The sequence below is a fragment of the Bombyx mori genome, chromosome 24, assembly GCF_030269925.1.
Source record: "Bombyx mori chromosome 24, ASM3026992v2".
NCBI classification, from domain to species: Eukaryota; Metazoa; Arthropoda; class Insecta; order Lepidoptera; family Bombycidae; genus Bombyx; species Bombyx mori.
In genome coordinates this window covers 340,764-484,942 of record NC_085130.1, presented here as the reverse complement: position 1 = coordinate 484,942, position 144,179 = coordinate 340,764, and the positions used below count along the sequence as shown (strand labels likewise).

The window sequence follows — 144,179 nt, the reverse complement described above, 5'->3', positions numbered from 1 at the left end:
GCGAACTCGCAGCAGCTGACCGTGTAGTGTATAGACTATTACTCATTTGTGCCAGTGCTCCACGCCATTTTGTTTGTTTTTGTCAGTCTTTAATGTAAATGTTGTTTGTTAGAGTTAAATGTCTATAATGTGAAAAAAAGTTTCACTTTTACCGTGCTTTCATAAAACCACACAATCCTTTTGTATTTAATGTTCCGCATTGTTTTTTTTTTTTCGTTGTACAATAAAGAATATTCTCTCTCTCTCTAAGACGCTGACTTCATAAACATACGGATGGGCTCGAGATTTAGATCGTCGTGAAGTTCGTCGCTCCTCTGCGCCCTTGGACAGCATCACTCTCGCATTTCGCACACGAGCACGTCAAGATCTAAATACCGTATCAGTATCGTAGCGGCCGCACACCGCCCCGGCGTCAGGCCGTGACGAGGGTGCCATCCGATATCTCGCGACAGAATACTGATTTAGTTACAAACTTACACGGGATCCTTGAATCCGACCGAAATATAAGCGAAACGAATCTTATATTGGTTTTACTTAGTTTCTTGTGGCTTTGCCGCAGAGAATATTCTTTTTCGCTCTATCTGTAACAAGTATTGTAGCTACTGTCGTGATGGAGAGGTGGGAATTGTGTGTCAAGTTTAGATATTGTTCACGAACGCTAATACTAATCATGACTATTCGCGAATCCCAGCCGTATCTACTGGACATCGTGGCCTAAAGGATAAGACGTCCGGTGCAATCGTGTTGAGCGATGCACCGGTGTTCGAATCCCGCAGGCGGGTACCAATTTCTCTAATGAAATACGTACTCAACAAGTCTTCACGATTGACTTCCACGATGAAGGAATAACATCGTGTAATAAAAATCAAACCCGCGAAATTATAATTTGCGTAATTACTGATGGTAGGGACCTCTTGTGAATCCGCCCGGGTAGGTACCACTACACTGCTTATTTCTGCCGTGAAGCAGTAATGCGTTTCGGTTTGAAGGGTGGGGCAGCCGTTGTAACTATACTTGAGATCTTAGAGCTTATATCTCAAGGTGGGTAGCGCATTTACGCTGTAGATGTCTATGTGCTCCAGTAACCATTTAACACCAGGTGGGCTGTGATTTCGTCCATCCATCTAAAAAATAAAAATAAAATAAAAAAAACGCTCCACTCGTCAGGGAGCGTTGACTTCATGCGTCAGTAGATATGTTGTGGTACATTGTGTGCAGTACAGAAACGGTACGGTACGGTAATCGGTACGTTTATAATTCTTGTTGCTGTAAGTTGATAGAGTGGTGCTGGCCGTCACTTGAGGAGTGGTAGTGTGCCTGATGATGTGTCACCGCTCATCCCGCGCTGCTACCACGTTCGACGAACGTAATGACCGGTAATAGTTTAAAAAAAAGATATGTAATGTCGTGGGACGCCGGATAGGAACGAAGTTCCTTGTTGTAAAAATATTCATTTTAAGTTCTATTCGAGGTATAAAGAAAATAATTATTCGGGTATACATTTTTTATTATGATTTTTTTATTGATAAAAATAAAATAAAACTACTTTACAAAGTTATCAACTTTATTTTATTCACAATGATTTATAAAAAATATATAATAATAATATACAAAGAAACAGCTATTTATATGAATAATAATCATAACCGACATCACGTAGACTATACTTTAGACACTGTATAGCCATTATACTAAGACTATACATAAATAATAAAAATCTTACGTTACGGACATTTTTTCCTGGTTAGGGTACCCCTCCGCATCGTCCCATAAGGAGCTTCGTTCCAATAATTTGACAGAACCAGCCTGTGCGATCTAATGAGCGTTGAAGCTGCCCGATTGACGGTTGACGATGAACATCGACCCATCGGTTCAACTTAGAAACATTGTTGTAACTTAATTACAAATTTTTCAGAACAAAAAAAAAATCATACCGATTTTTACATAAAATTCTCGACAAAAACAAAGTAATTAGGCGCCGGCTAATTGCCGCGGAACGGGATCCTCTATTATTCATTATTTTGTTCGGAACAAAAAAAAATCTGTTATCAAAGTTGTAAATTTTTCATAATTGCCCTTTATATTGTAGGAGGTGAGTTGAAAAACAAGTTTTTATTACCAGTGGGGGAGATAATCCTGTGCTTAAACCTTAAATGGTTATACTTTACGACCACACTGGGTTGCGGCCTGGGTGAGCCAGTCCTCACGTGAACCGCGGCTCCAGCGACACTGAAATTAAAGCTTACCTGTCCTGAAAGGACAGTGTCGTGACAGCTTCCAAGCGGTCTCATTGGACATTTTAAGAGGACACAAGGTCACGCTCATCTCAGGCTGCGTATCCACTGAGCTTTCCGCCGGATCCTCTCAGTAGGTCTTGCTTTTGCTAGGGCAGATGTTAGGTAATCCCTTCAGGATGAGCCCCACGAGTTCACACAGCCCCTCGAGGCTATGGGCAGCTAGGTAGGCAAAACTAAAGCAAAAGGTTGCGATTTAAACAATATCGTGAACTACTGTCGCTGAAAAAGAAAACATCTATATTGTATATACGTTCCCAATACGTTGTATACATAACGTCACTGTGTTCTTAAGGTTGATATTGGCTCGTAGCATTCAGCTCAAAACACAAGAAAACAGTACAGTTCAAAATGCTACATAAAAAAAACATGCCAATGTTAAAGTTTCAACTTTAGGACTAAATTATACGGTTGAATTTAGTTTGATTTGGAGATAGTGTGAAGATACAAAGCGCAAGCCGTATATAGTGATGTTAGAGACAGTTAAAAGACACGGTCGACGTAAAATGGCGGGGTTTTAGCGGAAAAATGCATCGCGTTCGGCCATTTCCGTGGGTGACGTAGGGTGACAATACTGTTTAAAGATGTATTAGCTATTTTAATAGCAGCTCCGAGTAAGTTATATTAGTGCAGCAGTGTCTAGCGAAAAATACAAGAAAACTGGCAAATACCAAATACCAGGATAATTACTTTACTTAATAATATTATAATTCCAAGAATTCTATTGAATACAAGTTTTGGAGTGATGAGCAAAAGCATATTCTTGACTTCGTTACTGTCGTTGTCGCGTTATCTTGTACAGTCTAATTTTATTGAGACTTCAAGCTAGTCTCCGTGTTATGATATGTTAAGGCTCCTGACAGTAATGACAAGGTGGAATCGCTGCCTCCATTCGAACATTATTTTGATTCACTATATTGTGATAAAACAGTGACGCAACTATAGTGAAGTCTAATTCATCAAATGCCAAATTTAATATATTATGTATGTCCGGAATCACTAGCCACTTGTTATTTTACTAACAGTGTTCGAAACCAATCTGTGGGTTTTGAGTTTTTTACCACGGCAACACTGGATGCGAATTGACGGGGCATTCGTGACTTGACATATGTCACTTCTCGTTTGGCAAGATCGATTCGCGGGTCGGCCGCGCTGCCACGCAGTTTTTTATCATCCTTTACTATCCCTACTACATCCACACTCTAACCTAAGGCCTCCTATCCTAAGGCGCGACACGACTAGGTCATTAGTTCGTGGTGAGTGATAAGCTAATAATCTGTTAACAAAATACATCAGGGCGTCGCGCGGTCGTGGCATGTGTTCGACAGCCCCCTGGTGCTGGTTTCCGGAGCCCTAGGCTACGACGGGGCTCTGGATTCGGATTAAAGAAACAGGAGCAGCTTCTTCAAAAAAAAAAACTGTAAATAAATGAAAGAATAAATATATTTAATGTCGCTTCTGGTCACCCTACACCAAAATAGCCTTCTCGTTCCCTAACATAATTGTAAAAAAGTTGTTGGTTTCGAAGTTACTGCATGCTTGTTATAGAAACTCCTACGAATCGTGTCTGGGTACTCGTATTGCTGACTTTATCTTTTGAAAACGTTTTCCTGAAGCTTCGTATGGCGTACTACAGTAACATCAAGACACATCTTAGGAGCAGGGTTTTTAGTACGCTTTTAAAGAATCCACATGAATATTAAAAATGCAAGAGGCAGTTTGTTTGTTTTTTTCTTACGTTATCACTTCTTGACCACTTGACCGATCATCATGACGGCATAGATGCTGCAAAGAGTATGGTACGTTTTATATAAATTTTTTTTACTACGTTAACCGACTGAAACCATGCGTGTAGTTTTTAATGAAATTTAGCACTCTTTAGTCCTGTAAACATTAAGTTAAATTCATATCTGATGGTCATAGCCACCACCCATAATGCTGTATTATACCGGAGTATCCAGCGTGGTACAAATGTGATCTGATCTGATACCAGATTTCATGATCTTGACGAACACTGCCTAAAAGGATTTAAGGGTTACACAATCCAATTGAGATCTCGTGGGAGGTGGCTTTCACATTGTGATGCCTGTGAGTTCCGTTATCACAATACCGTACCTTACTGGTGATAGGACCTCTTGAGTCCGCACAGGTAGGTACCACACCGCCCTGCCTATTTCTGCCGTGAAGTTTTATGCATTTTGGTTTGAAGGGTAGGGCAGCCGTTGTAACGATACTGAGACCTTAGAACTTATATCTCAAGGTGGGTGGCGCATTTATATTGTAGATGTCTATGAGCTCCAGTAACCACTTAACACCAGGTGGGCTGTGAGCTCGTACACCCATCTAAGCAATAAAAAAAGTACCATACCATAACACTACAAGGGTCACCAGTTCGTTCAGCAACCAATGTATAAAAACTAAGAGATATTTAATAAATCTGTTATAAAATGATTAATTGTTTATTCAAGGACATAAACTATGAAGTCGTGACTAATCACGTGCGCTAAGTGCGTCTTACTCCAAGAGAGGATTGAATATGAATGCCCCAAGCGGGTATTCCGTCCCAACTAACCGTTTTCGTGGTGAACAAAGTCGTTTGCGCTAAGAACTATCAGATCGTATAGATGGATGTAGTCGGTGGGAGCTGAGACGAGTGCCGGGCGCGATTTAGGATGCTGCGCGTATTCGGGACAGTCGGGTCACCTTCGGACTACACACGGGAGTGCCACCGGCCTCACTGCGCTTGGCTTCAGGTTTTATCAATGTGGAGATTTTTTGAGTACGTTTTAGCTGAAGGAAATACCGAGCGAAAATCCTTCAACGAGTATCTGGCCCTTCTATCCAGAGCTTGTCGACAAACTGCAGACTCTTGTACCCGAATATTCTTTTCGTTGGTGCTCTTTAACTCTGACCGGTACGTGTTTCTTAGTTGGTCCCACGTATGAGAAGCCCGCAGACACAGTCGGGTCTGCAGACACCAGGACCCCGTAAAGGTATGATACACTTAACAGATGTCAGACAACTGGCTTAGTCTCTGGTGTGGTCTATAAAATAATTATAATATGAACCCAATAATAAGTTACTAAATATATATCTAATCTAAATATATTGCTGAGGCTGTCTGTAATTCCCTTGTTGTGTGAAAGGAGCACTAGGGCCCGCTCCTCTATTTTGATGGTAGGTACCGATATTGCGACATTGAAGATATGACACACTTACGTAAGAGGGGTTCGATTCCGGGCCGGTCTATTCGCAGGCTCTCTCACCTTGCTATTGCTGCTTGCGAATGCTGATTATGAACTTTCCAGATGACCTAGTTATAGCCTACTCATACGTAAAGAATGTGACAACACACATGAGCCAAGAGCGGGTCCATGTTACCGCACATACAAAATGTCTTCCGCAAAAATACAAACACCGACCGAGAGCCAAACCCCGATCCGTGATGCATTATCCAAGATCATTCGCCACTTGACCAAAGAAGTGGTCATTTACCTATGTAACGTAGACGGGGAGTAGAGATATGCTTTCGCTTTACTCAGTACTGCCTGTGTTGTACAAAAAAGTTTATTCATTAACGTTATTTATTTGACTTCACTTTTAGGCCACGCATTTTTGACTTAATGAAGTCTGAGCAGACGCCCGCACCCTGATTTTCCCCAGAGAGTGGCTCGTTTATTTCCAAATTCAATGGGCCATGGCCGTGAGCATCTGTACTGTGTGCGTGATATGGTATTGTTATCGAATAAGCCTGGCACGCCATCACCACAAACTCTTTCTATTAGAAAAAAACACTCAACAGAAACACTGAGTTGGTCGTTCTTAGTGGCCGTGTGTGCGATTTTCAGGAGGCACGTCCGATGTATTTGATAAAGGAACTTTATTAGCAAGAAGTCTGTTTATTCGGTGAACGTGCCATCCCCGGGCCGGCGGCCGCGAACGGAAAAACCTTTCCCCTGACCTCTCACGAGCCTTGTGATTGCGGCGCTTTAAAGCCAAACCTGTAAGCTGTAGAGCAATTAACTTAGTTCCGTCTTCTGTCGTTATCTTCTAGGTTATTCGTGCTACACTAAAGCATTGTTCTGGGATTCACCAGGCGGAATCCACTTCTAGATTAGCTTCTAATGTGTTGCACCATCATAGCCATCGAAATGCTAGTGCCCTTTGAAAGACTTGAGGATGTGGTCTCCGAGCATTAATTAGCGCCTATAGGGCGGAACGCGTGATAACTTCTAAATCTCATGACTGTTGGTAGGGCGTATTGTGAGTACCCATGGGTAGGTACCAGCGCCATGCTCTCCTGCTACCATACAGTCATACGTTCTGGTTTGAAAATACTACTGAAAAATTGACCACGTATTTCAAAGTGACTACTACGGTAACAACATAAAAGCAGATGAACCGCACTCTCATTCGCCCAAGCAAGCAATGAAATAAAAATGCCACTCCGTCCAGGCTATAATGTAGTCAAAGCAGCGTATAGCAATAAAAGTTCTTCACAAACTCATGTAATTAGCATATTCAGAAAGAATATTACATATTTAAACAGGACTGTAACATCTGGCTTGAGTTTCAGGAAATGAGTTCCGACAGGATATTACGGCCCTCATTCTGAAAACGGATCGTATTAAAAATGAAATGTACCTCCAAGTAATAGTTAGCCATTGGTTACTGTTCGTAAATACTACATGCACAGGTATACTGTTTCCTTCCCGATAGCCTAAGGAGGGTGTTGTGTAAGCCTTAATAGAGATCTCAAATTATCAGGTGTCATTAGATTCAAAAGATGTCAAAGAATTAAAAAAAAACTAATAATTATTCATTGTAATAGTGTATATAGCATAGAACTAATATGTCCCTCCCAAAGGTCTTACTACCGCTTAGCTCGTACTCTCAAATCGGATACGGTAGTAACTATGCCCCCCCTCGTAGGCCCCTCAGGCCGACTCGCGGCGTTCGATGATGACGAAAAAGCAGAGCTGCTGGCCGATACATTGCAAACCCAGTGCACGCCCAGCACTCAATCCATGGACCCTGTTCATGTAGAATTAGTAGACAGTGAGGTAGAACGCAGAGCCTCCTTGCCACCATCGGATGCGTTACCACCCGTCACCCCGATAGAAGTTAAAGACTTGATCAAAGACCTACGTCCTCGCAAGGCTCCCGGTTCCGACGGTATATCTAACCGCGTTATTAAACTTCTACCCGTCCAACTCATCGTGATGTTGGCATCTATTTTCAATGCCGCTATGGCGAACTGTATCTTTCCCGCGGTGTGGAAAGAAGCGGACGTTATCGGCATACATAAACCCGGTAAACCAAAAAATCATCCGACGAGCTACCGCCCGATTAGCCTCCTCATGTCTCTAGGCAAACTGTATGAGCGTCTGCTCTACAAACGCCTCAGAGACTTCGTCTCATCCAAGGGCATTCTCATCGATGAACAATTCGGATTCCGTACAAATCACTCATGCGTTCATCAGGTGCACCGCCTCACGGAGCACATTCTTGTGGGGCTTAATCGACCAAAACCGTTATACACGGGAGCTCTCTTCTTCGACGTCGCAAAAGCGTTCGACAAAGTCTGGCACAACGGTTTGATTTTCAAACTATTCAACATGGGCGTGCCGGATAGTCTCGTGCTCATCATACGGGACTTCTTGTCGAACCGCTCTTTTCGATATCGAGTCGAGGGAACCCGCTCCTCCCCACGACCTCTCACAGCTGGAGTCCCGCAAGGCTCTGTCCTCTCACCCCTCCTATTTAGCTTATTCGTCAACGATATTCCCCGGTCGCCGCCGACCCATTTAGCTTTATTCGCCGATGACACGACTGTTTACTATTCTAGTAGAAATAAGTCCCTAATCGCGAAGAAGCTTCAGAGCGCAGCCCTAGCCCTAGGACAGTGGTTCCGAAAATGGCGCATAGACATCAACCCAGCGAAAAGTACTGCGGTGCTATTTCAGAGGGGAAGCTCCACACGGATTTCCTCCCGGATTAGGAGGAGGAATCTCACACCCCCGATTACTCTCTTTAGACAACCCATACCCTGGGCCAGGAAGGTCAAGTACCTGGGCGTTACCCTGGATGCATCGATGACATTCCGCCCGCATATAAAATCAGTCCGTGACCGTGCCGCGTTTATTCTCGGTAGACTCTACCCCATGATCTGTAAGCGGAGTAAAATGTCCCTTCGGAACAAGGTGACACTTTACAAAACTTGCATAAGGCCCGTCATGACTTACGCGAGTGTGGTGTTCGCTCACGCGGCCCGCACACACATAGACACCCTCCAATCCCTACAATCCCGCTTTTGCAGGTTAGCTGTCGGGGCTCCGTGGTTCGTGAGGAACGTTGACCTACACGACGACCTGGGCCTCGAATCAATTCGGAAATACATGAAGTCAGCGTCGGAACGATACTTCGATAAGGCTATGCGTCATGATAATCGCCTTATCGTTGCCGCCGCTGACTACTCCCCGAATCCTGATCATGCAGGAGCCAGTCACCGTCGACGCCCTAGACACGTCCTTACGGATCCATCAGATCCAATAACCTTTGCATTAGATGCCTTCAGCTCTAATACTAGGGGCAGGCTTAGGGACCCCGGTAACCGTACTCGTCGAACTCGACAAAGAGGTCGACGTGCAACCTAACCCATGCATCAGCCCGCTGAGTTTCTCGCCGGATCTTCTCAGCGGGTCGCGATTCCGATCCGGTAGTAGATTCATTCGCGAAACAATTGCTCTTGAGTTGTTAGGTCTCCTTCGGAGGCGCTCGGGCAGTTGTTAGCAAATCCCACCCCTCTTGGCTGAGCCTTTGCTCGCCCACCTGTCCTGGTGAAACTGGAAAGGCCTTCGGGCCACCAGTAAAGTTTCAATCATAAAAAAAAAAAAAAAAAAAAACTAATATGTTTTATTAACGCGCTTCTTTAAGCTTATAAATGTTTGTTTGTATTGTTACGCCGGTAAGAGAAACGCTATCTATCGCCGAATGGTCGAACGAATATCGAAGGATCTAGTAGCACCTAGAATGCTCGAGAAGTACAACGCCATCTATTGTCAGATATAGGAAACAATACTAGAGAAGTGTGGAATATTCTCGATAATTCTAGGCATGAGGTATCGACTATATAAGCGTTGCAGAGATGGCACGCAGTCAGGCAGTAATCGGACTAACTACTCGAAGCGAAACAGCGAACGGATCACCTAAAGCGAAGCGGAAGAAGCGAATTGAGAATTTTAAAGTGTTTAAATGTGTCTAAGTGTTGAATACAGTTTTTAGTTGTACTTTGGTGGAATTTTATTTATCCCGAACCTTAGCGCGTGATAGTATGTAAAGGAAAATTTGAATGTAGGTACCACCGCCTTGCTTATTTCTGCCGTGAAGCAGTAATGCGTTTCAGTTTGAAGGGTGGGGCAGCCCTTGTAACTATACTGAGACCTTAGAACTTACATCTCAAGGTGGATGGCGCATTTACGTTGTAGGTTCTTGAGCTCCAGTAACCACTTAACACCAGGTGGGCTGTGAGCTCGTCCACCCACCAAAGCAAAAAAAAAACACAATATAAGAACTGTTTTACGTAAGCCTGCAGGCTTGTCTCACAAATCGAATAGAAATTATTCGATGGTCGCGCCTTCATCAGCGCCGAGTCGGTGCCAGCGTCTGACTCAGCTTTTTCAACTCTCTTTAGTTGTTTTGTCACGAGCCGCTCCAGTCTGTTGGAGCGATGCCAGTTTAAGGAGACACTTGAATTTTTTAATAATTACTGTGAGTTTATTTTGCAGCCGTGACTGACGAGGTTACATTAGCTGACTGCCATGTTCAATGCAAGGCAACTGGGTTTGGTATAGCCTATATTCAACACGTGTGGCTGTAAAATAAGCAGTATAAGTCGTCGTGGTCTAACGGATAAGACGTCCGATGTATTCGTGTTGAGCGATGTACCAGTGTTCGAATCTCAGGCGGGTACCAATTTTTGTAATGAAATACGTATTTAACAAATGTTCACGATTGATTTCCACGGTGAAGGAATAACATCGTGTGATAAAAATCAAACCCGCATAATTATAATTTGCGTAATTACTGGTGGTAGGACCTCTTGTGAGTCCGCACGGGTAGGTACCACCGCCCTGATTTTGAAGTTGAAGAGTTTGAAGGGTGGGGCAGCCTTTGTAACTATACGGGTTAGACCTTAGAACTTATATCTCAACGTGGGTGGCGCATTTACGTTGTAGATGTCTATGGGATCCAGTGACCATTTAACACCAGGTGGGCTGTGAGCTCATCCACCCATCTAAGCAATAAATAAATAAAATACATATGTATATTGGATCCCATAGACACACTACAGTGTGCATGCTGTTGCCAGCTTTCAGATGTAAGATTGGAGTCTCAATTGCACTGTATGTTGTATTAATTACTAAAATTCTTACTTGTTTTTGTCTGTGTTATTAATTATTGTCGAATACTTTTTGTATATCTATCTTCCAGGAGAATTATGTCATAGCACGTACATACAAACAACAATAATAATTGGCTTAGCCCCAATAATAATTGGCCTAACAAAAACCGGGCTAAAAACGCCTGAGACATGTGACGCCTGAAACTTCTGCTTATATTAATAACTGGGAACAAATCCTGCAAGGTCATTCGGTCGCAATTTAGAAGTCTCTGTGTTATGGGTACCAGAGACTAATAAACTCACTTATATATGTTTAAATATGAATGAGCAAATAAAACTGTTCATCACACAATCTTTGTTCGGTGTGAGAATCAAATTCATGACTCTTCTCGCAATAGTGTGGGCCGCTAAATACTGCACCCAGAGTGATTCAGTTGACTTAATAACCTTAAGAAGAGTGCAGAGTTTCATTTCAGATACCTTCGTAGCTCTTCTATCTTGAGGTCACAAATATTGAAGTGGGGAACTAGATAGTGATTACCAAGAATCATTATCATCATCATGATCACCTGGTGACTGGTAACTAAGACCTTTAAGTCATGTCTTATTTTAATATATTTCTTAATTTTATGAAAAATGATAATACGGAGTGAAATGAAATGAAATGTAAATCTTTAATTTGAGACATTAATCAACTGGGATGAAATTAAATAAAATGAGATGAGATGATATGGGATGAAATATATAATATCAGTAAAATGGTGGTAATTTACTGAAAATTTTTCAGTTGACTTTTTGGAGGAACCCGAGAAGTTACGTCCAGCGGCTTTGTTTCATTTTCGCACATTTGTGCACTTTCACAGATATTAAACAGTTAATAAACCACCGTTATTACACATTTAAACCCGAAGAAATACTAAATAGACAAAATTATACAAAATCACACAACTTTACTCATCGCGTTCCCGCCAAAAAGTCTCACTTCAAAGATAAAAGTGTACGACTGTTGAGTAAGGGAGAGAGAGAAAGAGAGACAGACCAGTGCAGGCACAGAGAACGCAATAGTTTTATTTGGCTGACAGTTATATGAATGGCTTCTTCTCTGATACATTTCCTTGGTAAATAAGGATTAGAGGGAAGTAGTAGCGGGTGGTGGTGGAGGGTGGGTCAAGTAGCTATATATCCTATACATATCCTTTGAACAAAGGTTTTGCCACCTACTATCTCATATGAATAGTAAAAGTTGCTCTTGTAACTGCTGAAACAATACTGGTGGTTTTAGTCCACAGAGTAACTCAGCAATTTATCCTGGGAAAATGCAAGGTTTTTTATTATTTTTACAAAGAATTTATCGAGAGAGAAACTACAGGGCGTGACTAGGTATATTGATTTACAAATATAAGATCTTAATTAGCATAATCGTCATGTTTCATAGCGTACTGGGTCATGTGCACACACCATGCGAGATGAGGGAAATGGTAGGTTATGATACAAACTAGAAGTCGTAGTTGCTCGGCGCCGGATAAAGACAAATGAAAATGTCTCAACTAATCTATGTACGTAATACAAAAATAGAATATAAATATCATATGAAGGAAAACTGACCTATCTGACAGAGTATAGAATTAAATATATCAACGTTTTATTCTTAAAGCCAAACAAATTTTGTCTCTGAGAAGAAATAAACATTACCCCATAAAATGCTTATCTGTTTATAGTCGAACGTGCGGTATTTGGTATGTCAGTGTGAAGTTGAGAGATAAACTGATCGAAGTTAACATGTATTTTAAAGGAAAGCAGCATTAGAGACAAAGACCTCAAGTCTCAAAATAGATTCTACGAGCTCGGGTAACCACTTAACATTAGGTGCACCGTTAGCTTGTTCACCCGCCTAAGCATTAGCACAAGTATGAGGAAGTCAAACCCTAACTGAACAATCTTTCTGTTTATTTTCTACCCAAGCATCTCATCTCCACTTCCCCTTTCTCCCTTCATTGGACAGAAGCTAGTAAAGGCGTGGGTACGGTGTGTTAGCGCTACGTTGTTTATGAGCTTCCATGATCGCCCAATAGCAACGACGAGCTAGTGCTCTGAGGAATTGTTCGAGATGATACCGACATCTCGCTTTTGCCATTGCACCGCCCGCCACCGGAGTAGAGTTCATCCATACTACTTGGAGCCACTGCGTTCATCCACAGTGCGTTTTCAAAGATCTTTTTTGCCACGTACCATCCGGCTATGGAATGACCTCCCCCTCCACGGTGTTTCCCGAGCGCTATCACATATCCTTCTTCAAACGAGGCTTGCGGAGAGCATTAAACGGTAGGCAGCGGCTTGGCTCTGCCCCTGGCATTGCTGACGTCCATGAGCGACGGTAACCACTCACCATCAGGTGGGCCTTATGCTCGTCTGCCTATACGGCAATAAAAAATAAATAAAAAGTCTACGTCACAGGGTGAGTTAATGATGGCGGCTCTGTTGTGTACATAATCCGATTGCCGTATGCAGTTGACACGTCATCGATCACACGTACCCTGCGTTTTATGGGTCGCGGAGAGGGCCCGCCGCCACTTCACACTGTAATAAGAATATTCGAGGCAGACTCGGGAGGAGTACTCTGTAGCCTGTAGGGTAGACTCGTATAGCTCACGACCGTTTGATTTCAACTGGTTTTTATGAAGGGCGTGCGTCTTCTGATTTGTGTGTTGTCTACTAATTTATTTTAAAGTGTTTATTTATTGTAAAGTAATTCTGCGCTGTCGACATTATTAACGGCAGTTGGGATATCCTTATCTTGAAGTTGTGGTCCCGGAACAAGCAATTTGCCAGATCTCAAAATTATGTAGTCTGTATTATCGCCAGGTAATCTCTTTTTTTTTCTTCTTTCAGATCTCAGTACAGTATTGAATTGTTAACAAATAATATCTGAGGTACCCACGGGCTGTAGAAAAAACGAATGGCAGTCAAAATATTGGGGAGATGAAATAAAAAGTATAGCCGGCCAACATTAAAGTTGAATGGCCAAAAATAGAGAATATTGGCAATCTTTAAAGGAGGCCTTTGTCGAGAGACAAGCTGCTTTTAAAACCACACCGAGCGCCGAACGGAATACTTAATTATAAGTTGGATTTAAATTTAAGTTATTTAAGTTAAAATAATTCTAGATATCGCTGGCTTTACGTTCTGTTGCTATTCTTTATTTACTACTCTCTATTTTTAAATTTCTTTAACGTACAGACGTACCGGAGTCTACTGTTATATTATGTGTACTGCTGATGATGATACGTCGCTCTTTTTTGCTATATAGCTCTCTTTCCCTTTCTATTTCATCATATCTTCCTAAGAATGTGTTTGAACGTGACCCATGTTTTCAATTATACCCTCAAACCTCATTCATGATTCGCCGGCACCGCCTCAACAGTTTCGTTAAAAAAAGGTAAAAATTTAAATTCCTTTTTTTTATTGATTAGTAGGGTGGACGAGCTCACGGCCCACCTGGCGATAAGAGATTACCGGAGCCCATAGACATCCACAACGTAAATGCCACCACCCACATCGAGGCATTAGTTGTAAGTCTTACTCTTAATAGTAAAACGGATGGCAGGCCCTTCAAACCGAAACGCATTACTGCTTCACGGCAGAAATAGGCAATTTTCCTGTAAAATATTTAAAAAAAACAAGTCTTTGACAAATGCATATTATATACAGGGGAGTGAGCTCACGGCCCACCTAGTGTCAAGTGGTTATTGGAACCCTTATATATCACAACGTAAATGCTACTACTACTGAAGTGAAGCAGTAATGCGTTTCGGTTTGAAGGGTGGGGCAGCCGTTGTAACTATACTTGAGACCTTAGAACTTATACTTCAAGGTGGGTGGCGCATTTACGTTATAGATGTCTATGGGCTCCAGTTACCACTTAACACCAGGTGGGCTGTGAGCTCGTCCACCCATCTAAGCAATAAAAAAAAATGTACAAAATAAAATAACAAAAATACGAAATACTGTTATTTATTTATTGGAATAAAAAGGAAAACATTCCATCTAAGCTCCCGCTCAAACTTAACGTTTGTAATTTTTTACATATAAAATTCATATGAAACGGTACTTCGATAGTAAAAGTAATAGGTTTCTTATATAAAAAAACCGATAGGAATAAATAAAAAATATATGTAATGTTGTTAAGGAGTTGTTATAGCCCAAGCTATCTGCTGCTCATTTAACTCACAGTAAAGGTGTGATAAGTCAGAGGATTTGAGTAACTCTGTCTGATCTCCACACCCTCCTTGCTCTCTAATCCGATATTAAGCCCTTTAATTCTTTTTTAGGTATTTATGGAAATCAATTGTGTATCAGCGCCTTGCCAGCACTTCATATCTTACGACCTCATATCTTACATACGTCCTGTGTTATGTTAGCAGGTGACTGTAGATTGCTCAGCTACCCACCGAGGTGAATAAATGAAATTCCAGATGTTTAAGCTCATATCTCATGACGACAATGTTTAGTAGTAATTTTCTGATTTGGTTCGTCTAATCTATCTATCTATCTATAAATATAAAAATGAATTTCTGTTCGTTAGTCTCGCTAAAACTCGAGAACGGCTGGACCGATTTTGTTAATTTTGGTCTTGAATTATTTGTGTAAGTCCAGAAAAAGTTTAAAAGGTTTAGATAAATATGAAAATGCTCGGAATTAAATAAAAATAACAATTTTGTTTTCCCTTTGATGTGTCTCCCGTCGGACGGATTCCTTTTGTTTGTTTTATGTTTATTTTATACAAAAGTTTAGGTTTTTTATTTCTCGATTGAGGCACTACGAAGTCTGCCGGGTCAGCTAGTAATCCAATAAAAGTGTTTGTCGAAATAAAATAGCACGTCATGTAACAGCACCTTTAAATGCTAGCTATAAATAAAGGCGGGTATCCATTACCTATAAATCCGTACTGTAACCTCCTCGGGAAACTCGTTTACCTGCCGTAGCGGCGGGCTACGACATAAATCGCTACGAGCTACGGCGTAGGTACGGTCCTACGTACATTTTTTCTCAGACAATTTGTTCGGTAAATTCTTCTATTACTTATACCTGGTGTATACCTCAGTCTTTTCAGTAACAATTATCGGTAGCGTGGTAGCGATGACTGCGAGTTTTGCTTTCAAGAGCAAACATTCACACTTCATCTGCTAGGTCTATTTACATTTTTTTTATTGCTTAGATGGGTGGACGAGCTCACAGCCCACCTGGTGTTAAGTGGTTATTGGAGCGTAGACATTTACAACGCAAATGCGCCACCCACCTTGAGACATAAGTTCTAAGGTCTCAGTATAGTTACAACGGCTACCCCACCCTTCAAACCGAAACGCATTACTGCTTCACGGCAGAAATAGGCGGGGCGGTGGTACCTACCCGTGCGGACTCACAAGAGGTCTTACCACCAGTAAAAATATTTACTGTCACAGTAGGTTCCATTGTCGTAATAATCGATTATACTCGTAATTAGCCAGCTGGATCAGCCGTGAGTTCTGCTGAGAGCTAAACGTGTGCAAATAGGCTTAAGTCATCAAATGGCTTTATTAATTACATAGCAGTCGTCGTGGCCTAAAGGATAAGACGTCCGGTGCATTCGTTGTTGCGATGCACCGGTGTTCGAATCCCGCAGGCGGGTACCAATTTTTCTAATGAAATACGTACTTAACAAATGTTCACGATTGACTTCCACGGTGAAGGAATAACATCGTGTAATAAAAGTCAAAAACCCGCAAAATTATAATTTGCGTAATCACTGGTGGTAGGACCTCTTATGAGTCCGCACGGGTAGGTACCACCACCCTGCCTATTTCTGCCGTGAAGCAGTAATACGTTTCGGTTTGAAGGGCGGGGTAGCCGCTGTAACTATACTGAGACCTTAGAACTTATATCTCAAGATGGGTGGCGCATTTACGTTGTAGATGTCTATGGGCTCCAGTAACCACTTAACACCAGGTGGGCTGTAAGCTCGTCCACCCGTCTAAGTAATAAAAAAAAAAGTATCATTATTACATCATTCTGAAGTAAGACACATAGGCACAAATCTGCTTGATAGCGTTTACTCAACTAGTGCTGGATTTGTATATTTGAGTTGCTGTTATTTCCAACTAACACCCCCTCCCCTAACGCCACTAGCCTGCCTACCTCATGTGCTCTTCATGGCTTGAAGTATTCTTAGCAATATGCCAGGTGAAAAGCTTTGCTTTTGAACAAAAAAATAATAAAAGTTCAAATGTTTTTCAAAACAGGTAAGTAAAGCTCCGCTTCTCGAGTCTCTAGACGACACTATTTTTATACATTAATGGATCGTCTAAGGTTACATAATTAATCATCTATTCCCAGCGCCGGGCCAATACTTAGTTAACGTAGCCTTTTATTAGAAACATTCCCTAAATGTTTGTACATAATAGTAGACAATTGCGACGCAATATGTTATAGATAGTTGAAAACGAATAGAGAATTGAATGGCTCTCATGCCAAATGCATAATGTTTAAATCCACGATACAATATTCAGAGCACGTCCCCCCTCCTCATCCTCTTTCGGCCTCAATAGAGCCTCCGTATTGTTAGGACATTCGGACATATGACACAACATACGACATGCACAGAAGGTGCAGGTGCATAAAAGGTGAAGGTGAAATATTATGTAATAATACCCATTCTGATCGGAAGTGTTTTAACAGTATTTTTATAGTATATTTCACAGAGAGGGCTTTTAAGAATTATTCGAGATGAGCCCTTCCCTTTACCGTCTCACCGCATGTGACGGAAGCAGAATTCATCTACACTATTTTACACTATCTGCAATCGCCACCTTCCTCGATAACGTATTATTACCAGACATATATTTTTTGCTTTGGAATGAACTCCCCTCCACGGTATTTTTCCATTATATGTCCTTTATCAAAAGAAGCACGTTATAAGTCCAAACTTTAGCGTCGTAGACCAAGAGGCTATCTGAACACTAAAACGACTAAACTGAAAATAATGAAACGAATGACTGCCAGTCAATAAAAGTCCAGGTATGCTCGGTCATGACAACATAGAGATTGAGGATCTGGTCTTGCAATTGGTCTTGGCCTTCTGTAGTGCATTGCTTGTGTCGGTGATGGATTTAATTAAATCAGCACGTGTGTGTGCGTTTGTCATAATGAGAGTATTATTTGTTGAAACTATTCAAACGAAGCTGTCTCTTTAATGACGGGGATTGAACTGAATTAACATATGGATGAATTGTGCGAACGTCGACGCGTCTACGATGGATTAATGTGATATTTGTCGATGTGTGCCTATTCAATTGACTTGTTTCTGAATAATCAATGACAATGTACTCGGAAGTTGGAGCTACGTTTAGACATGAGTTTATAGAGATAGGCGCGAAATAATAACATAGAGCGTTGTTGCTGATGACCGTGTCTACGAGTGTATGACCTGCACAAAATGATAACATAAACTATTTTGTCAAATCCTTCTTAGACTTCCACTTCATATCTGGTTGTGGGCATTCATATTGTGATGTCTTTGGGCTCCGATAACCACTTAAAGCCGGTTGAGCTCATCTATACTAATATTATAAAGAGGAAAGATTTGTTTGTTTGTTTGTATTGAATAGGCTCCGAAACTACTGAACCGATTTGAAAAATTCTTTCACTGTTTGGAAGCTACACTATCCCCGAATGACATAGGCTCATTTACATAGACTATATTCTTTTTGAACAAAAATTAGGGATCTTTACTAAAACTCTAATAATGTAACTCAAGGTGTAAAAAAAGACCTAAAATATTCTTTATATCGCGTGCGCTGCGAAAACTATTTATTATTATAAAAGAATAAAACATAAATAGTTAAATAAAAAATTTAACAAAATCATTTCAATAAAAATAAAAGTTCATTAAAATAATAATATTCAAACTATCTTTATAATATTCTTTTTTTAGTAACCTGACGCAAATAGAAGGGTTAATGTGTGTGTATTATAATTTTTTAATTTGAAATTTTTCTAAAGACCCCTGCGAAGCCGGAGCGGTCCGCTAGTATATATACATAAATATCAAAAAATCTTCTTCAGTATTCGTAAAACGCACCGCTAATGTGAGCTTGCATGGAGTGTTACCAACATTCCCCGTGTGGTTAGGAGACAATCCCGGCTGCGAGGTGGAGCAGCCGTCGTTGTTGTCTTCTTCATGTCAGTCAAATAACCACGTTATTAATTGATTTAAAAAAAATGCTTTTGCATTTCCTGTATGCTGTCGTCTGACTTTAATTACGTCACAAACCGCTGCATTAATTCAGTTCACACAATATAAATTAGCGGTCTCCATGCGTGCGGACTCACAAGATTATACGCCGCATATAATCACATACGCCGTTTTTGGAACGACATCTTAATTGTAAGAATCGGGAGCGATCTGATCCTATGGAGTAGCGCCAGTGTTGAACAAACACTGAGAGACTAATAAGAACCTCTTTGTAGTGCTTTATTGCTATTCTCGAGCTTTGAGCTTGAGTTTTATAGGGAAGTTTTAGAAGAGAAGCGTCTCTGTATGTGGTATTGGTTTTACTGCGAATCGCTTTGAGGTTGAAAAAGCTGTGTTGCAGTACAATGAAACTTTGACCTGACGTGGCATTAATTACGTTGTAATGCCCATGGGTATTCACTTAGTACCAGATGAGCTTTGAGCTTTACTAGGCGTCGGAAACATAAAAATGAGTACAGCTCTAGTTTAGATATTTAAAAAAAAATAAAAAAAAAACTGTTGCAGCTTGAGGCGTCTGTTGTAAGAAAATAATTTTATTCGTTACTAGTCTTTCCTAATATTTGTTTTCAAAGCTTAAACATTATAATATATCCATAGTAAAATTATTTGAAACTAAGCAACGCAATCCTTTGAAGCACCGAATAAAGCTTAAAGCTCTCTAAAGACAAAAGCATTAAAAGCAGATTAATATGACGAAGGGAGTGAGTTAATTTGAATTCGCATGTTGTCCGAGAGTCCGGCCATTGTCTCGAGATTACCGAGCGGTCCAGGGATGCTGCGCTCTCGTGTTTCGTAACGTAAACTGCCAAATATTGTGTGGACGATATGAAATTATGTCAGTTGTTTTGGAAATTTACTGTATGTCCTAATTTCCTATAAATATACTGTTTTTAATACGCTTTTATTAGCTTCAGACGTATTTATGTAACGGAATCTGTGAACATGATTTTGATCCCCTGCAAAACGTCGGATTAACTCGAAATTTGGTATACTTATTAAGGACCGATGATAATTCAATATTAAAAAAAAAATAAAAAAAGAAATGAAAAAATTTAAATTCAACTAAAAATGAAAAATAAATAATATTTAAAAAAAAAACTAAAAAAATACGCTTTTGTATAATAAAAAATCCAACTAAAAAATAGATAATAAATTTTAATAAATTTGAATTAACAATAGTGTAAGAAAATATGATTATATTGTAAAAAAGCGTGGGGTGCTTTTCAGGATATTATCAAAATAGCCGTTCTACTCATAACTGTTCATAAAATATTTATAACTACTCATACCATGCACCGCTCGCTTTTTTTTACAATAAAATTATATTTTATTACACTATTTTTAATTAAAATTTATTTTTTATTTTTTTTAAACATTTTTTTTGTTTTAGTCGTCGCTTTTCTTCGTCTTGTCGGTCTAGAGTAGCATCAGATGAATCTTGGTAGAAATAACCCCTCCTGTCAGAAGGGATTCACTGAAATCGAGTAACAATCATCGAGAAATATATCACCATATTGATTAACTTCCCGAACACTGTCTAACTCTGTTGGCAGCGCTCGGGAAGCTACGCAAAATCTTCTCATCTCAAATAACGCAGTGTCTCAAGACGAAAGTCTATGACCAATACGTGTTGCCAGTAATGACACACGGCAGTGCGATGAGGTTGCTGACATTGGGCCTTAGCAGAAGGCTCAAAGTCACTCAAAGTGCTTTGGAGAAGGCTATGCTCAGAGTTTCCCTGCGAAATCGAATCAAGAATGAGGAGATTCGCAGAGGGTTCAAGGCAACTGACATACCCTGAAGGATTACAAAATTGATGTGGCTGTGAGAAAGGCACATTGCTTGTAAAACAGATGGGCGCTGGGGCCGAAGAGTTTTCGAGTGGTGACCGCGTACCGAAAACGAAACGTGGGCAAATCTGCCACGAGGTGGACAGCCGATCTGCTAACAGTCACGGGAATCCGCTGGATGTAGGCTGCGTAGGATCGGTTATTGAGGAGAACCTTGGGGAAAGTCTACGTTCGGTGCCCGTGGGCTCAAGGAATAAACTATTTGCTGGCGGTGGGATGTATTGTGAGTCCCCATAAGTGAGTACCGTCATCCGGACTTAATTCTGTCAAGAAGTAGCAGCACAAGGGTAGGACAGCCAATTAACAATATTGCTAAGATTTTGACCTCATATCCAACAGTGAGGGGTCACAGGTCTACGGACTTCGAGACCCACACAATGTAGTAAAGACAAATAGCAGAACTGTGAAAAAGTAAATATTATTGAACCAGGTGTTCATCGGACCCCATAGACATCAAGCAGGCAGTGTTAGGGTGGGAACGTGTTTATGCGGCCAAACAGTAACGGATTTCAGTTATTTTATTCGTATATTTCCTAGATGTAAATGACGTAAATGCCCGCCCATCTTGAGACGACGTGAGTTCTAAGTCTCAGTTTTTACAGTACAACGGCTGCCCCACCCTTCGAAGCGAAACGCATTACTGCTTTACGGCAGAAATAGGCAGGCTGGTGGTACTCACCCCCGGCGGGTTCACAAGATGCTATACTACCACTAATTATGCAAATTATAATTTTTACGCGTTTGATTTTTATTACACGATGTTATTCTTTCACCGTGAAAGTCATTCCTGAAAATAATATTCTATTTACGTATTTCATTTCAAAAATTGATACCCACCTACGGGGTTCGAACACCGGCACAGTCACTTCGCACGAGTGCACTGGGTGTCTTATCCTTTAGGCCACGATGACTTTATAGCAGGTTTGTAATACGCAACCAGCTCTTTTAGTCTGATGCACCTCGGACTACACGTTGTCAAGTCTGCCTCGTCTCACTTCTGATCTCATCAGGCTACGGAAGCGTTCAGGGAACACGGAGAAGCAAGGAAGTAAATTCTAGAACCGGATATTACGTGACTAAGCAGTAATCGCTCGAGCCGAGGTGCGAGAGGACACGAAACAAGTTTCAGTACTTGCAAAGGAAAAGTTAATAATGTTCAGATAATTACGAAATAAAGGACATTCATCATATAATCCATTTCCCCGTCGTGCATACAAAAACTACGCCATCTTTTAAATAAAATGCCTTCTCCGTTGAAGAGGTTTCAGAATGTACTCGAATCTTGATCCCGGAATCCTAAACCCTTAACATGCGACATCAATAAGTGTCACTTTGTGCTCCACTCAAGTATAAAAGCAATAGGATAATAAACTTTATGTTTGTAGTGCATAGAATTGAAATTTGCGTATCCCACAAATAACAAATATTTTTAGATTAGCGTCACAAGCGAAATTGTAACTCGCCTCGTACAATGTAAGGGCTACTTGCTACGGATATATTTTTAGTCTTATGTGACATTTTTACTGTCACAGCATCTGTATGCAACGACTCACCTAGAAGTGTACGTGCGTGTGTCGAGTAGGTAGGTACGTTGTGGCCAAAGTATGCAGGATGTTGCCACCAAACTGCATTAGTTCACACCATGCCTTTTTTTCCTACCTATGCTGATAGCCTTGAGAGGCCATTTCAGCTTCAACCTAACCTGTAAGTGAGCTCACGGGGCTCCAACCGGGAGTGTTACACTGGCCTTAGCAAGAGCAGTGCTTCGCAGAATCTACCACCGGATCGGAAACGCGACCCACTGAGAAGATCAGGGGCGATACTCTATGGGTTAATTCACTCGTCGAGCCCTTCTCCGCAAGCGACTGGTTCGACGAGGACGGTGACCGGTGCTTGAGGTACCTAAAAGCACTGTTAATGGATCGGGAGGATCCGTAATGACGTGTTTAGGGGGACGTCGACTGTTTACCATTCGGTCCACAGAATCAGGTATGATCATGCCCTGCATTTAGTGGCTACGTATTCTTCAAAACTCTTCACAAATAATCCTGTATTTCTATGTTAGTTAGTAAAAGATTAATATTTGAGAATAGTACGTACATTTGGACGATAATACAGAATAACTTTAACAAAAAAGCTGATTGATTGGAAACCTGGATCCAGTAGTATAGTAATCAGGCTCCCCGATCATAGATCAAAGATGTGAACGATAATATATTATATGGTTTTAACTTAAAGTCTAATAATATAATATAATTATTTAAAGTCTTGTCGTTTTAAGGCTTAACATAAGTACATATATTAAAATCAGTATACTATTTAATTAATTCTATCTGCGGCACAAAAGCGAGGGGAAGGCATTCACGAAAAACTCACTACAGCGGAATAAAAACCGACGCGTTACCGCCGAGCTAAGAAACTTAGGGCGTGGCATTTGAGACAAAAATGGCGCTAATTTGTTCTTACATTAAAACTTGGTATGTAGTTGATTAGTCTAGTCACCCATTATTACTTTATATACATACATCTCTTATATATAATTCACATCTCAGGATATTTGTCCGGGATCAACTCCAAAACGAACTATCCGATTTTAATGTTATTTTTTTCTAAATATGTGCTGTGTTCCGATTTGTGAGATAGGATAGTTTACGGCAATTTAAAATCGATAGCAATATTTATAATTGTAAATATATTTTTTAGTACACGACAAAGGGTTATTATTGTCTGTGTGCTTATTATGTTTTTAGCATGCGATTTTGTACGACCTTATAAGCTTCGATACTGGGTTGGGAAAATAGCTAATAGGGGGCGCTGTGTTCAAAGTCTAAACATTTCATTTAAATACTACAATTTGTATACATATTAAAATAAAGTTCAATATGTCCTCTGTGAGTTTCTGAACAGTTTGCTACAGTTGTGGTTAGCGCTGCAGAGAAGGTTTCTATCGTAGAATCATCAAGGTAGATGGTGCGTAGAAATCAATGTTATTCAACCAATTAGCCATAGTCACAGCAAAGGGTGACCTTATTTGTTAGTTTTATACACAAACTAGCGGCCTGCTCCGGCTCCGCTCGGGTCTTTAACAAAAATTTCAACGATATTTGACGTTGTTTTATCTTTTTTAATTAAAGAACGCTTATTACGGCATAACTACAACAGTTAGACATATGCTGTCGCGACACTTTTTGCAATTAATAATGTGTTCTACAAAGTCGTAGTACATTATTTTATTCTATCAATAATAGTCTTCGCAGGACACGCGATGTAAATAATATTTTACGTAATTTACACCTTGGGTTACATTATTGGAGTTTTAGTAAGGATCCCTAATTTTTTTTTCAAATAAGATTATGTTACTCGGGAATACTGTAGCTTCCAAACAGTGAAAGAATTTTTCAAATCGGTTCAGTAGTTTCGGAGCCTATTCAATACAAACAAACAAACAAATATTTCCTCTTTATAATATTATTAGTATTAGTATAGATATAGATTCCAGGGACGGTCTGCAAGTAAGTGACTTTCAGAAAACTGCCACGTTCAAATTTCTCACATCCCAGACTGACAATCAATCTGACATCGGGGCGCGACGCATTGGCACTGACAGCTGTCATTAAGTTCCCAGTAATTCGGGAGCGTTCCAAGTTTTACCAAAATTTAATTCGGCCATGAAAATGTTTTGTACAATTGCGTACGACGCCGACGCGCCGACGCTCTGATCAATTGAATTATTTATTAGATAATTGACATATTTAAAAGCAATTTTCTTTCGCTTGCTTTAACGATGCTTTTTATCGATATTGTCAGAATGAAATGCTTTGTAAAATCATATTCTGTAAAATGGAAATGTTGAGATTCACGCGGTTTCAAGGAGTTAGAGATTCCTGACTGGGAACGTAGCGCTGTGTTTTTTTTTTTTCCCTACCTATGCTGATAGCCTTGAGAGGCTTTTTCAGCTTCGCCCTAACGTTAGTAGGTGAGCTCGCGGGGCTCAACCGGAGAGTTGCTAACACTGACCCTAGCAAGAGCAGTGCTTCGCAGAATCTACCACCGGATCGGAAACGCGACCCACTGAGAAGATCCGGCGAGAAACTAAGTGGGCTGTGTCTATGGGTTAGTTCGCTCGTCGAGCCCTTCGTCGCAAGCGACGGGTTCGACGAGGACGGTGACCGGTGCTTGTGGTGCCTAAAAGCACCGTTAATGGATCAGGAGGATCCGTAATGACGTGCTTTGGGCGACGTCGACGGTTTACCATTCGGTCTACTGGGTCGGGTATGTAATTTCCAGCGGCTACGATGAGAGGGTTCTCATGTCGTGCCGCCTTCTCAAAATGGCGCAGCGATGCCGACTGTAGATACTTACTAAGAGAGTCGAGCTCCAGGTCATCGTGGAGATCCACATTCCTAAGGAACCATGGCGCTCCGACGGCTATCCTGCAGAATCGTGATTGAATAACCTGAAGGGATTTCAAGTGGGTGCGGGCTGAGTGAGCGAACACTACGCTTGCATACGTCATGACGGGGCGTATACAAGTTTTGTAGAGAGTTACCTTATTGCGGAGGGACAGTTTGCTTCGACTACAAAGCATTGGATAGAGTCGTCCTAGAATAAACGCGGCGCGGTCGCGTACCGTTTTTATATGGGGACGGAATGTCATCCCTCTGTCGAGGGTGACGCCTAGATATTTGACCTTCGAGACCCACGGTATGGGCTGGCCAAAGAGAGTGATGGGACTAACGGCGGAGGTGTTTGCGCGCCTACTACGGAGTGGGATGCTCGAAGTGATGTTCGGAGGGCGACCCCTTTTGAAGAGCACCGCTGCGCTTTTCGTGGGGTTGATGTCTATTCGCCACTTCCGGAACCACTGTCCCATGGTGGCTACTGCGATCTGGAGTCGCCGATGAAGCAGCGACATCTTCCTACACGAGTAGTAGATAGCCGTGTCATCGGCGAAGAGCGCTAGATGGGTCTCCGGAGACCGGGGTATATCATTGATATACAAACTAAATAATAACGGGGAGAGCGCGGAGCCTTGCGGGACTCCGGTAGTCAGTTGACGGGGACGAGAACGAGTTCCCTCTACTCGATATCGAAACGAACGGTTCGACAAGAAGTCTCGTATGATGAGCACGAGTCTGTCTGGCACTCCCATGTTGTACAGTTTGTAAATTAAACCGTTGTGCCAGACTTTGTCGAACGCCTTCGCGATGTCGAAGAAGAGGGCGCCGGTCGGGATTTGTTTGCGCCTATTTAGTCCTATCAGAATGTGCTCCGTGAGGCGGTGCACTTGTTGTACGCACGAGTGTTTTGAGCGGAATCCGAACTGTTCGTCTATGAGAATTTTGTTCGCGGTAACAAAATCCCAGAGGCGTTTCCTAAGGAGACGTTCGTAAATTTTTCCTATCGTCGAGAGGAGACTAATCGGACGGTAACTAGAAGTTTCGTTTCTCGGTTTGCCCGGCTTATGTATACCGATAACGTCCGCTTCTTTCCACACCGCGGGAAAGATGCAGTGCGTCATAGCGGCATTTAAAATTGTAGCCAACATTGCTATCAGTTGGACTGGCAAAAATTTTAGCGCGCGGTTGTGGATGCCGTCGGAGCCTGGTGCCTTCCTAGGTTGGAGGTTGTGGATCGCGTCTCTAACTTCGTCCGTGGTAATGGGGGGTAACGCGTCCGAGGGCGGCAGGGAAGCTCTGCGCTCGACCTCCCTGTCGACTAACTCGGTGTGTTCGGGGTCCGCGTGTTGAGTGCTGGTGGTGCACTGCTCTTGCAGTGCATCGGCCAGCAGCTCAGCCTTGTCATCGTCATCGAATGCCGGTGGTTGGCCTGAAGGGCGTAAGAGGGGAGGCATAGTAGCGGTAGTTTCGGATTTGAGAGTCCTAGCTAGTCGCCAGTATGCTTGGTGGGAGGGCGCGAGTTGTTCTAAATAACTATGCCAATTATCGTTACGCGCGTCGCTTAAGCGGGAGTGGACTTCGCGTTGTAGACGACGCATCTGAATCCGGTTTGAATGCGTGGGAAGACGATCGTAGGCCCGGATTGCCGCGTTCCTAACTCTTAAGAGATTCCTAAGATCGGGGGACAGTCTGATGCGGTGGAAGCTGTCCTCCACATCGACTTCTTTTGAAGATCTAATGATCGCGGAAGAGATGTGATCGGTAATGATGTTTATGGATTCGACGGTGTCCTCGGGGGATGGATTCGAATCCGGGCCATAAGGGAGGATTGGCGGAGCGGCGTCGGCTAGGCACGTGCCCAGCTTATTCCAATCCACCATGGTCCTCGTAACAGTGACTGGGTTGTGAGGGCGACCGAGCTGCATAACGACAGGTCGGTGGTCTGAGTCGAGCTCTGACATTGCTTCGATGGAACGCAAGCGCAGAGTTACGTTCCTAAGCAATGCCAGTTCTATAGTGCTCGGACGGAGCGCGATGTTATACGGATAACATGTTGGAGTTGTGGGACCGACTATTTCAAAGGTGAGGTCGTCTATAAACGCGTCGAGACGCCTACCGTTAACGTTTGTACGATGGCAGTTCCACCTAGTGTGGTGGCAATTTAAATCGCCTGCCAGGATGACAGAGTCTCCCATGCCGAACAGTGACTCGATGTCACTGCTCAGAAGGGGCTTGTCCGGGGGGAGATAAACGGATGCGATGACGATCGGCTGGTGTCCCGTCAGCGAGATGCGGCACACTGACGCCTCGATATGTGAGAGCGAGGGAGTATCGAGAGGGACAACGTGCAGGGCCCGCCTATAGTAAATGGCTGTCCCGCCTTTGGAGGCGGTGAGTCTGTCATTCCTAACCATGACGTAATTCGCGACTTTCGGGTCGCGACGCGAGGGCTTCAGACAGGTTTCCTGCACTAATAGAATATCTACAAGATTATCGCGGAGGAATTCAAAAATTTGATCGCGTTGCCGCGCGAGTCCGTTAGCATTATAGAATGCTAACGTAAGGGAATACGGTTTTTCTCTACCTTTTTGCGCCATTGGTTACCGGTAAAGATTTTATAACGTACGCGACACGGACTCGTAGACGTCCATGTGATCGAAAGCGGCCGCGAGCCGCTGTTCGGGGGTTACCGACCTACGTATCGCGTCTGCGAACGATCGCAGACGGTTGAAGTTGACCGCGGTGACGAAGTCACGCACGAGCGCGAAGTCGTTGACGGCAGAGGGTTGCGGGGGACGGAACGCGGGCGCGGGGCGAGGTGCGAGCAGGGGCTGGGGCGCGGGGCGTGTCACGAGCGGGGGCGGGGGTGCGGTTTCAGTTCCCGCCTTCGTATACGGCAGCGGCTTTTTCCACGCCGAGACCGTGGGAACTGCAGCCGGCACGAAGGCGGGTTTCGGCACTGAAGGTGCCGAAGTCTTTGGGCCGACGGTTCGCGGAGCTGGGTGGGTTGGGCGTTTTCGCGGAGCCCTGGGACATCCACGGTAGTTCGCGGGGTGCCCTTGCTTAAGGCATAGGACACAGCTGGGAGGTTCGGTCGCGGTTTCCCTATCTCTAACGCAATCTAACGTAGCGTGATCGCCGAGGCATTTCACGCAGCGGGGGCGCGCGTGGCAATTACGCGCCGAGTGGCCATAGAGTTGGCACCTGTAGCACTGCCCGGGAGTGCCACGCTTGTGGGGGGCTTCGATCGAGATCCCGGATAGGCCGCAAATTGTCGTGAGACATGCGATCTTCTTTTTGGCCTCCGGGGTGGGTTCTAACGCCACGAGTATCATATTATAGGGCTGTTTGCCCCGCCCGCTGTGCATCCGGTGCACACTAACTATCGGGAGGGCCTGAGCGGTCAGATCCTCCTTAATGTAGTCTATTTCTAGCTCCTTAGGGACTCCGCGTATTACTACGCGGAGCTCGCGGTCCTCCTGAAGAGCATAGGTGTGAAAACCTATGTTCTCCTTTCGGAGGTATGAAGAGAGGGCCCTATGGTCGCCCGGCGTTGCGACCTTTATCTGAATCCCATGCGCGACGTTACGCGCATGGGTGTAATTAATTTTGTTGGCCTGAAGGGCCTGGGACACGCGATTCCACGCTGTCTTCTCTTGAAGTATCAGCGGGGGCGGGGCAGCTACTTTAGGAGCGGGCGCGGGCTTGGGACGCGGCGGCGGGGTTACGCGGCGAGCGGAGTCCGACTCCGGTGTCACGACTACCTGCGGGCGGGAGGCGGTCGCGGATTTAGTTTGCTTCGTCGTGGAGCTCCGGGACTCCACGGCGCGAGAACGCTTTTTACCGCGCGTTACGGTTTGGAACCCATCCGAGGTTCCAGGCTGAGGGCTTGACGCGGATTCGAAATCCATCTCCGATTCGGTATCGGAGACTGGACTCGAAATGATCGAGGTCGCGACGGACGAAGCGCGCGATGACGTAAACGACGCGGGCGCGGGGGTGGGGGTAGCGTTAGGCGCTATGTGAGCCGCATCGTCGGAACGTGCGCTCGAACTTAACGCGGCGGCGGGGGGCGCGCGGCGTGCCTCCGAGGCACGGTTGAGAAACGCGGCGACGGACGCGGGGGGGGAGGGATTGCCACGAGAGGCCCTATATCTAACTTACTCGGCCCTAATTGTCGGGTACCTTTCCCGGAGGAACCCGACAAAATCACTGTCACTGACAACACTTTCACTGAGTTCTTCCATGCTTCGGTCTTCTTGCCCGGGGGGGGGCGGCCCCGGGACTTTTGTTGAACTCGCCGAAAGGCGAGGCCCCGGATAGGATTTGTAACCCCCCTGTGCTGCAGGACAGCAAGGAGCAGGGGGGGGGAATGCCTATGCCGTGAAAACGGCAATCGGCGGGGAAAAGGAAAGGAACCCGCTCGGGCTGTATAGTGCTACAGCAGGCAGAATCGCGAGCGGGGGTCTAGTCTTGAAAAAGACTGTTGTTTTGGGAAGGGTTAGGAAATCGCTAGCCTGTGAGTGCCACAGGAAGCCTGATCGTAGCGATTGGTTTTGTCTTGAAAAAGACAGTTGGTAAAAGGTGGGTTCGCGGTTACAAAACTTTAGCGCACAAAAATGGACTCCGAGACGCAAATCGCAAGCGACCAACGGATCGGCACGTCCGCACTACTGAATTGTAAGCACGATATATTCACGGTCACTACACTGTCGAGCACAACTGTGAGTTCAGAGACGCAGCTCGCAAGCGGGCCACGGATCGGAAAGCACGTCCGCGCACGACCGAGTCGTGAGCGAGAATGACCGCTGTGGCTTCAACCTATGATAGATATATATGAGTGACTAGCTGACCCGGCAGACTTCGTAGTGCCTCAATAGATAAATAAAAGACCTAAACTTTTGTATAAAATTAACTTAAAACAAACAAAAGGAATCCGTCCGACGGGGGACACATCAAAGGCAAAACAAAATTGTTATTTTTATTTAATTCCGAGCATTTTCATTTTTGTCTACTTTTTAAACCTTCTCTGGACTTCCACGAATAATTAAAGACCAAAATTAGCCAAATCAGTCCAGCCGTTCTAGAGTTTTAGCGAGATTAACGAACAGCAATTCATTTTTATATATATAAGATTAAGTTTGTATCGCATCGACTTCAAGACATTTCGCATGCGTTTCAACAAATACTTCACTTACATTCTCATCTATATGTGTACATATATCTCTCTTAGCAACAATGACAGTATTTACTGTGAATACAGTTTATAAGTATTGAGATGATCAATTAATATTAGCATTTTAAAACTGTATCACGCCAGGCAAATATAATAACTATACTAATACCGATACGCTAGACTCAGGAGAGGGGGTTGCTAATTCAATCAATATTGAAAAATAAATATACTTGGTGTCTTTTCATTTACATACATATTAATATAATGGAAATAACGAGCAGTTTGTGTAATAAAAATATATTCACATTCAGTTAAAAGTTTTGTTATTGTTAGTAATAACTTTATTCGTTCTCTTTGCAGTTATAGAGCAAATACATTTGGTGCAGAAAAAAATGTAAAAAGGTACATTACAAGGAAAATAAGAAGACAGCACTAAATTAAAAATGCACTAAATGTGCAGAAAGTATGCACTAAAATATACCAATCTAATAAAAAAAAACATTGCACAGTTATCAAAATAAATATTTAAATTAAAAATATATCAAACAATGAGGTAATTAAAAATATCAAAAATTTTGCAAACGGTTATTCGTTCAAAAATAAGCCTTACCTTTTTACAATTAGGGTATATTTTGCACCGTAGAGCTTGCGAATAAGTTGAATCACGTATAATATTAAGCCACGTACACACGGGTACAAAACGCGCGTCGCTTGCGTCGCGTTAGGCTAAATAAATGCTGATTTATACCGCTGTGTAGCACAGGCCTTGTTGATATGTAGTGATGTGCCTCGTCGCTAAACATAAATTCGATATGAGACAAGCTTTCTCAGTTCTTAGAGAATCCAGACTCATACGATTGGATAAACCGCTTACTTACTGATCTTATTATTGTGTCTCGTCTGAACATTCAAACATTCCAAACTTCGCTCTGAGTATACTTGTATTGGTAACTGGCCTCAACGTTTTAATGACTGTATTGCAGCCAATGGAGACCACTTCGAATAAGCTTTTTATACTTTAAATTGTTTTATATTTATGTATTAAACTAACACACCGTAAAAGTAATAAATGTTATTTGCAATAGATTTTTTTTTTCCTTTGTCTCAGTATTTATAGCGAGACTAGCTATATAACAGGAAGACATTAGAAGGGTGACCCTGCAACCAGTCACAGCCATGCCCGACCCACGGAGCCCACGACGACAATTGACTCTAGGTTGCCATCATAGCCAACGACTCGTCCAGTTACTTATCAATGAAAATCATCAGAGTAGTTAAAAGGGTGATAATTTCACAGTAGACAGAGAGCACACTGTGTTGAATAGTGATTCTTCGTCGCATTCAATGATAACGAAGACTGGAGCTTGGACTGGAGGAATGCCTAAAGGATTAAGGGTGTATCGGGAGGATTCTAAGTGACGTGTTTAGGGCCATATCGCTTGTGCGTTGCCCCGTCGTCTGGGTCAGGGATCTAACTTGCAGCAGATACGAAAATAGGTGCTACGTGCCTACTTTCTAAGGAGCCTATCGGTTCTAATTTTGAATCGTCGTCTAAAGTCCTCATATTCCTCTGCACTGTGACGGCTATCGTGTAATAACAGGTTTGAAGAACATTAAGGGTGTATAGTAGGTGTGGGCCGCGTAAGCGAACAGTACACTTGTATAGGTCATACCCGTAGTGCATATGCAAGATCCGTAGAGTATTATCTCTACGAAGCATTGCTCTTGCTAGGTGTTAGCGTCACTCCGGTTTGAGTCCCGTGAGTTCACCTACTAGTTAAGGTTACGCTGAAATAGCCTCTCAAGCCTATCAGCTTAGGTAGGAAATTTTTTTTTATCTTACTACGAAGGGACTATATACTCCGCTTGAAAATCATGGAATGGAGTTAGTAGGGTTGGGAACCGGGCATGGACGCGGCTGATTTTATGTGGGAGTGAAATTTCATCCATGTATCGAGGATAGCTCCTAGGTATTTGACCTATGCCCCGGGGTATAATCTGGTTAGAGAAAGTGTTTGCTTGGATGGCGTTGATGCACCTAATGAGTGAGTCCCACTATCTTCTCTTCTATGATAGCTAACGCTGCACAAAGGCCAATCTTATTCTTAACACACCATGTTTGATCGATGTTTCCGAGCAGAGAGCAGAGGACTGCCCTAGCGACGTTAGTGCACGCTTCGAGGGTGTCCCGATGAGACGATATTATCATGACAGCTTTTTGTATCTCACGTTTATTTGAAAATATTGTTTATTCGCGTAACTTACTACTACAAGCTGTTATATGAAGGTGCTGGAAGAAAGGGTGGGTTTTACCATCCTATGAGCCAAAAACGTTAGCTACCACTTTACTTAATTTGCCATCTGAAAGGTAGTAATCTGGGTTCTGGAAGGAAGCAATCTGGGAAGTTAGCAATCGAATAATCTTTATCTCCGTGAACTAGCGGCAGACTCAATGATCAAATACTTTAGAGTTTTCAGTGCAGTACGTTCGAACGGGATTCCTGCGAGGAACTGTTTCAGACGTAACTCACATCACAAGAGCTCATATCCATCGTCTGGAGTCACTGCATTTGTCCATAGTGCATTACCAGATATCATATTATGTTGTATTCTGCAAATAAGGTTTTAAAAACTTTGGTTTCTTGATGTCATAGAGGGATGGTAACAACACACCATCAGGTGCCTATCTGCTGAGAACTACAGCCTGCACTGGTTTAGTCGTCGTGGCCTAAAGGATAAGACGTCCGGTGCAGTTGTGTCAAGCGATGCATCGGTGTTCGAATTCCACAGGTACATATATGTACCAATTTTTCTAACGAACAACGTACTTTTTAAGTGTTCACGTTTGACTTCCAAGTTAAAGGAATAACATCGTGTAATAAAAATCAAACCCACAAAATTATAATTTGCGTAATTACTATTGGTAGGACATGTTGTGAGTCCGCACGGGTAGGTACCACCCTGTCTATTTCTGCCGTGAAGCAGTAATGCGTTTCGGTTCGAAGGGCGGGGCAGCTGTTGTAACTATACTGAGACCATAGAACTGATATCTCAAGGTGGGTGGCGCATTTACGTCGTAGATGTCTATGGGTTCCGATTACCACTTAAGACCAGATGAGCCATGAGCTCATCCACCTTTCTAATAAATTAAAGTTCTTCAACAAAGAGGAGAGATGTTTTCGACCTAAAGCCCTGAATTAAACAATACAATAATATTACATATACCCACCCGCCTGTTATATGTATATATATATACGAGTATAAAGGTCATCCGTGATTTATCCGGGCCACATATTGAAGGCGCGACGGACGGCGGTCACACGTCACGCGCGACGTCTCATATTTCATCCGTTCAACTTTATTACATAGAGTCCTACGATTTTTTTTCATTTCCTACGACCCTAGGTTTGATAAAACTGATTTTTTTATAGAGATTATTTATGTGACTAGTGGATGTAATATGGTAGTAGTCGGATATTGATAAGAAGATATGGATTGGAGACAGGCGACCTTATGCTACAACTCCTAGTGTCCGTCATCTGACCATTGCCGTAGTATTTGTACCTTCTTTTTTCTCTGTAGCTTCCTAAGTTCTAGTCTATATCTTAATGACTGATAGTAGGGAATGCTCAATACCTGCACCATTACCCGTCGTTCTTCCGCCGTGAAATAAGAAAAATAATTAAACATCAACTTTATTGAAGTGAAACTTCTTTATCGACGTAGGGAGGAAAAAACGTATGTAACGTTTTTCGGTTACGCGCCATGTTCATTTCTTCCGTTACGCGCCATGTTTATTTTATTTCTATTTAGTTTGTTATCAACGTCGAACGATGTTGTAAATCCCACAATTCCTGAATCGCGGTGACGAGATGTTACACAGTTGATAGACGTTTTCGTATTTCTCTTGCTAAGTGATACCTAGCTGGCGTCGGGATACCGTGATCATGCAGGTGGTTCCCCCGGGATGCGGCTGCTCTATTGCACTGCGGAGTGGTTGACCCTTGCGATTATTTTTATATTTTATAAGTTTCACTTCTACCGTGTGTGACTTGCACACACACTTTTTTTTTCAATGTGAACAGCATCCCTGTGCTTCGATAACCGCTTAACTGTAAATGAGGCGTGAGCTTGGCTAATAATAAATATAACCAAACAATTGACCCTTAAAGCCTACAGCTAACAAAACAGCCAAGGGTCAAAAACGGCCTAAGATCAATCGACCGCAAAATCGCTGTTAAGAAGGTCATGCGGCCCTTTCGTAGTGACGGACTAAACATCGAAAATTTCATAATATTGATTATGTTGTAGCCTTTTCCTAAGGTGTTTCAGTGCAAGCTTACTTATTGTCATGGAGAGTTAAATGATATTGGTAAGTTTGTATTTCTGTCTTTGTGATCTCTGAGGCGATAATGAAGTTTTGGTTAGTGTATCGGAACACCGCTTGTAACAACAAGCGCCGTCTTCTACTGTTGAAATAGGGAGACTAAAGACTGTGAAGCAGATCAAATCGATGACTCAGGCACACTTACAATCAAACTCACGATCATACACACACTCAAAAAGGCGACCTTAAATCAAATTTAACAAAATAAAAACAAACTATCGTTTTAATTTGGTTAAATACCACTTACAAATATTCATAAAAGTTTAAAATTTCATTCGCATCGTAATGGTATTTATTATGAATCGATATGAAGAGTCGTTCCATCTCTTTTATCGTCCGGAGTGGAATATCAGCCGTCCCCTTCTTGTTTTCAATCGAATTTGGAAACGGCTTTGCAAGAACTACTAATAAAGCAGTCTATTCAATGCCGTATTTGTTGGGTTGCTATATTACGTAAGCACAAGCATATCACTAGTGATGTCGGAAGCTCTTGCTGTGCGTTATGAGTAGTGTGGACACAGTCAAGCCTAATTAGTTTACTACGTAGTAAATGAATTGGTTTTTTTTTTATTCCTAAGATGGGTGGACGAGCTCACAGCCCACCTGGTGTTAAGTGGTTACTGGAGCCCATAGACATCTTCAACGTAAATGCGCCACCCACCTTGAGATATAAGTTCTAAGGTCTCACGTATAGTTATAACGGCTGCCCCACCCTTCAAACCGAAACGCATTTCTGCCAACCTAACCGCGTGGACTCACAAAAGGTCCTACCACCAGTTGTTCTGGTTTTTCACCAGTTCGTATGTCTTAAAATGAAGGCGCGCACTGTGCACGTGTAGATACTATCACACTATCTATTTAAAGCACGAAGTAGGCAGCATTCCGTTTTTTTTGTGACCTTACAACTCGATGTAGCTCGTTTGCTCGTTCGTAGCAGATCTCGCTTTTAGCACCGCACCGCCCGCCACCGGACCAGACTTCGTTCATTCTACTTTTAGCCGCTAAGTTAATCCATAGCGTATTTTACCACCCGGACGGCCTCCTCCCAGCGTTAGGGAAATTATACCGGTATTAAGCAAACGCCTCTGTGACTTCATTACCTTAATAGGCATCCTCGACGAACCATTTGGATTCCGCGCAAAACTCTCGTGTATTCAGCAAGTGCACCGCCTTACGGAATACATCTTAGTAGGGCTAAACAGACACAGACCCGTCCCCACGGGAGCCCCCTTGAAGCCGTTCGATTGTTTAACCGAAACGCAAGACGGAATTAAGTTTATCACACAATATGTATATAGAAATTGCGCCGAAACCGCTCGTGTTGGCCATTCTGCAAATGTTCATGTGCTTGTGGTTAAAGTAAATATAAATATATCGGAGATGATCATTAGTTTGGTAGCTAAATGAAGTAGGATACGGTCATTAGTTTGGTGGCTAAACGAAACGCTGCACGACTCCCGAGAGATGGCGGCACGATTGCGGTAGCGTCAGGTGGGGAATTAGTTTTTTATAAAGGGAGCTTCTGTCCGGGCAGTGGGGTTTGCCCCGAAGCCCATTCCGTGCCCCCAATGACCCTTCTTACTTATAAGCCGAGCGTTCTGGGCCCGCATTTTGAGCGGGTGCGTCTTGGTGTATGGATCACTGTCTTTGGACAGTCAGTACTGCACAGTATTGGATGTGGAACGTTGTCTTTGACGATTAGTACTGCCCCTATTGCAGTGGGTCCACGGGACTCTGTCCGTGACAGATAGTACTTACTGCCTTATGTGCCCGTTATCATTCACGATTGTCATTTAATTAGTTCAGTCTCCATTTTTAGTTCAGTGATGATTACAATAACAAATATATAATTATTATGGAAAGCCCACAAGTGGCGCCGTGCATGCTCCACATAAACTGAGACATTTGAACACGGCGCTTGATTTGCTGACCGGTGCGAGTCGACGCGGACACCTGACCCCGTAGAAACGAATTTATACTTCGCCCGAACTCTGCTGACGCACACGGAATAACAGTTTCATTTCACTGATTGTAGAATATGAGGTAGCATTCAACAATTGCGAGATTTAAACCGAACTCCATATAAAATATATCGACGGGTGAAAGCTGGTGTAAGCGCCATTTTTGAAACTTTACCGGACAACCATTTAAAGTTCGAAAAAATATCATAACAAAAAAACTTCTTAGCTATTTCAATGGAGAAAACCTAATTGAAGTTAACTTTCATTTAAAAAAAGTTTTTTGGTGGATTTTCTATTAAAGCGTATTTTGTTAGCTTTCTTAAACTATTATTTATTTTTCATTTTTTAGTTGAATTTCAATTTTTTCAAATTTTTTTTTGAATATTGTATTGTCATCGGTCCTTTAAAAGTATACTTAATTTCGAGTTAATCCGACATTTTGCAGGGGTTCAAAATCATGTTCAAAGATTCCGTTACATACTAACATAGTAATACATACGTCTGAAGCTAATAAAAGTCGATGCTAATACCAAATAAAACAGACATTTAATTACAAAGATAGATGTTGCGTATTAACCAAAATGGCGCTTAAACTAGATATCCTTTCACCCCTCGTGATCTACTTTTGAGTTTATGTTAAATAACGTGTTCCACAGGACACATCAACACGTGGGTAGAACCATAGTTGAAAAATGAGATCGAATTTATTGTATATATTTTCTAAATACTGCATTCGAATAAACACTAAGATATAGCATGGCTCTTCCGCAGTAATAGACATGTCGGTGGTATTAGCACTGTAGGTACAGTTGTCTTGAACAATACTCGTGCAGTGTAGGCTCAGTGGTTAGCGTTGTTAGTAATCCGGGGACACACAATGAGCGGGGCCGGGAAGTGCCCGAGACAATGCGCTTTTGTGCTTTGGGTACGTGCACAGTGAATACTATGCAGTGAGTTCACTTGAAATTTTGATTACCATAATTCTAATTAGAAAAGATTAAACTATAAAATACTCTTCCATCTCCCTGTGTAACTTCATTCAATTGGTAATTAATTACATAGTCTACCTATGAACACATATGTTTATTTGTTATTTAGTATTATAGAAGAGGTTTCATATTTTTTATATTATAATACTGAATTCTCTAATGCTGACATATTTTGTGTATCACTCGTAGCTTATAGAAATGCTATTTTGGAATATTTTGATGTGACAACGTCTTATAATTCGATGGAGCTTGCTGCACGCACGAAAAAACATGACTCATGCGGCGTTACCTCGCTCTGAGGCGTTCCATTTAAGGCTTGTAGTGCAAACAAGAGCGCGCAACGAGCGACAAAGAGGCACAATCGGCCTCCGCGTTCGGCAGCGTTCGACATCTGTCTCTCTCCTACTTGAGTGAGCGATGCATCATGCTTTTTTCCTTTCCCTTTCTACTTATATGTGATTTTGATGGTGGAAACTGGTTTGGTTAGTGTTTTAGCAATTTTTAAATAAATTACATATTTGTTTTTCATTGTGGGTTTCCCAAATAAATAAAAGTATAGACTAGCTCGTACAAACTTTGGGAAAGGATTTGAAAAAAAAAACAGCCTTCTGCCCGATGTCAGACGAGTCCGTAATTATTTTGTAATGTAGTTAAAGTTAGTTATTTTAATGAAATGTTTTGAATTGGAATTTCTACTTCAAACTCATAATATTAAATGAGGCAGTTATTATAAAGTTTGTAAAATTAAAGAATTGATAATAGGGCCATTGAATTTCTGTTTACAAATAAACTGTGTAAAGCCCCCGACTTGAAATGAACGTGGTATCTTACTGGAAATGTTCATTTTTCTTTCAGTTTCTACCAGAGCTGGTTTGTTGTGGTCAGACGCTCATAGTAAGGAATATGCGAGTCCGTCTCACAACGCAACGAGTCGCACACATCCGAGTACCTGTTTAGTTGAAAATCACATTCACACTCAAGAATGCTCGGTAGGAATAATTGAGAATCTCACAGCTCACTTGAAGTTATGGATTTTTTTAACATTAAGATAAAATTGTCGTATATAGTACAAAAAAAAATTAAATTTTACAAAATCTATAACTATTTTGTATTCTATGTGGTAAAGCATACATTGTGCTTCCTAATTAAAATTATATTCAAGACTAGCTTTTCCCCCGACTCCGTCCGCGTGGAATAGTTACTTTGACATAACGCTAAATTGTACCCCTCACTTCATTTACGTAGAAAGTGAAAATATTTTGAAACATTATTTAATGGTGCTCCAATTATATTGGTGATGTTTTATAGCCTTCGTCAATAAATAGGCTATCTAACGCTGAAAGAATTTTTCAAATTGGAGCAGTAGTTCCTGAGATAAGCGTGTTCAAACAAACAAACTCTTCAGCTTTATAATATTATAGGTAATAGTATAGATTGATTATCAGCAACATGAAAATTAAACAATAAAACCATATGAATTTTTACATTTGAATATGTTTTCATTTTTTAACGAAGCTTGTTTTAAAAATGCATTATAGGCATGTGGTGTGTAAAATACAGTTTTTTAAGAACATCTACGTCTCATATGTACCAATTTAAAAAAGGTATAACTCTGTGGTTTAAAATTTGTATTTTTTTATCAATATCAATAGAACAGGAAATTTTTGTAAGAATATAAGGTAAGAAAATAAAATACATAGATATTTATCGAAAAGATTTTATTAAAATCTTTTATTTCATTTTATTACTAGAAATGCTTAAAATGTCTTCCTCTTGCTTCTCTCGCAATGATTTCGAGACACAGCTCGAGAAATTCAGCGCGGGATGGTGCTGGTGACACCCGCAGATGAAGCCGGACTGTTGGTCGTCCCCGTGTGGCTGTCGGATACATTCCTGGAGTTAGGCGGTTACTTGTCTCATGTCCTTTGTTATTTGCCCCCTAGGCGCGGAAGCCTCGTATGAAGTTCGGCCCCCTACCCGAAATAAATAATAGTTTTAAAAAACTAATAAAATACGCGTTTATAAAAAATCCAACTAAAAAATAGAAAATAAATTTTAATAAATTTGAATTAAAAATAGTCTAAGAAAAAGTGGATTTATTGTAAAAAATAAAAAAAATTGTTTATTGTAAAAAATAATTTTTTTTGTCGAATTTCAATTTTTTCAATATTTTTTTAATATTGAATTGTCATCGGTCCTTAATAAGTATACCAAATTTTGAGTTAATCCGACGTCTTTGAAGGGGGTCGAAATCATGTTCAAATATTCCGTTACATACTAACATACTAAAATACATACGTCTGAAGCTAATAAAAGCGTATTAATAAAAAAGCCGGTTATTTATCACACACGGTCAGAGTTTTACACAATCTTATAGCTTTCAACGTTTGCATGAAAATACTCGTAATACCACATTAGCACTTAGATTCATACGACCCTCGCTTTTTACTAAAAAAAAAAGAACTCTCAGTGAAAAAATTCCAAAGCCCGCTTATCAACAATCAACGCGGGATCACAATCTGTATAGAGCACGTAATAAACTGAACTTAAATTAAAAAGTTTCATTCAAAGCTTTTCAAATAAAAAATGGTTGGTCCATTGTTAGAAAGCCCTTATCTCGAGGGTAGTCTAAACAAAAGTGTGAAAGCAAGATAATGCGGTGTTAGTCTTATACTAGCGACGTCGGGGGTGTGGGGCGAGGGGTGAATAATGCCTCGAACCGGGAGGGAGTTATTGTCATTTATATTGTACAATGTCATGCCGACACCTTTATTTTAATTCAACTAAAAAGTTAACAGTTGCCTTTTTTTATTGCTCAGATGGGTGGACGAGCTCACAGCCCACCTGGTGTTAAGTGGTTACTGAAGCCCATATACATACATAAGGTAAATGCGTCACCCAGCTTGAGATATAAGTTCTAAGGTCTCAAGTATAGTTACAACGGCTGCCCCACCCGTCAAACCGAAACACATTACTGCTTCACGGCAGAAATAGGCAGGGTGGTGGTACCCATCCGCGTGGACTCACAAGAGGTCCTACCACCAAAAAGCCTCGAGAAGGCTCGCCGTAGCTCGGCAGGGGAACTTTAAAGAGACAGTTTAACACTTGGTTTCCATATATCAAGATGGTGGTTGTGGTGGATGGCGTTGTGTTAGCTGCAGGTCCGATATCTTTTTTTCTTTTTTAGGATTGAAGGATTACGCGTGTCCCGGAGGCCTTTCCAGCTTCACCAGGACAGGTGGGCGAGTAAAGGCTCAGCCAGGAGGGGTGGAATTTGCTAACAGCTACCCAAGCGCCTCCGAAGGAGACCTAACAACACAAGAGCAGCTGCTTCGCGAATGAATCTACTACCGGATCGGAATGCGACCCGCTGAGAAGATCCGGCGAGAAACTCAGCGAGCTAATTCATGGGTTAGGTTGCACGGCAAACTCTTTGTCCAGTTCGACGAGTACGGTTACCGAGGTCCGATATCTGCTGACCAAACCATCTGACTGTGAGGTTATTCTTAAACTAACATATCTTGTTTTCAGCTCGTGCCGGGTGTCTTCGCAACGTATTTTGTCGGATGTTCGTTTGACGCGAGTTCGTAAACACAGGCGAAACTTTAAACGCTTCAAAAGCCACAGAGATATTCAGATATTCACGGTTTTGATTGTACAAAGGAACGTCGGCGCGACTTCACGCAACATTTCATAGCGTTTTCTGGTTTGAGAAGTTTGAAACTCGAGGAAAATAGCTTGCTGCGGCTCTAATACAGGAGCTGTACGTTGTTTACTCGATTTTGTTGTGTTGCAATTGCAAGAGAAAATTGCCCATAGACACAGCACAATGAGTTTCTCGCCGGATCTTCTGTGGGTCGCGTTTCCGATCCAGTGGTAGATTCTGCGAAGCACTGCTCTTGCTAGGGTCAGTGTTAGCATCACTCCGGTTTGAGCCCCGTAAGCTCACCTACTACGGTTACGCTGAAATAGCCTGTCAAGGCTATCAGGCTGTCAGCTTAGGTAGGAAAAAGAAAATTGAAAGGAATTTCGTTTGAAGGGTTTGTCATATCTCTAGGGATCGATGCAGATGTGAATAATGATGGATCGGGACTGACTGCTATAATGTTAAACCCCCCAGTCTAGAATCTACATTAAACTGCCCAAAAGCTCTAAAGGTAGTCGGGCCGCATTCAGCTCCCGCTATTTCTTGTCACTTAAACCTAACACTTTCAATACATAGTTGTCACGTCCTCTGACACAGTGAGTCTGCGGTTATTTCCTCCAATCTCGATACATTTGATAGCATTCTGAAAGTTCTTCCTGATGTGGGCCTGTCACATGTAATGCTAATTTCTGTGCGTAGCTGTGCACACACATGCACACTACGACATATTCCAATCTATTCATTTTTAACCAGTCATATGTTGCTTTTGCTGATTCATTAAACCATGTTCGAATCTTGGCTATGATTAAATATATATTTAGAGCTGTCATGCTCACTTCATAATAAGTGTTTCTTTCTAGTTTTAAATGCGATATTCAAATCTTAATAGAATCAGTGCAGTGCGGAAATCGCATTACATTCAAAGCGAAATGTATGCTTGCTTTGAAGAAATAGGCGGCATTGGGAGAGACTTGTATGGGGAAATTTGTGAGAAAAATGCTGCAACGAATAGATGATAAGGAGGTAGCTGAAGTATTTCGAAGAGTCCCATACCTTTGTCATCACACAATAAACGAAGCAAGGGCTATCAGCGTTCAACAACGAACATGATCACGAAAATTAGTTTTCAGTACGACATTACCTTAAATATAATAGTGGTTCTATAATATTCGATACGAGAGGTAGATAGGTTTGTGAGAACAACGTAACCAATAACTAGTTATTGATCTAATAAAACTGTTATTGTATTAGACTTTACTGTAATAATATTGTGTTTATTCTTCCATTCGATGGGCCCGAATTTACCGGGAGATACCTATGTGGCTACTGGACATGAATGAAACGCGGTTATTGTAGCCGGCTGATTCCCGTGACAATTAGACATCCCAACGTGAATACCAGTTCCCATCTTGAGACATGAGGTGAAGTTTGCTCAAACTGTGACGTTTATTGGATCTTAAATCGAAGCCCGGGCTTACTTCTCGGCAGAAATAGGCAGGGTAGTGGTAGTAGGTACCTGCGGACTCCTCTGTCGCTCTACCGCCGATACAAACATGATTCACAACGACAAATAAAATGGCGAATTTTTTGCAGCAATTTTAATAAACAGGAAATTAAACTAAAGCATTTCCTATCATCAGAAAACACTAAAAATAATTTAAAACCATTTACTATCCATGTCATTTCAAAAACTATAAAAACGTCAATAATATGGGACACAATAAAGTAGATAATATTTTGAGTCGTAAAATCAACGTTCGAACGCCCATCCCCGGGGGCGAACCCGATGCGAGGAAACTACCGCCCCCGCCCCCCCAACACCCGCCACCCCCTCTTCACAACGCAGCTCAAATTCGACGGCCACTTACCGTTTTAGTGATCGTTGGAACATAAGAAAATTTATGTTCACTGAAGCTATTATTTCCTTCATAATACAGCATTGGGTAAAAATGCAGTCTTCAGATTTCATGTCAGTATGAAATAATTCAGCAGATTCCTTTACTTTCCTTTAACTTTGTCGCAAGCTCACGGATACTCAAGGCGCCTTGGAGCGGCGGTCTACTGCTCGTAGTAGTCTACAAGGATAACCCAGGAAGCGCCTCCGTGTGTTTGTCATCAACATTATATTGGTTTTGTTTTAATAGTTTTGTTTTAAGTTCTATTGTAGTTGGAGTCGGAGCTGAGACTGGTCACAATTGAATCAAGGCTTCGATATCATGTCTCAAGGTAGTGATGTCCATGGGCACCGGAAACTGCTTGGCAGCAGCGGGCCATGGACCTATCTGTCTACAATTGTTTGTTCATGACATTAATTTTGATGTGTCTGATGGAGAGTGTATGTACTTGATGTCACTACAAGAGGGTTTCTGTTATCGTATCGTCACGTGGCTATGAAGTCCTGAAACAGAGTAAAACAAAACTCACTGAGGTATAAAAATACTCGACACTCACACCTACTCCGGAATACGTACCTACAGCCAAATGGAATCTCGCAAATTGCAAAAAGCACTCTCTTTTTATAATGATTTGATTGGAATTAAAGAATCGTCCGGACCTCCCCCATTAATCTTATAGAGAATGAAATATTAATGTTTTTTGTTCACTCTTAAAGCCGGCTTCATTATCTAATTGGCCAGATGATTTGCTGACGATGGCGATGGCTTCTCTGTGCGTCTGGCGTAATGCTCGTGTCGGTGGCCTGCCACTTCTGGTAATAGAAAAGGTCTTAGCTCATGAGTCAACCACAGTGGACTCATTGGTCCACCATCAACCACAGTAGACCTCTGTCACCTTAACACATGGAAACAAGAAGTTCTCGAACTGAACTATTATAAACTGTTGAGATTATTATTTATTTGTCTTGTCTCTATTGAGGCCGTCAGCGCAAAAGTGGCCTAATCTTACTATAGTTATTAAGGAGCAATGAAGTTTAAGTTTTCATGAATTTGAATTTGAGTAGACCAAAAAACAATACGCGCAAAAATAATGTTTACAAAGCCATCTGTCATTTATAGGTGAAACTATGGTAAGGCTGGTCTTGCATCAAAATTTATTAGATTTTAAATAAATTGCAATATACATAATATAGGTAAGCATGATTATGAAAAATTGTGGATTAAGCCACTTTTACGCTGACGGCCTCAATTAACAATATGTAATTTAGCTATAAAAGCTTACAAAGCGATACGAGTAATCATATATGTAAAAATTTAAAAATTTGTCACTCGATAAAAAAAATGATTGTCCTTGTAGGCAGACGAGCATACGGACCACCTGATGGTGAGTGGTTACCGTCATTCATAGACGTTAGCAATGCCAGGGGTCAAGAGAACCGTTGAGAACTCTCCACAAGGCTCGTTTGAAGAAGGACATGTCATGGCGCTCAGGAAACACCGTAAAGGGGAGCTCATTCCAAAGCCAACAAGAAACCGGCTGAAATGGTTCGGATAATATTTCGCACAAAAATAATTTATAACCTAAATTAACGCATAGGATTTCTATTGTAACTAGCAATAGTCGAAATTCGACTATAGTTAATTGAAAAAAATACAAAATGTGTGCAATTCACACGTGGTAGAAGTGAAACCTTCCAAAATTAAAATACAATTATCCTAAACGTCTTAAGTATATGTAAAATTTTGTCATTAGTAAATAATTGTAAGGTAGCGCCCTCTGTGAATTGATATTTTAATTTCACGTATAATCCTAAATTAAAATTCACTACAAGAGCTTTCATACACACGTTAGTATTAAAAAATCTCACAGATGGCGCTGTATTAAATAGTATGTATATTTCTGTCTCATTCTTTGCTGGCTTCATCCTACACATTTTTGTATTTCTGTCTCTTACCTGTCGTTTTTTCCGTTGCATCCGGTTTGAAATCACAACGATTCTAAAGAAGTTTTCACTTCAATAAAAAATTTAAACATTATTATGGTTCTATTGTCAAACACTATTATATTCTATAATAATATATAAGTAGATGTAAATATATTCTATATAATACAGATTTCGCCTAAACTACACTATAGACAAATAATATTAAAGACAAAAAATATTAATCTAATCCCAAATTGACCACAGACTTTAAACAATAACAAGAGTTTCACAATTGACAATACACAAAGAGTATATTCATACGTATGTGTTGTGTCAAATACATTGTAGTGTGTGTAATATTTTTTTTATTGATTTAATGTATTTTTTATGCATAATTTTAAACAAATATTAGCATTCTGCACTTCTTCTCTATGTTCTCTATAAGTGTGGGAAATTTCATACTCCTCCCTCCGCGTAATTTTCGTAAAAAGGGATACAAAGTTTTTGTTTCACGTATTAATTTAAAGATAAGAATTACGGTCGCTATAACACAGTAACAACATTGTGTTCACTGGCTCGTGATTGTACATAACATCGGATCTACAGATCGCCTGCTAGTTTAAGGACCAGAGAGCCACACCAGAATTTCTACCCATTTCATTACTTAGACTTACCTTATCCCGGATAAAGCGCGCACACGTCTAGTTAGATAATAAAATCTACATACGAACTGTTAGCATGACCCGATGCAATTCTTCCGATAACCGAATCCAATCGACTTACGCTAGCAATTTAATATAACCAGCGCGGTAATGTAACAAATGTCTATTGGTAAGTGGGTAGGGATGTTTCGCCCGTGTAATGGTACGCCAAGACCACAGACGTGCAGTTAGGTTTTTGTGAGTCAATGTACAAAGGTGGTATAATGGATACGACACATGGATTGTTTTCTATCTTAGCTTAAATAACGTTTACTAAAACTATTTCGAGTTGGAAATTATAAAAAACTAATAATGGAAATCTCATGAATTCTCGCACACTGTAGATAGATAATGTATTAAATGTATGTGGTCACGGTTGTCTGTATCTGTGATTCCCTCTCGCCTCTTTCTAGCGTTAGAGTGTGTGTCGAGTCGCGTGTAGAGGCATCACCATTTTTCGCGAAGCAACTGCCCTTGAGTTGTGAGGTCTCCTTTGGAGGCGCTCTGGTAACTGTTGGCAAATCCCACCCCTGCTGACTGAGCCCTTGCTGGCCCATCTGTCGTGGTGAAACTGGAAAGGCCTCCGGGCCACCAGTAATCTCTCAATCATAAAAAAGTGTGTGTGTGTGTGTGTGTGTGTGCAAGTCACACACGGTAGAAGTGAAACTTATAAAATATAAAAATAATCGCAAGGGTCAACCACTCCGCAGTGCAATGGAGCAGCCGCATTCCGGGGGAACTGCCTGCACGATCACGGTATCCCGACGCCAGGTAGGTATAACTTAGCAAGAGAAATACGAGAACGTCTACTAACTGTAATATCTCGTCACCGCGATTCAGGAATTGTTGAATTTACGTGCAAGCGACATGTGTTGATAACAAACTAAATAGAAATAAAATAAACATGGCGCGTAACGGAAGAAATGAACATGGCGCGTAACCGAAAAACGTTACATACGTTTTTTCCTGCCTACGTCGATAAAGAAGTTTCACTTCAAAAAACTACTAATTACTTCCGAAACAAACAGTAAAAGTATTTTTAATTAAAATATATGAATTGAAGAATTTAAAATTTTTTAAAGGTAAACAGTTTTGTCGTTAATGTACCCGCTAACAGGAGTAGGACAGATTAAATATATTCTGATTGATGTATGTATTTTGTTTTTAACTCAAATTTATTTTACGAAGTTTACGGTTCAAGGCTTCGCCCCAAGGTTTGGTAGGTTCGTTCAAATGACAAGATTTTAAATATTATAACCGACACCGATTTTAGGGTTTATTTTAAAAGCCTCATTTCATTCTTTATCGATCTGCAATGGATGTTCAAGTCGAATAAAGGTAACAATGTAACTGAGGAAAACTGACGTCTTATTATCTCATGACTAGTATACAATAGAAGGTCAACTAAGGGTATTGAATGAATTAAAAGGACGCAAATTTAACAGGTGCCTGCCAGTGACGGACAAAAGATCAAGTTTAGTTTCCTAAAAATAACTGCTTAGAACCATTTCTCAATTACAAGTCAACTGATTCGGAGTTTCATAAAAAAACGATTTGTTCTGTCACAATACGATAACTCTTTATCTATTATTATACACATTACTGGTGGTAGGGCGATTTGTGAGTCCGCACGGGTAGGTACCACCCTACCTATTTTACCGTGAAGCAGTAATGCGTTTTGGTTTTAAGGGTGAGGCAGATGTTGTAACTATACTAAGACCTTAGAACTCATATCTCAAGGTGGGTGGTGGCAGTTACGTTGTTCATGTCTATGGGCTCCAATGACCTCATAACACCAGGTGGGTCGTGAGCTCGTCCACCCATCTAAGCTATAAATGAGTCGTGTCGTGTTATATAATAGTGCCCGTCGCCACCCTCTATCCTGGGCTAAAGTTTTTCACTGACTCAGATATCATCTGGCGTATGATTTATTTGATCGCGACGCAAGAACTCGCCCCACCGACCGACAGACATTCTATTGCTGAATATTTTTTACTTCAATTCCTTAAGATAAGCTCTCGGGCGCGTGTTAAGATGTTATTAATGGAGTCAAAACTTTTTGCGCGCTTGCAATATAAATGAACGTAACCAATGCCGCGTTGCCGGATTATATTAGCTAATGAACTATTATTACTGGTGGTAGGACCTCTTGTGAGTCCGCACGCGTAGGTACCACCGCCCTGCCTATTTCTGCCGTGAAGCAGTAATGCGTGTCAAAACGAAGAAAAACAGATGGACGCGCGTGTCATTTCTATTTTGTAAAGTAATTAAAAATAATATAATGAGTATTTGAAGAAGTAAACGCATTTATTCATTTTCTTGGCCACCTCAAGATACTTCTAAGAAATAGACGCAACACTCCTAAAATACATATGTATGTAGTGTATAGTATTCGGCAAGTGACAGAAACATACCGTCACCGTCATGAATGTTTTTATATGTAGGTATGTCTACGTAGGATTTTCGAGTTTTTCGGTCACGTTGCGAGGAAGCAGGGCGACAATCTCGACAAGACTACTCATTACTAGCCTAGTGGAAGAAAACAGGCCAAGGGGGCGTTGCCTCACGCGCTAGTAGACATTGGACTCCAACACCCGTGTTACTATTCCTTGCGTGTGGAAAGGAATGAATGGAAAAACATAGTTCAAACAAAAGTGCTCCTCGTGACCTTTATCACGACCTTCAGCACTGAGGGACACGATACAAGGAAGAAGTCGTACGAAATATAATAGTAATGAAATGTAGATAATAGTAAAGTTAACCATCAATCTATTAAATAAAAGTGAGCTTGAACATCTTTGTCAGGGTCAGGGTGAGATTACTGGCAGTAATGAGTATCTCTGCGATACAACAGTAATCGGGTTGTGGTTGTCTCATATCATAATTATTTCGGGAATTCACAACATATAAGAAATAGGTACTTAAAAAAATTATTATCGTTCCAAATCTTAATAACAATGTGGTGAACCTATTATTTTCAAAGTCGGTTAAAGATATTGCTGCGTCCACAATATATCACAGAGTAAATACGAAAGCCCGAGTTATTGAGTCCAATATTCTACGTCACGTAGACGAAGTGGCCAAATTTATCGAATTTACTGACTCGGAGGCTCGCTTAGTGATGGGACTTCGAATATTAAGTCAATCAATTTCGTTCAATCGCGAATGATCGAACCAAAATTATAGGCACAGATCGATGCGATAGAGAGGAATTGTTCTTCTTACTTTTAATATGTATAAAACAAAGTTATTAAATGAACGTGGTGGAGTCGTGACCAACAATACCTATACGCCATTGTGAAATGCTCTAAATGCATAATTTTTGTATGGTTTACTCACGTTGTGGCCATTTTTCGACCTACTGTTTCAAGGTTGCGGCCGTATCTATGTTCTATTGTCTATGCACGAATCTTATGCGCTCTGGCACTGAACATCGTAGTATAGAAAAGATACCACTAAAAAAGAAGAATGGCAAGGTGGTGGTATCGTAGAATAGGATAATTGTTGGGTTTACGAGAAGAAGAACACAAAGGGAATATCTTTAGGTCCGAATATTATTGTTCGGAAGTTGCATAGATCCAAATTTATCTTGCACATGTCGTAAGCGAGATTTAGGCATCTGTTACATATATTGTGGTATGTTATAGCTATCCACTACAAAATTCTTGGTACAAAATTGTACAAAGTTTTTCGTATTTTGCTCAGTAAGTCACATCTCTACTTGTAGTCGAGTTTTACAAAAACTCCTGACACAGCGTACAATGTACAACATTCTTTATTAAACGCCCCGGTAGGGACCTTGTAGATGACTCACCCTGGGAATTGAATCTTCAACAAAAACTACACAAGGATTTTGTATTGGAACTAACAAATACGAAAATATGTCCAGCAAGTTATCAAGTCAGCGACGCTGGGGCACAACAGCTAAGCCAAGTTAAGAGGCTGACTCCAGCAGTGGTGTCCTAAGGTCGTATTTGATATGCATAAGAGCAATCGGACTTAGCTCACGGTGCACGACCCACGACTTGACTATTATTGATTGATACTGGTGGACCTTTTGTGAGTCCTCGCGGGTAGGTACCACCACCCTGCCTATTTCTGCCGTGAAGCAGTAATGCGTTTCGGCTTGAAGGGTGGGGCAGCCGTTGTAACTATAGTGAGACCTTAGAACTTATATCTCAAGGTGGGTGGCGCATTTACGTTGTAGATGTCTATGGGTTCACCAGGCTTAACACCAGGTGGGCTGTGAGCGCATCCACCGATCTAAGCAATAAAAAAAAAACTTACCAACAAGAATACATATACCAACCGTTTATCATTGAATATTGAATAAAATCTAAGCAATAGCATATTTTAGAAGTCAAACGATAGCATGTCCCTTGTGTACAGAATTCTCTACGATACTACTTCACGAAGACGTAAAAATACAGATCTATAAGCACTAAAATTTTAAATTGCCGATACGATTGTAACTCGGAATTGTTATCACAAAGAAAATTGAACTCGACTCGCACGAAATAAGTCTTATTATTGGATTTTTCATAATCTCAATGTACAAAGTTTTTATATTTGTTTGTTACCAATTCCAATAAGTTTGGTTTCCCAATGTATTATCGGTATTCGAGAAATTTCCCAAACAACTGCGTCGTCGTTTTGTTACTTGTCGATGGAGGTACTGATTTTTTATTAAAATACTGTACAATAATAATTTAAGTTGTGGTGTATTTTGAAGACCTGTGGTGATAATTCAGATAAGGTCTTGCTTTGTTTGTGAATTGACTAACAAAAAAATAATCTATAAATTTATTAAAAAAAGTAATTCATATCTTTTTGTAATATTCGTTGCAGTTATTTTTCTTAATAATTAGTTGAAAATGTTTCCGTTTTCAAGGTGCTCACGTCAGTGGCATAAATAAAGCAAAGCCGCTGCCTCGTAAAATTAATTATCAAAATAACTTGTGTCATGGTACCCATTCATTTAATCAATATATTATATTGTTTCTATGACGTAAGTAGAATATATCTGATAACACGTCCGGATTATTACAGGCCGCCAGGATAAATGGGTCTTAAAATAAAGACAATGCGACATCATTTGGGGACAAAAAAAGGTCAAATATATTTTCAATCAAAAATATTGGCAACAATATATTTTTGTATTTTTTTTTTATTGCTTAGATATGTGGATGAGCTCACAGCCCACCTGGTGAAAAGTGGTTACTGAAGTCCATAGACATCTACAACGTAAATGCGCCATCCACCTTGAGATATATGTTTTAAGGTCTCAGTATAGTTACAACGGCTGCCCTTCAAACCGAAACGCATTACTGCTTCACGGCAGAAATAGGCAGAGTGGTGGTACCTACCCGTGCGGACTCACAAGAGGTCCTACCACCAGTAAATATTATATTGGTAACAAAATATAATTTTTAGTAAATTTTAGTTTTCTGTCATCGGCTAGTTTATTTCTCGAAATTGTTTAACAATAAAAGAAAAAAAAGATCAATGACAACTGTTACACACGACTTGAGATTGGCGCCTCTGTGCTGGTAGGATGTGTTTGGGAACTTACTAATATATATTAATAATATTGTATACGAGTTTAGGTCTGCACTTTTGTACACGCAAAAAAGTGTAAAAGCGGTAAGCCGATATATTCGATTTATTTGAGTATCCATTTATTTTGTTAACGGATCTATATAGACAAAATAGCTTTAGTTTTCGCTTCTAAACATTACTTTGGAAAGCTAAATTTATATAGAACTAGCTTTTGCCCGCGACTCCGTCCGCGTGGAATAGTTACTTTGACATAACGCTAAATTTTACCCCTCACTTCATTTACCTAGAAAGTGAAAATATTTTGAGGCATTCTTTATTGGTGCTCCACTTGTATGGATCTCATGATGTTATAAAGCCTATGGCCTTCCTCAATAAATGGGCTATCTAACAATGAAAGAATTTTTAAAATCGGACTAGTAGTTCTTGAGATTAGCGCGTTCAAACAGACAAACTCTTCAGCTTTATAATATTAGTATAGATGATCGATTATCAAATGCAAACTTACATACATACATACAAACATCTGCATTCTGGTTATGATTATTACTTAATGTTTACGAGAACTTCGACAGTCGCCATATACTATAGACTCGTAAAGAAAACAAACAGTATATTGTACCCTGTATCTATTTGAGTTATATTTACAAAGGTTCGTAAAGTTGCTACCGGTCCGGTCCGGTCCGATATCACGCGTCGCTGATCAGCGGGCCGCCCTCTCATAAATTAATTTTATTAAAACATTCCTTTCCTTGTAAACCTTCGACTAATAAACGAATTAATTAAAGAGGAATAGGAAATTTCGGCAAATACCCAGCGATGGAGAGCGATGACGCGTTCTTGTACGTTGTTTTAGAAAATTTAATGAACAATTCCGGGTTGTATAGCAATACAACGGCAGTCAGCACAGAAATAGCCACAGGGTAGGCACCCAACTATATGGACTTCAAAGCGATTGTGACTTCAACATCGTGCCCCCAGACGGAAGGCGGTGTTCACATTGTAGTAAATTGACCATCATGTTAATCAAGTGTCTTAAGCCGTCTGTGTATTCCTGTCGCGAAACAGTAACTGATTTTGTCGAGGCTATGGCGTTCACTTGTTATGTCTATGGACTCTATTAATCACGGAAGAGATAAATTTATCTATTCCGTGCTATTAATCACTTAGCACCAAGTGGGTCTGTTGCTCGTTCAGTTGTCTATAAATGAAATGAGAAAGACATTGTGTTCAAATACTGATGGTTATTGATCATGTATTATTATAGGTGGTGATAATAAATGTGCCAAAAAAAACATTGGGGAAAAATAAAACTCAAAAACATTTTGTTGTATTATTTATTAGGGTATTCATTTTATTAGATAAAAATGTTTATGTCCATCACCGATACAACAATCATATTAAATTAACATAATAGATGTATATTTAAATGTAAATACTATAGAGTTAACTACGACCTAAACACATCGTAGTAGATTGGCACGGCAGCGCGCGGCGGGAGGGACGTCGGTCTCGCGCGAACAATATCAGTCTCACACTCCGATGGACATTCTCATAAAAATATCGTTTACTTATTTCCGATTTTATGGATAATTTGAAAGTAATAAAACATTCTCCGACTAGTTTGAGAACTGGATTCATTCTTGCCTAATTTAGATTAAAACATTTATATTTCGTTATTCTATGTACTGTTTTTTAGTTATAATACGGTTGGTTTATTGTTAAAATACAATCTGTGTTTTCTTTTCTGCCAAAACCTATTTAATTACTTGTTCGCCGCCTAATACACATACTTTATGTAGGGACTAAACAAGATCCTGATTTTATTATGAACGAATACAGGAAAAAACATTTAAAATTATATACTATACAAATATTTTGAACGACAATACAAAGTCTCCAAAAGAATAAACTTGTAATATTGATCGAGTGATCTTGAAAGTTATAAATATTGTTCGGACAAGAGCAATACATCATCTAAGTAAAGCAGAGGAGGCGGGGGTCGCGGTGTCTACACAAGGGACTGAAAAATTGAAGGAAAAGGGTTCAAAGTACTACAAAAATAAAGATTTATCACGCGTGATACATTTCCTTTTCTAAAAAAATGGAAACAAGAAAATATTTCTACACGGGGATCTGATAGAAGCCTCAGGAGATGACTAGAAGGTGAAAAGGGATAGAAGAGTGATTCCTTAACTAACTACATCGAATCCCGTTTTGGACGGATAAGTTCCATGGCCAAGTACAACAAACCAAACAACGAATCTATTATACTTTCGATTCGTTTCATGTATCTATTGTCGATGTTAGGCTTTCCGTAATAAGCATTTATATATAGCACCCTATCTAAATGGATAAAATACAACATTTTGATTTTTAGGTGAACCTTTTGTGGTAAATCGTAAATCGAATCAAGATACATGAAACATTTATAACAATTCAATTGACATTCAATTATCTGTACAAAAATATATCTCGTCTACTAACTAACTAAACCAATATAATGGTTTTTTCCGTTCTCTCCAACGTTCAATATAATTTGATTTACAACCCGCGACACGCCCGCTCCTTTAATCACAACTTTAATAATATTTAGTGGATGCTCTACCAATATTGTAAGCTAAGATTTCGATGTGAAAATGACAAAAAATATTAAAGTAATAAATAATATGTTTTTAACACAAACAATCAGTCAATTGACATATGGAGAACATAAACTACAATAAGTATGTATATGTTTCAGTATGAATCGCTTTAAAATCAGTCACGCGCTTATCTCGTTGTAACCCTGGAAACGAGGGTCCCTTTGTGTCCGCAGTTGGAACCCCATTCAGTAAAACTGACTTGGAGTAAATGCAAAAATAATTAGTTGGCCAATTCGTGGAGTTGCCCTTGTTTTGCATGCTTACTCGTTCACCCGATTTTGCCTACCCGACCTCTCGACTCTTGATAACTGATTTATTGAAGTCATTTTCTTTTAATTTATATAATAACCCATGTTTTCAGTTTTCTTATTACAATAACAATTGTATTTTACCAAAATTTCGCAGCTAAGAAAGCTGCCTGATATTAGCTTCCTATGGGATGGTATCCTTTGAATTGGCAAAACAGCATGTGAATGTGAACACACGTTGTGTGATATTGGGAATTTGAAGTTGGAAAATGATATTTATTTGTAGTAATATACTACTAAACAGAGAGTAATAATCACCATGTCAATTAATGTCTTAAAAAGAAACTTAACTAAAAATTTGCAAAATATACCTACATAGATTTGAACCAGCCATCCCATGGCAAAGAGCATACATGACATGATCATGAGTTGTTTAGGATACTTTCCTTGTCAGAAATTTATGTTAACTGTACGTCAAATCATGTTTTGACTAAAATACCTTTTCACATTATTCTATTACTCACACTTCGTTTCCAGACTGAATTACTGTCAGGTTTACAATTAGATTTTGTTTTCAGAGGGAACATGAGATGCTGCAGCAAATTTATAATAGCATTTTAATTTCATTTACTCTTTGAACATGGCATATGATGATTATTTATATATTTCGATGATATTTGGCACAAAGAATAGAATAATTTATGATTACAGTCTAGTATAATAATTTATTCAGAATGCATTGAAGTATTTACAATCATAAGATGGTTATTGCTACAGATTTTGCCTTCAGACCTGTGTTTGATTAGTTTCTTTGCTTTCCCAGCTATTGACGAGTTTTAATGTTTTGCAACAAAATATTTAAAAAATCGTTCTTTTCCATTTTACATGAAAGCAGTAAAAATAAAACAAAAGACGAAACATTGAATGAATTTAAGTCTTGGGGTATCAATGTTAAAGGTTGAATTTTGATAAAGGAGGAACACAACAATTGTTTAAAATAAATTAACGATTTTTTTTAAATTAAGTCATACTCTAATTATTTATGTCATTTTCACTATTTCTTTATTTAAAAAAGACAACAAGTCGCTCCAATATTGGTGATTTCCAATTCTATCGTTATCTTTTTATTTAGAAAACAATGATACACAAGAAACAATAGGAACTCAATTATCCAAAGCCTGATTTACTCTCGAACATTTCTTTGTTCGTTGCAAAATTCCTTAGCAAATACATTTTTCATACAAAATCCCGTCCGTCTCTAAGCGGACGTCTACAATTGACATCGAATATTACACGACTCATTTTAAGCTATGATACATCGTTTATTAAATTTACGAATTTAACATCTATACAAAATATACGGGGTATAAATAGCTAACTTGGACATTTCGCGTACTGAACGGAATAGTAGCACAAGTCAAAAGTAGACACTTCAACACATTCACTGCTGTATGACCCACATAGAACTTTATTACGGCCCGGTTTTAAAGATCATGTTATTTCACTAATATCAGTCCGCGCAAGCCGCGTTCTCATTTTACTTTAAAAGTAAATATAAATTTCATTACGCATCTAGGAACACGCCACAGTTGTTTACCTTCAAAGAGTGTGGTCAATTTATACAAACCTTAGTTAGTTTTGCAAATGATTGAGTGCCAAACGCACTGATTGAAGCAGGTACACCGAGAACGCGCGCATTATTTTCTGCATCGGTCTTTCAAATCCTTAATGTTGAAATTTGGTTATTATGTTTATACTCTTCTTATTTTTAGTCACAGTTTTGGGCATTCAAATTCAACTTGCGTTACTATTGGATTCATTCGGCGATTTGTTTAAGGGAATTTCATACCGAGATAATTTTCGAAGACAGGAACTATTTAATGAACTGTAACATCTTCTTTGACTTTTAAATATGAACCTTACCTTCGAAAGTTAATTATAATAACTTTCATTCGTGGTCCAATTAGTGGTCCAATATATCTGTTTTTGGCGATTAATTATTTAATATGAATTTCCCTGAAACTTACACAATAAATACTAAACATCTAGCATAAACTCATCCATCTCACACATTACAATAATCACTAATTAATCTTTGGTGTTTACATTGCACAGAAATTCTCATTCTTACAAACGTAATACTTAATTCAAGATCAAATATATGAAAAAAATCTAATAATGTTTTCATTAATAACAACGATTTGGCACATTCGCTTCCTGCTTCTAAATTACATAAATATTAGATCAAAGAGAATAGAGTAAAAGTAACTAACACAGAAGACACGGGTTAGATAATGTAAGTGTGTTCGTTGCAATTATATTGACAGTCAATAAACTTACAATGAGATCATTAAACTCAAACGATAGCTTTTGTTCACTGATAGGAACACATAAATATGCATGCTGATGCAGATTATGACATACTCGATCAGGATAAGGTCCTATATAGCAACGAACACATTAATACTAATACACATATACTAGGATAACAAATAACTATTAGTGATACAATAGACGCTACAGGGACTAAAACTGAGAAAGGTAAGGTAGTGACGTCATTTTGTAAATAACAGTAAACTATTTATGAATATCTAATCATATACCACACGGTATTACAAAAACCTGTTAGAATCTGTTAAAACACGATATTCATTATTTTGCACTAGCAGAGCAAGCTATTGCAGTGGTTTTTGAATAGGTGGGCTAACATTCTTTTACCAATGTCATTGCTGTCTCATGTCGCATCGAATTGTCTCATTGCTAGGATGAGCGAGTCAAAAAACCTAGAAAACAGCTAATCAAACAAATAAATCACATTTTAAGCAGTTCATTTTTAAGACGTAATTGTGAGTACAAAACGTCGCTTTCTCGTGCAGTTACTCAATTTTTTCCAGTTTGCTGATGGCCATCGTCGATATAACGCGCTTTGAAAATAATTTGGAACTTTGTTAAAGCTTAATTTAAGTTTTTGTATAAAGTAAAATCATGTAGCACAAAACGACGCTCAGTATCTTGAAGTTTTCGTAATACCCGCAAATATACTCGTATATTATTTATAGATTGGAATCAAGAGAAGGGATATTCACCGTTTGAACGTAACAAACAATTTGTTTGATAAAATTCGTTAGATTTAAATGATTTGAGATGACTTTCCATTTTTCGTTCTATTAGCACGGTTAGATATACAATCAGTGGTGCTATGGGATCAGCTCATTAAAATGTTGAATTCGTAAAAAGCTGCCTATAATGAGTTCTTGTGAACACTTTATGTTATGTAATTATACCTTTCATAAGTCAGTAGCTGACACAGACGCAACAGCGGTCTGACATCTTGGTCGAGACACAAATAACCCTAGCGCAATGCTATAATTTGCCAATTCTGAATCCAAATCTTATATACGGCTACTGTCTGATAAAAGTAAAATGATTACATACAGACTTTTGAATCCTGTCTAGTGTGCATAGTGTAAAATTTGGTATTCTGTTGCTATTGTTCATCTCAATTCATTAACCCCTCATTAAATACACCAAGCTACCCACAAAACATTATTAACCACAGCTCTAATACGATTAAGAACTATCCCACTGATTACTCGAAGAAAACATTTAATAGTCCTAGCAGCAAGACAAACCTACACACCTCCTCCTACGTTCCTACCCTCATTCGGGTCCCACACAGTCAGATCATCATTACCGACTTCAATATCTAGAGTGGATTAAACCTAACCGTGTCATTCTGTTAAATCTCTTCACGCATTGAAAAGTACATTGCTGATTCCGAGTTGCGACAACAATGAATAGGTTTCATAGAAATGTGATTATTGGTAGAACGTCACTTGATCTGGCATTATATACGGCTTTTCAATTGGTAAACGAGTGTTAGTATGAATATAAGGAATAGGGTGGGTAGATTGCGATGTGCGTTGTTGTACAGAGCTCGCACGGTGTGGCGGGCGGGCGCGGGGGAGGGATGCGGGGCGCGACGCGGGAACACCGCCACCGACCCGCCGCCCCCGCTCCCCCCTACCGCTATGCACCATACCTATAACAACATATATTATGTACAGATATGCAGTGCCGGATGGGTAGCGACAACAAGGAAGCAAGCATCGGCTATCGGCGGACCAATCACACGCCGGTGAATCAAGAGAAAAGTCGCACGTGCGTGATGCACCCGATCTGCTTGGATACATTGGCCGATAGGAACGATCATGGCCCAACGACTATTGCGACTTATCAGGTATTCAAACGATTTAATTCTAACGACTAGAGATGAAACTTAAAAATCATCTGAAAATAAAAAAAATACGTAAAGGTTGCTGTGAAACGCCTGCTCTCCCAATACATCCAAAGGCCGACAACGAGGCTTCTTTGAAATTTAATTACATATATTTCCCAGCAGTACGAGTATTCCAAATGCCACTTATGCAGGACTAGTCCCCATATCATTATTATTATATTTGTAGGAAGCATGATTTCGAGTAGACACGACATGAAGTGATCTTGTATTACACGCTCTATCTGACGTGAGTTGAGGAAATAATAATGAAAATGAGGGGGAGTTATTTCTGAGATTTGTTAAGATTTTTATTCACCTACCTCAGCCTTTCCCAAAGTGGGCGATTACGCCCCCTTGTGGGCGCTGCAGGCCTAAAGGGGGGGCGGTAAGAGACCCAGAAAAAAATTGGGGGAACTGTGTAGAAGCTTGGGAGGCGATTTGTAAATTTATCTAGGAGGACTCTTAGATACCGACTGAGCTCTCGCTATAGTGGTCTTTTAGTAGGTGATAAAATGGGGGCGCCAAAAAAAATTTATTCTCAAAGTGGGCAGTAGACAAAATAAGTTTGGGAGCCCCTGGCCTACCTCATCAGGCTCGGTGACGTGTAGCACGGCTCTCCAGCAGTGCTGGGCGAGGTCCGGCAGCAGGTCGGCGGGGGCGGTGACCCCGCGCCGCAGCCACAGCACGCGGAGCGCCCGTCCGCACGCGCCGCACTCCAGCCGCCAGCCCCCGCGCGCCGGCTCCGCGCTCAGAGCCGTGGCCGTCGCGCCGCCTGCGTGTGCCACACCATACAGCTAGTAGAGTCCGTGGACAACACAACGATACCCTTTTTGACGTGACAACGTCTTATAATTCGATGGAGCCGGCTGCACGCACGAAAAAACATGACTCATGCGGCGTTACCTCGCTCTGAGGCGTATTTTCTTATGAAGTTGTCACGTTCATCTATCGTTAGTAAACCGACTTTACAGACAATCGATTTTTTTTTTCTTTTTTCGGTCCGGGGGCCGAACCTCCTACGAGGTGGTTCCGTGCCTAGGGGCGCGCGGGGTATGTGGGATTCAACGGTCTGCAAGGTGTTGAGAGCAAACCGCGGGCCCAAGGAATTTTAGGGTCCACCCGCTAAACGACTCCCCTGCACTCTTACACCCGACGTCCGATTCCGTGCCTGGTCAAAACCCGGTCAGAGTAGGGGGGGTTCCCGCGGTCAACACTACAACCAGACAAGCACAAGGATACCCTGACCCAACTCATAATAAGCTTAACGATAAGAAAAAAATATTAGTATACTCGAAGACTCTCTAAGATTGCAGTCTCCTGAGTCTGTATTAGCAAGACAAAAATGATGGTCTAAGTTGTGAATGATTACAAGCCTTATTAGGTTAGAAAGCCCATATTAAAATGCTTTGTAGTAGATATAAGGTCAACTAACACTTGATTCGTTCCATACTAACATAAATGAGATGTTTTTCTACGGCATGCAATCAAACGCATTTACCGGTAACCCTGAGCGTGACCCTCTTCAGCTCTCGAAGCCGCATGAGATCAGGCGCCCGCGCACCGACGCACCGGTACTCCCCTCCCTCCTGGTACAACGCTTCCTTTATACCTGACGTGACAGGATATCGCATCGTTAATTTATCTACCTTATCCTGCGCCTTTACCGCGGCAGTCTCCGAGTGCCACACGTCTTTTTTTTTTAAGTTTATTTTATACAAAAGTTTAGCTTAGATTGAAACACGACGAAGTCTGCCGGGTCAGCTAGTGTACAATAACATTAATATCAATTGAATATAAGTGAAGGAATTGCAGACGAGAACTTTACAGTTTACTGACCGAGCACTCCGTGCGCGTGGTGGGAGCCGGCCGGCGCCCAGCTCTCACTGGAGTTGCCGACCACACGCCGCCACCAGCACCCAACACTACCTGTTGCGTTTTAAACAAAACCTGTAACGTCTCCTCAGCAAGTAGATCTTACGTAGTAATCTATACTAATATTATAAAGAGGAAAGATTTGTTTGTTTGTATTGAATAGGCTCCAAAACTACTGAACCGATTTGAAAAATTATTTCACTGCTTGGAAGCTACAACACTATTCCCGAGTGACATAGGCTATAGATTTTTTGAAAAAAATTAGGGATCCTTACTAAAACTCCAATAATGTAACCCAACGTGTAAAAAAATACCTAAAATATTCTTTACATCGCATGCCCTGCGAAAGCTATTGATGTTAGAATAAAATAATGTACTACGACTTTGTAGAACACATTATTATTTACGAAAAGCGTCGCGACAGCATGTCTAGCTATTAAAGTTGTGCCCCAATAAGTGCCCTTTTATTTAAAAAAATAAAACAACGTCAAATAACGTTGAAATATTTGTTAAAGACCCGAGCGGAGCCGGAGCGGGCCGCTAGTTTTAGGATTAGGATCATACTTAGGAGTTTAAGCTCCTTTTTTCTTGATCAAACTATTATACTATGAGGAGCTGCTAATCGGATCCATAATATTAGCGAAAATCATGTTAGCACATCGGAAAGAAGAGAAAATTAGCATTACGTAAAAGTGGAAGGACATTCCAACATCAGTTAGCATTCTCATCATATCAGCTGATTCAAACGGTTATTTTAACATCCTGTATTTTAACGTGTGAAGTGTGTATACTTATATATTGTAGCATAGCATAGCATAGTATTAGCATAGCATTTAGTATATAACTTAATTAATAGGTGTAATCTCGTATGTCCCCCTAACAAGGCGGACCACCCAGAAACATAGGCTTCTTCATAATTGTAAGCTAGGATTAAGATGATTATTAAGCATGGAATACACGCAAGAAGACGTTTTCCTTTAGCATCTCCCAAAGTACAACATTACACGTGCAATTGGTAAAAGCTCCATCTCCTTACTACCTTTGGGGCAATGTAACTGCACGTTTCCACCGAGAGCCACCTCTACTTTTTGATGATCTGGCTCCTCTTCGACTTCTTCAGGCTCCGTTACTGGTTCTGTGTTTTCCTCGGGAGCTAGACAGGTGGAGCAAATAATTAGAGCATCTCTAAGAGAAGAATGTCAAAGCAAACTGTAACTTAGTAACATACAGCTAAGGGTTCATTCAAGTTTGAATCAAGAGCAGAAAAATATTGCTAACGACACGCGTAATAGAACTATGCAACATACAGCGTGTGTACATAACCTAATAGTTGAGCTATGCTAGCAATTCGTACTATTATTGCCTTCATCCGTTCTAATATTATTTCAAGATAATTTTTTTCCATTAAAATGTCGAACGAAACCTGCGCTCAAGCATTTGAAACTAAGTCATTATTTCATGTTGTTCCGATATTATTAACTGTACATAGTGTATATTTGTAAAAGTCACGCTTATGAGTAGGCCGCTGCCTACCGCTGTATGATGACGTCATGGTAACTAACACCTACAATATGATCTTCTGTTGTGGACTCGTCTATTACTGGCGCTTTGTTTGTCTGGTACTCCTTGACGACTCAGATTTGACGGTATTTTGTTACATAGTAAAATTGGACAGGGTAAGCTTAGTATAGTAACATTAGATAGGCAGTGGCTTGGCTCTGCCCCTGTCATTGCTAAAGTCCATGAGCGGCAGTAGCCACCCATCATCAGGTGGGCCGTATGCTCGCCTGTCTACAAGGCAATAAAGAAAAGGTTAATTACTTAAAGTTAACTTAAGTTTACTCGTGTAAACCGGTAGAAGTCGGTTTGAAGGGTTGGGCAGCCGTTGTAACTATACTTGAGACCTTAGAACTTATATCTCAAGGTGGGTGGCGCGTTTACGTTGTAGATGTCTATGGGCTCCAGTAACCACTTAATACCAGGTGGGCTGTGAGCTTATCCACCCATCTAAGCAATAAAAAAAATAAAAAAGTATATATCTGGCAGTGGACGACTGTGGGCTAATATTGATGAATTAGAACAGAAGTTTCGCACGTCCAAAATTCAGTAGTAACTCACAGAGCACGTTGAGGTAGTACCCGATGGAGGAGTAGTCCGTGTCGAGCCAGGTCGCCCTGCACCGGTACCAGCCCGCATGTGCGGCGCGGAGGGTCTGCCAGCGGAGTGTGGCCGCGCCCACACCTGCATCACCACCCTCCTCTGCAGGGGGGGAGCTACACCACACAACGTACGACGTCATGAGAACAGTGGGAAAAACTCTTTGTAAATTTTCACCACGGCGGTGCGCTGGTTCTATATTGTTGGAAGGAAGTTTTTGCGGGGGCGAGGCGCTAAAGATGCACAAAAATAGGGGCAGGCCGAGGCTAGGCTATGAAGAGTAGACGTACACGCACACGCCGCTTGTTTTGTCACCTAAATATTTTATGAAGTCTTATTAATTTTCTATTAAATCACGAAATCAATCGGCAAACGAGCATCCAGCGCACTTGGAGTTAACTGGGCAGTCGCAGATTTCGTCGGTGCGGTGGCGTTACACTCGTTATTAACTCTTAGTCGAAGACAGACAAGATAGACCATCAAAGGATCTTAGGGCATGTATTGTAACGCACCGATGCCGCAACGTACTTGTGAGCTCCAGTCTGATGGACAAGGTGCTGGTTATGACAATACAGTAGGGACTTCGACTTTATTAATTAAGGATAGAGCGGCAGTCACATAATGTTGCTCTTGCGTGTGTGTATTTACTCGTTTACACCATTAAACAAGTTATTGTCTGAAGTTCCAAAGCCTACGGATTATCATACCTTGTGGGACTGGCATCGTCCCTTTGCCACCACGCTCTGGCCGGCGGGTTGGCGTCGACGTCACATCTCAATGCGGCCGCTCCTCCAGCTGATAGTGATACTCCAAAACCAGGCCAGCGAGATATCACGAATGATGGAGGATCTAATTACGAAGCAAAATAAATAAACAAAACATGTAGCAGTACGGTTGAAACTCTTCAGAATGTTCTGCACATACTGCGCCACTGCGAGAGTTTGGACAAATGCTAATATGAAGAGCGGTAAGATTTTCTTTTATTGCTCTAGGCTCTACTTCTTGTCCTAATCACACTACGTGGAGTCGGCGCGGTATGTCCTCTTTTTCCATTCGGCCTATTGTATACTAGATTGTATCCAGGCCTAGTTATCTCTGCACTCACCCTCTCATGCGTATCCTCTTTTACACAATCCATCCAAGTATTTTAGTCGTTATCTGCAACATTCTCCGCAATTTTTTTATTTATTGCTTAGATGGGTGGACGAGCTCACAGCCCACCTGGTGTTAAGTGGTTACTGGAGCCTATAGACATCTACAACGTAAATGCGCTACCCACCTTGAGATATAAGTTCAAAGGTCTCAGTATAGTTACAACGGCTGCCCCACCCAAATAGGCGGGTGGTGGTACCTACCCGTGCGGACTCACAAGAGGTCCTACCACCAGCGATCGAAAGATACTTTTGACTAAATTTAATGACAAATATACTCACAAGTGACGTGTATCTCTAGTTTAGCGGTCTGCACGTCGTGGGAGGCTGTGGGTTCTATAGAGGGAGGCAGGTTTGGCTTCCGTTGCTTCGCTTCGCACTGTAGAGTTGCATTATGTAATTCGCGTGCTGCTGTAACGGCCGCGTGTGACACCGACACGCCCTCTGTGTGCGCGATTACACATTACTCCTAGAGGTCGGTCTGTTTGAACTGTATATATTTATTTTTACTTTTTTTTTCCGACCTATGCTGCCTTAAGAGGCTATTTAAGCTTCACCCTAACGTTTGTAAGTGAGTTCACGGGACTCAAACCGGAGTGTTGCTAACACTGGCCCTGGAAAGAGCAGTGCTTCGCAGAATCTACCACCGGATCGGAAACGCGACCCACTGAGAAGATCCGGCGAGAAACTCAGTGGGCTGTGTCTATGGGTTAATTCGCTCGTGGAGCCCTTCGTCACAAGCGACGGTTTTGACGAGGACGGTGACCGGTGCTTGTGGTACCTGAAAGCACCGTTAACGGATCGGGGGGATCCGTAATGACGTGTTTTGTTTTTACGAGTCACGTATAACAACCTTTATCGCAACGTTGAAGTATGGTTGATTTACGCACAGTACTCTGTCGTGAAGTTTCTTTTACTATCCCTCCAGTTCTATTATTAATTCAAAACATGTTTCCATTATTAATACAAAACATATGTTCTTCGATTTCTAATGTCCACAACATGACCAAAGAAACTTGTAACATTTGTGTGCTTGGCTGTTTATCGTAAGACACGACAAAGGAGTTGTTATACAAAGTACGCACCGATAGAGTAATTAGTGTGATGTATCCTCAGATACGGTCGATGGTCCAACGTTGGCTCCAGCGCTATCAGCCTCCACGACAATTCCGGCGGAGGAGCTCCACCTGTGCAATTACCAAATACTATATTTGTCCAAACTACAGACGAGTTTGTGAATCAGGCAATCAATTCAATCTTAAAATTTAGTAACTACATTTTGTTTCCTTCTTAATATATGCTGTGCCGTACAAACGTGCCTGAATTTATTGGTTATGTCAATACTATTTGAAATCATATATTAGTGTGCTAGTGACTATCAATAATTCAATTGTAACAAAACTGTATGCTTGGGATCTGCTGATCAGCTCGAAGGGATATTTTAGGGAAGTTTTCTTCGCGGTCGAATAGTTTCACTTTAGCAACTATTCCAATCAGAGTTAGCAAACTAGTAAAATAAGTCATGTGCGGAAGTAGTGTGTAGTAGTGTCCATTACTAAAGCAGGTTTCACCTAAGAATTAAAGTATTTTTTTACAATGTGCAGAATTTGTTTACAATACGGTGAGGTTAGCTCCATCAGCGACAACTCACCCTCAGCGACACACCGCACCTCCAGCTCGGTCTTGTCCCGGACCGGCACCCAGGTGTTCCCCGCGTCGAGTCTCCGCCCGTCCACAGCTAGGTACACCGACCGCACCGGCTCTGTGCACAGAGACAACCTTTACAATTATTACAATTAGGTTAGGACTTTTTTGTGGCCTTAATTCGTATCATTGGTAGTTAGTAGCTTTCTGTATGCATACTAACCCTTCTCTGAATAGCAAGAATGTTTTATCATACCACCAAAACAAAGCTTATTAACAGGTCAATTTCTCAATGTTTCTTCATAGTTCTAAGTCCTAGGTGCTTCTACTAGACAATTTAGGCACCCTAAAAGATAGAAGAAGATGATTCGCATGCAGAACTGACAAGAGAACGACCCAATCTGTGCAAGATTAGGAGTTAAGTATTAAGTATAAGACTCTCAATGGTTTACTCCCCAAAGCGTTTCGGCTTGAAGGGTGGGGCAGCCGTTGTAACTATAATGAGACCTTAGAACTTATACCTCAAGGTGGGTGGCGCAATTACGTTGTAGATGTCTGTGGGCTCCAGTAACCACTCAACACCAGGTGGGCTGTGAGCTCGTCTATCCATATAAGCAAAAAATATAACGCTCCTCGCACATTTCCATCAAGTCGATTCTCCCTCAAACTCAAACAATAATTATTGTTAAAAACAATCATTCCTATGATTCAAATTTGAAAAATAGAATATATAAAATAATGAGCATAAGCACAATTTGTACAAGTCGTGTGTGTCTCGTAAATATGCGCATCTAAGTAAGTCTCGCAGTTGGTCCCACAGAAGCCGTCGACGACACAATAATGTGCGTAATGCGGTATTGATGGCGGCAGCTGTGGCCCAGGCTCCGCTAACTGTGGAATGATCCATCGGACGGAGAACTTTTCTGTCTTGTCGGAAGCGGCTCGGCAAAATTTCGGGTTCAGCAGACATTTTATTTTATTTCTATTGCCTAGGAACTAACTTACATCTTACTTTTTGTTAAATGGTTACGAGAGCACATATATAACAGACTGTGTAAATTCCGTCGCCCACCTCATGACATGAGGTTGAAGTCACAAGCGTATGTGGTAACGGTTGTCCCATATGTATTACTGTTTCGCGGAAGTAATAGACAAGTCGGCGATGCCTACCCGTGCGGACTCACAACAAGATCGGTTAAGACTGTTTTGGTACTCTACGTGGAGAATTCTAGATTCTTTTTATTCGTTAAACTCAAGGTCCATGTGCTGATAGGTGGTTATTACAATGTAAATTCCGCTGTCTATTCTGAGACATTAGATTGGATCCGCGTTTGAATTGATATTAGGGCCATGCGCCCGATTCAAGATTGTAGCTCTCCTCAGACCCGGGCGTAGACATTACCTTGACATTCAATAAGCATCTCACACGATTACAGCATCCATGGTGATCTAAGTGAATTTGAATAGAAACCTATTTGAGGGTTTTTAATGAAATTAATTATGTAATTCAACAGTAGCGTACAAATATCTTGTATCTGTAATCTAAGTCATACCATAGATGAGCAGCCTGGTCGGTTTCCCAGCAATGGTCTTGCCGGCTTTATCAACTCCAGCACAGCGCCAGTTGCCGGCGTCTCCTCGTGTGGCTCGTCCTACCACGGCTGTGTCGGCTTCCTTCCATATTGCTTCTCCCCCACCGCTCGATGAGGGCAGGTTCATTTGCTGGTGGAAATACCCATATATTTATTTACGCCTTCAGACTAGGATCGGTACATTTATTGTTACTAGTGGTCCCGCGGTAGTCGAAATTCGACTATAAATAATTAAAATTATAAGTTTCAACATTATTATGGTTATATTGTCAAAGACTACTTCTATAATCACAGATTTTGCCAAGACTACACTATAGACAAATAATATTAAAGAGAAACAATACATACTAATCTATTCTCAATTTTACCACAGACTTTAAATAATAAAAGTTTGACAATAAACAAAGTATAAATGTATATATGCGTGTGAGTGTCAAATAGATGGTAGTGTGTGTAATGTTTTTTTTATTGATTTAAAGTGTTTTTTATGAATAATTTCAAAAAAATATTAACATTCTGCACTTCTTCTCTATATTCTCTATACGTGCAGGAAATTTCATACTCCTCCGTCCACGCAATTTTCATAAAAATACACAAAAATACAAAGTTTTTGCTTCACGTATTAATATATAGATTGAATGTTTTTCTCTTCAGCTATGAATTTATTTATGGCTACCTATGTAATTGTCATAAAATGTTTTAAATGAATAAATGCAGGTTAAAGAAATAATAGTATGAGCCCGTAAGGTCTCGACTTTTTTTTTATTGCCCTTGTCGGCAAACGAGCATACGGCCCACCTGATGGTGAGTGGTTACCGTCGGCCATGGACTTCAGCAATGACAGGGGCAGAGCCAAGCCGCTGCCCACCGCAATCAGCTCATCGCACGCAACGAACAAGGATCCTCACCTCGTTATCCTTGTACCACCTCACGCTGGTGACGTTCAGGAGGTCGCACGGTATCGCGGCGCGGGCGTGAGCCTCCACCACTAGCTCCCGGTCATACTTCGGTACCTGCAGGGGTCCCAATATTACCATGAGACTTACCGCTTCACTGGATCTTTCTCAAATCGACTTTTATAATATGTTGTTTTTTTATTGCTGAGATGGACGAGCTCAGGGCTCACCTGGTGTTAAGGGAGCCTATGGACGTCAACAACGTAAATGCCGCCACCCACCTTGAGACATGAGTTCTTAGTCTTAGTTTTTACAGTACAATGACTTCCCCACCCTTCAAATCGAGATGCATAACTGTTTCACAGCAGAAATAGGCAGGGCGGTGGTACCCGTGACTTAATTTATATAACATATTAGTATATATAACTCATAGTATATTATAACTCAGTCGATAAATGAAAGACCTAAACTTTTGTATAAAATAAACTTAAAACAAACAAAAGGAATCCGTCCGACGGGGGACACATCAAAGGAAAAACAAAATTGTTATTTTTATTTAATTCCGAGCATTTTCATATTTATCTACATTTTTAAACCTTTTCTGGACTTCCACAAATAATTCAAGACCAAAATTAGCCAAATAGGTCCAGCCGTTCTCGAGTTTTAGCGAGACTAACGAACAACAATTCATCTATACTAATATTATAAAGAGGAAAGATTTGTTTGTTTGTTTTGAATAGGCTTCGAAACTACTGAACCTGGCTACATACAGTATTTCCGAGTGACATAGGCTATAATATTTTTTGAAAAAAGTTAGGGATCCTTACTGAAACTGCAATAATGTAACCCAAGGTGTAAAAAAAACACTTAAAATATTCTTTACATCGCGTGCGCTGCGAAAACTATTGATGATAGAATAAAGTAATTTATACTAATATTGTAAAGAGGAAAGATTTGTGTGTTTTTATATATACAGATTATTCTTACTTGACTGGTCGAAGGTTGTACTCTAGGCTGGTCGTGCATGGGCGGCCGGTGTTGTTGCGCCGGGCGTATGACGAACGTGTCCAGTCGGGACGAAGCCCGTGGCCCGGGGGCAGCTCCGGCGTCTCCAATGGCGTCCCGGACAGCACCGCGGATGTTTAGAATCGTGTCCCCGGTTTTAACACGACGACTCGTAGTCTACCCGAAGAATATCAATTGGTATCAATTACTATTGTTACGCCGGTAAGAGTAGCGCCATCTATCGCCGAATAGTCGAACGAATATCGATGGATCCAGAATGCTCGAGAATTACAGCGCCATCTATTGTGAAATAGTGGGAACTACGACTAGAGAAGTGTGGAATATTCTCGATGATTCTAGGGACGAGGTATCGGCTATAAAAGCATTGCAGGGATGGCGTACAGTCAGTCAGTAATCGGAACTACTCGAAGCGAAACAACGAACAGATCACCTGAAGCGAAGCGGAACAAGCGATTTAAGAGTTTTAAAGTGTTTGTGAAGTGTTTAAGTGTTCTAAGTGTTGAATACAGTTGTTAAGTTGTACTTTGGTGAAATTTTATTTGTCCCGAACCCCAGCGCGTAACACTATTGTAATTATACGATTTTGATGTTTTGAAATGTATAGTAGAGTTTGAGCTTTGCACTAAAGACGGAAATCTTCAAAATGCCAACAAGAACACTAGTTTAGAAAATTTCAAATAACTAGAGCTTTCAGAGGGCATAAAGTACGCGTCGTCGCTTGCTTTAAGACAAGAAGTCGATACCACAAGTGCATTGGAATTTATTCCTGCTCTACATAAAGTCATTTCTCTCTCGTTGTCGCAGTGGCCACTAGATGTGGACCATCTCTACCATTTACAAAAATACGACTAGAAAGATCAAAATATGATGTAGCAATTAAATCATCCTTATTTAAACTGACCTTAGTTCTGTCCCACTCCTGTCCGGTACTTCTCTTATCTCTTTCTCCGTTCTCTTCGTTTTGTATCTTGATTACGCGTTCAGTCTCGTCGGGGGTGACTAGGTCTCTTTCGATGCTGGTTTCTACGTCGTTGTAAGGGAGCTCAATTTCGTTAGTGTCGCGGAGTGGGGGGTAGAGGGGTGCGTCTCGGACTAGCTCCGCGTCCAGTTCAGGTGAAGGGGACGCGGGGGAAGAGGAGCTTTCTGAACTCCAGTCTGTTCTGGCGAAGGGGAGATCTGTAAATAAACGAAATGGTTAGAGCCAGTTTGTAGACATCTAACGTCTAGAGTTGGGCGTTGTCGTTTTGTAAACAGTTAACATCGACTGAGCTATGCATCTTCTCGACATTAACAATTTACTTTGCAAAAGTAAGATCGCATTTGATGAGCACGCAATGCAAGCCAAGTACAACAGTGGCTCCCTGCTTTTCAACTTCACAAAATATGCATATAAGTAAATATTTTTTCGAAGATACATATGTGTGTCGCGTGGACCTATGAACCCCAACTAGTGTTCTCAGAGGAACGGTTCCCAAGCATCCTGTATAATAATAATAATAATAATAATAAGCCTTTTATTCCATACAAATAGTAGGTTGCATACATATTTTAAATATAAAAATGAAAAGAGAAGAAAAAGAGTACTGATGTTATTACACGTGTTTCACTTAATTTGCTCCCCTTCTCTCTCCCTTCCGTTTCCTTACAAAAGTATAAATCTAGACAACGTTTTAAAAAATATATAGAAGTTTGTTTGCATGGACCCCTCCTCAAGTGAAGGTGAAGGCCTCCTCTAAAGAATAACAGCTGTTTCATTATTAAGTTCTGACGTTGTAAGTTACTATGTAAAGCTGATCTTTCTTCTCTTTAGTTGAGTGAAATATTTCTTGGGTTTGTGTTCCATTTTCTTATTATTGAAGAAGTTTGAGATATCTTCCTTAGAGGGTTTTGGTCTTGATCTTCCACGGTGACCAGCCGGATTGGAAGATGGTTTTTGTTGCTTTGTTGAAATTAATTGAATGTTGCATCGTTGAGCATCCTGTATAAGCCGCCAATAATATTCAGATGATAATATATGTACTTCTAGTTTTAACACATTTAGTTTTCTTGCATCTGCTGCTTTGTAAAATTGTTACCTCAGAGGCAGAAACTGTAACTAATGACACTTCCATCGCTATCTGTGGTTTTAAGTTAAAGTACTCAGATTTATCAGCACTAAGAGTCTTCGTTTTGAGTGGCTTTTCGTTTTTATATTTACGTTTCGTAAATTCGCTTGGCTAAACTTTAAGCTTTACAAACCTCCCCGCTGTGGTCTTCCATCAAACAAAATTGATGAAACAAGAGCCACTTTCGCCCCTCGATTTAAATAACCAATTCATTTCGGCTAACTCCAATTTGCAAATTCTCAGACAAATAACCGAAAAATAAAGTTTTTAATTCGGCAGGACGCTGATTCACGCCTCAAAAATACGTAACTACGTACAGAAACAAATTGAACGGAAGCCGGAAAAGTTTCGAATAACTTCGGTGTTTTGTAGCTTATCGTTGGCTTGGTACAGCTTTAAAAAATGAACCTAAAACTGTTTGTGTTAACGTCTTATTTCGTTTGTCTTCGATTTACGTGAAACGAGTTTGGCGGTTGGAAGTAAAATGTTTTTTAACGGCTAACAAATAGGAATGCTATTTACTTGATGTTGGTTTGCGAATTTCACCAAACAGCTTCAAGATAATTGAGAAAATGACTGGGCTGCGTTAGCAGTTTTTCATTGGCATAGTTAAAGCCATATCGAATCATGTATATCTGCATGATTCGATATGGCCTTCGACTTGGATATCAGAAGTGGATGTTAGAGTTTCTGATTGAGCACCATCAACTCACGACGAGGTGTTGACAAGTCTCCACAACTGAAGCGTCTCATTCAGTTCGCTAAATACATAACGATCGGCTTGAGACATCAGACAGAAATCCCAATTCCACTGGAATACGCCTTCCTCCACAGCAGTAATAGTCAAAACTGGTGGCATCACCTTGATGAAACTTCACTTGGTCTTATTTCTCTGAGCAGTAAGATTAAAAAACATTGTCTTAATGGCGCCAAGTCTTGAAGATACGATATCGAAATTCCTCACGCGAAGCCGGTATCCCCCGCGCCCCTCCCCGCATCTCCTCAGACTCCTTACGTTCCCGTCACACTGATAACGCCAGGCGCTGTAAAGCTTGATAACGAAACTATATGATCGCGATCCAAATAACACGAACCATTTATGTATTAAATTATGATATTCTCGGTAAATTCTCGGCTGACATTAGAGTTTGCAAGTCTGTTTCTGTTTTTAAATACAAGGTCAAACAATTCTATCTCTCATCAACCGAATGATCATTGTTCTATACTCTTCGTATATACTGTGTTACTTATAATATTTTGTATTCAAGTTTAACAATATTTGCTATGTGCATGTGCATTACTATAATTCTCATGTTGTATTTGTTATCTTAGTTATATGTTATTTGTTCTACACACACTCATCACTTTTAATTATTATTCTCACAATTCTCTCGCAGGACTGCTGGAAGAGATTTCTTAAAGAAATAAGCAGTGCCTTTGTACATAATTTTCCTATTACTTTGTACTATGTCTTCTTTTTTGTGTGTACATAAATAAATAAAGAATATTTTCTATTGAACGAATGTACTACATACAGCATGCTCCTCGTCAAACTTAATTTTATTTTGTTTGAACCTGTATTACTGGTGATAGTGCGTACCGTGCCCAGGCGAGGAAGTCTTATTACCTTGTTTATTTCTGTCATCCAGTATTCCGGTGTGTTCAGTGGGGACACCCATTACAACTTCTACTCAACACCAGCTGGGTGGTGACCATCGTCTTGCACACCGTCAGATTATTATTACTTTGTCAGTAGAGCGCTTTTAAATCTAAATTGTGAGGTGTTTGCAACTCAATAGTTAGTAGTAGTAGTTAGTAAAGCTGGACCATTTCTCGTACAGGACATGTGGATACTTTTGGTGACGTAGGCATTAGTGGCACCTTCCTTCCGAACGATCTCTTCTAGCGGCACTCTATTGTGATAACCTTCCCATTTATTTATAAGTATTTCAATAAACGATTAAGTGTGTCGAATAAGTATATTGACTATAGCAAATATCCGTCTGTTTGCAGTAGCGCTTTGCCCGAACAAGAGCCGAGTCCTCAGTAGTCGCGAGGTCACCCCTCGGACCTCCTCGCGGGATGTTGACTTTGTTACGAGGCCTGTGTATCGGATTATATATTTAGACCTTTGACCCGACGCTCAGCTGGTCCGTTCAGATGTTCACTTTGGAAACCAATGAGGCATTTAACTAATATCACTACACACTACAATCAAACCAAAATGTAGATACGTGTACAGGACTACTCGACTCCCTAATCTGTAACCACAAGGGCTCATATGAAGTATAGCTCACTGCTCTACGCAGTTATACACCGCACCGATGATAATAACGACTCACCCTGCGGATGATGCCTTTGATGGCAAATATATTATATCAAAAATCTGCACCAAGAAGGGTTGTAAAGAAAACCGACAATATTGCTCGAAAGTAACGAAGAATACTTATATAAGAGTATTATTATTTGTACTAAAGCTGTACACCGATCCAGGGTCGGGCGTCAGCTGGTCGCCAGCGGGGCCGTGCTGCCGCGGTGTGCCTTATTGAATGAATGAATGAATGAATGAATGATTTATTTTATGTCAGACAACAACAAGTCAATATGTGTACATAGTATCATTGAAACATACTTAAAATTACCAAAAACCAATCAATTAAAAAAGATAAATTTATTAAAAATAATTATCAGTTGAATACATTTAAAATATTCTATTCAACTGATAATAATATTATTATTAATAATTTTTTTTAACGATAGTTAGAAAGAAAATTTAGCTGGACCCAGTGACTCCTGATAAATAAATTGCCAGATGTGAGCACGACAGAGTGTTACTTGTACATTGCCCTCGCAGGAGATGTGATCAAAGGCTACCGGCCTGAATATGACCGAGGGTCTTAGAAATCTCCGGATTCTTACGCCTCGAAGTCTTCTAATCTCTGGTACTGCTGTCGCCAGTCACTGGACCAGTGTGAATTCGCAGTAACAATATATTTCTCGCGAAGCTCCGTTGAGATTGACAAATTCATTGAAATTTCCAATTGAATCAAATTATCGTCACAACTATTTTAAAGCAATTTAATGAAATTTCTTCAATAAATATTGGACGGAGACGATTTATTCTCCGTTTGATCCTACGAGGGACAGATTCAATTAAGCATTCACGATGGATCGTTTCCAAGATAGCTATTAGATTACAAAACTGTTATTTATTTATTTATTTCAGAGTCTCGGTCGCGGTTCGTATCGGTATCACGCGTACCTAGCGTATATAGCGTATCCCAAATCACAGGTTCGACGTTGGCTCCTTATTTCTGTTAACAGTTTTTCTTATGAGCTTATATAGAGCATTTTTTATTTTAAAGATAGAATGAAGCTGAGAACCCAACTGGGGTTAATAGACGTATTAATAGACGTTAATAGACATGATTGAATGTGTTAAAATTCCATAAAAAGGGAATATAAGATAGCAAAGGAGATAAGTTAGGGAAATAAAAAAAACTGTAAATGGATAATGTACAGAATTCGCGAGAAATATGAGATTGCCCAAACGTACGTGAGAACAATGAAATACGCGGTTACGCTTAAAGGAATCACTTTACACATTCCTGTGTACGTCGATCAGCAACAAATGGACCGTAAGGCTTCACGCGTGTACTGACATTGTTCTAGAAACACAGCGAGCAACATCAAAACATTCGAGAACATTCGTCACAAAGGAACCGATTATTTGATGTTTAGTAGCTCCCGTTCTCTTTGAAACATTTCCTTTGAAAAATCAGGACTGTTTTCCGAAGCGTTAATTTATAGCTTCCGAGTTATTTTTATTATTCTTAATTTGTCCTCGCATTACAACGACTCAGTGTTGCTTATTCTGTAATGTTTCATTATTTTCGTATGAAATATTCACAATTAGGAAATTCTATGTATCAGCTGATATCACTAGACCACACACACCGCAAATTGAATTTTATCATCTCAATAAGTAAACTGCAAACGTTGACTTAATGCTGTTTTAGGAATATATTATTATACCTAGTCAGGTCATAAATTCTGTCACATGTTTAATGTAAAATAATTGAAACAAGTTTATTCATTATGTAACCATTCATATACCAAAATGAACTTAACAAAACATAGATTCTTATGACACTAAAGTTTATTCAAAATGACCTCCGTGATTTTGAATGCAGGCCTTCAATCTGCGCGGCCAGTCGTCTATCGCAGCACGAACGAGGTCCATGTCAATATCGGCGGCTGCCTTAATCAAGGATGTCTTGTGTGACTCCAAATTGGGATGAGGCTTTGAGCACGCCTTTTCCTCCAAGTGTTGCCATATCTTGTAATCTAACGGATTCAAATCTGGACTGGAGGAGGGCCAGTCTTCGTGCCGGATGAAGTCGATTTCACGCGCCGCCAGCCAGTCTTGTGTGCTCTTCGCTCTATGAGCTGGCGCCGAATCTTGTAGGAATACCCAGTGCCTGTTATTGAACATGGTATGAGAAACAGGTTCCACAAGGTTCGTCAGGACTGTATTTTGATACACAACTGCATTCGTTTTTACACCTTTCTCACAAAAATGTACCTCTGTTAAGCCCCAATAAGAAACTCCCAACCATACCATGAGCGAGGATGGAAAATGACCTCGTTGGACACGCGGAATACGGTTGCTAGCTTCTTCACTACTGTGTGCGTACACCTTATCATTTTGTTTGTTGTAGCTCTCTTCTACGGTAAAATTTTTTTCATCCGAAAAAATTATTTCCCGATATTTTTTTCCCGCGTACCGCTTCAACAAAGCGCGGCATCTCTTCAGTCTCAGGTCCATTAGACGAGCATTCAAACGATGTCCTGTTTTTCTTCGATATGCCCGAAGCCCTAAGTCTTTATTTAACACCCTTTTTACCGTGGTTCTGCTTAACCCCATCTGAAGGGCCAACAGTTTCTGCTTACGTTTGGGATTTCTTTGAATTCGCGCCTTCACAGCTTTTATCACTGCTGGAGTCCTAACAGACCGAGGGCGACCACTTCTTGACCTGCCATCTACACTAGAGTCTTCATTGTATCGTTTGATGGTATGATAAACGAATCTTTTGGTTATATTCAATTTTGTCAGTATGTTAAAAATTTGAATTGGCGCGTAACCGCAACGATGCAACGCAATAACTGCAACACGGTCTTCTTTAAGCGTCCACTCCATATTTAAAAATGAGTAAAATTCTAAAAGTATATATTTTTATTTTCATGAACAATTCGAAATTCGAATTCAATAAACTTTTTTGTGGCCAGCATTCTAAAAGAAAAGTTTTTACTGTGTGACAATACTTATGACCTGACTAGGTATAATGTTGAGAAGACAATTGCAACACTCTCTGAATTAAATTTGTGGTATACACAATATAAAAGCTGTGTTGTTAAAAATTTAAATTCCATGTTGTGTGGCGGTTGTTTGTTACATTGCGTGTCCGACAAATGAACTACTATATTTAATACATTTATTTATTTATCAAACTGTATATATATGTCCCTTTACACTTAATTTTACGCATAGTGCTTGAATTTTGGTTACACAGGTGATACCCCGCCCCGCTTAGCTTACTATGCATTTATAGTAATGAGCAGCATACGTTAGTCAATCAGTGGTTTGCGTGCAGCGATCCACCGCGGTCGCTGACGCGAATAAGCATGTAATTATACGTAGTGTTTCATTGACCGCTCCGATGAGGCTTCCGGAGGACAACACGCAACAAACAACCAACACACACGCCTCTTCCTTCATCTCCCAATAAACCTCACAATGATATAGACCGGTGACCTGCTCAAACGGACTAGATGCGAAAGGCAAGAGACCGAAGAGAATGAGGTGCATTCGAAGAGACCTACACTCAGCATTGGGTGGACACGGGTTGAAGAAGAAGATACAAACAAAAAAGATAATGAGTTCATCTTCATTCATTCATTCTTTGTGTTTATTTATAAACTAGCGACCCGCCCTCACTTCGCTACGGAAACATTAAAACACACATGAAACCAATAAAAATAAAAATAAAAAAAAATTAAAAAAAGTAGCCTATGTTCATCAGGGACAATGTCGGCATCTAATGGAAAAATAATTTTTCAAATCGGTCCAGTAGTTTCGGAGCCTATTCGAAACAAACAAACAAACAAATCTTTCCTCTTTATAATATTAGTATAGATAGTCAATAGTATTTATAAACGCAGAGTTTTTATTTAAGGTGATAGTAAAATATAACAAACAAATTACAATAGAAAAATGTTATTTTAAATAAAAACCAAACATTATAAACTCATATGTGATCAACCCTAGACACACAGCGAGTGTCCCAGTCAGTACGTAGGTAGCCCTACATACCAAAATTACTCTTATAATAATTCTACGAATTTGTGCTACGAAGATAACGTAGACACGCTACGGGTGCTACGGCGTAGCGCGGTAAAGCCGGGGATTTGTTGGAGCTGAAATTTTCATAGTGACTAGGTGTTAGCCGACGTGTAGCTCTGAATATAAATTGAACTCTTCTACTCTCTGTGAAGTACAAAAATGCAACAAAAGTTATTTTTATGTGAAGCTTTCCTGAATACATCACTACACATTAAATAAACGTAAACTTATGGTAAAACCCTGCTACACAAAATATGGTTTCGTTGATAAACTACTCTTCCAATCCGTGATCCTTGCTCGACAGTGGCATGAAAAGTGGCTTATTAATTGCCCGTGGTCTACACGATTTATGCGCCAAGCTTCATCGAGATAATGATCTCAGAAGTCCGAGTTACGTTTAGTATTTGGCGAAAACAACCCTATTTTCAAATGTGTTATTTTGTGTTCCTACACCAATTTTTTTATATATGTATCTTAAGGAAAAGCCCCGAATCATTATATTATGTACTCTTAGTAGGACTGAGTGTGTAGTTCGTTCACGTGTCACAGTCGAGAACTGCTATTGCCCTACATCATTTTTCCAGTGATTATCTTTGTTAACTGTTGGTTTTTATGTTGTAAATCTAATCTATACTAGGTATGATAAAATTATATATGTTTACATTTTATTTTGTATTTGCTATAGATAGATTGTATTTGCTATTTGCTAACCAAACTTTTCTGCAGCTCTTGTAAATATATCGAAGCTGATTCCAGTTATGCAATACTTCCCAGCACTTATTTCTTAATAGGGTCTAAATCGAAAAAATTCTAAAATGACAGCTAAAATATAAACATCTCAATTTTCATTAATTACCTGAATTTTTTATCATCACGAACAGCAAAATCCCCCGCAAACGAACAAAGTGCGAGTCAGTTATCCACAAAGGCCATTATAAAATAAAATTCCCATAAAAAGAATAGCTCATTAACGAATCTGAAACGAAGACTACAAATAAATCGTGAACCGAAATTGTCTTAATCGTTCGCTTTGTTGAGGTCCCCTGTCTTCCTCCCTCGCTCCCTCCCTGCGGAGGAGTGCGCAGCTTTCTTTCATTTTCGTTCCTTTGTAAATTTCGTCTCATTAGACAATCCAGTCTCGTTAGCATTTCATTTCTTTTTGTTTTCATGACTTGAAAGTTGTTGATGTTGTAGGAGATTGTACAACAAATTACAGTACCGGGCAATAAATATGCACATCGATATTTAGAAAGAGACAGTCGTCTAATTTTGTTATTGTTGTAGAAATAGTGCCATGAAACACCAAAGATCCCGTATCTAAGGAGATCAAATGTCAACTAGGTAATGTGGGACAGATATAACGCTCTACAAAGCAAAAATTAACGGTCTCTTTCCCACGGTCGATGTGCAATATTTATCGCCGGGTACTGTACAGAGCTTCCATATGAGCTGCAGTGCAGCGCTCTCCAAACCCGCATTGTTAGTGTTTGAGATATAAATGAAGGCCAGTTTAATCTTCAACTCAGCGGGAATCAGTCGAAGGGTATAACGGTAGTATCAGCTCGTGCGCACCGCAAGCCCCTCCAATGCTAACCGCGTTAGAATTACGAAGCCGAGCAGAGGGAGTTGAGTTAGAACATCAGTAATAGTAGCTTGAAGAGGACTTAATAGGTTCGATCAATCTCAATATATGAGTAGGTACGTCCGTACATTTTATGTATTCCATTGTCTATGGAAATAAATTAAATTGACACATGTGCAACTTTGAAATTCTTTTGTTTCTTACTTTTAAGTCAAAATCACTTAAACCAATACACATTTATTGTTAATCTATGTAGGTGGTTCTCATTTTTATTGGCATTTCAAATTGAAATCAATAATACTGCATCCAAAATTATTATTTTTGTGGATAAACAGTAGGTACAGAACAACAACGATTGATGCTTCGTCAGAATTATGTGAGTGACTCCGTCGAAGCCCGCGGAATGCCCAATGAAATCTAAAATATGATCCTGTCTGAGTCTTAGAACATATTTTTGTTTATGACTTTGACACATTACACCGTAGAATTTATGAAGACACTGGCATTTTTCTTTATTTAAAAAAATAAACATTAAAGCATATGTATCTCTCCAATGTAAATAAAATATTATAATTTGAATATGAAATTGTAAGCTCTTTGAAGTGAAAGCCTTCAGTAACAATGAATTTTGAATACAACAACAATTATATTAATATTAAATTAATTCGGTTGAAGCTTTGATTGTACACGGCCTGTTGTATCTTAGCATAAATTAAAATTTAATTTAAATTAATTACAAAATTATTTTACAACTTATAACTTCTACACGGCCCACCCAAACTAGTTAGTACTCGGGATTGAAGGTGGAAGTGGAGATTAGAGTTTTAGTTCAGAGATAACGATTATAACGATATGTCCGCTGTTAATGAAACCCCTGACTTCTAGGCGCTACTGTACTCTACTGACCATTGGAGCATAATTCTCATCTACCTCATTTCCTAAATCGCAACGCTCTAACATACGGCTTATTTCCGGGAGCATCTAGTATGATGCACAGTACAAACAGTGTCAAGCACAGCGGTCTAAAGTGGCGGTTAACGAAACAGTTGTATGGTCTAGGCTGCATCCGTGAGGTGACCACCACAAGTGCGCCAATATGCAGGTCAAGCTGATCTCAAGCCTAGGGCGTTCCTAGATGACCACAAATTCAACATGAGAAAGACTCATGTAATGTTGATCGAAGGAAACATGTCGTTACCTTCGTGTGTCGTATGGTGTCTTGTCTTGTCGTGTCGTGTCGTGTCGTGTCATGTCATGTCGTGTCGTGTCGTGTCGTGTCGTTTCCAAAGCCGGAGGGACCGAAGAGAACATCACCTATAGGGAAACTAATTTATGGGCTATCTTTGCGCGACATATACGTGAGTACATAACAACATTGAACAGCAGTTTTGTTCTACCTATTCAGTCGGCAGGCCCAACTAGTGCCTAGCTTAGAAAAGAATCGACACAATAAAAGATAAAAGATTGATTGTCTATACTTTTACCCGTCTCTTAATAAAGGTATAGCAAGTTTGTATACATTTCAAATTATTTTTTTCATTGTATGGTAAGCCCAGCTGCTTTTTAAAATTCACCCTGAAATATTTGATGGCCGACCCTCAACAAGTCCTCGAGGAGTACGACCACGCTCTCGACATCATGTACCGACGAAATCTGCTAAATATTTTATTCAACAAAATGTTCCGTACATTGGACATAAGAATAATTAATGACTTGAGGTTAGAACGACCTACCTAGTCCTATCCTTGAGGTCTTATACGGCCTCGAGACGCAAGAGTTTCGGTCGTGATGACGAAGATGAGCATAATTAAGATTTAAATATCTTTTTTTTGGAAAATAAATCAAAGGATGACGTCATACCACCCAGCGTGATGTCACACCACCCGGAAAAACGTGAAACATTTATTGTAACGTACCACTTTGTGCTATTAAAATAATTAGCATAATGAATAAGTAGTTTCGAATCTGCTTTTATTTGTTTCGAAATAAAGTATCCTGCCACAGGACCTGAGCTCGCGCGGATCAAACCGCCCGTCTGTGCTTACTCACATAACGCTATTGTAAATAATAAATAATTTATTGTTTATTTATTTATGAACGCAACAAAAAGACGTGTGGCACTCGGGGACTGCCACGGTAAAGCCATTGCAAAGCATTTTTTATCAACTTATGCAATTACAATTAGACAATAATAATTTAATATTAAAACAATAATAAAAACAAGACCACGCTATATTTATAAACATTAAAAAAAGCAAAACATTAACTGTCCCCTTCACACTCATAAGCTAGACCGCGTGAGAGAGAGATGGGCAGACTTTTCATGATGCTCATGCACTGCAAGCAACGTCACGCCGCGTGCTTATTCACAAACATTACACCAGCGCAACGTGTGAATGTGTTGAGCGCGAGCTACATTGTAGACGTAGAGGGGGTGTCAGGTTTTTTTCGTTACGGAATTTCTTCATTCAGTCGTCGCGCTCAAATATTTCATTTATTTATATGGAATAAAACAAAATAAATAAAAAAATAATAAGTATGGGGCAATGAGCTACTACATTTTGTACCTAGTAGAGTTAAAATAAAAGTCCGTTAAAAATAAGGACAATGCTATTTTAAAAGGAATCGCTAAAACCCAAATCTCTCGAGCGGCCCCGCGAAGCAGTCGGGGAAGCAATATTAGTAAAGTAATTGCTGCGACTCGGCCATCATGCTAATCTTTAGATAATAACGCTATGAGCGGCGTGAACAGTAACCCACCCCTGAGAAAATAGGTACGATGAAGAGGCCGGCGTTATAGACCCGCATATCGTCCAACGTCGTGCGCCACCGTGTGTACTGGTGTAAAATATTACAACCACGAAACTAAGTTGCATAACTACGCAAACGCTCGATGGAAAAATTCTCGGAACATGTCATCAAACGTCTTGCCACATGTATGTATATTATGTATTAAATAAAGCGCAACAGTGTGCAGCATTGTATACAGCCGCCGAGCACTTAACTCGATTGAAATGGAGCCATTACTACACGCCGTGCTACAATTTTTCCAAGAATAATTTCATGGCCTGCCTCGTGGGCAAAATTTTAATAGATGCTCCTCAATTTTGGTTCTGAAATGCTATTCCTCCTTCACTGTTCTTCCGGGCACTGTGATATGTTTTCGTCAAAATCTTCAAAAGACGTTAAAAACGACATTGAACTTTTTGACAGATGCCTGAATTTCGGTTACGAAATTATCAAGATAAGCTCGCATATATACAAGTTGCGAACAACATTCGGACCGTCGGTCTACCGAGCAATATCACCCGCTCGGTGGAAAATCTTCTCTCTGTCATACATCTCTCTACATTAATATCGCGTTTTCATACTGTTCCTTCACAATATTGTGTCGAAAATATACAGAAATCGCTTATTGTAATTTAGTGACCGGTGGTGACCACAGCGACCGCGCAGTCCAGAGACGCACATCGACACGTTACGATTTCTACGGAACACTCCACCACACCACACGGCACTCTGATCACAGCGACCGCGGCGTGTGTGGTCACGGACAGACATTATCACACCATGTCAAGGTCATAGAGCAGTTGTCGTACGAGCGAGCAGGCATAAGTGCTTACTACAGACTATCACATTATGTCTCAAGCTGGGTTACCGCGTCTACCTCGTACTGGCCCTGAGACAGCCAGCCAGCCAGCTGAGAGTTCAATCCGTCTAGTGGGCAGGCTCAGTGTATTCACTATTGCTCACGTCGCCGCGACGGGTAGCAGCCTATAATTGTCAGTATACATTCAAATAACGTACTGATTTGACACTGTACGCTAATGAAATAATATAGGTACACTTGTGATTCTAAAATTTTAGAATCTTTTAGGATTCAACAAATGTCGTCTAATGACATTTAAATTATTTGATTTTGAAATTGTCTAGAATCCAAGTTCGAGTCAAGAACATAATTCCCTTATGAGCCTGATAAAAATGTAAATCTTTTAGAAAATAACAGCGAATAATTTTTGTAGCGCGGAGCGGAGCGCCTTGTAAATTAGCCTCATCTTAAACTGTAATTATCGAACCCCCGACCTCGGGCCATGAATACATTACCAGGCCTTCAGTAATTACAACATTCTTTCGACTGATCACCCCCCCCCCTCCCTAATTATGCAGTTCGACAATTTGCGTGGCGTTTGATGTGCCCGCTCCACGTTATAAGAGTACATTAGTGGGGTTCTTTATATTAATTATTCACTACTTGTAACGAATGACGCGCGAGCTGGAACTGTGTGACGATCATATCGACGTATTACACGATATTGCCGGGTTTACTGATCACGTCCTTACGGATACATCAGATCCAATAACCTTTGCATTAGACGTCTTCAGCTCTAACACTAGGAGCAGGCTTAGGGACCCCGGTAACCGTACTCGTCGAACTCGACAAAGAGATCGCCGTGCAACCTAACCCATGCATCAGCCCGCTGAGTTTCTCGCCGGATCTTCTCAGCGGGTCGCGATTCCGATCCGGTAGTAGATTCATTCGCGAAGCAATTGCTCTTGAGTTGTCAGGTCTCCTTCGGAGGCACTCGGGCAGGTGTAAGCAAATCCCACTCCTCCAGGCTGAGCCTTTGCTCGTCCACCTGTCCTGGTGAAACTGGAAAGGCCTCCGGGCCACTAGTAATCCTTCAATCCTAAAAAAAGGTTTACTGAGTTGTATTAATGTCTACGTGTTTGTATGGTTAGAACAAATAAAATCGACTATTAATAGCTACAGGTTTATAAGGAAGGAACGATATTTCCTGTGTACAGTGTGCAGGGTCCGTGAAGGCGAGCTCCTCGAATCAAGGAGCACTCAATCACACGGTATCGTCGCGGACTTCTCTCAACCGCGATCAATCACGCGCCGCCTGTCCCTGACTTTGCCAACTTCATAACGTTTCGTTAATGCATCCGAAATAAAACTGTCGTCAATCAAAAGTATCATTACTCTATTCGATTTACAAATACTCGTACAGTTTGCCGCGGCAGATCCAGCGTCAGCGCATCTCAACCTGTCCCGGGAAACGCGGGGGGACGCAGGGGGACACGAGGGGCCGCGAGGAGACCCTCCGCACTTTAAGAGTTATATCATTGATAGATATACATAATTCAATTGAACAAAAAATGATGTTGGAAATGTAGAATATGCTTGGTCTGGCCATAAATACTGTTACAATTAAAAATAAACAGAATATTATATTTGAATTTGGAATCTATCATTTTTATATGATTGCTCATTGAGTTTTCTCATTTTGGCGCCAATACATTGTACAATATTTTGCGATATTAAAATGGAGTGGGGTCATAAAGAGAACCGAATCGATGTGATTGCATTACACAAAGTAGCTATGGCGCCAAATGCAATTTTTCAAACTCTCCATACGCTTGGTATTAGTAAAATGTTTGTGTACCGGGCTATTAATAGGTGCAATGAGACCTACTCTGCTTGTGACAGAAAAATATCTGGCCGTCCACGTAGTGTTCGTACGAAAAAGGTGATCAAAGCAGTAAGGGAAAGAATTCGAAGAAATCCTGTCCGAAAGCAAAATATTTTATCTCGGGACATGAAGATAGCATCTAGAACCATGTCGCGTATTTTAAATGATGACTTAGGACTTGCAGCCTATAAGAGACGTACTGGTCATTTCTTAACTGATAATTTAAAAGAGAATAGGGTGGTAAAATCGAAACAACTACTGAAGCGGTACGCAAAGGGAGGTCATAAAAATTTTTTTTTTACGTATGAGAAATTTTTTACAATTGAGCAACCTTTTAACAAACAAAATGACCATATTTATGCTCAAAGCTCAAACAAGCTTACCAATTAGTCGACAGAGTGCAACGTGGGCACTGTCCTACTTCAGTGATGGTTTGGTGGGATATTAGCTATGAAGGAGTGACTGAGCCATACTTTTGTGAAAAAGGTATCAAAACATCGGCACAAGTGTATCAAGATACCATTCTTGAGAAGGTAGTGAAGCCCCTTAACAATACCATGTTCAATAATCAAGAATGGTCCTTCCAGCAAGACTCGGCGCCAGATCATAAAGCTCGGTCTACGCAGTCTTGGTTGGAAACGAACGTTTCGGACTTCATCAGAGCTAAAGATTGGCCGTCGTCTAGTCCCGATCTTATCCGCTGGATTATGATTTATGGTCAGTTTTAGAGAGTACGGCTTGCTCTAAGCGCCGTGATAATTTGGAGTCCCTAAAACAATCCGTACGATTGGCAGTGAAAAATTTTCTCATGGATAGAGTGCGTGCTTCTATTGATAACTGGCCTCAACGTTTAAAGGACTGTATTGCAGCCAATGGAGACCACTTCGAATAAGCTTTTTATACTTTAAATTGTTTTATATTTATGTATTAAACTAACATACTGTAAAAGTAATAAATGTTATTTTGCAATAGAATTTTTTTTTTCCTTTGTCTCAGTATTTATGGCAAGACTAGGTATAAACAAACTGCGCACTAATGACGCTATGAATGATGGAGTATACGCAATTTACTCAATGTATGCACATTTATTGAACTCTGAAAAAACTTTGGAATTTGATTTCATTGTTTGTTGCTAGTCCTTTGCGGCTACTTCACGACAGATACATGCCGAAGAGGGTGTCGCATACCGCATCGTACCATACTTTGAGGGCACTGAGAAGGGCAGTCCTTCTAGAGCTGGATGGATAGAGATGGATTTACTCGTGGTAAGTTCTCTTGTGTTTCAGCCATGAAACAGTAATGCGTTTCGGTTTGAAGGGTGGGGCAGCGTTGTAACTATACTGAGACCTTAGAACTCATATCTTAAGGTGGGTGGCGGCATATAACCACTTAACGCCAGGTGAGCTGTGAGCTTGTCACCCATCGAGGCAATTAATAAAAAAAAAGATGGACGCGGCATGCATCGAAATGTTTATGGACGCAACGACTTTGTGGGTACATATGAATATGTACACGCAGCCAGATACGGACAATAGAGATGCCGTATATAACCAAATATATGTGTAGAGTGCAGCGCGATGCGTCGGGTCGATACTGCGACCGGCGGCGACGTGCACGACAACCGAGCTTTCATCTCATATTGCACGCATTTTATTATATTGACGGACGTTCGGTCAACGATGGCACTGTCCCGAAGCGTCTCGTCCAATATTCCAATGGTTTGCAGTCCTAGAGCATATAGTTCCCCTTCTCTTGTATTCATTGTTTGTAGAGAGTACCTCTACCACAAAACTATTACCGACAGTCAATAGATACGCACGTATATGATCGGGAGTGTCACCTCCGTGCCGTATACAAACTCGTACCCCGCTAGTTCGGTATCGAGTTTGCAGAGAGCGGCACCTTTGAACCGGGCGTCCTACATCGTGCTGCGGTCTGCGGTCGGCTTTACCCTAATTGTCTCTGATACGTATAGTTTGATTTGGAACAAACATTTTCAGAGCGATTATCGAGGAACAAACCTGTCATTATTTAGTTAGATTTTCAACAGGTCACACGTGTAGTATGTTACTAACGAGAAATTTTGTTTCTATTTTTATCGGTTAAGACGGGCGCAATACCCCACCCGATGTTAAGAGGGTACTGGGGCCCATACCCATGTAGAAGTGAGTCCCGGGGAGCAGTAAGATTGAAGTCTCAATTGAATCCGTGAAGCAGTTGTCTTATTGTTCAAACCGGCGCGCATGTGTAGGTAGTTACCGGCAGAAATAGGGAAGATGTGGTTGTTAATATTGTGAGCTCAGGTGACCCTCGCCGCCGGTACAGTTGTGTTTAAAATTACCAACTGTGTCGCATGTAATACTTTTAGCAATGTGTATTAAGTGCCTAAATCTACTCAAGCCACATAACTACAGACTTTTCAATCTATCAGACCTGCCACATCCATTATGTATAGTGTTATTGATTCGCCACTAAGTCTTGAGTATTTTCAATATTACTAATCACAGTATCCTTTTACCTAAGTATCGCTTACAAGGAAGGGTTGCAACTTTTCTCTCCAGCTCATTACCGCCTCCCCTCCTCTAACCCCTGTCAACCCTCACACCCCCTCTGTTTGCCCCACGCCGATTGCTTTCGGCATCGGTTAAAAGCTATTAATGCCTTCCGTAATATAAGACGTATAGTAAGATTATCGACAGAAAAGTGAGTTCGCGAGAATACGTGTACACGTGGAAGGACTACCTTATCTGATATCTGTTAACCTTATTTAATATCGGTAAAAAAGGATTAAATGTCGAGATGCGTATTAAGAAGTTGCTTCAACGATGGTGGTAATGCGTTGACATGCAGCGCTTAAAGTAAATAGTTATAGAGGCGCCCCGATTAGATCTTTTAGAGGAGCTCACCACGGCTCACCAGGGGTCAGTAGTTGCTCAGCCCCACTAACACCGCATCGATAATGATGGGTTTGCGACAGAAATAGAATCGTCTCCCGAACCCAACTCGATCATTTATTTATCTAGAAAACAAGCAGTTTAATACATCCATATGAACAATATATGTATAATATATGTATACGTATCACAATACATACATATAAAATGCAACTCAATGTGCCTGTTCATTGAAAAAAATTACAAAGGACTAGCCAGCAACTTTTAGCATTATTTTCTGTGTCTGTCTGTTTGTTTGTCTGATCCCGCACCTCTTCGGAACTACTGAAGGGGTTTTGTGCAGTTATCTCAGGTAGATTGTTAGAATCAAATACACATAAAGTTAATACGGAATTAACTATATGTTAGTTACATTTCCACATTACGTATCGCTCATCCCACTGCTGAGCACTGCTGAGCACTGTTGAGCACTGGTGTTATATAGTCAACGCGAACCAGGTGTCAGAAAACTAGTAGATATGTATGTATGTATGGTAAATATAACTTAATCCCAAGGATGTTCGATAGAGACACGTCCGCGTCGGCCGGGCCGGGTTTTTTTTCCCTACCTATTCTAGTAACGTCGTGGGGTTATTCTAGATTCGTCGAACTAGTAGGTGAGCTCACGGGGCTCAAGCCTGACGACGTTGCTAACACGAACCCTAGCAGGGTCGTGCTTCGCAGAATCTACCACCGGATCTGAAACGCGACCCACTGAAAAGATCCGGCGAGGAAGTCAGGGGGCTGTGTCTGTAGGTTAATTTACTCGCCGAGTCCTTCGTCGCAAGCGACGGGTTTAACGAGAACGATGACCGGTGCTTGAGGTACCTAATAGCACCGTTAGTGGATCGGGAGGATCCGAAATGACGTGTTTTGGACGACGTCGACTGTTTACCACTTGGTTCGCAGGATCGGCTATGTAATTCCCGGCGCCACGATGAGAGGATTCTTGTGTCGTGCCGCTTTATCGAAGTGAGGGGCCGGGAGACGCGAGGCGGTGCTACAGAAGCCACGTCCTGAGGCTGCCGCCTCTATACACTACCCGTCACTGAATACAGACTTTAACTTTTTTGTTTTTAATATTTATTGAATTAAATTAAGATAGTTTGCCGCCTTTCATTCCATTCTCACGTTGATATTAAAATCAGTATAATATTAATAAGCAAAAGTTTACGCTAAAGTATATTTGCGTGAAACAAACAAATAGTTGTAGTCGCTCGCTATTGAGAGCAAAATTTTATATCTCCACTTATATTTTCATTTGCAAAATTTATTCACTCAACGTTTTGTGAGCAAAATACACTTTATTTTATTGTAAACGAAAAATAAAATAGCGACATACGTCTCGAGCTGAGCCTCTGAACAAGTTGGGTCGTCCCTGCGCCCGCTCTGACTAACAAACAACACTTGGCGGTAGTCAATGGACACAGGTTGGCTCTATGTTTGCGTAAAAACTATTAATTATTGGATTGTGCAGTTTTTGGCTCCTTTTTTTAAAGCTTCAGTTACACGGATTGGATGAATTATTGAAAGAAATATAATCCTACAAAGTGTCGCACCGATATACACATACTCACTTCAACTGTAATTTGCATAATTACTGGTAGTAGGACGTCTTGTGAGTCCGCACGGGTACCACCGCCCTGCCTATTTCTGTCGTGAAGCAGTAATGCATTTCGGGATGCGAAGGGACCGTTGTAACTATACTGAGACCTTAGAACTCATGTCTCAAGGTCGGTGGCGGCATTTACGTTGTAGATGTCTATGGGCTCCAGTAACCACTTATCACCAGGGGAGCCGTGAGCACATCCACCCAATTAAGCAAAAAAAAATAAAATTAAAAAACGAATGGAAATATGATCACTTCGGTCGTTCAGTTAAAGTCGTAGATAACCGACATTATGCCTCTCACGACAAGACGCTTCAAAACATCTAAGTTGATTTCAGAACGGTTGCTAATTTGAATTTTTGTTCAGATACTGAGTACTAAGTACCCACGGAGAACATTAGTGATGCGAACAGCACACATAACAAAAGGACTACCAAAGAACAAAGCCGTCTGTACATACGAGCATTACACGTTCTAATCCATTATATTTTACAGAGTTACAGCGCTTACAGTAACGCGACACGACTTGTAGTACATGTAGTACATTATGTACCAGCAAGCCTCAGGCTTGAGGTTTATTTTATCGACAATGTGTTTCATTTATTTTGTTGGATTAAATTATTGGTTTGTTGGCCAAAGTTTTTTCAAGTGATCGCCGGAGAACATGGAAATGAATCCTCACTTCCCTCTCCTCAGTCATGAGGCAGGTGTTTGAATTGTGTCGTACAATGTTTGTCCTACAGATAGCATCAGACGGACCGTGGGAGCGTTTGCCAATCTAACATGACGCCCACACAAGAAGGTAAATTTCCTGAGTTGGCGCAACATCACAACACATAGATAACTTTACTTAATGAAGAATTGGCTCGATAAGATATACAAAACGTACCGCTATAGATGCATTGCGAGCGCTGTGTTGCTAGTTGCTGATGCTGTTCTGCATATTCAATAATCCTCTCAACGATCAACCTCAATACAATCTCAATGTACCGAGACTTACCGTACCCTTCCATTTTATTCCAATTTAAAAAATATGATGACTTGCCGTGTCATTGTGCTCTGTCAATAAGTATTTACCAATTTAGTTTTAAATTACCATTCTCCATCCACGAGACTATAACAGAGATCCAATAATGTTAAAACTGGAAGTCCCTATCAACCATTAACTCTTGGAGTGAAGGTCCCTAATGAAGTTACATTTAATGAATCCCTCCAAGTGTCCTCGGATGAGGCTGTGTGTAATGGCCTCTCATTGTAATTGAATCTGTCCTAAAGCGCTCATTTGAGTTTAGAGGTCGTTAAAAACTTCTCGAAGCGTACCTGGCGGCCGCGCGATACCATTTCCTTTAAACCCTAGGCAAAGAAGTGATAATACGGGTAATTGGGTATTTAGTAAGCTGGAAGGGAGCCGGGCCGGGGCCGGGCCGGGGCCGGCCGGTGTCCGTGTCGCTTGCTGCGTTGGATCGAGGCCAACTATTGTTAAGTGATGTTCGATTTAGCTTCTTTATCTGCGAAATGTTTTAGACTGAATAGATTTTTGTAAATTTTGGAATTTCTTCAATTTCAAAACTCAAAAAATTGCCCATACATGTGTGGAGACATTACGTTTAAGAAAGTTTTTAATAAAAATATATTATTTATTTCCAAGTGATTTTTTTTAAGATTTACGTAAGTAACATGATATATACTTACATTACGTAATATGTAAGTGTATATTATTAATTTTATAATTGTAGTAGTAGTTTAAGAAACGTGGGCAACGATCAACATATTGTTAATTGTCGTTATGTAGATATGTACATATTTTTTAGGATAGAGTTCTTACTGGTACCCCGTAGGCCCCCCTATCTACTTTTACTCGGACAAGTGGAGGAGCGCGGGCTTCACCAGGACCGGTAGGATTTGTTAACAGCTGCCTGAGCGCCTTCGAAAGAGACCTAACAGCTCTAGCATCAAGTTTACGACTGAATGAATCGCGACCCACTAGTGGATCTGCTACCCGAGCGCCCTTCTTCTATGTTCAACCTTACAAACAAGGTCTATTAACAAGTGAAGTCTAAAGCCGACAACCCTAACGCGTGCTCGATGATTAGTGGTCGTATCTAGTTTACAAAACGGCCGGTTACACGGTACCTTAATATCGTTAGTAACATAATCTAATAGTTTATAACAAGAGAATAAACAAAACCCTCTGTTTAATTCTGTACAGAACTTATCTACATCGCATCGGACCCTTATTGCCTTTAAAATACACGACACGATTATCCGATGTCATCGGGATGTAAAATCGCGATTAAAAGAGAACTTAAATGTTACGTACAAAACCTTTACTGTATACGACACGATTGTCGGATATTAATTAAAATTATTGGCATTCGACTTGACTATTCTTCTATAATTCAATTCCTATTCGTGATGTTACGGTTTATAGATTCGTTTTGTCACCATTGAAACGATAGTTAGATTTTAGAAATATGTATAAGCCTCTTCCGTGTATACTGGTGATAGCACCCACTCTCCCTCATCGACTTGACTCCGCTACCACCAGACGTATTAGTAAATTATTTTTTTGATGAATTTAAATTACAGTACGTTTCATCGTAATCACTTTAGTTGTTTGTATTTTTTTTTATTAATTAGTGATAAGACGTGATTAATGAATCATTGGTAAAGTTCTTTATTACAGAGCTGGTACCTCCGCCGACGTGGAGACGTCGCCTCGCGAGCGCTTTGATTAATTACACTCACACACTTCACTCACTCGCATCGAGTATTAAATACACATTATCATATTGTGAGTACGCTCGCGGCGCTCTGTGTTGCGCCACTCTCTGAATAGTATTTTTGTAGACGGGTAGCTTAGTATTGCAGTCAGTTTGTATATTAACGACATATCCCAGTCGTCGGCGACCCAGTTAGTCTTCTTCGCCGACGATACAGCGATCTGTAATTCAAATAGGAAGAATTCGTTCATCCGCAGTAAGCTCCAGATCGCGACCACCAATCTAGGACAGTGGTTCCGGAAGTGGTGCACCGGCATCGGCCCCTCAAAGCAAAAAGCAAAAGCACCGTCGTGCTCTTCAAAAGGGATCGTCCTCCCAATACCACTGCTAGCACCTGGTCCCATATTAGCCCCGGTAACACCATTTTCGCCATTCAAATTTTTGACCAGCTAATACCTTTAAAGGCCAAGTACCTGGGTGTCGCCCTGAACGATGAGAGAGGGATGGCATTTCGTCCCCACGTTAGGAGAGTCCGGACCGAGCCACTTTTACTCGGTTGACTCTACTCCATGATTTGCAAGAGAACTCCATAAATTATCCCTTCATAATAAAGTGGCACTACAAAACTTGCACACGTCCACTCATTACCTATAATGTGATTGTAGTGTTCGCTCACTCGGCCCATAGACACATTTAGACTCTTCAGGTCATTCAGTCCCGTTTCTGCAGGATAGTCGTCAGGACACCGTGGTACGTGAGGAATTCACTCGAATCAGAGCCAATAAGTATTTAAAAAGTATTAAAATCTTCAGGTACGTAGAGGTCGTTGGCATTTGTCACAAGTGCATGAGACTTCCATATCTATTCACTACATCAAGCGTGCCCTCTAGAATGATCACTAGTACAGTACAGATAATAAACTAACATTATTGTTAGTGATTAAGTTAATGAGAGATTTGATGCTGCCATCTATGACTTGTAACACAGAGCGACCGTCTACTATCTATGAACACAGCAACCTCCCTATAATTTTGTGTACAAAATTATATTGAGACTTTTGATTAAATTAAACCACACAGAATTATATCAATTGGTATTTTGTTAACATTTTGCGATTATTGTTATATAACATAATTAGATCTTGCTTTATGATCTTTGAACCTTAAAATAATAGTTGTAATTATTTGACAGCCTCGTTAGAAACTTTTCTAATGGCGGGTAGTTTCACGATCGTCAGTGTCTGATCGTTGGGGCTTTACAAGTTTGAATGGCTTGTTTTCTGTTGGCTGCTAATATTTGACTCCTTTTGTGGTCGATTGAGAAGTGTTGTTTAATTTACACTCAGTCGATAATAGTATTGTAAAAGCTCAAATAATGTTATTTCGTATTGTTTGAATGAACGCGTTCATGTGCTCGTGAGATTTACAATGTATTCAATCAAAGTAATCCGATAACACATTGTAATATAGAGAGAAACTTTGAGCTGGAGTCAGTCTCAGGTTATAGTATCGTAAAACGGCACGGGGGTGATGCGATCGATGGTGCTGTACAGGGTTCCCATGTGGCACCGCGCACTCACCCGCGATAGCGTGGTTCATGGTCGTCACGCTGTCTTGTTCGAGACTGCATGCTTGCGCGCCGGAACGTCTTCCTGGGACCTATAGGTAGAGGCGCTCATCGCGGATTTTACGTGGCGATGCGATCTCCACTCCAGTGATGAGCTGCGTTTAGCCAAGACGAAAGTTCGACCGCGATAATCTCGGCGGGCCGTTTTCGAGGTGTGGTCTCGCTGCCTGGCGGACCCCGCTTACGGGCGACGAACCATCGAAACGATCCGCCCGGTCTTCTCAGACTGGGTGCATCACGACCGAGGACGTCTCACCTCCCGGGCGACGCAGCTACTCACGTGACACTGTTTCGGCCTCTACCTGTACCGCGTTGCCCTCCTCGTGGATTCCCAGTCCACCATCTCCTAGAGGGAGGTGGCGGAACGGCACAGAGAGAGCTGTTCTTCGCTCTCAGGGACGTGTCACCGCCGCTGAGCTGCGGCAGCTATGGTCTGCGTTGTCATCGTTGCTGTCCTCGCCGAATGTACTGTGGAAGAGCAACCCGGTTGGCAGTATATCGTTTTCCTACCCGGCAGGCTGGTTCTGACCTAGACGGCCTGACGATCCCTCTTTTCGCACAAACCGGTGTCGTTGGTCGTCGACAATCGCCTCGACGACCCGTTGGTCGGGCGTTCTTGGGGTGACGCCGAAACGGCGTTTGCAGATGTCGGTTCTCCCGAAACCGCCAAGTCCTACATACCCGTGTGCCCTCTGCGCCTTGGAGGTTCAGCGCTCTGCGCGAAAACAAAAATCGTTAATAGTTAGTGAGGAGCTTCAGTACGGTCCCTTACGTGTGCTCTATATTACCCTGTAACCACGTGCATTTATAGTATACGATGTGTGTGACGATTGTGTCGCTTATTTTTTAAATAAGAAATTTTTAAATCCATTTCCTGTATTTTTTTATTTGTCGGTACATGTGAACAGAATCTCTGACATATTCATTGTTCATTTTCTATTAATTCTTTCTATTTTGAATTAACTTCCTGTATACCACGTTTCACATTTGAGAACAAGTAACAATAGAAAAGCGGTCGCAAGAAACACATTTAGTTTCTGCACTACTTACTTACAATGTTACAATCTGATGTGAATGACAATGTTCGAAGTGTAATATACATGTTGCGACGTATGAGCTGAGAGTTGAAAAGTCGTGTCGTTAATTGTGAAGAGGGCACGCGCGTCTCTGAACAAAAAGCGTCTGATTTTGTATAATATTGTAACGAACAAATTGTTGTTCTGGCCACAGCTTTTAATATTGATGAGAGTCTGAGGGAGTCGACTTCCTAACCGCTGTCTATGAATACATTAAGTCGAGCGGAGGCTGGAGACGCCTCCGTTCCCTCACTGCTCTGTTCCGTTTATCTTCGCAGAGGCACGGGACTCTTTTAATCATTCCTCTTGAACTTTTCATTATTTTTGTTACATTTTTTTATAAGACATTTATCACAAAGAGCGCTTCGTTATTGTCGTAAGGTTGTAATGAAGAGGATGGAGTGATGCCGTGATCTTAGAGGCTCGTTTGTGATGCTTTTGTCGGATAAAGAATATTTTACGTTTCAATACGGAAAGGAGCTTTAGTTTTAGTGGCGCGCAGCCCAGAACTTGTAGAGAACCGCTGTGCTTTATCTTTTATTTCAATCTTGATTTTTGTTCTTTACAAACTAAACATCCAGCTTAATCTTTACGTGACGTCACTACATTTTGTAATCTGATGGTTGTGATGGCGATCATTCCTGTAAGACTTTATTGATTTACAGTTGCTATGTTAGGTCAAATATAAAATTCTAATATTTATAGTTACATTGTTTGAAGCCAAACAGCAACCCGCACGATGTGTGCTTCGAATTATCAGAGTCCGCCTGCCACCGAGTGACAGACAGTGACAGTATATTTATTTAATTAACGTACACAGAAACACGAGTCGCACTTACTTGTTATGAGTTGTTAGTATTGTAACAACGTCACAAGCAAGCTTTCATTCAAATTTATCGATTTAACCGAGGAGCTCCTGTGTGTAGCACGTGTGTGGCGCGTGTGTGGCGCGTGTGTGGCACGTGTGCAGCACGTACGGGTCAGCTGATACTGTTACTGAAATCTTTCATAGCATCACATTTAATCGTCATCGGTCAATTCTTGCGTCCATGGATGCCGGTAATGCCTAGAGCACTCTCCCCAAACATCATTTAAAGAGGTTCGTGTCACAGCGCTGGAGCCGGAAGGTAATGAAGCGAGCCAGGAGAGGTACCGACACAACACTTAATACACTTTTTTACTGGTGGTAGGACCTGTGAGTCCGCAAGGGTAGGTACCACCACCCGCCTATTTCTGTCGTGATGTTTGAAGGGCGGAGCAGCCGTTGTAACTACACTGAGCCCTTAGAACTTATATCTCAAAGTGGGTGGCGCATTTACGTTGTAGATGTCTATGTGCTCCAGTAACCACTTAACACCAGATAGGCTGTGAGCTCGTCCATCCATCTAAGCAATATTTAGTCTCTCATTAGGAAGCCTCGAACGTTTCAGATTACATTTTATATAATAATGTACGTCGTCGGAATCTTTCTAGTGCCGCTCCTTTTGTTCCCTTCACGTACTGTCTTCAAACAAATTTAATTTGACGCACGAAATTACTTGACAAGTTTCTGAGAATGTGCCCGAGTTATAGCGTATATAATGTACATATTGATCTGTTTTTGTTTAGCGCGTTGAACGCATTGCGACCCACCGGTCGGCCTAGCGTACAATACCATTTGGATCAGGGACTCAGTAATATCTATCAACTTGAGATTTTTATTCTAAAATTTATGAAACGCGTTAATTTTCACGGAAGATATAAATCAGCAACTTTTACCGTCTTAGTTTTTAAGATATTTTAAAAGGCTATGACCTTGATAAAAACTACATGTTTCTATTGGATTTGAAAACCACGCCTTGCGTTTCGGTTCAAAGGGTCATGTGACTATCTCCCATACGCATTTTCTTTGATAATTTACATGTAGTAATATTTCCTATTTTGATTCCTAACAACGATACACTCACTATAACTTTCGATGTCCTTGTGGAATACAAAGGACACTCCGGTCACCGCGCGACTCCGACCAAGAAGTGACAAGCCAGTCTGTAATTAATTACTGTTACAAACACTTTAGGCGGAATGATGTTTCAATTTTATTATTGCATGGAATTAGTTCGGATCGCCTGAAGATCATGGTATTTAGGCAACGGCTTGGCTCTGCCCCTGGCATTGCTGAAGTCCATGGGCGACGGTAACCACTCACCATCAGGTGGGCCGTATGCTCGACTGCCTACTAGGGCAATAAAAAAAAATTTTTTTTTTCGTTATGTCAAGCCTCGAGAAGTTATTTGGAGCTTTCATAATAGCAGCTTTAGGAAAATCGCTCTTCGTAGCTCAAGCATTAATAACTAGTGTCTCTCATTCAGGAGATCGTGGTTTCATAACTTGGCATTTACAATGCTTTACATATAGAAGTAACTACTAGATAGCACTTCGAAAGGCATTCTTATCCATAACCGTCGGAGTGTCGTGGTAGGTGAGAAATGTAGATCATCACGACGACCTTAAATTAGAATCATCCCGTTGAGCCTCACGAGCTTACATACTAACTAATCCGCTCGTAATTGAAATAGCTACTACCGACGCTCATGTTTGCTCACGACGACGAATTACGAAAGATCCTACTCCGGGTAAAACCGTTTCGTAAAAAAATTAAAGTTTTAAGGTATAATTGTGAGCTGAAGTTGTACTAGCTCGAGAAACAATTCAGAATTATTTCGAGCCCGACATCGAACAAGTAAATAGGAGGAGTTGTTCCCACAACTCGTCTCGTGGAGGCTGCGTGGCCCCGCGCGCACACACACACACACGAGACGGAACGAGACGGAATCTCTTGTGTTGATCGTGCGGATTACAGTGGGATCAGCTCGATACTAAACGATTTCGTAAAGACAAGCGAATTTAAAAACAGTTCTATAAGCAGTAAAGCCTCAATTTATTTGACAGCGAATTAGATTGGATCGCATTCGCGCGAGTGGTCTGAAGTCCTGACAGAACCGCCTCGGAGGGACGCCCGATCAGCTTGTAGATTGTAGTAGGGAATTAACATACGTATACAACGCACCGAGGGGACGGGGACGGGGGGGGACAGGCTCAGCTAAGACCTAACTAAATTATTTTAAAATGCCCTGCCATTAATTGTAGTTGAGAGGGGTCGGGAGCCATCTCCTGCTGTGAATCGTTCCTCAGAGCACACGAGAGCGCGCCATTCAGATAAACATTACAGAGATTTGATTAAGTCGTTTGTTATGGCAACTTCACTAATTCCCTTATCTTTTCCTTGAGCGATTCTTCAGTCCACATATCTAGTCCTCTTTTCAGCTCTCCCCTTCACTCCTACACTAAGTGATGGTGGTAGAGCAGGGCGGGAACCTATAGTCCAATATCTCGTCTTGCCTATCTGTGCCACGACGCAACTGTTTGTCCACGTTTGGGTAGAGCTCACGCCTCGAGCTGTGCGGCGCCATAGCTTCCATGCTCTCCAGCCGTGATCACTGAACATCAGTTGGATGTATCCTTGAACACATTTCTTCATTCACGCTTTTAAAATAAACAAGATGATGTTTTTTAGAATTTATATTTAAATACGAATTACATATTGATAAAATGATGATATATTTCAAGATCGTTTAGGCATTTTTAAGTGAACACGTGAGTTAAAAAGACACAAATAATATAAATAAACAATTCATTTTTTTGGTCTAACCTTAAAACAAACACTCATTGGCTTCAGGTGGCTTAACAACGCTATCTGCTAAAGTAGCTTTAGTGTTATTGTGTCTTTAAAACAGTTAGTTGCTCTTAATTAAGACGGTGCATCGCTAGACACGAATGTACCTCAAATATAACTAATACCTATAAAAAAATTAAATAGAGTGTTTTTCAATTGTTTTATTCAATCTAAGATTTAAATTGTTTTTGAGTATCTGAAAACATTAAAATAAAACAGTTTAAGGAGTAATCTTACTTGTTATCTCTAGACGACTAGAAAGAGAAAAGAAAGAAAGAGGAAAATAATTGTATTGATATAGATTATTGTTGATCCGCAGTATTCGTGTCGCGCATACAGTAGACAGTAGAGACATAACAGAGCGCGGTGTCTACGGGACGAGCACTCGCCCCACACTCGCCCACACTCGCCCCGCAGCCGCGCCGCGCTGATTTATTGTGGCCACTTACAGCTGAACAGACTTACAGAGGTACAGTACCGCGACTTGGATGTACCAGAATATGCACAAAATTAATAATATTTTAATTTAATGACTTTGTTTTAGAGAAAATATGAAAACAATAGATAAGCGTGTACCACGTCTATCTATCTATTTAATCTATGGTTCTTTTTATCTCGTTATCGTCGTATTTCTTTGCGTTAGTGTTCCCATTGTGTTTATTATAAAGAATGCTTCTTCTATCTTTCCTACCCTTTAACTTAGTGGTAGCATCGCGTTCTGTGAACCTCTCATGAGCCCATATTAATTTTCCATCTATGATTGTCGTGAAATAACAAAGTGTTCTGATCAAAAGGAATCCCGTGTTACAATGCATGTGGAACTTTTACTTTTTTACTGATGGTAGGAGCTCTTGTGAGTCCACGGGGGTAGGTACCACCGCGCTGTCTATTCCTGCCATGAAGCAGTAATACGTTTCGGTTTGAAGGGTGGGGCAGCCGTTGTAGCTATACTGAGATCTTAAAACTTATATCTCAAGGTGGGTGGCGCATTTACGTTGTAGATGTATATGGGCTCCAGTAATCACTCAACACCAGGTGGGCTGTGAGCTCGTCCATCCAACGAAACAATAAAAAATAAATAAAAAAATAATGTCTCCGCCGACAGTTCCGTTTTTTATGGGCTTCGGCGATCGCTTACCACATATAGGGAAGATGGCAGCTTGTCAATAAACGTTAAATAAAGTATAAAGTTGTTAGTTAAGCTTGCACTGTTGCACTGTTCACTCCGCACGTCGTGTCACCCGGGGAGGGCTACATGACACATATCCCCGACTGCCGTACCGCGATTTAGATAATTTCTAACGACTTTATAGAGAGAGCGCCGAGGGAGCGCTGAGGGAGCGCTGAGAGAGCGCGGAGGGACTCCGAGCCGGGGACGAAACGACCCTTATTTACAAATTTAACAATTTTATTGACATCCGAGACGGTGCAGTGTTTCAACGATATCCTCAGTCGACTCGCTCTGTGACGGGCCACGGTTGGTGATAATTGTTCTACATGTGTGAGCCAGCTCGCGGCTCTGCTGGTGTTAAGTGGTTACTAGAACCCACGCACGTTATAGCGTGATCACCGTCACCCAGCTGCACTTATGAGGTCGATGTCTCAAAGCGTGCGTGCGCATGCAGTCTCACATTGCGTCCTGCCACTAGTTGTTGGCAACCCAATAAATTGGTATAAAACCTTTTTTATTCTTGTGGTTGTCGTTTTTGACATTACATTTGAATTTTGAATTCTGGAATTTCTTAGATTTGTCACTCTCTTTTTTCCGTGTTATTGTACCGTAAAATGGGGCGATTAGGGACAAATTCCAACTTTATGAGCAATTTTAAGGTAGTTGTTGATGTATATAATGCTATATCAGGATCAAAATGATTGAGTCTTGGGGGCATCTTTGTTGTCTAATTTAAAATTATGCAACTAGCATTCCAGTTTAAGCAAAAAATGCAAAAATAGGTGTAATCCCTATTTACCCGAAAATTGCGGTTAATTGGGACGAAATGAGAAATTTGCTAGGGTTGGCACTACTTTTATTTTTATATATAGTTTTAATTAATTTATTTATTTAGTTGCACCAACAAAGTGATCATCAATAAAAAAAATTGAAAAACTGACAAAAGTACATGGCAGACATCACCTCAATTATAGGTGCAATCGACAGTGCAGTAACAACAATATATATATATATATATATATATATATATATATATATATATATATATATATATATATATATTTACACATATATAGTGGGCTTTCTTAGAAACGGTTTATATTTCTCCGTTCTTGGTAAGTACTTAGGGGGCTGATATTTCTATCTGGGTTAAGAGATTAGGTGTGTCGGTTATTCCATGGATTAATCAGATGAATACCCTCACTCTGAACAAATATTAAATATTTTATTATGTATTACTTAGACATTTTTGTCCATTATTCTTGAGATTTCATTGATCTTGTTACATGTCTCTGCAAAATCGACTTACTTATATTAAATTGCTTATCTATTTCAACTAAAGACTTATTCCCAATTTCGCTTCGATAAACCAAATTTTTACCAACAAATTTAAAAAATATTGTTATAACTACATAGACAACCCTACAAACCTGTACCTATTTATACTTAGGTCGTTTCCATTTCACGTATTCTCATCCCAATTGACCCCTTTTTCGTTGTTATTTGTACCTAAGACGTCCCCAATATCCCCAAAAACAACAGATTTTTACATGTATTTTTATTTAATCAAATACATTAAAACCAATAACAACTGAGACTTACCTTTAATATATATGCTGGTTCAAACACTAAATAACGTTTATAAATCATAGTCGTCTTCTATTATTATCAAATAAATAAAAGAGAGCAAAGTGTCTAGCACTAAAATAATTACCACCACAGGAAGTTAATTTGAAACGCGATTTTTTTATAAGTTAGCAGCTATTATCATGCATATTCAGAGTTGTTTTGTGAACTTTCAACATTCTACTATTAAACTACAAAAAAATGGAACATTTTGCAACGAATATAAAACTTATATTGAGCGTTGAAAGATTTTCCCGGTTTTTTCCCGATTCGCCTTTCAATCCCTAATCGCCCCATTTTACCGGTACGCGAACTATAAAATTTCCAAAAATATAAATTTTATACGTGCAATCCTCGCGAGTTTATCAAATTCCTTGCCCATCCTAATCCTACAAATCCTCGCGAGTTTATTTATCAAGTTCTTTGCCCATTCTAATCCTACAGTCCACTACACTAGTTACTAGACTGGATACATTTTTCAGGTTTAAAAATTGCGTCAACTATAGATAAGACTCGTATGTACAATGACAATTACCTGTATATTTAAATTAATTCCAAACAACATGTTTTTTTTTTTTACAAAGAAATAGTTTTGATCTGACGAGGATTCTATGTCCCGCCGGGAAAGGTCGACGTGTTATATTTTGTTCCAATGCAGGAATGAACGCGAGAGAAATCGAAGTCCACAGTACATTTAGATCTTATTGGTAATATTAAACATAATATGTATAATAAAGTGTCTCAGTGTGCTTAATTAGAGTTGATATGTTTTCTATAAGATGCGACTTAGATAACGTAACCAAATATCGGTCAGTTGTAGTGGACACGCGCTCCGCGTGGGCCCGCGCGCGGCACAACGCGGCACAACGCGGCGACGCGCACTGTACCGCTAAGCTTCAGAAAATACTATTTACTGGAGCTCTTCAGTTTACGGCAAACTATTCCCAACTTGAAGATGCTCGAGGGCCGACCGGATTACGTCGCAGAGAACGCGAAGGGCCTTTAGATTGGATCCCGTGGTGAGGGCGAGCAGGGCGCCTCCACTGATCCCACTGCGCGGTGTGACCCGCGGGACTGTCTCCGCCGCTGATCCTTTTGTTTCGCAACATTTAACTTTCCGACGCAATTCAGATCGACGCATTCTAGATACACATCTCTTTTTATTCATTTAATTTACAAATCTACTGGTACTTAGATGAGACCGGCGATATTCAACCGACAGTATACGATCCCAGCGTACACCTCACAACGGGGACTGTCACATGATAACTAAAAGATGATCTTCATGATATATTCAGACTGACTCTTCAGTAACGATCAGTATCATCAAATCACCTATTCGCATAACGCAACACTTTGTAAGCGTCGCGGTGTGATTCGTACAAAACTAGTCTCAACGATGAGTGACGAGTACCGAGTGGCGTCGGGACGCTCCGCTGAGCCATGAAGCTAATCTCTAACAGATGTCACGAAGTGGACTCTCTTTGGCGGGTTCGTCGCGGGCACTCGCTCGATGTAATACAAGCATTATTCGCTTACCGTCTCAAGTCTCAGTCAAGAAGTCGACAGGAATTCGAGACACCGCCAATAATGGGCACTTAAAGCACGCGCTCTGAATATTCAATCAATATTCAGAATTTCATTGCGGAGCGCTGAGCCGCGGACTCAACGAGCCTCCGCGGTGGCGGGGTTTCAAAATCGCGTCAAGTTCTCGTCTCGCCCGCGCTGTACCCGAGCGGATACAGCAGTTCAGTTGCAAGTATCCTGTAGTATCCAGCTCCGTGCTTCAGTAACTGATGGCGGCCTTACCGACGCGCACCCCAATCCTTAATAACTGTTTGTTGGGAACATTCTGACTCACGGAGTTAATTATACAAAAAGCTAAATGAACCGAGTTCCGTCTCGCGCTGAACAGATACTAATCCGAGGCTCATGAAGGCGGCGCCCCGTATTGGACAACCGAATTAATTTCCGCTAAAATTTTCAACAATTTTGTCCACATCGACCTTCACAGCTTGGTTAATACAGTTCGCGAACACCGTCTCGTGTTCCACTAGAGATATCCTCGCACTTTCAGAATAAAGATTGTTATGAACGTGGAGGAGATTTACATTTTAGCGGATATATGATAGAGCTGCTTATCAAAATCAACTAGCAAAAGTACAATTATGAATGTATTTTTAGTGAATCAGCTTCATTTATGTAGTAGTACAAGAGCTACGGACGTAGTTAGCGTGTGGCGGGTAGCCATCATACAATACAAGATATATGACAGATGCCTGAATCTCGCTTACGATATTATCAAGATAAGCTCGCATATATACAAGTTCCGAACAACAACATTCAGACCGTCGGTCTACCGAGCAATATCACCCGCTCGGTGGAAGATGTTTCCCTTCATGAGAAGTACACCGAGCCCGCGTCGGAACTTAATACGTGGAGCTTCCTCGCCCCGGCCCCGCCCCCGTCTAATAGAGAAACTCCTAATTAAATCACTCCATTAGCTGAATGCGAAGCAACCGAGAATTATACGAGTTTAAATGAAAGATTAATTTGAGAGGAATGCTGACGCAATCAAGTTAGGCGCAGGAACCCTCCGCGAGGTCGGCGGCGAACAACGCGCGAAGTGGGGCGCCGCATTCTTTATTGGAGTTTTTTAAATTTAATAAGAAAAATTAACCCTCATTATTACGTACGTTCTGTGTAACACAACCACGACCTTGACAGTGACACTGAGCTGACGACAAGTGTCAACTAAGAAGCTGGAATGTTCATATATATTCGTTAAATTATTACATGTCCGATGCGACCGTCTGTCTACCTGGGAAATGGAAAGTCAATTAACATTTTACGGTAACTGTAGCCTTTGAGTCGAAAATCTTTATAGGAGTTACCGGGTGGGTCATGTTAGAAAATTCGTTAAGAACACTACTACATACTTCTGAGCACATATATATTAAAACAAACCGTACTCGCCTGCTTGGCTGGGCATTTAAAATTAACATTATTATTTATTGTCATTATTATTAGGGAGTCCAACACTCATATAAATATTAGCATTAAGTACATGTATTTTCTACATGGATACCAAGTTTCAAGTCAATTTGATGCATGGTTCCATTAGTTATAACGGAATAGGTAGGCAGCGGCTTGGCTCTGCCCCTGGCATTGCTGAAGTCCATGGGCGACGGTAGCCACTCACCATCAGATGGGCCGTATGTTCGTCTGCCTACAAGGACAATAAAAAAAAATCCACTGTAAAAACCACTATAGATTTTTATATTAGTATAGATTATATCATAGAAGACCTTCTGACCGTTAATAACAATAGACAATTGGCGCTTTACAGATGCAAGATCACGTTGTAGTTTATCGGCATGGAAGCAATTAGGCGCTCCACTGACGGCTTAGTTCCGGAGGTGCCACTCGCGCCGGAACTAACGACAGATTGTGCCGAGGGGGAGCACCCTCACCGCCCCAGCGCTCTGTCGTGTACAGTGACGTCACTGTATTTGGAAAACGATGATGCCCTGAGTACAAGGAGACGCAACGAACGCGGGCCACCACCACAACGCGCCGCCACGACACTGAGCGTTCCGTGTGCTCAGTGCGAGTGTTTTAACGTTCTCGATAGCGTAAAAGTTAACCCAATTATGTATGCAGTTGGAACAGCGCCCCTAGCGGCAAACGTACGCAAACGATCCCACTCCATACAAATATGAGCTAACTTTTACGCTATCGAGAACGTTAAACAACTCGCACTTAACACACTGCTCGGCCGTCACAGTTGCAGTCGCAGACACACAACTACTACGAGTATTATATACATATTGTTACGCGCTGGGGTTCGGGATAAATAAAATTCTACCCAAGCTCAAATTAAAAACTGTATTCAACACTTAACACACTCACAAACACTTAAAAATTCTCAATTCGATTCTTCCGCTTCGTTTCAGGTGATCCGTTCGCTGTTTCGCTTCGAGTAGTTCCGATTACTGACTGACTGCGTGCCATCACTGCGACGCTTCTATAGCCGATACCACATCCCTAGAATTATCGAGAATATTCCACACAAGTCGAGTATTGTATTTCCGCTATCTGACAATAGATAGCGTTATACTTCTGGAGCGTTCTAGATGATACTAGATCCTTCGATATTCGTTCGACTATTCGGCGATAGATGGCGGTACTTTTATCGGCGTAGCAATATGTAGTTTAGCCGCGCATTCATTGCCCGCGTCGCTTCGAATACTATACAGTTTGCGTGATCACGAACGACTCTGGTGATGTTCGTCGACATTTCAATACTGCGCTCACTGCTCTCTGATATTCTATCACAATGATATAATATTGTCATTGCTCGCCGGACTCAGTCTGAGGAGGCCTATTACAGCAGGACCAGTTTTTTAATTAAACTTCACGTTGTCGTAGTCCAGAAGATGGGACTCTTATTGTTCTCGTACAAAACCCGACGAAACCAACGATGACGTCATATATTAAGAACCTTGTATAATGTATGCGTAAAGAGTGGCGGTAGAACAGAGTGGGACAACAATTCGAACGGTGGGAGAGCTATCACACACATATCACATCCATACAGTTGAGTTGTGTTTGCGAAATGGTCTCATTATCTCAGTAAGTAAAGGAAATTGACAATAACCTATATTTGGTAGAGTTGTCAGAAATTTGGAATGTAATCAACGTAGCATTAGTTGAAGGCAGCGCAGCGCTGACACCGGGCTGCGCCTGTGTGAGTTTGTACAATGGCATTGAACGTTTGATAACTTCCACAATATTCATGACGTGTGTTCATTCGCAGAGCTCGCGCCGAGATAGTTGGCAACTCCTCGCGGCGCCTCCACTAACGTCTATTTAACAATCACGGCGTCACTCTGGCCCCGTAATGACTTGTAAACACAATACAGCCACACTACGGTTACACATACATATGTATGTACATATGTACTTGCTGCTGCTGAGGCGTCGGCTAAAACGAAGCATGCCAAGTGTGATGCTCTGAAATCTACATACCTGTTTGTTCCAGTGGCAGTGGAAACGACAGGTGTGTGGAGTTCGGAGGCCAAAAAGTTTATTGTCGCAATTGGCCACCGCCTCAGAGGGCAAGGCCACGATCCTCGGTCTGGGTCGTACCTGGTTCAGAGATTATCTATTGCCATACAGCGTGGCAATGCTGCTAGCGTAAGGGGTACTTTCGGGCCGGGTGCGATCCAGAGTGGCTTGTTTGAGTAGCCGATGCCTACGCGCGCATTGCTGTTAGCGTGGACCTTTATGTTACTTATGACGACGCTTGAAGCTGAAAGTAAGTATTGTACTTTTTGACGAAGCATGTTGCTGATAACTCTATTTCTGTAATCTGACGAAGCATGTTGCGGATAATAACATGTACTTTTAGGTTAGGAATATTATGTTTTTTTTTATATATAATACAATTTTATAAAATTTACATACATGTGGTATGTCTATCTGCGGCCATTTACATCAGTCCCGCCCGAGCTCCACTACGAGTGGGGACACTCAACAGACAGACTCGGGGAAACTTAGTTATTTCATAGAAAATGACATAATTATATATGTTTCTATTCATCAAGATCATGTAATCCGGTTTACGGAATAGATTCTTCTTTTAAATTTCAACCCATTGCGAACGAAGCCGCATAAAAGGCAAACCATACACTTGCATTAGATCCATACAGTAGTCGGATTGACGTTGATCCCATTCTGATGGATCCATATGCTACACGGAGAGTGTCTAAGTGTCCCGTCCGTCCCGTAAGATAATCCCGTCTACGGTAACCACTCACTACCAGGTGGGCCGTATGCTCGTTTGGTATAGAAACCCTCATGATGAGCGAACAGTTAGTGTAGCAAGTTGCAACTCAACACTGTACGCGACGAGCAAACACTTAGACCATCAAACAAACAAATTTAAAGAAAATCACTTTATGTTTTAAAATAATAATAATAATAATATGAAGATTGTTCGTCCTCAGTTCGCGCTCAGTCAAGCCGGTTGGTTCCTTTTTACTATTTAAACCGAGAGCTGGATTTATGCGACCTCAAAGTACTGAAAAGACAAAGATAGAGTAAGATAACGCTACCGCTTTTTGTCATTATTCCAAAAGGGGTCGAATACCGCTACATTTTAATTTAATTTTATCTTATAATTGAATTATTTTATTATAAGGCTCAGTTGCTTGACAACCACTGACCAAAATTTATTGACAAAACAGAATTAGTTGACAATATGCCGAGGAGTAGCACTGCGGCCGGGTGATAACGAAGTCAGAGAAGTAGTCTGTCTGTAGATCGTCAGCAAGTCAAGCTAGATTATTGGGTAAAATGTGTGACTGAGTTACTTGAAGAGAGAGGTAGCTTACTGGCCTCTAGCAGCATTATGTATGTATGCATGTAGCTGGCAGCGCCGTGCTGGCTTGAAGAACTGTTTCATAAACGTCTTCTGCTGCTGATGGGATAGGACTTGGTAAACTCTTTACTCTTGTGTTGTAGACCAAGCTGGTCGGGACGTGACGCATTAAGTATTAAAGTTGTAATAAAATAATTACATTCTGCATGTCTGGTCGATTGGAAACTTTAAAGTTTTTGTGATAAATGGATCTATGCATCCCCCAACAAGCTTACAATAATTTCAAGAAATATTATTATACTATTATTATGAACAAGCCGTACTCGCCCGCTTCGCTTGGCATTTTAAATTAACATTATTATTAGGGAGTCCAACACTCATATAAATATTAGTCCATCCATTAAGTACATGTATTCTCTACACGAAGTTTCAAGTCAATCGGATGCACGGTTCAGTAGCTATAACGGAACGCCCATAAAAACCACTGTAGGTTTATATATTAAGATATAGATAACATTAAGATTAAGATATAACGCAACGCAACTGTCTCCGACCAGAATAGTCAGTCAGTTGAAAACAATCCCTGTGTCCTGACCGACGCTAATGACGTCTCTTGAAAATATATCCATGTACTTACCTAGGAAGAGTGTAAAGAAGAAGAGTGCATGGAAGAGAGTGCACGTTCGCAGAGGAGCGGGAGGCCGGTGGGAGCGCAGCATCGCGCCGAAGTGGACTCACACGCGGACAGAGAGGGAGAGAGAGGAGTGCGACGCGCAGGGGGGAGGGACGCTCATCTCGACGGGCGGTGCATCTGTAACAACGAAACAACAATATTCATTCTTCAGCTCGACACCCTCCATAATAAGGACGAGCTGACGTTTCGCCTGATAGGAAGCGACCGCCACCGGCGCCTCCTTCAGATATAATACACGGGGCTCCAAGTCTCGTTTCAAGAAAAAAATGTCGTCACTTTTTTTCCTACCTAAGCTGATAGCCTTGAGAGGCTATATCAGCGTAACCTGAACTAGGAGGTGAGCTCACGGGGCTCAAACCGGAGTGATGCTAACACTGAACCCTAGCAAGAGCAATGCTTCGGAGAATCTACCAGCGGATCGGAAACGCGACCCACTGAGAAGATCCAGCGAGAAACTCAATGGGCATGTCGTCAAAATCCGATAGTAATATTACGGTAACGATGTACTGATGTGGTCATTCGTGTGTTTTTAATTTATTTTTATCAATAATTTGCATCTGCTTCAAGCAAACGTCTTGATATTCAGTGCCTCCACAATAATTCATTAATTGACCTACGTAACGTAACGGATTGAATGTGGAGGACATTGCCTCAAGAACCATCAATAGCTAACTACAAATCTAACACTGAACTAGGCTTGAGAGGCTATGTCAGCGTAACCCTAACGTGTAGGTGAGCTCACGGGGCTCAAACCAGGAGGCGTTGCTAACACTGGCCCTAGCAAGAGCGGTGCTTCACAGAAATCAGTACCAATGTAATGTCAGTACTAACGTAACCATGAAATAGCTTCATCAATCCCCGAATTAAATTCCGTAATATTTCACTGAAACTATGTTCTTAAAGACATTATAAACCGCTCGACAGTCTACGTACATAAAGGGAGCCTGCGAATCGGCTTATCTTAGGATTTATCTCAGAGTCTAGATTGGAAGTTTCGCAGCCGAGTCTCAACTCGTCTCGTTTAGATTTTAACGTGAAATTTTATTTTTCGTTACCAAATCTTTCTGATGCGATTAATTCTAGACTTTCTGATAGTATACAGTAAGGATTTTACAAAAATCATTTATAATGGTCGTGAACAGGCTAACGGGAACCACGTACTTTTACCGCGAGTGTTTTTTTGTAAAAACCCTGAGACTTCAAACTCCTGTTCCAGTGTAACTGCAACCTGTCGCTCCGTGAGTGACCCGCCGCGCCCTCTACCCTGTACGTGTGTACGTACGTCGATTGTAATGCTATTTGTTCAATGTACTGTTCGCAAACAAAATCACTTAAATTCGATCCAATGAAGCATGTCCGGGGCTCTCCGCGGCGCGGCGGCGTGGACCGCGCTGCCGCTGGCCGCGACTCAAATCGTTTTACATAAAGTTAGTCCTCATTGAGCTCATTCAGCGCCGCTCCTGCACTGCGCAGGGCTGACACTCCCTGCGATATTATAATCACTTTACTTTAATTAATAACTGCCTGGTCAAGTATTGCGGTTGGGCATCCATGAACTATTACCATCGTATTATAAAGACAGTTTGAGTTACAAGGAGTACCCGTTAGTAGTACCTCTTCATTTCTGGGTTATCGTCAGATCATTTTAATGGATTAAAGATTGAATTAATTGCCGATTGCCTTATAACATAGGTAGCATGATGGGCACATGGGAAGAGGGTACATTATAGTACGGACCGACGAGGATCCACTGGCGAGAACGATAAGTGTGATTGGACCTGTTCTAGGGATAGGAGTGGTTACATACAACATCAATAAAGAATACTCGTAAACAACAGACTATTGCATAAAAACTGTGGCCTGTGCATCGTTGAGGTAACATTATATATCGGCAGTAACAGTCCCACACCGACATATCGCTCGCGTCTGAGCCTGGACACTTGGCCCGGGACCAAATCGTATAATATTTTCACACGGTCGGTCACTGCCAGCCGGTCCACTGAACGTGACAACCCTTTACTTGCCGAAGAGCCAGGAATAGTGGAGTCTGTGGGGGGGAGGGGGGAAACGTTATCGACGACTTCAGAATGTATGTATGTGTCTGTGTAAAATGAACATGTAAAACTGAAGACCTGCATTCAGATTTACCTAAACAATCCTAAGTTATCGAATGTAAATATTATAATTTTTTTCACTGCTCAAGCCCTTACCGCATCCCTGAGCAATCCCACTGGAAGCGTATTACCTACTGGATAATCATTATCACGATCATTGTTAATCATTTCTGTAATTTCTGGCACGCACCGCCCCGGTCTGAATAGAACACCGCTTCTCGGTGGTCATGTCCTTCTTTGAACGAGGCTTTTGCAGAGTATTACGCGAGTGACTGCAGTTTCGCTCACTTCCTAGCTAATGGCAATCCATGAGCGACGGGTACTAGTCACTAACAGATAGACCGTATGATCGTGTAGCTTATAAATAGAACAACAATAACTTAACCATGTCTACTAGTAAGCACTGAATTCGTCAGCACAGATCAGGACATGGCTTATACCTAGTCAGGTCATAAATTCTGTCACATGTTTAATGTAAAATAATTGAAACAAGTTTATTCATTATGTAACCATTCATATACCAAAATGAACTTAACAAAACATAGATTCTTATGACACTAAAGTTTATTCAAAATGACCTCCGTGATTTTGAATACAGGCCTTCAATCTGCGCGGCCAGTCGTCTATCGCAGCACGAACGAGGTCCATGTCAATATCGGCGGCTGCCTTAATCAAGGATGTCTTGAGTGACTCCAAATTGGGATGAGGCTTTGAGCACGCCTTTTCCCCCAAGTGTTGCCATATCTTGTAATCTAACGGATTCAAATCTGGACTGGAAGACTGGCCTCCAGTCTTCGTGCCGGATGAAGTCGATTTCACGCGCCGCCAGCCAGTCTTGTGTGCTCTTCGCTCTATGAGCTGGCGCCGAATCTTGTTGGAATACCCAGTGCCTGTTATTGAACATGGTATGAGAAACAGGTTCCACAAGGTTCGTCAGGACTGTATTTTGATACACAACTGCATTCGTTTTTATACCTTTCTCACAAAAATGTACCTCTGTTAAGCCCCAATAAGAAACTTCCAACCATACCATGAGCGAGGATGGAAAATGACCTCGTTGGACACGCGGAATACGGTTGCTCGCTTCTTCACTACTGTGTGCGTACACCTTATCATTTTGTTTGTTGTAGCTCTCTTCTACGGTAAAAATTTTTTCATCCGAAAAAAGATTTTCCCGATATTTTTTTCCCGTGTACCGCTTCAACAAAGCGCGGCATCTCTTCAGTCTCAGGTCCATTAGACGAACATTCAAACGATGTCCTGTTTTTCTTCGATATGCCCGAAGCCCTAAGTCTTCATTTAACACCCTTTTCACCGTGGTTCTGCTTAACCTTATCTGAAGGGCCAACAGTTTCTGCTTACGTTTGGGATTTCTTTGAATTCGCGCCATCACAGCTTTTATCACTGCTAGAGTCCTAACAGACCGAGGGCGACCACTTCTTGACCTGTCATCTACACTAGAGTCTTCATTGTATCGTTTGATGGTACGATAAACGAATCTTTTGGTTGTATTCAAAATTTTCAGTATGTTAAAAATTTGAATTGACGCGTAACCGCAACGATGCAACGCAATAACTGCAACACGGTCTTCTTTAAGCGTCCACTCCATATTTAAAAATGAGTAAAATTCTAAAAGTATACATTTTTATTTTCATGAACAATTCGAAATTCGAATTCAATAAACTTTTTTGTGCCCAGCATTCTAAAAGAAAAGTTTTTACTGTGTGACAATACTTATGACCTGACTAGGTATATTCACAGAGTCCGATTCTGTATCAATTCTCAACATTATTATTATAAAGTCGATTCAACACTAAGTTGTATCATAGAAGCAGTCTCCGTTAGTTCCATCTATGAGAGAGCAGTGTCTCGGTGTGTGTGTGCTTGTACAGGTGCGGGTAGATGTGTGCGTCGTCCCGTCGCGTCGCGTCGTCCGCGTGGAAGGAAGTGTTTAAAGAGCTTCCTGCCGTATCTATTGCTTCGGGAAATTATATTTCACCGGGTCTAGAGCCGAGCGTCGGGCGTCGGGTCGAGATTGCGATATCGATGTATTATGCTCTGATATGAATTGAAGTGAGTTTTATTATACATGCTGTACTCTTGGATTCTGATGTATTCTTAGAGGCATTTATCTAACTGTTTGACTAAACAAGTAGGCTGGCATTCGGCCTATCTGCTTTTAAGCAGGCACTAGGAGCTACTGTTATCCGACCGGTAATGATGATGACCACCCGGCCTGAAACATGACGTCAACCCTACAGCACCTCAATGCGGCTGCTCCAACCGTTAGCGCGGAGCGTGTGGTGGCTTCGCAGGAGAAATGTAGAGATACAAACAGAGATGTAGAACGGTTACAACATGGCAGAACCGAGGATTTGGAAATTAATTTTATATTGTGTTTGTTAAAATGATCTCGGGGTGCTCGTGCATAGGGATGAGAGCTTACGTTCGAGGCAGCTCGTTGTTAAAGTTTAACGTTAAATACAAAGTTACACAGAAGGAATCTAAAGTGTTTCTATTCCCACAATTGCCCCCCTGTGTGTTTGAGTTGGCTCGGTGGCCCGTGGATGGTGGGGGCTCCGCGTCGACTCACGCCCGAGCAACACCATTAGCCGACCACTGGGTGACTGTTTGGCTTGTCTCACTCCTACGAACGGCAGGCACGTCAGATACTGTATCTCTCTGAAGCTACGTAGATGACATTTCTCTACTATTTTTGTAGTCGCTGTACATTTTAACCAGTTACAAGAAATGATCATAGTGTCCAAATCACAATAGAGCCGCAACTACAGCGGGCGGCAAAATAACGTGCGGACACAAGCACCTATTACAAACAGATTATACGAAATCGTTAGCAGTAACTAGTGGCAGTACGTGGAGGAGGCCGGAGGCTCGGCACACCTGTCTCGTCTGACGTCCAGCCGGGACAGACTGTTTACGAGTCTAGGATATAATCGGCGCCCCAAACATCAGGCCCCTGACGATCGAACTGTGCCACTTTGGAACAATATAAGATTTTTACTCAATTTCTACAGTTTCAAACACAAATGCTCACTTCGGAAGGCACAAATGGAATATCTGAACTACCGCCAACTGTATATAAACAGAACGGCTTCGGTGACGTCACTACCGGTCCTGCAGAAGTCAAAACAGCAACCGTAGTGCTATATATCGCAGTCTCGGCTACAGGACGGCGCACTGTACTAAATCAATAACGGGATTTCAAAGGATTTAATCTCGTAGCCACATCTATCTCACGTCTAATACACTAGTATCAATGCAGATTCCGGAGCTTTTGGTGAAAATAATAATTGTATTAGTGCAAGGATTGTGAATACCGCCTACGTTACGCGTTTATTATATGAATGCTAAGTTATTTGTTTTAGCTGGGATTATCTTTGAATACACTAAAATGGTAATATTTATTTGGGTTCCAATATCTGGATTAGTAATTTTGCGCGATTTCATTCATGCGCTGGATAGGCAAAAGTGTTTGTCGAGATGAGTTCGGACAACTCAGCTTTGGACTCGTCGCAAACCAAACGTTCCACGACTAAATTGAACACTTGGTCCACGCTCGGTGGTCTGCGGATACCACTTACTGCCTCACCCTGGGACACGGCATCAGCTTCCCTTGCCGAGCCTTACGGAGTGCCTTACATGTTTGTCCTTACAATTCCTCTGGACTCCCAGCATATTCTTCAGTTTACAACGCAATAGGAACATCGACATATACTGAACGGCACCTCTTTAATGACATCCGTGTGTTCCTGTAGACGGCGCGCTGCAGTGTTGCCAGGATTGGAATGTTACTAACGGGACAGTGTTGCCAACACGGCGCTTTACCGAATTAAGGACATTAGGCGTCAGGACGTGCTCCGTCAGACATCGCAGGACGCTCTTCTGTATTCAGTCTAGGTACATATTACATTAGCCATTGTCGGATTTGTTGCACTAGTTTTGTTCCGTTTCTTTCTGCTGGATGTGGCGTGATTGGTTGTATTCTAGTTATTTATATATTTCTTGTTCATTTAATTAGTTGACTCTCGGTTTCTGCATACAATTTAATATCGTGCATGTAGATAAGGTGATTTAGGGCTGCTTCTCTAGTGCATTTCTGTGTGTCATTGTATTTTAATGTGTATCCCATCGCAGTCGAAGTGATGTTAGAAAGCGGGTGTAACGCTGGACAGAACCGTAACGAGCCGACTGCATCACGCGGGCTGACGACTCTCTGTGTTCCCGCACCGGCCGTCCTAACGATCGATCGGTTTGATGTCGTGACTCTTAAATGTGTGTTCCAGTTGCTCACTGCAGTTTGTAGAAATGTGATTGTGACATCAGTGTTCAAGAGATCTTTATACTTGCGTTTGGAACCTAATGACTCTTATATGACTCATTATTGTTTCGATTATCCACATTGTAGTGCAACATAATTTTTTTTAATTGCCTTTTAAGGCAGACGAGCATACGACCCACCTGATGGTGAGTGGTTATCGTCGCCCGTGGACTTCAACAATGCCAGGGACAAAGCCAAGCCGCTGCCTACCATATGATACCATAGGGGTGACGTCATGGTAGTCCCACTTCGCGGAGATATGTTGCAATAAATGGTAGTAAGTCGTTTACTCGGTGAGTCTCTAAGCCCGCGCTACCTGACCTGTTGGTACACCCGACACACTGCCTCGTGAAATACGAGTAGGTACTCTTGAAGCTTTAATTTGTTTATTTGAATTGAACGGGATTTAAGTCGTGATTGATTACATTCAGTGGTCATTCATTCATTCATTCATTCATTCATTCATTCATTCATTCAGCGCTGCTCAATGGTGGCAGACTCCCGCTCGGTAGAAAACATTTTCAGGGGAACGTAGGGGGACAGGGTGGTGATCAATAGACAAACCAATCAATACCTTGTTTAATGATCTTATGACTTTACAAAACAAAACTAATCAGACACGAACAGACCGGGAACGTATGCGTTGTGCGAGCTGAATCTGACATACCCGCACGACCTGATCCAACTCACTTTATCGACATTGTGCCTCCATATCGAATATATATTTTTTTGAAAATTTTTATTGTCTGTTAACGACATCTTCAAGTCAACTCTTCTACATATTTCCTTCTTATATTCTGTTATAACTTGAAAACATTATATGGAGCGAAATGAAATGAAGTTTATTAATTTATTAGATTATTTACACATATATTATTTAATTAATTTAATTTTAATGTGATATATGTTAAAATAAGGGCCAAATCTGGTAGATAGGCCCATCCACTAAACGATTCTCTTGCATTGTCGCCCGAGAATGAACAGAATATGAACCAGCGCGTTCAACAGTACAACCAGACTCGCAGCTAGCCCCAAGGATGCTCGGCCCGGCCCTTTACGCCGAGACGGAGCCCTACGTCGCCGCGTCGCCACCTGCCGGAGCCTGTCCTTTTTAACTGAACGCGGAAAATTCAACGATCGTCATATTTTTATTATCATTGCGTACTGTTAGACTAAACTCTTAGATAATACTAAAGTAAGTATCACTGAATGTGCTTGTGTCGAATAGGAATGACTCCCACACAATTGAACTTGAATTGCAATATATTTTTCTTAATAAAGAGGTTAAGTTTGATTAGATTTCGATGTCCCGTTGTATTTAGTTATAATATTTAGTACTGCGTGTATTAAGTTGTCCTCTGACAACGCGCTCGTTACTTACGGATGACCACCGAGAGAGTAATTATTATTATGTACACACGATGCAACAGTGCGTTTACACGCCGCCTTGTGTAGCAGGAGCTTGTAAAGATTGTACGGTACTAACGCGAGGCTGCGGGGAGCGAACAAGTCTGCAACCAGCGCCAGCGCCCCGTCTGATATATGGACGCGACAAAACGTTCTCAAGAAAAATTCAAGCAATAACATAAACTGTCAACCGCCGCGCCGCGCCGCCTACGTAGGGCTGCACCGCCCGCGACCCCGACCTCTCACTGATCAAGTGATCACTGCGTTGTGATGGACGGAAAATAATAACAATACCGTGTCTGCAGGATAGCCCTCGAGGCCCCGCGGTATGTGAGGAATGTTGGTCTTTTCCACGACCTAAATCTAGAACCGATACCTAATTTTTTTTTTTTTTATTGCTTATTTGGGTGGACGACCTCACAGCCCACCTGATGTTAAGTGGTTACTGGAGCCCATAGACATTCTCAACGTAAATGCGCCACCCACCTTGAGATATAAGTTCTAAGGTCTCAGTATAGTTACAACGGCTGTCCCACCCTTCAAACCGAAACGCATTACTGCTTCACGGCAGAAATAGGCAAGTATCTTCAAGTATCACCTTAAGAGTCAGGAGGCTACCTTATTAAGGTGGTGCGATACGATAACATCCTTATCGCAGCCGCCGCTAATTACACATCCGACCCAGACGACCGGGCAACGCAAGGTCACCGTCGCCCAAATCTGTCTTGTCGGATCCCCCAGATCTACTCTGGGTGCTTTCAGGGTTTTCAAGCAGCCGCCGGCCACCGATGATGGCCACGGCAGTTCGATCAGAGAATTCACCCATAGATTAAACCTACTGAATGTCTCGCCGGATTTTCTCAAAGGTTGGCGATTCCGATTCGGTTGTAGATTCAGCGAAGCACCGTTCTGGTCAGGCTGCCAGTGCCTACCGGTCCGTTAGAATTTGGAATAGCCCCTTCGGCTACCAACGATTAGGTAGAGGAAAAAATCCTCTAATGTCCGTCCGATTACCGAACTTCATCTTTCATCGTTTGTTTAATTGTGACGTGTTGCACGACTACATGCGCTACAACGCCGGTTGCCGAACAGGAGAATATAGCACTAAATGTTTTAGTCTTTGTTGACATAGGAACACCAGTGGTCCGTTACCAACATTAACAGCTACTAAACAAAACAAAACAAGATTACAAAATTGGTTGACAGACAGACACACAGGCGGTACATATTTTATATGTGCCTATTCACATCAAAATCTGTAAATCCATTTTATTAACTATTGAGCTATGATTTAAGAGCTATTGTAGGACAGCGCTCTGTCCAGGACTCGAGTGTTGTACACAGTGAGTGGGGTGCGCTGGTAACATAGTCTACTATCTGTCCCTCAATTCCGATAATGACTCTTTGGCTCGCTCATGTGCCAACCCTACGGCGAGGGCACGGGGGGAGGTGCGGTGGAGAGGGGGGAGTGTAAAGAATTTATCGCTTTACTTTTACAAATTCGTGTTCCCCACACATATAATATATTTTGTGCGGAAACTTTTCTAATGTTTCTTATTTATAACATTTACAAATTTCTCTGACTGTTCTCCCACTGGCTTCTTCTTCGCCGAATAATATTTTGAAGTGTGTCACACACAACAATACTCGTTATATGAGCATAGGTTATTATAATTGAGGCGTTATATTTAGTGCTTACTTCAAAAATAGAGCTGAAGCGACTCAAATTAAGTTAAACATCAGCGCACGCTTGTTTTAAGCTATTTTTATTATTTTACGTTCGTTTAAATTTGTTCGTTGATGTACATACATACATACATACATATTTAGATTTGAGCAATTTAGGAATAATCATGAATTAACAGTTGCGACTTCAAGTGTGAGTACGCGAGAGAGTGAGTGAACAGTAGGTCAGGAGGAGGAGCGCACTCAGCGCCGAGCGGGTCGAGAGCGGTCGACACGTGCCGACTGACGCGCCTTCACACCGAGGAAGCTTAGGGACGTGAAGTAGCCGGTTCTTGGTTTTTTCTCAATAAGCAATAAGATAAATGTGGGCCACAAACTTATCTTAACCTCTAACTGAAGTCAACATCTCAACTAATTCTGGCACGGTGCACGTGACTCGTACACGTGCACGTCCGGCACGACACGCACGCACGTGCTCTGCTCGTAGAGTACCGGTAGTAGTGTGGTAGCCGCGCCGCGTGCTGTCTCGCCGCCGAACAACAATAGGAGGGTGCTAGCTATTGTAAGAACTAAGCCCTGCTGCATTATGTTCTCTCAGTTTCTCAGCCTATTTTGTTCCTTCGTTTCGTTGAGTGAACGAGCTGGCGGCCCGCCTGTTGTTAGTGGAGCCACTGCAACGCGGGGCCTACAGACCTACTATTATTATATTCACAAATTTTCAACAGTTATATATGCGGCGTGCGAACTAAATATAAAATACATATTATGTACGTAAAATGTATTTTATCTGTCGTGGCCAAAGATAGCTTAGCAACCAACCGCGTCTCGGTACAGGGTCGTTGAGCGTCTGACCGCAACGAGCAGAACATTCCTCGCAATAAGTAAAACGAAGTTAATCAATGAATATACTTAATCACCTAACACAATGCCCACGCACACTAGGTACAAACAACACAAATAATATTAATAGTCGTTGACAGTACATGTGCGAGGAGTCCACGGAGGAGGCGACGGGCGCGTGGTCACGTCTTCATTAGGAGTGGTCGGAGGGAGCGCGCAGGGTTGGCACCTGTGTGTTATCGTGCTTTAATAATTTCGATATTGTTCGATTCGAACCTAGCAACCTCGTGGCAGCCTAGGGCTACGGAAACCAGCACGAGGTGCACGTCGAACATGTGCCGCGATTCGCGGCGCCGTATGTACTATTTTAACAAAATATCATGCAATCACTCACCGGAACCGATGCCTTCGTCTTCTCACGCCGTATCACTTAGGGAGAAGGGTATGGGGCAGGAATGGATAAGGATTAGCGATGATACACAACTTTAGCGTAGACCGTCAATATACAGGTACCGTCCCGTTCGAGAAGCAAGACAAAGTGACAGATGTCAAATCGCGACGGCACCGTCAAATCGCGACCCGTGTTGCCGTGGTAAGAATTCAAAAACTAACGGATTGGTTTCGAACAGTCACCCGCCCGGACAGGTCCCCTACCTGTCCCTAATCAACTGGCAGCCGGGACAACGTTGTGACCGCTCGTTTGAGAACCGAGTCCCCGACCAGAACCTCTGCAGACCGAGGGGTCCCATCCTTACCGGGAAACAGATTAACAATGCGCCCCCTACGCCAACGCAGTGGCGGCAGGTTAGCATCCTTAACCAACACAAGGTCACCGACGTGAGGGGGACTGGTTCTATCCGTCCACTTAAAGCGCTGCTGGAGCAGATGTAAATACTCAAGGGACCAACGTTTCCAAAAATCTTGGGACATCTGCTGCAACATCTGGTATCGCCTCAACCGTCCAGGCTTGATATCCGAGAGGGGATACTCCGGTAACGCATTGAGTGGCTGTCCTATCAAGAAATGGCCTGGAGTTAACGACTCCAAGTCATTCGGGTCTGAACTGAGCGGGCACAACGGCCGTGAATTAAGTACCGCTTCAATTTTACAAAATACCGTAGTTAACTCCTCAAAGGTGAGCGAGGTTTGCCCTATCACGCGCATCAAGTGAGTCTTAGCCGATTTTACTACTGCCTCGAAAATTCCACCCCAGTGGGGGCATCCTGGAGGACTGAAGGTCCACCGAATACCGCGACGAGAGAGGGCCGTTTCAATATCCACCTGGTTATTGTTCAAGAAATTTACTACATCCCGCAAGTAACGGTCCGCACCTACAAAATTCGTTCCGTTATCGGAGCGTATCAATTCGGGTAAACCTCGACGGGACACAAATCTATCCAAGCTCGCAATAAAGGCTTCAGTTGTAAGGTCGGCAACAACTTCAAGATGTACAGCTTTGGTTGAAAGACAGACAAAGACGCACAGATAAGCCTTAATTAACCTAACATTCCGCAAACGTGAAGCCTTGATCATGAAGGGCCCAGCGAAGTCCGTACCAACTCCAGAAAATGGCCTCATCTTCTTCACTCTGTCTGGAGGCAGATCTCCCATCTGAGGCTGCATCGTAGACGCCTTAAGCCGATAACAGGGTAAACACCGGAAAAGGACGCTCCGAACCGTACGACGCCCTGACAGAATCCAAAATTCCCTCTGGAGGGATGCCAGCAGCGCATTGCAACCGGAATGCGAATTTGCGATGTGGCGATCCATCACCAACAGGTCAACTAACTGGCTCTTCTTGGGAAGTAAAAGAGGATGGCGCGCCGAATAAGGTAAATTGGAGTTACTTAATCTACCTCCCACTCGAATCAGCCCCTGGCCGTCTACAAAGGGGCTAAGACGAGCGATAGCTCCACGAAGCTTAGGGCGCTCAGTCCTTAGCGCCTTCAATTCTGAATGAAAACTGGTGGCTTGCACAACTTCAATTAATTTCAGCAGCGCCTTCTTCCGCTCGATGGGACACACAACAGGTGTCATATTGCGTTGAGACACCGGCAAACGACAATTCCGAATAAACCTCAAAATCCAGGCGGTAACCTTAACCAGCTTGTCCAAGGAGCTATAACGGTTGATGAGCAGATCCAAATCCAACCCCTGAATCACTCCTCGATCCTCGAACTGCGCCGGTGCAGCCACGAGACCTGGAGGAACTCCTATGCGAGAGGGTGGCCACTGAGAAGCCTTCATTGTGAGCCACTGGGGACCCCACCATAACTGATGATCAACTATTTCCGATGCTAAGCATCCCCGAGAAGCGCAGTCCGCCGGATTGAGCTCACCAGGCACGTGTCTCCATGTTAGAGGGACCTCAGATCCTTGAATCTGGGAGACACGGTTGGCCACGAAAACTTCAAGTGTATGAACCGAAGCCTTCAACCAGCACAACACTATCTGGCTGTCTGTCCAAGCATACACAGTGTTTTCTAAATCAATAACCGACCGTAAACTAGTAGCTGTATGGTTTAACAACCTAGTCAGTAGAGCGGCACCAGACAACTCGAGCTTCGGAATTGTCATGCGTGTCCGAAGCGGAGCGACCTTACTCTTAGCTAACACCAACCGTATATCAACCCTTCCAGTTGAAGAAACCGTTCGCAAGTATACCGCAGCTGCGAATCCGCGTTCCGAGGCATCCGAAAACCCGTGGAGAGACGCCTTGTATTTGCCCGCAGGAACCAGCTTCCGAGGTATTGACACGTGGTTAATATCAGGAAGAGACGAGAAAAAGTTCAACCAATCCTTCAATAGGTCACCAGCAATCCCCTCGTCCCATGACAGGTTAGCAGACCACAGTCGCTGCATGAAGCACTTTAAGAGAAAAGTGACAGGAGCGATCCAACCGTTTGGATCGAAGGTTCGAGCAATTGTGGAAAGCACCGTTCGCTTAGACCATACCTTTGGATTTTCCAACTCCACCCGATAGGTAAATTCATCTTGAATCGGACGATATTGAATCCCTAGGACCGACAGCATGTTAGGGTTATCGACATTCTCGAAAAGATGGGGATCCTGTTGATACTCCGTTGGCAAACCAGTCAACAACTCAGGACAGTTAGACAGCCATTTTCTCAACTCGTACCCGCCCCTGCTCAAAAGGCGGATCAGTTCATCCTTGCGTGATAAGGCCTCTTCGACACTGTCGGCGCCCGTACATACGTCATCGACATATAGGTCCCGTTCCAAAATGTCCGCAGCACGAGGGTAGTGCAACCGTTCCCTCACTGCCAGCTCCCGCAAAGAACGAACCGCCAAATATGGACTCGACCGCAACCCGTAAGTGTTCGTGTTCAGTTCATAATTTTTTATGGGCTCATCTGAGCTTTCACGCCAGAGAATGAGTTGATACCGCCTATCCTCCGGATGAATCACCGTTTGCCTGAACATCATTCGGATGTCTGCCACGAAAACGATCTGGTGCCTGCGGAAGCTCGTCAGTATGTCTGAAATGTCCCGGTTCAGCTTTGGACCCGAATGGAGACACTGATTTAACGAGACGCCGGAGGAGGTCGTAACCGAACCGTCAAACACGACCCTAATTTTACCGTTAGGAGTTTTCAAAACCGCATGATGAGGCAGGAAACAGTGCTCCGTAGCACTCCAATCTACCTTGGAAACCGACATGTGACCTAAGGATTCATACTCCCGCATAAACTCTACATATTTCTGACGGAACACCGCGTCGCGCCTCATGCGTCTCTCCATTGACAAAAGTCTAGTCTCTGCTGCCTTCCTCGAACTGCCTAGCAGTGGGCGATTCGCCCGAAAAGGAAGTCTTAACAAGAACCGGCCCGAATAGAGACGACCCGTATTATTCTGGTAAAACAGCTCACATTCCTCCTCATCCGGGTTAACTCGATAAGCTGTAGGAGGTTCTTCTAGTTCCCAAAACCGTTGGACTACTTCCGAAAGCGTAGACCCGACCAGAAAATTGTCCGATTTCCTCGCAGCGACCGGCCGGAACGCAGGACCCAACAATACATGCCCTAATTTTGTGTCCATTGCAACCAAACCCTCCGCATGAAGAACGCGCTTCCCAGTTAGGAGCAGCTTCCCTAGTACATCCGCTCCAAGTAGTACGTCTACTGGCCCCGGTGTGTCAAACTTGGGGTCCGCTAGCCGTAAGTCTGAAGTCAATGACCGTATGTAACTATTTACCTTCACCGGAGGGTGACGACCTATCACCTCAGGCATCACCAAAGCTGAGACTCTAAACTGTAAGCGAGGGTTGGAATTCGATGAGAAAATAAATGAAGTGTGACCGATCACGTCCGAAATTCTAACATTGCCCACTCCACGAATAGAATAAGAAGACTTGTAAATAGGATTGCCCAACCGTACTGCAAGGTTGCTCGACATAATACTGCCCTGTGCGCCGGAATCCAACAGAGCTCGAGCAACCACAGTGTTGCCATCCGAATCCAACACCCGAACAGAAGCGGTAGGAAGTAAAACAGCTTCTGGGGCTGGGGCAACACTGCAGTGAGCGGCAATTTCCTAGCGGGGGCCCGGGTCCCCGCTATCCCGGTCGGCGCGCGACGGAAGGTCGTAGCGTGCCAACGGATCCCACGCTCCCACATAAGGCCCTCGTTTCCCGTCCCGCCTCATATACCTCCGTGTACGATGGCCAAACGGGCCAAACACTGGAGGGAGTCGCTCCAGCGTCGGCCGCTCCCTCAGCGGAGGGGAAAACCGTACTTCTGAGGGAAGGGGAGACGAGTGAGCAGGGCTACTCGATCCAGCCGGCGAACACGGCCCCGCACGGGGGGACAACGTGGCCACCCCGGCGTAGCTAGTGGGCATCCGCTGGCACCCGCCCGCAGTACCTAACCCGGCGCCTCCCTGCGAAGCCTCTTCCCGAGGGTCCACGCCGCCGAATTGGCGAGGGCTACGACCGGTGCGCTCACCGGTCGGCGAGGCTGGATGACTGCGTCCGGATGACCTCGGAGTGGCGGCAGACTCCAGACACAGGAGGGCATGGTGCCGACCGTCGCAATTAGGGCACAATTGTGGCTGTGGACAGACGCTCGCCGTGTGCGGCCCAAAACAAAAAAAGCACCATCGCCGCTGGGCAACGATGTTGCGTCTACCCCTGATGCGCGTCGACCGGAACCTCGGACAGGCGGCTACGTCGTGCCCGCTCTCATGACAGAAGGCACACCGTGGGCCTCCCACCGCTGCCATGAGCGCAGTCAGTCGTTGAGACGGCCCCCTCTTATCCCCTCCCCCTCCCCTCTGAGCAACCGAAACGGCGTGGCCGGAAGCCGGCACACGCGACCCAGAGGAGGAGGGTGGTGGCATAATCTCGTGTCTGCGACTTTCGCCTTCTAAAAATGCCAGCAGATTGGCCAGGGTAGGCAGTTCGTCCCTACCTGCGTTGTCCTGCTGCTCGAAGCGAGTGAGCACCTCAACCGGCAGCCTACCTGCAACAATATAAAAGAGCAGATATGACCATTGGTCTACTGGTAGACCCAAATTGCCCAAGGCCTTAGTGGCCACCGTAACTGGATTCAGTACCTCGGTTCTGATATCGGACGCCCGAGAAAGTTTGGGTATCGCAAACAGCCTGGCCAGCTGAGCGTCTACCAACCGTCGTTGATTTTGATATCGGTCGAACAGGATCTGGCGTGCGACCGCATAATTGTCGTTGGTGATAGGCAAGTGTGCCACCAATTCACCAGGTTCACCTCGCAGAGCACCCCGAAGCTGAGCCATCTTATAAGAGGCAGTCAAGTCCGACCGACCATGGACCAGGCTGTCAAACAAATTTATAAAGCCGACCCACTCGTTCAGATCACCGTGGAAGATCGGCAGGTCGATGGAGGGGAGGCGCGATATGACGCCTGACGTAGTTCCCGAACCTCCATTACCACCGGATGACGACTGCTTCTTAATATCGGCCACCCGTTGCAGAATGGCATCAGCGTACTCCTGACACTGGTCCACGTCAAGACCGATGGCATGGATCACCTCCTTCTCCACTTCGGACCCCAAAGCAACGAGGTCAGACAACCGATCGTACACTACCTCCAACCGTTCGTGCACCTGAGACGCCCTATCGAGCAATGCCGCATCCCTATCCGTTCTGTCAACCAAAGCATGAGCTGATGCGAACCATCGGAGCTCACTAGTCACCTTCCCGCGAATGTAGGACACCGACATGTTACTTGCAGTTTACAACCAGGACAAAAAAAAACTCAAAAAAAAAATTAAAAAAAATCAAAAAAAAATTCAAAATAAAAATTCAAAAAAAAATCAAAGGAATTATTTAAAGGAGTGTACGAGTGAGCCCACCAAAATATTCCTACTCCTAAGTATTTAGGTAACCTAGACCTCACCACTGTACCAAGGACACCCCAACAAATAAGAACAAACTTAAAATTAAAAGTTATAAGATAGAAAATTGCTGATACCAGGTTTTGAGTTGCAACTAAACTCAAGCACACCTGGCCTCTAGACTATAACTAGAAGCTAGTCACCAAGCAGGACCCAATCAACAATTTACTATCACAAAGTATTCACACCGTTCAACGGGTAAGTCAAATAACAAAATTAAAATTAAAAATTAATTATATGATAGCAAATTGCTGATAAAAATTTGTGAATTAATTTTCAAACACTGATGGCCTCAGGACTATACCAAAGCCAGTCACCAAGCAGGGCCCACAGTCAGCAATCCACTACCACAAATTCAAACAAGTAATTTAAATTTAGAACAAATTAAAACAAATAACAAAAAAATATATATAATAGTAAATTGCTGGTATAAGTTTTGAAATGACACTCATACACCGTTGGCCTCTGGACTATAACTAAGCTAGTCTCCAAACAGGGCCCAACCAGCAATCTACTACTACAAGTTCAACAAGTACTCCAGTTATATTCAATTACAAATGTGTTGCAGCTCAATTATACTAAAATATAAGTAGGAAGTGAGCTACAATCATACACAAATTAATAATAAATTATAAACCCAAACTGTAATAACATTCAGATTGTTACACACAATTATGCTTAAATAGATGTGGTAATCTACTGCTATGATGAGCAGAATTAACATAAATCTGTAGTAATAGTATGAAAATAGCTGACCACTGTAGCAGCTGTGTGCTAGGTCATAAACTCAGCCAGCACAGCTGTCCAACTCACGTACAATTAGTCAGCTATGCGCAGTGGAAGCTAATAAATCAGTCTTACTATTACTAACTATTACTACTCACTAATTTTCTTAACCAGGTGGATAGAAACACACTAAACGACCTGACCTAGGTCAGCAGAATGATAGTTTAAACAGAACCGAACCCTATGCCTACACTACTTCTGCTGACTAGTAACAAAATTAAGTGAGGTTAGACGTAAAAAATTTTACATTCGTGGTAATTACTATAGATTTCACAAATCTAACCACGCTCTGCTACCAGAAATTGTTCGATTCGAACCTAGCAACCTCGTGGCAGCCTAGGGCTACGGAAACCAGCACGAGGTGCACGTCGAACATGTGCCGCGATTCGCGGCGCCGTATGTACTATTTTAACAAAATATCATGCAATCACTCACCGGAACCGATGCCTTCGTCTTCTCACGCCGTATCACTTAGGGAGAAGGGTATGGGGCAGGAATGGATAAGGATTAGCGATGATACACAACTTTAGCGTAGACCGTCAATATACAGGTACCGTCCCGTTCGAGAAGCAAGACAAAGTGACAGATGTCAAATCGCGACGGCACCGTCAAATCGCGACCCGTGTTGCCGTGGTAAGAATTCAAAAACTAACGGATTGGTTTCGAACAGATATGTTATATCGAGGCCGCGGTTAGGTTTTTGTTTTTCCGCAATTCAAGATCTAATGCTTCTTCTACGTGATGATGTGATAACTCACAAGCATATTGTTTTACGAAGCTCGGGCGATGACTTGAAAATTGGTATGTGTATGTGGGCGCCCACTCATACTGTCGCTGCTGCTGTTTCATCTGTAATAACGCTTTGTGATCCTGAAGCGATTACCTTGTAACTATCAAGAAACATAGTTATTGTAAAATAAATAATAAATGCAGAATAAAATCTCTAATCAACAGCTTAACATTTTAGTATTATTTATATTGGATCAGTAGCCCAAAATGATTTAAGTAAGTCATTACGACTTTACCTGGTTGACAAATTAATGACTGTTAATAATTGTTGATGCGGTTAATGTTGTATCGTATTGTCTTTGTAAAAATAGGAGAGTCAATAGCAATTATATTCCGAATGAAATGTGGAGTAATCTTATACTCTCAGTAGTAGCGGGTGCGGATATAAAACTGTAATGTGAGGTGAAGTGTTTCACTATTAGTTCAATATTAGTTAGTGTCCGTTCGTTGGAGAGTAAGGCGTAAGAGCGTCACGTCCGGTGACAAGCCGACACAGGGGGCGCGGCGGCGTGACCACCTCCGAGATCAGTCCTGCACGCTGCTGGGAGCGTTCCTGCGACGCCACGTCCTGCCAGACTGCCGGGAGCGCATACCCTCGGCGGCAGGAAGTTACTTTTTAAAAATAATCGTCGATCACGCGGTCTTTTCATTTGGACGCAAGTCCAATTCAAAATGTCAACGACATTATTTCTTGATAAAATCTAATCTACAGCATCGCGCCCGCCTGCCGAGCACACACTCCACGAGCTGTGTAGCCGCTTGTACCATATATCAATTGGTAACGGTTGGCGGTTGTCGTTGTTAATGACATTGGCGACGACGGTTATGTGATAACCGCTCTGTCAGTCAGTCCGTTATAAGCAACGTCAGTGTAATCAATATAATTGAAACTTCGATCTCGTGTCTCAAGCTGTGTGGCGACATGTCAGTTGTGGTGTCCGTATGCTCCATTAGCCACTTCATACCAAATGGACTATGAACTCGTTGACCGATGTACACAATGTCAATAGGTGCTTGTTCATATATTATACTAACGAGGATCAGTAGCGACCTCACGACCTCACAACCACGACAAACGCACTGGTCTGTGAGCTTGCAACTGACTTGTAACTAGCATCGATCCATCGGACTTCATATCGGCTGTCGTTGTAGTGTTGGAGGTAAGCGCTAGTGCCGTGGACTTTAGTATACTGTCAGAGCAATACTCCAGCTAGTTATGTTGTGTATCACACAGTCGTCCGTGAGCACAAGGCTAAGTAAGGACGCATTTCATTAGAACAATTGTCGAATCAAGTACACCGGCCGTCCTGTGCACGGGGACACAACGACTTCCGTGAATGTACGTTGTTTTTCTTTTTTCTAAGGCACTCCGTATTATGTTCATTATAAATGATTGATACAACATATTTATGGAGTCGACTAACAATGCGATCTACAGCACGCGGCACGCAGACAGGCGAATTGTACCAGGCTGTCAAAGTCAAAGTACGAGCAGAGAGACTGAGCCGCCAAGGTGTTTCTAATCTTAACGTTAACGTCAGCAGCGACTTCTCTAGCTTTGTAATAAATTCAAAAGAAACAATGTGTCCGATACTGAAGTTCTCTCGCTTAATATTTGAAGAATCGGTAGGCAGCGGCTTGGCTCTGCCCCTGGCATTGCTGAAGTCCATGGGCAACGGTAACCACTCACCATCAGGTGGGCCGTATGCTCGTCTGCCTACAAGGGCAATAAAAAAAAAAAAAAAAAAAAAAAAAAAGAATTGGTATAAAGTTACCGGAAACGGAAATTGATCGTCCACCGTCTACTATTATGTCCTTCACGTGCCATCAGCGGCAGGGCCCCACCCCCCGCTTCCCAGCGGCAGCGCCAGTCTTAAGACATTATGTCGGTCTTCATATGAACATAGGAACAAACTGTAAAACCTATTCTAATTCCAAGTTGACCTCTTGTCATCAAGTGGACTGCATTCATATTTGTTATGAGTAATTATATCGATAGACCAGCAAACAGCCAGGACGAGTGGTTCCGGGAGACACAACTCGATCTAATTAATGGCCGCTGCACCCGCGGAGGCAAGAGATCGTATTCGCCAGTACTTCACATTCAATTTCTATGCGTACATTTATGTCAGATAAAAAAAAACCGACAGTTTACTGAAGTTCTGGCCTGGATATGCTTATTGCAGCTAAAACATTGCACGCAGAGCTGTAGTCATTCACAAATAATGAGTTCATTCATCGCTATCCAAGAACAAAAAGATTTATTAGGAAAAGAGTATTCTTTTATTCTTCTTCTTCTACTACTACTACTAACATAAACTACACTACACTACTTCATAAAACACCATTAAAGCATTTTTGTGAAACTTTAACATCTAATGTGAATGGTCTGTCACATCCTCCTCCGGCCTCTGGGTGAAACTATCCTCACAGCTACCCTGCTCTTTATAGATCAAAGACAGTAAATTCAAAATGCAAAGATCCGGCGGCGATCACTCTCGGTGTTCGGAGGCTCCATTGTACAGGACAAATAAAAATGTCAATCATAACAGATTTCGTAACAAATACGAGATCCACGGACGTGAAGTTCTCAGCCGTTCGGATATTTACCACAACAGACACATGGTGAGTCAACATAAAAAGATGTAAGGAGGTGTGTTCTACTAAAACAGCAAAAGTTGGCTTTATGAGCATGTCGTAGCATCGGTATTGATCAGAAGGATCACCCGTGTCTCCGTCGACAAGCGGACGGCCCCGCCGATGACGAGGGGGCTGCACGGGGTCGCGCATCACGCGGCGCCGAGATCCTTATCAGCATTACGTCGGTCCGCGCTCGTCGGCTACGGAAACCCATTTCGCGCAAACAAACCGACCGGAAACGCTCTCTGTACTTAGCCTTTCCTTCTATACAAACAAAGGTGCGTCTTAAGCTGAGTGACTGAGTACTCACTGTAGGGAATGTGAGGACGGTCCGGCGGGTATCGAGGCACTCACCGATAATGTTATTGTGCTCGGAACGAAGGAGCAGACGAGGGTGCCGCACGTCCGCACCGGACAGGGACCGCGGAGCTACTGTTCGACTACCGCGCCGCGCCCTGCCCCGCGCGCCCCGCCCCCTCGCGCTCCCCTCACACCCCGAGGGTGAGAACATCCCCCGAATCATTCACAAGCAGTTTGGTCACCATATATAAATCTGTCGTCGCTTATCGAGTCTCGTGTCACACACACCGACACGCACAATGACGATCTCATATAATTGACTGTTTCCACTTGAGATCTGTGGACTCAGACTTATCGGGGGGAGCGGGCGGGAGCGGAGCGACTCGGAAAACTGTTGTGTTGATCGGTCAACCCTTTAAAACTATGTCTTGGAATTTGTAGAGATGTCCATTATGAAAATATCAATAAATTCGCTCTGGTGACGAGTAGACGACCCCTGAATTATTTACAGTTACTAGTCCCGCAGTAGTCGAAATTCGACTATAATTAATTGAAATTAAATGTTTGTATACTATTATGATTCTATTGTCAAAGATTATTATACTTCTATAATCACAGATTTCACCAAGACTACACTATAGACAAATATTAATAGAGACAAACAATTAAAATCTATTCTCAATTTGACCACAGACTATAAGCAATAAGAAAAGTTTGACAATAAATAAATAGTATGTATGCGTGTGTGTGCCAATTTTATTTATTGATTTAATGTATTTCTCGTGCATAATTTCAAAAAATATTAACATTCTGCACTCCTTCTCCATATTTTCTACAAGTTTGGGTTTCATACTCCTCCGTCCGCGCAATTTTCGTAAAAAGGGGCACAAAGTTTTTGCTTCACGTATTAATATATAGATTGCTAACCGTGCCCTCGGCTCTGTACGCATCGACTGAAGCATTCTTTTGCTAATGGAAATGCATTTCTATTTTATTTAAAACTCTTTAACATTAAAAAAATTATGCGACTCGGAAAACTAATATCGCCGTCTATTGAGTATTACAGTAAGCACGCTTTTAAATTTTGTACGTTTGTATTATAAACTAGCTGACCCGGCAGACTTCGTAGTGCCTCAATCGATAATTATAAGACCTAAACTATTGTATAAAATTAACTTAAAACAAACAAAAGGATTCCGTCCGACGGGAGACGCATCAAAGGAAAAACAAAATTATTGTTTTTATTTAATTTCGAGCATTTTCATATTTATCTACCTTTTTAACCTTCTCTAGACTTCTACAAATAATTCAAGACCAAAATTAGCCAAATCGGTCCAGCCGTTCTCGAGTTGTAGCGAGACTAACGAACAGCAATTTATTTTTATATTTAGAGAAGATAGAAGATATTATATTAATACAAATACCTTCCCGGGCGCGGCTCCTCATGCCACACGCCAGCGAGCACACAGCGCGCGTGGGGCGCCGCGCCGCGTGCTGAAGAGGGACGACGGGTAGTCTACAATTGTTTTTTTTCTTTTTTTTTCAGCCCATGGACGCCCACTGCTGGACATTGGACTCTCCCAAGGCTCGCCACGATCACCAGTCCTGCGCAGCCTGTATGCAGCGGGCTCCCGTGGCATTTAGCGGGTCGTCTGCGCACCTCGTGGGAGATCTACCCACGCTCCACTTTCCGACATGCGATCGCCATTCGAGAACTCACAGAAATAACACCTCTATATCTCAGGCGACGCTGCAGAAGGATAGGTTTCGAATCCCGGTCTTATAATCGGACTGACATAGTGACGTTTTCGCACAAACACTTCGATTCGAGTGACTTTTCAGCGCGTAAATTTGACGATGAAAGTCTAGTGTAGAGTACGTGCTATATGAATCGTAGCGACTCCTGAGAACAGTTTATTCATATAAGGATCGGAACTGTCCATAGAATTTCTTGAGCTCTCTCAAAAACTCAAATTCAGAAGAAATGATGGTACCCTCATCAGCCTTTAGTTCCGTTAACTGGCTCTGCCCAAGAGACTGAGATCTTGCAAACCTTTTGACCTTTGTTTCGCTCTCAGTTCTTCCTCGAGTTGCCGTAGATTAGGAGCCGGCTTATATTTTATCAGCCGTGTTGGGGGAGGTTGCCATAATCGCCATGCTTGGCATGCGATCGCGGCACGCTGTTATAATACTCGGAGAGCGCTGCTTGCTGCCTGTTCTCTGAAGGATTCCTTAATCGCCTTTTACGTCACGCACGGGAGGAGATGGGGGGCGTGCTACACCACACAACCAGCTACATCTACTAGAATAAAAATATATAAAAAAAATCTTTAAATGGTAATAACTGTGTTCTACCTCCAGTTTCATGAAACGATAGCTAAAGCATATCTCTAATCTCTGTCTACCCGTAAAAACTAATTATAAATGGGTTTGTAGGGACTACAAAGTCCCCAACTCAACAGGCTCGTTAGTTCCGGACACATACGCGACCAAACAAACACAGAGAATAATTCTAAAAGTTACTGACTTTTTTATTTATTGTCTTTGTAGGCAAACAATCACACGTCCCACCTGATGATAAGTGGTTACCGTCGCACATGGACGTCAGTAATACCAGGGGCAGAGCCAAGGCGCTGGCTTATATTGTATTGTATTACTGTTCTTTGGTCGCCGCCTTTGTATTTTTATTTATTATTTTTCTTCAATAGACATACACCGCGATCTACAGTTTGTCGTATGTATTGATGAAAATATCACGATAATTACTTTTTAGTTAAGTACGGTGACTAAAAATTATAACAAAAAAAATAATTACATGTGTGCAATTCACACGTGGTAGAAGTGAAACCTTCCAAAATTAAAATACAATTATCCTAAACGTCTTAAGTATATGTAAATTTTTGTCATTAGTAAATAATTGTAAGGTAGCGCCCTCTGTGAATTGATATTTTAATTTCACGTATAATCCTAAATTAAAATTCACTTCAAGAGCTTTCATACACACGTTAGTATTAAAAAATCTCACAGATGGCGCTGTATTAAATAGTATGTATATTTCTGTCTCATTCTTTGCTGGCTTCATCCTACACATTTTTGTATTTGTGTCTCTTACCTGTCGTTTTTTCCGTTGCATCCGGTTTGAAATCACAACGATTCTAAAGAAGTTTTCACTTCAATAAAACTTCAGAGGTGTCAAGGGACACCCGGATGGAACGAAGTTCCTTTCGATTAATTAGTGAAGGAATTGTAATATTTTTTTTAAGTTATAATAATAAATTACGGCATTATGAAGAAGAAAAAAACAATACTATGAACTAAATTACTATTGTTGAAACGCTATCTCGAGAAACTGTACTCATTACGCGGACCAATCGGATACGAGCAATGTCACGCGATAAGCGCCTACACGTTGATTGGTCAGAATGACGGATCTAAAAAGTGTCGTGACAACTTTTCGTAAGAATTTTTTCCGTCTAGCCCCCTTTCACAACGCGCGATAAGGAACTTCGTTCCAAAAAAGTCGAATTTCAGATTTCGGATTAGGTTAGATTGCGATATTAGAAGTAATCATAATATTATTACGGCGCACAATATAACGGTCTGGGTGTGGTGAAATAGTTTCATTGTGTAGTCAGTTCACAATACATTACCTCGGAACGAACCTCGCAGCCATTTTTTTTCCGATAGAGGCACCCGTCACGTGCGGACGTGCTCATCGTCCACTCGATCGCCCGGTCTTTGTTCGCCCGGCTTTTGTTAGCCCGGCCATTGTTCGCGCGGCCTGTGTTTGTGGTACATCTGCCGACTAAGTGCTCTTTCTGGAAGTTTTTATTTGTTTTGTTTCCTTTTGTTGTTTCTGTGTTCGTGGTACATCTGCCGACAAAGTGGTTTCCTGCAAGTATTTATTTGTTTTGTTTCTTTTCGTAATTTCTGTTTTGTTGTGCTTTTTCTTTGTCCTGTAGTAATCGCGCCGCATTGCCACCTGTGTTCAATAGAACCGCTCAGGTCCGAGAAGTTGGGGCCTCGCCGCAAGGCGAGTGTTTTCAAGACCCGGGGCCGCCCCACCTGGGTACTCAGCGATCATGGACGCTGTATTCGCGGAATTCCTCCGACTTCGCCACCCACAGCTCGCCTCGGAGTTTTTGGCCTTCAAGGCCAATCACACTGCGAGCCCTCTCGAGGACTCCGCCGCGCTCGCTGCTCCTGCGTCGCCTGTACCTGCGTGCAGAGCTTCTGCATTGAGCACCGCAGCCTCTGTCGTGCCTGCCGCTCCCGTGTCGCCTATACTGGCGAGAAAAGCTGCTGCGTCGTCCGCCGTGACCATCGTTTCAGCTGAGCGATCATCCGCGGCCTCCGTCGCGCCCTCTAAAACACCTACACTTGCTCGTAGGTCGCCTGCACCCGCCTCCTCGTGCTCCGACTCTGACTCGGACATGGAGGTCGACCTCGCCCCCGCCTCATCGACGGATGGATTCACCCTGGTACAGAAGGGTAAGAAGCGTGCCGCGGAGTCTCGAGCTCCCGCGGCCGCTAAAATTAGCAAAGCCGTGAACGCGTCGCGCCCCCGCCCTCAGACTCCCGTTGCGCCCCCAGCCCGTGCCACTCCGTCGCCGCGTCCGGTGGCACAAAATAAAACCCAGACCCCTCCCCCGGTTATCCTTCAGGAGAAAGCAGCTTGGGATCGAGTTTGCCTGGCCCTTAAGGCCAAAAATATAAATTTCACGAATGCCCGCAACCTCGCGAACGGCATTCAAATTAAGGTTCAAACACCCGACGACCATAGGGCCCTCTCTTCTTACCTCCGTAAGGAGCGTATAAGTTTCCATACGTATACGCTCCAGGAGGAGCGCGAACTCCGCGTTGTAATACGCGGAATCCCTAAAGAGTTAGATGTAGAGCTCGTAAAAGCCGACCTGTTAGAACAAGGCCTACCAGTGAATTCTGTGCACCGTATGCACACCGGTCGCGGTAGGGAGCCATATAATATGGTTCTAGTCGCTCTCCAGCCTACCCCCGAGGGTAAGAAAATCTTTAACACACAGACCGTCTGTAGGCTCTCTGGTATCGCTGTCGAAGCCCCCCATAAAAAAGGCACTCCTAGCCAGTGCCATAACTGTCAATTGTACGGGCACTCTTCCCGTAACTGTCACGCGCGCCCCCGATGTGTTAAGTGTTTGGGCGATCACGCCACGGCCCTCTGCGCTCGCGACCAAAAAACCGCGACGGAACCGCCTAGCTGCGTCCTGTGTCGAACACAGGGTCACCCCGCGAATTACCGTGGTTGCCCCCGAGCCCCTAAAATAAATCGCCGCGTCGCCCGCCAAAACCGCCTCCGAGCTTCCGGCCCAGACATCAAAGCCTCGGCACCCTCTGCGTCGCAGGCTAAGCCAGCGTTCGTTCCGGCGGCGGTGCCCAGTGTCTCGGCCTGGGCAAAACCGCTGCCGTACACGAACACGGCTACAACTCCCTCCTCCGCGATTCGTCCCGCCCCCGCGACTTGCCCTCCGACCGCGTCCGACAATCTCGCTTTAGCGATCGACTTCTTTCAGTCGATCAACTTTGAGCGCGTTAACGCTTTGGGCGACGCCATTCGCGCTGCCTCCACTGCACAACACTTTATCGCCGTTGTGCAGGAATACGCCGACGTATACGCGTCATTAAATACGTACGTCCTCCCCTCACTCCGCCGGTAATCAATGGCGTATATAAGTAGAATAAAGCCCCTATCCGTAACGATAGGATTTTTTAACGCTTACGGTCTCGCAAATCAACGTGATCAGGTTTCTGACTTTTTTTTTTTTTTTTTTTTATTGCCCTTGTAGGCAGACGAGCATACGGCCCACCTGATGGTGAGTGGTTACCGTCGCCCATGGACTTCAGCAATGCCAGGGGCAGAGCCAAGCCGCTGCCTACCGCTTAATACTCTCCACAAGCCTCGTTTGAAGAAGGACATGTCATAGCGCTCGGGAAACACCGTGGAGGGGAGCTCATTCCATAGCCGGATGGTACGTGGCAAAAAAGACCTCTGGAAACGCACTGTGGATGACCGCAGTGGCTCCAGGTAGTATGGATGAACTCTACTCCGGTGGCGGGCGGTGCGATGGTAAAAACGAGATGCCGGTATCATCTCGAACAATTCCTCAGAGCACTCCCCATGGAACATACGGTACAAAATACAGAGGGAACCGAAGTCCCTCCGCAGACCCAGAGGTTCCAAACGATCCGTGAGACCGGGATTATCGACAATCCGAACGGCCCTCCTCTGTATGGAGTCAAATGGAAGAAGCTGGTATTTGGGAGCCCCGGCCCAGAGATGGGAGCAGTACTCCACGCGAGGCCGGACTTGTGCTTTATAAAGCAAAAGCCTTTGTCCAGGCGTGAAGTACCGCTTCGCTCTGTTGAGGACTCCCAGCATTTTGGACGCCAACTTGGCTTTGCCTTCCAAATGACTCCGAAACTGGACATCGCTCGAAATGTCGACCCCAAGTATCCCAATACTCTCGGAAGGTTGCAGGGATACTCCTTGGAATTGCGGTGCCATGACAAAGGGGTCCTTCTTCGCAGTGAACGCGCAAACTTGTGTCTTTAACGGGTTGAATTGAACCAAGTTCAATTCACCCCATTTGGAGACTCGCCCCAGAGAGTTCTCCACTTCAGACACAAGTTTTGATCGTCTCTCTTGCACCACGCTCCGAGAGAGACTCTGATGGCCGATATATCGCGCATCCCCCGTGCTGTCATCCGCATAGCAATGCATGCCATCAATAGACAGCATGTCATTGATATACAGGATGAAAAGCGTGGGGGAGAGCACCGAACCTTGTGGAACGCCAGCGTTAATGGTCATGGTATCAGAACAGTCACCGTCTACAACGACCGTGATGCTCCGCCCATCCAAAAAGCTAGCGATCCACTTGCAGAGACCCTCGGGGATTCCGTAAGATGGTAGCTTCGACAGAAGTGCCCTATGCCAGACCCTGTCGAAGGCCTTCGCAATATCAAGGCTCACAGCAAGAGCCTCGCCCTTGCTCTCCAAGGCTTCAGCCCACCTGTGAGTAAGGTATACAAGAAGATCGCCAGCTGAGCGACCGTGACGGAAACCGTACTGTCGGTCACTGATCAGCTGGCGATCCTCCAGATACTTCAGGAGTTGTATATTAATTATTCGCTCCATCACCTTGGAAAGCAAGGAAGTTATCGCGATAGGCCTGTAGCTCGATGGGTCCGACCGGTCACCCTTCTTGGGGATAGGGTGGACGTGGGCAGTCTTCCATGAAGACGGAACCCTGTTAGCGCAATAAGAGAGGCGATACAAACGCGTTAGCGCAGGCGTCAGCTCAGGGGCGCACGTTTTCAGAACCACAAACTTTTGACTTTTTGCGTGACCACCAAATTGATATCTTTTTAGTGCAGGAGACCCTACTTAAGCCCGCGCGCCGTGACCCTAAAATCGCGAACTATAACATGGTCAGGAACGACAGGCTCTCTGCCCGTGGTGGTGGTACCGTCATTTACTATAGAAGAGCCCTGCATTGCGTCCCGCTCGATCCTCCCGCGCTCGCTAATATCGAAGCATCAGTGTGCCGAATCTCACTGACGGGACACGCGCCGATCGTTATCGCGTCCGTTTATCTTCCACCGGATAAGATCGTTCTAAGCAGTGATATCGAGGCGCTGCTCGGTATGGGGAGCTCTGTCATTCTGGCGGGCGACCTAAATTGTAAACACATCAGGTGGAACTCACACACCACAACCCCGAATGGCAGGCGGCTTGACGCGTTAGTCGATGATCTCGCCTTCGATATCGTCGCTCCGCTAACCCCGACTCACTACCCGCTAAATATCGCGCATCGCCCGGATATACTCGACATAGCGTTATTAAAAAACGTAACTCTGCGCTTACACTCGATCGAAGTAGTTTCAGAGTTAGATTCAGACCACCGTCCCGTCGTTATGAAGCTCGGTCGCGCTCCCGATTCCGTTCCCGTCACGAGGACTGTGGTGGATTGGCACACGCTGGGCATCAGCCTGGCTGAATCTGATCCACCATCGCTCCCGTTTAACCCGGACTCTATCCCGTCTCCTCAGGATACCGCTGAAGCCATAGACATCTTAACGTCACACATCACCTCGACATTAGATAGGTCATCGAAACAAGTTGTAGCGGAGGACTTCCTTCACCGCTTCAAATTGTCCGACGATATTAGGGAACTCCTTAGAGCTAAGAACGCCTCGATACGCGCCTACGACAGGTATCCTACCGCGGAAAATCGTATTCGAATGCGTGCCCTACAACGCGACGTAAAGTCTCGCATCGCCGAAGTCCGAGATGCCAGATGGTCTGATTTCTTAGAAGGACTCGCGCCCTCCCAAAGGTCTTACTACCGCTTAGCTCGTACTCTCAAATCGGATACGGTAGTAACTATGCCCCCCCTCGTAGGCCCCTCAGGCCGACTCGCGGCGTTCGATGATGACGAAAAAGCAGAGCTGCTGGCCGATACATTGCAAACCCAGTGCACGCCCAGCACTCAATCCGTGGACCCTGTTCATGTAGAATTAGTAGATAGTGAGGTAGAACGCAGAGCCTCCTTGCCACCCTCTGATGTGTTACCACCCGTCACCCCGATGGAAGTTAAAGACTTGATCAAAGACCTACGTCCTCGCAAGGCTCCCGGTTCCGACGGTATATCCAACCGCGTTATTAAACTTCTACCCGTCCAACTCATCGTGATGTTGGCATCTATTTTCAATGCCGCTATGGCGAACTGTATCTTTCCCGCGGTGTGGAAAGAAGCGGACGTTATCGGCATACATAAACCCGGTAAACCAAAAAATCATCCGACGAGCTACCGCCCGATTAGCCTCCTCATGTCTCTAGGCAAACTGTATGAGCGTCTGCTCTACAAACGCCTCAGAGACTTCGTCTCATCCAAGGGCATTCTTATCGATGAACAATTCGGATTCCGTACAAATCACTCATGCGTTCAACAGGTGCACCGCCTCACGGAGCACATTCTTGTGGGGCTTAATCGACCAAAACCGTTATACACGGCAGCTCTCTTCTTCGACGTCGCAAAAGCGTTCGACAAAGTCTGGCACAATGGTTTGATTTTCAAACTATTCAACATGGGCGTGCCGGATAGTCTCGTGCTCATCATACGGGACTTCTTGTCGAACCGCTCTTTTCGATATCGAGTCGAGGGAACCCGCTCCTCCCCACGACCTCTCACAGCTGGAGTCCCGCAAGGCTCTGTCCTCTCACCCCTCCTATTTAGCTTATTCGTCAACGATATTCCCCGGTCGCCGCCGACCCATTTAGCTTTATTCGCCGACGACACGACTGTTTACTATTCTAGTAGAAATAAGTCCCTAATCGCGAAGAAGCTTCAGAGCGCAGCCCTAGCCCTAGGACAGTGGTTCCGAAAATGGCGCATAGACATCAACCCAGCGAAAAGTACTGCGGTGCTATTTCAGAGGGGAAGCTCCACACGGATTTCCTCCCGGATTAGGAGGAGGAATCTCACACCCCCGATTACTCTCTTTAGACAACCCATACCCTGGGCCAGGAAGGTCAAGTACCTGGGCGTTACCCTGGATGCATCGATGACATTCCGCCCGCATATAAAATCAGTCCGTGACCGTGCCGCGTTTATTCTCGGTAGACTCTACCCCATGATCTGTAAGCGGAGTAAAATGTCCCTTCGGAACAAGGTGACACTTTACAAAACTTGCATAAGGCCCGTCATGACTTACGCGAGTGTGGTGTTCGCTCACGCGGCCCGCACACACATAGACACCCTCCAATCCCTACAATCCCGCTTTTGCAGGTTAGCTGTCGGGGCTCCGTGGTTCGTGAGGAACGTTGACCTACACGACGACCTGGGCCTCGAATCAATTCGGAAATACATGAAGTCAGCGTCGGAACGATACTTCGATAAGGCTATGCGTCATGATAATCGCCTTATCGTTGCCGCCGCTGACTACTCCCCGAATCCTGATCATGCAGGAGCCAGTCACCGTCGACGCCCTAGACACGTCCTTACGGATCCATCAGATCCAATAACCTTTGCATTAGATGCCTTCAGCTCTAATACTAGGGGCAGGCTTAGGGACCCCGGTAACCGTACTCGTCGAACTCGACAAAGAGGTCGACGTGCAACCTAACCCATGCATCAGCCCGCTGAGTTTCTCGCCGGATCTTCTCAGCGGGTCGCGATTCCGATCCGGTAGTAGATTCATTCGCGAAACAATTGCTCTTGAGTTTTTTTTTTTTTTTTTTTATGATTGAAGGATTACTGGTGGCCCGGAGGCCTTTCCAGTTTCACCAGGACAGGTGGGCGAGCAAAGGCTCAGCCAGGAGGGGTGGGATTTGCTAACAGCTACCCGAGCGCCTCCGAAGGAGACCTAACAGCTCAAGAGCAGCTGCTTCGCGAATGAATCTACTACCGGATCGGAATCGCGACCCGCTGAGAAGATCCGGCGAGAAACTCAGCGAGCTGATTCATGGGTTAGGTTGCACGGCGAACTCTTTGTCGAGTTCGACGAGTACGGTTACCGAGGTTCCTAAGCCTGCTCCTAGAGCTGAAGGCGTCTAGTGCGAAGGTTATTGGATCTGATGGATCCGTAAGGACGTGTCTAGGGCGTCGACGGTGACTGGCTCCTGCATGATCAGGATTCGGGGAGTAGTCAGCGGCGGCTACGATAAGGCGATTATCATGACGCATAGCCTTATCGAAGTACCGTTCCGACGCTGACTTCATGTATTTCTGTATAGATTCGAGGCCCAGGTCGTCGTGTAGGTCAACGTTCCTCACGAACCACGGAGCTCCGACGGCTAACCTGCAAAAGCGGGATTGTAGAGATTGAAGGGTGTCTATGTGCGTGCGGGCCGCGTGAGCGAACACCACACTCGCGTAAGTCATGACGGGCCTTATGCAAGTTTTGTAAAGTGTCACCTTGTTCCGAAGGGACATTTTACTCCGCTTACAAATCATGGGGTAGAGTCTACCGAGAATAAACGCGGCACGGTCACGGACTGATTTTATATGCGGGCGGAATGTCATCGATGCATCCAGGGTAACGCCCAGGTACTTGACCTTCCTGGCCCAGGGTATGGATTGACTAAAGAGAGTAATCGGGGGTGTGAGATTCCTCCTCCTAATACGGGAGGAAATCCGTGTGGAGCTTCCCCTCTGAAAGAGCACCGCAGTACTTTTCGCTGGGTTGATGTCTATGCGCCATTTTCGGAACCACTGTCCTAGGGCTAGGGCTGCGCTCTGAAGCTTCTTCGCGATTAGGGACTTGTTTCTACTGGAATAGTAAACAGTCGTGTCGTCGGCGAATAAAGCTAAATGGGTCGGCGGCGACCGGGGAATATCGTTAACGAATAAGCTAAATAGGAGGGGTGAGAGGACAGAGCCTTGCGGGACTCCAGCTGTGAGAGGTCGTGGGGAGGAGCGGGTTCCCTCGACTCGATATCGAAAAGAGCGGTTCGACAAGAAGTCCCGTATGATGAGCACGAGACTATCCGGCACACCCATGTTGAATAGTTTGAAAATCAAACCGTTGTGCCAGACTTTGTCGAACGCTTTTGCGACGTCGAAGAAGAGAGCTCCCGTGTATAACGGTTTTGGTCGATTAAGCCCCACAAGAATGTGCTCCGTGAGGCGGTGCACCTGTTGAACGCATGAGTGATTTGTACGGAATCCGAATTGTTCATCGATGAGAATGCCCTTGGATGAGACGAAGTCTCTGAGGCGTTTGTAGAGCAGACGCTCATACAGTTTGCCTAGAGACATGAGGAGGCTAATCGGGCGGTAGCTCGTCGGATGATTTTTTGGTTTACCGGGTTTATGTATGCCGATAACGTCCGCTTCTTTCCACACCGCGGGAAAGATACAGTTCGCCATAGCGGCATTGAAAATAGATGCCAACATCACGATGAGTTGGACGGGTAGAAGTTTAATAACGCGGTTGGATATACCGTCGGAACCGGGAGCCTTGCGAGGACGTAGGTCTTTGATCAAGTCTTTAACTTCCATCGGGGTGACGGGTGGTAACACATCAGAGGGTGGCAAGGAGGCTCTGCGTTCTACCTCACTGTCTACTAATTCTACATGCACAGGGTCCACGGATTGAGTGCTGGGCGTGCACTGGGTTTGCAATGTATCGGCCAGCAGCTCTGCTTTTTCGTCATCATCGAACGCCGTGAGTCGGCCTGAGGGGCCTACGAGGGGGGGCATAGTTACTACCGTATCCGATTTGAGAGTACGAGCTAAGCGGTAGTAAGACCTTTGGGAGGGCGCGAGTCCTTCTAAGAAATCAGACCATCTGGCATCTCGGACTTCGGCGATGCGAGACTTTACGTCGCGTTGTAGGGCACGCATTCGAATACGATTTTCCGCGGTAGGATACCTGTCGTAGGCGCGTATCGAGGCGTTCTTAGCTCTAAGGAGTTCCCTAATATCGTCGGACAATTTGAAGCGGTGAAGGAAGTCCTCCGCTACAACTTGTTTCGATGACCTATCTAATGTCGAGGTGATGTGTGACGTTAAGATGTCTATGGCTTCAGCGGTATCCTGAGGAGACGGGGTAGAGTCCGGGCTAAACGGTAGCGATGGTGGATCAGATTCAGCCAGGCTGATGCCCAGCGTGTGCCAATCCACCACAGTCCTCGTGACGGGAACGGAATCGGGAGCGCGACCGAGCTTCATAACGACGGGACGGTGGTCTGAATCTAACTCTGAAACTACTTCGATCGAGTGTAAGCGCAGAGTTACGTTTTTTAATAACGCTATGTCGAGTATATCCGGGCGATGCGCGATATTTAGCGGGTAGTGAGTCGGGATTAGCGGAGCGACGATATCGAAGGCGAGATTATCGACTAACGCGTCAAGCCGCCTGCCATTCGGGGTTGTGGTGTGTGAGTTCCACCTAATGTGTTTACAATTTAGGTCGCCCGCCAGAATGACAGAGCTCCCCATGCCGAGCAGCGCCTCGATATCACTGCTTAGAACGATCTTATCCGGTGGAAGATAAACGGACGCGATAACGATCGGCGCGTGTCCCGTCAGTGAGATTCGGCACACTGATGCTTCGATATTAGCGAGCGCGGGAGGATCGAGTGGGACGCAATGCAGGGCTCTTCTATAGTAAATGACGGTACCACCACCACGAGCAGAGAGCCTGTCGTTCCTGACCATGTTATAGTTCGCGATTTTAGGGTCACGGCGCGCGGGCTTAAGTAGGGTCTCCTGCACTAAAAAGATATCAATTTGATGGTCACGCAAAAAGTCAGAAACCTGATCACGCTGATTTGCGAGACCGTAAGCGTTAAAAAATCCTATCGTTACGGATAGGGGCTTTATTCTACTTATATGCGCCATTGATTACCGGCGGAGTGAGGGGAGGACGTACGTATTTAATGACGCGTATACGTCGGCGTATTCTTGCACAACGGCGATAAAGTGTTGTGCAGTGGAGGCAGAGCGAATGGCGTCGCCCAAAGCGTTAACGCGCTCAAAGTTGATCGACTGAAAGAAGTCGATCGCTAAAGCGAGATTGTCGGACGCGGTCGGAGGGCAAGTCGCGGGAGAGGGACGAGTCGCGGGGGCGGGACGAATCGCGGAGGAGGGAGTTGTAGCCGTGTTCATGTACGGCAGCGGTTTCGCCCAGGCCGAGACACTGGGCACCGGCGCCGGAACGAACGCTGGCTTAGCCTGCGACACAGAGGGTGCCGAGGCTTTGATGTCTGGGCCGGAAGCTCGGAGGCGGTTTTGGCGGGCGACGCGGCGATTTATTTTCGGGGCTCGGGGGCATCCGCGGTAATTTGCGGGGTGACCCTGTGTTCGACACAGGACGCAGCTAGGCGGTTCTGTCGCGGTTTTTTGATCGCGAGTGCATAGGGCCGTGGCGTGATCGCCTAAGCATTTGACGCATCGGGGGCGCGCGTGACAGTTACGGGAAGAATGCCCGTATAATTGGCAGTTATGGCACTGGCTAGGTGTGCCTTTCTTGTGTGGGGTTTCGACTGCGATTCCGGAAAGGCTACAGACCGTTCGGATGTTGAATATTTGCTTACCCTCGGGGGTAGGCTGGAGGGCGACGAGAACCATATTATATGGCTCCCTTCCGCGGCCTGTGTGCATGCGGTGTACGGAGTTAACCGGTAGGCCTTGTTCGAGAAGGTCGGCCTTGACGAGCTCGGCATCCAACTCTTTAGGGATGCCACGTATAACGGCACGGAGTTCGCGCTCCTCCTGGAGCGTATATGTGTGGAAACTTATACGCTCCTTACGGAGGTAAGAAGAGAGGGCCCTATGGTCGTCGGATGTTCGAACCTTAATTTGAATGCCGTTCGCGAGGTTACGGGCATTCGTAAAATTGATATTTTTGGCCTTAAGGGCCAGGGAAACTCGTTCCCAAGCTGCCTTCTCTTGAAGGATTACCGGGGGAGGGGTCTGGGCTTTATTTTGTGCCACCGGACGCGGCGACGGAGTGGCACGGGCTGGAGGCGCAACGGGAGTCTGAGGGCGGGGGCGCGACGCGTTCGCGGCTTTGCTAATTTTAGCGGCCGCGGGAGCTCGAGACTCCGCGGCACGCTTCTTACCCTTTTGCACCAGGGTGAATCCATCCGTCGATGAGGCGGGAGCGAGGTCGACCTCCATCTCCGAGTCAGAGTCGGAGGACGAGGAGGCGGGCGCAGGTGACCTACGAGTAGGTGTTTTGGACGGCGCGACGGAGGCCGCGGATGATCGCGCTGCTGGAACGGTGACCACGGCGGACG

At 42.6% G+C, this 144,179-nt stretch overlaps 1 protein-coding gene across 2 annotated transcripts; it reads right to left on the bottom strand.

Moving 5' to 3' along the window:
- Positions 1–52,794: 52,794 nt before the first annotated feature.
- Positions 52,795–129,586, bottom strand: LOC101742772 (uncharacterized). Of its 2 annotated transcripts, none has more exons than XM_012688334.4 (16): positions 129,449–129,586; positions 108,044–108,217; positions 69,883–70,157; positions 68,943–69,137; positions 67,968–68,072; positions 67,021–67,189; positions 65,475–65,585; positions 64,909–65,010; positions 64,106–64,267; positions 63,380–63,521; positions 62,634–62,788; positions 61,555–61,668; positions 60,480–60,569; positions 60,142–60,252; positions 59,228–59,415; positions 52,795–58,406 (listed from the first exon to the last, which is right to left on the bottom strand). In XM_012688334.4, exons 2-16 carry the CDS (start codon positions 108,123–108,125, stop codon positions 58,212–58,214), a joined length of 2,196 nt encoding a protein of 731 aa, XP_012543788.3. In that variant the 5' UTR covers positions 108,126–108,217; positions 129,449–129,586; the 3' UTR covers positions 52,795–58,211. The 2 variants fall into 2 exon arrangements, with proteins under 2 accessions (XP_012543788.3, XP_012543787.3); XM_012688333.4 differs by having other exon boundaries at positions 129,405–129,521.
- Between the last annotated feature and the right edge of the window lie 14,593 nt (positions 129,587–144,179).

Excerpts from the sequence above, each read along its gene's own strand:
- LOC101742772 (XM_012688334.4), bottom strand. The coding sequence starts at position 108,125 with ATGCTGCGCTCCCACCGGCCTCCCGCTCCTCTGCGAACGTGCACTCTC. Across the intron at positions 67,190-67,967 it reads GGTGGTACAAGGATAACGAG|CAAATGAACCTGCCCTCATC; the intron begins GTGAGGATCCTT and ends TATTTCCACCAG. Across the intron at positions 63,522-64,105 it reads ACTAGAGATACACGTCACTT|ATCCTCCATCATTCGTGATA; the intron begins GTGAGTATATTT and ends CTTCGTAATTAG.